This window comes from Sander lucioperca, chromosome 12 (assembly GCF_008315115.2).
Source record: "Sander lucioperca isolate FBNREF2018 chromosome 12, SLUC_FBN_1.2, whole genome shotgun sequence".
NCBI lineage: Eukaryota > Metazoa > Chordata > Actinopteri > Perciformes > Percidae > Sander > Sander lucioperca.
In genome coordinates, this window is record NC_050184.1 from 11,350,024 (window position 1) to 11,494,202 (window position 144,179).

The 144,179-nt window shown below is 40.2% G+C and overlaps 1 protein-coding gene across 1 annotated transcript; it reads right to left on the reverse strand.

Annotated features, from left to right (window-relative positions):
* Positions 1 to 47,245: 47,245 nt before the first annotated feature.
* On the reverse strand, positions 47,246 to 109,156 carry ajap1 (adherens junctions associated protein 1). Its single transcript, XM_031286603.2, has 6 exons — positions 108,295 to 109,156; positions 75,657 to 76,420; positions 57,436 to 57,523; positions 57,050 to 57,292; positions 55,368 to 55,500; positions 47,246 to 54,446 (listed from the first exon to the last, which is right to left on the reverse strand). Exons 1-5 carry the CDS (start codon positions 108,321 to 108,323, stop codon positions 55,428 to 55,430), a joined length of 1,197 nt encoding a protein of 398 aa, XP_031142463.1. The 5' UTR covers positions 108,324 to 109,156; the 3' UTR covers positions 47,246 to 54,446; positions 55,368 to 55,427.
* Between the last annotated feature and the right edge of the window lie 35,023 nt (positions 109,157 to 144,179).

Sequence of the window (144,179 nt, forward strand, 5' to 3'; positions counted from 1 at the left end):
GCTAATAATATGTTGGATTTATGTTAAGACTTTTTAATTTTTGAAAAAACTTTAACTTTAAAAATTATTTGGAGACCCCCCTGCATTAACTCTGAGGACCCCCCTAGGGGTCCCGGACCCCCTGTTAAAGATCCCTGGTTTAGGATACTTAAAGGTCCTGAAAACCTATTTTCTCAATCAGCTTCAAAGAGACACAAAGCATTACCATTAAGGTGCTTGTCACATAACCTGGCCCACCTAGTTCAAACACAACAGGAAGGAAGGCTGCCAGATGCAAGTAAAGGATCAAGGCATCTCCACTAGCTTACTCACTCATTCAGATTCTTTCCCAACAACAAAAACGTGTGAGCGGATGACCTTTGTGCAGCACCTCACACTCTGTTTTACAACACCATCAACAAAAGTGGTGTAATGAATTCGCTTGTCACTAGCTCCTCATTCTTCTCCCTTAGGCTGATGCATCCTACCCTACGACACCACTGCCACTCTGACTGCACTTTAATAAGGCAATGGAGTATTTGGCAGGATCAGTACATTTAGGAAATCCAGAGAGGCACCGCTGATTGAGTGCCAATGCCTACGCTAAAAACCCCTGGATTGGAGTGATGGCTGATGGGTAACCGATTTGATAGAAGGCAGTGCTGCTGCGTTGTTTGATAAAACATCATTGTGAATCACTGTGGGTGGGTAAGGGCCATTTGTTCCCAGAAAGTTCAACTCAATATATTTTCCTACCCCCTGTTGGTGCAAAGGGCAACTCTGCAACTTGGCTTTTGCTTGCATTGTTTTTCCATCAAGGTCTTGAATCTAACGCATGAAGTGGCTGTGAGGGGGGTTTTCAGGGGCTTCTAAAAGCCTATCTTCATCATCACTACTCTGCATAAGTGCACGGGTCAATTAATAATTAACAAATTGCCCTTCTAAGGGCTTTTTCCTTTAAAACCACATTGGCAGTGAGGGTGGAATGGCTAGTGGTCCCTACATATGCTTAAAGGACCTTCATGAATATACAACGAAAGATGAAGGGGAATGCTCATTTCTAAGTGAATGAAAAAGTGACTTTGGAAGTACCTTACATGATTAACCTTCTCCATCTGTGTGCTCTCAAGGCACACATTATGAGCAGTTTGTCCTGTTCTGGCTACTAAGGCCTGTCAATACGCCATCATGGAAATACACATTGCAGCACAGAGGTGGCAAATACAAAAGGCATAAAACACTCATTTATTTACACCACTACAAACTTGAGGTATGTTCTCTCAATCTCAGATAATTTGGCAGTCGGTAAATAAACAAATCATTATTTACTCAATTTGTGTTTCAAATACTGAATACGTTAATTTACCTCCATTTGCATTTGGGATTTTCAGCAACCCTACACATGTCCAGTTTCTGTCTTCAACCAGGAGGAGTTTGTGGCCAGTGCGGTTTGGAGGTAGCTACTGTTGCTTCCCTCCTACTGTCAGCAGCCACAATGCCCTATAAAATTTGTAGCAAAGAGTATGTTGCTAGTTGCAGATTTTATGTTACGACATTCACATTTTGTGAATGTGCATAGTAAAGTTTCAGTTGCGTTAATTACAGTAGAGTCTGACATTCCAATATAAACGCCCTAATTTTGTTTTGTTATTTTTGGATAATGTAACAAACCCTTAAAAAAATGATTTGGTAGAAAGCAGCTCTTGGAAAGCTGTCAACAGTGTGTTATGTGGATTTTCCAGCATAACTGGAACATGTTTCTCAAAGACGTGTTATTGTTTATTTTATTTGTAAATTCTGTAAGGGCCGCATACTAAATTCCATACACTGTCACTGTATTTGGGTGGAGGCACAAATTTCAAAACCTGGAGAGGTATGTGTGAAAATTTGTTTTTAATGCTGTTTTTTATGCTGCTGGAGCAGACTGCATTCATTTTAGCTAGGTGTACCTAATGAGTTGGCAACTGAGTGTACTTTATGAAGTCATTTTGTAAGTATGTTGAAACTAACCACATAGATAAAGCTTATGATCAGCACACCAGATCAAATAAATTGAACTGGAAATTTCATAGTGTGTGGTGCCACTTCTCGCAAAACACAAGTAGCTTAATATACACCCTTTGATGAAAACCATGAGTACTTATGCTGCATCCAATGTTTGGAATACAGAAATTAAGATTTTTCTCCAGCAAATTCTCATTGATTGTAGCAATCGATATCACCCAAAACGCATAAGGGCAGAAGCATTCAGGTGCATCAGAACATGTTGACCTAGCCGACCATGACTGCTAAACTGTTGCCAGACTTTAGAACACATTACAGAAACATTACTGCAACACAAGCATATTGCCATTATGCTTTACATTTCATTTGTGCCCTTGTTTCTGGCAATTGAATGATGTTCTGTAATGGCCAAATACAAATGACTGTTCATTCGTCAATTGTCAATAATCAGTTTGTCTCTTCATAACCCTTAGGACCAAATATTCATAGAATACAGTTAGCGGGAGTACACAAATTGCTTCGCCAACATAATGTCAATACATATACACACAGGGGAAAAAGAGAAGGAGCTCTCCTTATTTAATTTGTGAAAGTGTTAAAGAGTTGAGGCCAAGCAAAACATGGACATAGGATTATATTTCTAGAATGTATAAAAAAAGCACCAATAGAGGCAGAATTTATTAAGACAAATGAAACAATTTAGCATTAATTTTACCCAACCTTAACCAAGTGTTTGAATGTTGGACAGCAAAGTTGCCTTTACTGTCAAAGCATGCATCTCCTTTTTAAATTGTGAATTCCCAAATGTCCTTGAGCAAGACACTGACCACTAAGTTGCGCCACACACGCTATATACATTGGCCTACTGCTTCTAATGCTTAGCAAGAGTTGAATGCAGAGATTGAATTTCACTATCTTGTACTGTGTAGCATTGTATGTGATGAAAAATAAAGTTCCTTCTTTCAGACAGGGACAGTTCAATGATTTATTAACAAAAGAAAAGGGTTATTCTGGTTATTATTTGCTGTATTCACCACATTGACAGCCGCTGGCTGTGAAGGGAGGAGGTCTGGGTGGATGGGTGGGCGTTAACATACAGGACTTTCAAAGCAGGGAGCGGAGTTCACTTCCTGGGGAAAACTAAAGCCTTTCACTTCAGGAAATGCGTGTTCCTTAGGAGTATTTTAATCCAAACCACGATCTTTTTCCTAATCTTAACTAGTTGTCTTGGTGCCTAATCTTTACTTTCGTAGCGGAAAAATGCACATATCTGGTGGACTAAATTGAACCATAATGTCCGCCGAAACGACCGGCAGCTAGCTGTGCTTTGTACCCTGCTCACAGTCACCTATATTTGGTTAAACCACCAAATACTGCAGATACAACGGAGGTTTGTAGCCGGCGTCACAAAGCTCTGTAGCTGCTTAAACAACTAGCAACTGCCGCTCTGCGTCATGAAGCTCGTAGCCAGCCGGCGTCACGTGACCTGCCGTAGGATATCATACATTTTGGTATGATATCACCCGTTCAGGAGAATGCGTTAAACTGCAGGGCTGATAAGGAAAGTGGGAACAGGTGTGTAGATGGGTGGTGTAGTCAGGTGATGAGGAAAGGAAAGAAACTCAGAGAGCAACTGGTTGATGGATAATAAAAATGGCAACGAAGGGGTCTGGCCATCTTAGTTTAGTGTGTTAGCATTCTGAAATTTGCTAATTAGCATGCAACACAAAGTACAACTAAGCTGATCTTTAATTTTGCAGGTACTAGGCCATAAACTGAGTATTGGACAAATTGATATTTTGACCTGATGGTGGCACCAGATAAATAGTTAAACGGTCACCGAAGTTGTTGCAGTCCATCTTGATTTCAAGGCAATGCAATAGTTTCACTTACCACAAATGTCAACCTCATCGTGGCACCAGAGGAAAGAGGCTTTACCAAAGTCTGTAGGATTTATCATCTAGGGACAACAAATGCCTGTACAAAATGTTATGGTAATCCATAACACAGTTGTTGAGATAAGTGGTGGACTGGAACAACCTACAGTACTTTACCATCTCTAGAGCCACGCCACTAGCATGGCTAAGTCTGGGGATCACCAAAGTCATTAGGACTCATCCTCTGGAAACCATGAATGTCTGTACAAAGTTGTGTGCCAATCCATCTAGTAGATGCTGAAATATTTCATTGGATATGTGAAAGCTTTGACCTGCTGGTGGCACTACAGGAAAAGTCAGGTGATAACAGTCAGTTGGCTTCATCTTCTGGGATGCATGAATGTCTGTGCCACATAAAATAGTATTTCTTTTTGGACCAAAGTGGTGGACCGACCTAGAGCCATGCCGCTATCGTCTAAAAACAAGCAGAATCATCCAATACTCAGTCAGTCATTCAATGTTCTGTTTGGTGGGCAGGTTATTTTTGTCTGCACCAAGTAGGCAAAGCAAACATTAAATCGAAAGGTACAGTGTTGTCCAATACATAATGTAGAACAAAACACATCCAGTTGATACTGGCCAGTAACCCAGCATTAATTTATTTGTCTACCATTGTGACTATACCTGCTCATGCTAACTATCCAGTTCCATACACCTCATGCTGTACAGTATGGTGAATCCATTACATCCTGTGCATCCGATGATTATTTGCCAGTAGAGACACTGAATGTTTAGAACAGCAAATGTAAAATCTTCCATGAGCTGAAAATAGGTTGGATCACTGTTGCATAGCAATCAGTGATAGTTGCATAACATGTTTGTTTAGATAAAATGTTGCAGATTTTTAAAGAACTAACATCTCTGGGTTTACAGCGGCCGTGTAGACTAGTGACAATGATAGGCTGTGCTGACTCATTTTTCCTCTCCTCTCACTTTACCAGCTTAATTCTGCAGTAATTCCACTGAAATCTGGGGTGCCAGACTCCTGTTCTCTGCCACTGTAGCTTGGCTGCCTTGAAGTTACATGCCGTTTCTATGTCTGTGGTGAGTGTGCGCGTGTGGGACGGGTGGGTGGGGGGGTGCTCTGATTCATGAGGCCGATTGAAATGGAGCATCACAACCCCCCAGGAGGTCTTTGTAAGCCTTTTGTCGAGCGGGAAGAAGCCACGATCGGAGGGCTGTAGATCATAACAGTGATGATAGTGGTTTTCCTATGATAGCACAGGGGGAAACAGGGGGGGCATTGAAAGCTAGTCTATAAAGGATTCATTCAAGCTCCTGGCAAAGACCATCCATAGCCCCCCAAGTGCACCTGCCGCTGCCTAGGAGTCTGATGGAGAACCAGAGAGGGAGGCATGGAGAGGGAAAGAGGACAAAATCTCAAAAAAATAAAAAAAAGCCAAGGGAGATGGCGTTGCCAGCAGAAGGGACCTTCCTTTGGGTCTTGCAGTTGGTCAGTAAAGCCAGAGAGGGATGTGGACAGTAATTCCAGCAGAGTGACTTATCATGCGATTGAATGCCTGCCCTCATATGCATGAATGAAATATGTAGAAGGGAACCATCACCTGAAACACTCATCATCCTCCAGAAGCCAGGGACCGTATGTACAGAGCCAAGAGTTATTCATATGTGGTCCACAACTTAAGGAATGGATGTTTTACCCCCGCTGCTCAAGCTGTTTTTTTTCTCAAATCTTTAGAATGGATAAAGATATTCCTACTAAACTAAAACAATTGGAAAGGATGGCATGGAATTTGTGTGAAGATTAAAAATACTCATATTTTACTGCATGAAACTTGCAGCTGTGGGGCTTCTGCAGTCAACCTTACAGTAAGACACTTACAAGAAGAATCCAAATCTAAATATTTAGCTATGTTAAAAAAAACAGCTCTTATTCCTGTTAATACATGGACAAACCAATACAATAATGGTGCATCACAAAATTTCCAATAGCTGTATAGTTGACTTTGATAGAAGAATGAGGATAAAAGTCTTGTTCCATAGCATGGCTTAAAGGAGAACTCCACCAATTTTACATAATACAAGTCAGTTTACTCTTCATTGTTAGTACTACACAGAATGTGAAAACAGTTGTATAATCTGTAATGCTTTGTCAAGTCTGAGGAAATGATCCTGATGATGTCATGGGGCTTATCTCAGCAAAGGGTTTGGAAACGACAACAAAAAAGGGCTAAAAATGCAACATTTAACCGTGGGATGGCACTGCAAAAGAGGTCATGGAGGTTAAGGGTTTATCTTGTGTGAACATGAATTAGTTTAGTAATTGTCCTGACAATCAGCCCATTAGGCTATGTAATTTTTCTGTGAGTGGAAAGATTGCTATAGAGTAAGTGAGGCCACAGGATCACCAGGGTTCATTATCTACAAAGCCTTCATATCAAACTACAACTACAGCTACAGCTATTACAGCAGTTTAGTTATCTTTTGTACTAAGTTGATCATTTGGCATTTGAGTAATGGCCAACATCTGCTTAGCATGCGTTAGCATGCTAACAATTGCTAATTAGCTCTAAAGACAAAGAAAAGCTGAGGCTGATGGGAATGCCATTAGTATTTGTCATAAACCAAAGTATTAGACAAATGGCAATTTTTACTTGATGATGGCCCTAGAGGAAAAGTTTAGGGGTCACCAAAGTTATTACAATTCATCGTTCAATTCAACATGAATATTTATGCCAAATTTCATGGCAAACCATCAAATAATTGTTCAGACATTTTACTGAAAATTACAAATGTCAACCTACTGGTAGCGCTAAGTGGGAACGCATGAATGTCTGTACAAAATGTTATCATTTTCCCCTTAACATTAGTTAGATGTTGAAATATTTCACAGCGATAACCTTGACATCAGGGTGTCGGTAGGATTCATCCTCACGAATATCAGTACCAAATTTCATGCTATTCCTACTTACTGTTGTTTCAGTCTGGATCAAAGCGGTGGACTGACAGACTGGCATTGCTATCCCTAGAGCCACGGCACAAGCGTGGCTAAAAATAAAAGCCACACTGATGTTTAATGCTCACACATTATGGAAGATGCAAATATACTATACCTGTTTCCCCACCAACAATAGCCAAAATAGACCAGAATGCAATAAAGCATCCTGACAAGTTCGCATATTGATTTGGAAGGATGACTCTTGCTTTTTCGACTGGAAAAACCCCAGCAGCACTGTTGCATCCTCTACTACCTACAATACAAATTATTCATTCAAGCACACTCTCTGGGGTTTGCCAAAGGGCATTCCGAGGAATGTAGGTCAGTTAAAGTTGAATAAAAGTACACAAAAAGTAAATTGTTAAAATCAAACAACTTTTTACAAGATATTAAACATAACCGTTTAATATATGGTGTTCAGAAAATTCAGATCTTAACGTTGGCTTTGACATATTCTCTCAACCTGTTATCCAGTTATCAATGCTGTATTTTAAGACACTTAGGGGTTGACAGTGCATCTGTTAACATTGTGGCACAATTTATAGAGTGTTGTCTTTGTTTTGTGTTGCTGGTTTACAAAATAAAATTGTGGTATCAAATTTCAACGCCCACACATTTTGAGCCTGTGAACAATAACGTCTGAAATGTTCCACCTCTCAGCAGTTGGAGGAGTAAGACCATTGGTATTCAGAGTACTCATGAATAACTGCCTGATTACAAAGTGGGGAGCAATAAAGGCACCCTGAGCTTTCGTCAGAAGTGCCAGGGTCAAATTAGGATGCAAATTAAAACTAAACTCAATTCAATAAATTGAGCGCTAACAGCAGTGCATCAGGGTAGATTTGAATGATGTATGCTTTCCAGCCTTGTGTGTATTTATGCACCTTTGGATACTTCATGAAAATGCCTAGTGTTAACCCCCTTGACATTTTATAGACATTCTACAGATATCAATACAAATAGCTCTGGGCTCTGACATTTTCATGACCAACCAACATCTTTGGCAAAATGAGTTTAATGTTGACCTAATGCTTAATCAGACAAAGACTGTTTTTGCAATGATTTCAAATTATTTTTGTTTGACTTTCTAATTTACATTTCATTGCCATAGGTATGTGGGCACCTGAACATAACACCTTTTGATTGATTTGATTGATAAACATGTCATTCCAAAACCAATGGCATTGATATGCTGCTCTAATAGCCTCCATCCCTTTGGAAAGGCTTTCCACAAGATTTTTGGAAGGTGGCTGCAGGGATTTGCTCCCATTCCGATTAGTGAGACACTGATGTCGGGTGATGAGGCCTGACTCACAGTTCCAGTTCTTTCAAAGGTGGAATGAAGGGAGTTAAAACAGGAGAGGGCATATGGTCTAAATAACAACTTACCAATATAATACCAAAAAATACTGTATAATATCAAATACTACTATGTTGTTTATTGTTTAAATAAAGGCTCAACAGATCAGTGGTTATTATGACCAAACTTATATATGATTTGTCCCATTTTGACAAAAGCTGCTGGTGTTTCAAATCATGAGGCCACCAAAATATTTAATAGTTTTTACTTTTGTACTTCAAAGCTGCATTTTGGCCACTTGGGGGCAGCGGAGGAAGCTGTAACACAAGATTGACATATTATGAATTTGTGAACTGGTAAAAGTATGAAACATCAAGAAAAATGATCCCTCTTCCAGAACTTACAATCAGTCCCTCCAGGATTTCATGATGTCGCGATCGCGCCAATTCACGCAAATTCAACCAATCACCGTGACTTTGGTGCGACTCGCAATTTTGAGTCGCACGTCGTGTCCAAGGCCAGGTTAGGAAATTAACTAACAATGTAAAGATCAACAAGCCACTGACACATATGTTCAAATTTGATTCATTCAATAAATTATAATTTTTTGTCCACCAGCCATTTTCATATTATACCAACATTTGCAGCATCCTAAGCCTTTTTGGTAAGGCTACTAGGAAAACTCAGCCCAGAGTAGTTTTATTCTCCCCGAAACAAGTTTCCTTTTTATTTTTAAAGAACTATACAAAAAAAATAGCAACTTTTTTTGCAACTTTCACTGTCTCCTGCAACTTCATTTCAACAAACATACAAAAGACATCGCAAATTTTTTACAGAAGCTCCCACAAAATCAGGCATTTTGGGCCGCAACAATCTCAAAAAAAGGCTGCGAAATCCTGGAGGGACTGTACAATGATGCAATAGATGTTGTAGTATTAACTCTTTTTTACCAATGTTTTGGCTCTTTAGAGTTGAGAGGAACTGCGTAGTCGAGTTATAATTCAGTTTGGGTTTTGTCACTATGAGCAACCCCTTGCACTTTACACATACTGTAGTAATTTCATCCATTGTAACTCTAAAAATATTGATTAGTCCAGCTTTAGTGAAGCAGCGTGTTTTGAATTTGTGGGGGAATACATTCCCTGTCTGGTCAGGAAGATAAACTCATAGTGAGCATATGAAAAGGAATGTACAATCTGAACAAAAAGGTTTTGACTTTAACTGCCATTAATTATTCTTTTCAAGGTGATTGGTTGAGTTCATTAACTTTATGAAATCTCACTACCCAATCGTAAAGTCTACTTCTTACTAAATATTGGGAGAACTGTGATTGTTATAATGCTATCTAAAGGTGCTTTTCAGGCCAAGATAAGACAATGAATTTGGCCCTGATTACTGATGTGCCTATTAGTTTCCTCTGTAATGGCCACCCCGAGGATTAGCCGACAGAGTGTCAGCCTGTATTTAACTATAATAACCCTTCATTTTGGCTCTGTGATTAAGACTTCTGCTCCCTGCCGTCCATATACGCTCTTTATCTATTCCATTATAATGAAAAAAGAAAGAGCTAGAGGGCACTGCTCTGTTCAAAGGACGATGTGTCAGGATCAAACAAGGGACAATGTCAAGGATTTGATTAGGAGCTTACACATTACATCTATCTATCTATCTATCTATCTATCTATCTATCTATCTATCTATCTATCTATCTATCTATCTATCTATATATCTATATATCTGTCTATCTGTCTATCTGTCTGTCTGTCTGTCTGTCTGTCTTTCAAGTTTAATAGCTAATGCTTTGAAGGCCAAAATAATAAAAAAAAAATGTTAAATGTGCCAAAATAAGTTGTGTATGAAGTATTACACTGCCAGTCTAGCTGCCCCCCCCCCCCTCCCCCCTACTTTTTTTTTTTAAACAATGGGTCTTTGATTTCAGACAGAGGTAAACAAAAGCAGGCTTCTCATTTCTAGCCAGCGACCGTCGATTTTGACATCTGAAATTATGACTGTTGCTAGCTAATGTTATCTCTAGCAACTTGCTAATTAAGGTAACCTTATTTCACACATGCTATGCTTGTTTTGAATGGGTTTTTGGAACCCAACAAATGAATAATGTGTTCCTTGGCTTTGGAAGTAATGCTCAGTGCAAGCTAGTTAGCTTCGTTGCTAATGATTGCAGCTGACATTAGACCAGATAAACACACTGTTTTACTGTTAGCACTTTTGCTCTTGTGATTTTGGCTGATTTTATTCCTTTAAGTAGTATCATGAGACTAGGTTACACTTGGCAGACTTGCAATACTTACCTATGAAGTCATATTACAGAGCACATATAGTAACTTCATGGAAGGTGTTCGCACCAAGGCTGACCTAAATAATCCAGATGATTAATGTTGGGCACACATGTTCAGTATAATCACATTACACACCTGACTTTTCTGGGAGCCTGGGTTCAAAGCGCCACCCCCGTGTGTGTGTGTGTGTGTGTGTGTGTGTGTGTGTGTGTGTGGGTGTCCAGCCGATGACCCGAACAACTTCAACCCCCAACCCTCACGCTATACTCACACACATAGACACACCCCACCCATCCCTTCTCATCCTTCCTGGTTGCTCCTAAAAGTAAAGAGCTATTTTAGGAGCAAGGTAACAATCAACATGGCCAAGATCGTTAGCCTCAGTTTTCCCCGCGGGCCAGACACAGAAAATAACTTTCCCTTTTCCCTGGCATCTGCAGATACCAGGGTAAATGAAGACATACAGCCCCCAGGTCCAGCGGCCTGCTCAAGGTAACCTCTGCTGTCAGCACACATTTACTAATGCCGCCTGTCGAGGGAGGGGCAGTAATATGCCACTGAGGTAATGCCACTAAGGTAATGCCCCTTTCTTGATATATTAATAAATAAATACCTCTGCCCGATCCAATTTCATTTCCATTACTAAATTCACAAAGTAAAATCCACCTTGGATTCATCCATACAATAACTGATTGTTCCTATAGCAGGAAGCCCCACTTGCGGCTAGTCAACGCTTTGGCAAATCCAAGTCCCAGTCTGTAACTTTCCCTGATTTCAATGAGGGCTTAATTCCAATTTTACAGTGGTTTTGTCTCATATCCACAAGGGAAGTATGGATATATTTATTGCTTTAAGACAGTGGTGAAATGTGTCCCTATACAGTTTATCTTTATACAAGTATACTGTGTACAAACTAATGTGTGCATTTCTTCAAAAGTTACCTAAGCCTTCTTTACGCTGCTCATAGAAATCCAAGATGTAAGCCAGTATAAATGGATCAATGGACAGTTTACATTGTCCATGTATTCCTTTTTAAACAGTATTTGCTCTTTACATTGATCAGAAGTTGGCCACTCAATTAGTCTGTCTTTAGCCTATTGTAAGAAGATTTGATTTAGTTACGAAGGGATGAATAAGTAAACTGTGTGAACAGTATTCACATCGTTATTCTAATCAATCGGCCTTTATTAGGATAAGTAGTGACTGAGTGTAGGGATAATGAACTGTAACGCAGTTTTCTTCACCTTATGTGGCCCCAATCTTATCCAATCTCCAAATTTCTGAAATCCTGGGCCTGTATTGATCAAGTGTCTCAGAATTCACTCAAACAATGTTCATAGTGCTGCATTTTTGGCCCTACTTTTAGGCCTAAAAGTAAAGTTTTTGTTATTAACATTCTTAACTTAGGAAATGACTCGTAGGTGTCCTAACCTGTTAGAAGTCTTTCCCAGCCTAAGGGAAAGTTGTGGTAAATATTGATTCATTTTTTGACTGACTGTAAAGTGCATGCTCTCTCTGTAGAAACTGCAGACCTCGGAACCTTACAGTGAACAGAAAATTTAACTTTACATCAGTTACAGTTTGGGCCTTTCCCAACAAACAATTTTGGCAGTAATAAATAAACTTAAATTGCTTGTACTGCTCCTCAGATAATGCACAGATTCATTTATGTATAGGTTATGCAAAAACAATCTGCATTCATACGAAATATTGCACAATACATGGAAGATGTGGCATTAATATATAGATATTTTAAAAGGATGTGATTGGATAGGGCTGACAACGAGATGTAATGCAGGTACTATTCTAGATTGTATATACATTTATTGATTAAGTGAGTGTTTTGTGTTTACTTACAGCCTACCATGCAAATAGCTTCGTGATAAGTATCATTAGGGACTGTTCGTTATTTATTTAAGGGGCCACCGGAGGAGTTTTGGGACCTTTAGCCAAAAAAGACAGTAAGAAAAATTCTATGACCCTCCAAAACGATTTGGGAAAAAAGGCATGACCCTCCCCCAGCAATTCAGCGATACCTTCTATACTGGTTTACGCTTGGCAAAGATATACTGATGGACATGGCCTAAACCTCTGCATTCTCATCTGACGCATCACACTCCTCTGTTATGGTGTAGTGGCCATTTCAGTGGATTTACTCACTAACATTGTTGTGGAAACACAATAAGCATGGAAACTAAATGCACACTTCCTACATTACTTCAAATACTAAGTTACTCCTCTAGTAAACTAGTATTCACATGTCAGCAAGGCACTCTGGGTAATGCCGCGTTCTATTTACCATGGAACTCGTTTTTTACGAGGTCAAAGTCGTAAACACGCCCCCTGACCTCGTATTTACAAGCTCGGAACTCGTACAACCTCGCAGTAGCGCAAGTTCAAAATCCAACATGGCTGCCCCCTGTATCAACAGTTGTGAAAGCTGCAGTAACATAAAGTTATAAGCACTTATGTCTTATTTGTGTCACTAAATCAGTCGTTCACACAGGCATGTCCAACTTCTATCTGTGGACATGTTGTTACGTTGTTTGCATGCACAAAAAAACGGCGTAATGCGTTGTTATCAACTGGTTGCTAACAATAGCTAACCGGGCTAGAGCTAATGAAAACAATGAAAATCCGACTTTTAAATAGAACGCATTTATGACGTCATTCCCAGTTGCGTCTTCCGAGTTCCGAGGTAATAGAACGCAGCATAAGATTCAACACACAAACTGGTTGCTCGTCTCTAGGCTTCTTCGCTGTTTAAACAAAGTGGAATAAACTTATAAAATCTACACAAAACCCGCAATCAATTAGTAAGCTGACATTAAATGTGGCATTTAGGAAACCTTTATTGCAACCTTGGCACGGTAAGATGTCCAGACATAGTACAACAGTAACTTTAGTTTTTTGCATCCTGCTGCTCCCATCGTCAGCCAGGAAATACTTTTTTTACTAAAGCAGTATATGAAATCGGATGTATTACCTACCACCATTTAGTTGTTTTGTGTTATGATTGATAATGCCAGACGTAATTCATATTGAATTATTCCACTAATTTTTTTAAACTATTTATTTATTTATTTATTCTGGCATCATAATTTTGATACTCGATACAAATTTAATACTTGATACAAACTGCGACAGTCAGAAAACTTCATTCCATTCTCATAATGGTTTTATGCTGCAGTCCACTTTGCTGCAGAGGGTTGTTGAAACTGCGACATCACACTGTCTTCTCTGAATAATCTTTCTCCTTCCTGAAAGTAAGCTTTATTAATCACTTTCAAGTCCTACTCTAAGGTACAAGTGTTTTTGGCCAAAAGTTCCCTTTCAGCGCAATTCCAAAGAGTGACTGAGATGCTTGATAAATACAGACCTTTGGGTATCTTTGGGCAAACTTTACAAAGAGGCTGGAGCAGGATCAATGTCAGCAAATGGAGGCAGGACTTTCAATAACTGCTAATTAAATCAGCTCCTCTCATCCACTTTAACAGCAGCAAATAGCACCCCACATATTACTGTACGCTGTAACATACAACACCTGAATATACAGTACACAAAATATGAATATGCAGTTACTTTTCGACTGACGCTAACAATTCTGTCATACGTACTACTGTAAAGATATATCAGAAGACAACAATATCCATGCAGTAGAGCACATATTATACTTTCTACATTCATACAGCCTTTTGTCTTCAGCTTAGTCTGTGAGTGCTGTGTACCAGGGCTTTAAGGTCACCACTACAACAGGAAGTGCAAAATCTCTTCCATTATTCCTTTTGGTTGCTTATGTTTTTCTTTACCCAAGTGTTTAAAAAAAGCCAAACATCATAGCTTTTGCACAATAATTTACAGTTTCACACCTGGTTCCGGTAAAGCACTTCAGTGACAGACTGATGATGTCCGCTGGTGAAGTGTTTAGCCGGCCAGATACAGTAAATGGGTATGAACATTTGTAGGCATTCTCCACAGAAGACATTTTCACGTCACAGTAAGAAAAGCAGAGGTGTATATAAAAATACAACGCATGGTGTCACACTGTCCTGGCTTATTGGGACACTTGAAAAAACTATCACTGGTCAAATTGTCTGTCATGAAAAGGCCTATTGCGGCCAGTACAGTTTGACTGCTTACTGGTAAGAAAGGAAACACTGGCAGGAAAGATATTTTCTTTTAAACATGAATAATCAATTAAGGAAACTTAAATTGTATGCCTTTTCCTTCTTTGTTCTGCTGTGTGTATGCACTTTATCTTCTCCCGGCTCCCAGCAGCCGTTGTATATGGGAATGTTAAGTTGATGACAAAGTGAGAGCACCTGCATTCACTGACAATACGTATCCACGGGGAAGCTTACAAGAACCGTAACTGCTAGATTTAATAGGATTGTGTATTATACACAAGGCGGCAAGCCGGAGGCTCTGCCTGCAGGCTATATTTTCAGCATGTATTCAGTGTGATAATTAACCAGATACAATGCTCCTATTGTGATGTTCTTTTTTGTTTATATGTAGGCTGGCAGTAAACTTGAATTAACTTACTGTACCTTTTCAGCACCATGGACAGCTACATTAAGCGCCTTGTAACAGCAGTGCATTTGGGGGAACAAACTGTAACTTTAAATAGCTTTATTCATTTATTTGTTTATTATTATTTATTTTACATTTGCAATATATTATCAATATATCACTCAAGACAGATTACAAATCTGAGTGAGAACCCTGCGTCCAGCAAGTGATAAAAATGATTTTTTTCTCTGGTCAGCAAAAATGATCTCTGACCTTTGAGTGAAGAAATCCCTCCTCATTCTCAAATATTATTTAGACATTATCCCCTTCACTGATAGCACTTCACTTTCACAGCTACCAAGTCAATCACAGTGGGAATGTGTTTTAATACAGCCCTCTGAGGTTCTATTTACACAGGACTGATGTTACCTGGTATATCCCCTGATTTGCGATAACTGGAGAGGCTTTGCGATTTTAATCCAAAATCCAGCATCAAATCCTGTATTGTATTCAGGAAGGAAGAGCTGTTTATAATCGGCAACAATGTTTTTTAGTGTGTTGTTTTTAGCTTTCAGTCATGAAAAGGGAGTTAATAATGAAACCGAAAACCTGGAGCTGCTCCAATGATGATTAATTGAAGTGGAATACGTATAAATGTATCTGCATTACCATAAAATAACCCAAAATACAGCTCTTTGTCTACAGTGTGGCGTCTCTTCTTGAGTGGCCTCAACTCCCTTCTCAGAGAACTACATTCTTGACCTGGTTACTCCAGTAACCTGCTTTTGGGTGAACGCATGAAAGAATAAGTGGGTTAGAATAACCTGAATAAACTCATCTTCTGATCATGAGAAACACGGTTACTTCCATATTGAAATTGCTTCTGTGGCACACCTTTGTCATTCAAAACTCAAAACTCTTATACTATTATGAGTGTAGGGCTGGGACGATTTGTCGACGTAGTCGACGTCATCGATTACGTAAATGCGTCGACACAAATAATTTGCATTGATGCGTCGCATTTCTTTAACTGTCTATGAGCTTCACTCACGTGTAAATCTAAAAATAGCAGGGTTTCCCGCAGCACTTTGCAGTTTAGGCGGCCGCCAGCCTGCCGCCTGAACTACGTCCGGTCAAAAAAAAATAAAAAAGCATCTGAGCGCGTAAGCGCAAGCTTATCTGTCCTGTCTGCATATTGACAGACAGTGGAGCTTCGACACAGACACACTGTGCGTTCATGGACATCGGAAACACGCTTTTCCGAGTGAAAACGTCATCATTCACGTCCCTTCCTGTCGGAATCAGAGGTGGGAAACTCGGGGCAGATTTTGCTAACCGAGTTTCCCAGTTGGTGACGCGTTGTTGACAACTAACGTTTGATGTAGGCGACTTTGGTTCACTGAACATATTTCAATGACAATAAACTGTTTATTGTGGACAAATGCCTCTGCTGAGAAACATACACAGACATGTTTCAAATTATTCATAAATAGGCCTATGTATAAAAAAACAACAACACATTATCCGTGTCCTTTCCTGTTCGTTGTCCTGCAGATAACACAAACACCTGACGATGTGCTGTTTGTATGCTCGCATAAGAAAACAGCAGCAAATTATTGTGGCCTCCATGTTTTCACACACCTGATGCTCTAGGCTACGCCCAACAGTTGGTGGCAGTCATGCAACAAGTTGTTATGCCAAACGCCAATATAACAGAAGAAGAAGAACACGCATCCCGACCATCCTAACCATGTGAACACTGGTAGTCGGAAAAACAACGTAATCACGGGCGCGGCCCCTGTTATTCCCGAGGTGGCATGAACGCGCCAACAGACACATTACAGTTACGTTTTTAACATTTTTAACATTCACTAGAAGCGAATCCAGAATTATTAAATTTGGCATGATGAACACGCATAGTGGACGCGAGCAGAGCCGTGAGACTGCGCCCGCCCGCTCACATGACTGTTCTCCCGAGCTCATGTAGCTAGCTATAATAATGGATATAGCTAATGGTTGTAATTCACCATGTGTTCTATTAATACGTCCATGGTATTATCTTATGAAGTCATGATACATCCCAGGGATGTATGTAACTGCTGTAAAGCCTGTTAGCTACATGGATGTAACGTCATTAGCGTTTCCCAAACTGGCGGGCTATCGGCTAGCTAGCTAGTTGCTAACATCAGGGGTAGCTAGCATGGCTGTCTTAAGATCTATACATAGCTAGCTATATGCCTACATAACGTTACTACAGACATAGTGATTACATCGCCTTGGTTCTCTCTTATGATACATCCGAGGGCTGTATGCTGTAAAGCTTGTAACGTGGATGAGAGCTGAAGCCATGGATGAGCTCTGTTCACGAAACTGCAGGCTAACTGCTAGCTAGCGCTAGTTAGTAGGTAGCTAGCTAGTAGCACAACATAATTATTAAATCTCCTTGGTTGTCTAGCTAAATACATCTATCGTTTATTTAGCTAAGCATGTAAACGATCGGGAACAACGAAGACACAGTGTTTAACGTTAGTGAATATTTTAGACAATGAAAACGGCGAGTTCATGAGTTCGCCACTTGTAAGAGACACGAGAGAAGCTCATGAACGCGCATGTTGCTACCGATTGCTACGACAACGCAAACAAATTGTTGCTAGTGCGCATGCCCATCGTGAGCCAACCAGCGTTATGGGCCAACAATGCGGAAGAGCCAAGCTCCATGTTTGCTTTATGCGCTTTTGAGCACTCTCATTCGAACGTACGGGGCTTCCCGCCGAACACTGTATCCAGTTCTAATACATCCATGAGGAGAACTAGTCGGCTCTGCAGTTATGTTGAAGTCCCAGAGAGTCACTGTAATGCTGATAAAGTGGTTTCAAGTGTGGTTACAGTTTTCAAAACTTCACGCAGACAGCGTTTGCTGCGAAATGATATTAATGTCGAGCTGAAAGCGTTCGCGGTGACACTTCCTCCTGAGACATGCAGGCACAACAGTGGTTTCTGTGCCCTGGTGACTGACTGACAGGCTGAGGTTGTAAGGCAAGGCAACTTTATTTCTACAGCACCTTTGAGCAACAAGGCAATTCAATTCCATTCCTTTGCACTTAAGTTAGTTCTCCATTAGTTCAATGTTGACAACAGGGCAGTCACCAAGTTTATTGTTAAAGGTTTGTGTCATTATGCAGTTTGCACTAAAAAGTCTTTGTTGTTTACATTCCTTTGCATTTTAGTTAGTTCAATTATTACAGTTCGGATTGATACCAATCCTGAGTATCTGACTGGCGCACCCCTATCCAAAAGCACAACCAGTTTTATCAATGTTACTCTGAGTGAGCAGTGTTACCAGAATTTTTTAATTTTGATAATTGTTTTGATTCACAACTAAGGTGGAAAATAAAAGTTTTGTGTTTAATGTATTTTTGTTGATGTTGAAATGGATTTTAAGACAGCAAAGAAAATACAGGCTACTCTTTTTGCACTTGCTCTGTTTACTTTAAGTTTTTATTTTTGTATTCCTCCTGAAAGTGACTTTATTTTGGCTTCAGGTTGCACTACAAATTAATTTTACTTGAACAGTGCAGTGTTAAACAATTTTAATAAATAGAGATTTGAACCTTATTGAAATTTGTTTTGTGTAAATTGTTAATAATTGAGCAATGGGAAAATAATCGCTAATTGAAAAATGAATCTTTAGATTAATCGAAAAATGAATCGTTAGATTAGTCGACTAATCGAAAAAATAATTGCTAGATTAATCGTTTCAAAAATAATCGTTTGGGACAGCCCTATATGAGTGCCAAATCAAAATTAAACAATCCACTGGACATTAGAGCATCCTCTTTTATTAGAACTATGCTGTTCCTCTGTTCGATTGTATATTTATTGTAAAAGAAAAACTTTTAGGTTCCTGTCAACTTTAAGGCTTGATCTGAAATAACTTTACCAGAATGTGGACAATAACCAGGTTATTTGTGCTTGAAAATATAGATTCAGATTGGCAATTGCAGGATGTGCCTCCTGTTTGTCCTGCTGTTGAGAGTTTGTCACTAATATTGGAAGGTTCAATATCCAATACCCTGTCTTTGTAATGTCCCTTTCAATTACTTTGGTGACAGCTTGTCACAGGGTCGAGCTAAAAGCAGCATGTGTAATACAGTATATCTGTTTAAAGTGATCCCTCTGTAACTTTTAAAAGAAAAAAAATACCACAATATTCCTTTTACAAGTAAAACGGATACATTCATAAGGTTTTACAGCTACAGCTTTACTTTGTGTGGTATGACCAGCTTATGGTGGCTAAAGTTAGCTAATGTTAGCTAGATATTGCTGTATAAGTCAGTGTTTGTTTGCTGACTTTATGGCTGTACAATACTTGTGCTACTGTTACACTACATTAGCGCATGTCACGGATACATTTAATTTCTTAAAGGAACACGCCGACTTATTGGGACTTTAGCTTATTCACAGTAACCCCCAGAGTTAGACAAGTCGATATATACCCTTCTCATCTCCGTGCGTGTTGTAACTCTGTCTGACGCCCCCAGCGCTAGCTAAGCCTAGCACAGATCCTGGAGGTAACCGGTTCCAACTAGCCTACTGCTCCGAATAAGTGACAAAATAATGCCAACATGTTCCTATTTACGTATTGTGATTTGTATAGTCACAGGGTGTACAAATAACTAGGTCATATGAGAGACAGCCATCTTCTAACCGTATACAAACTGGGAACTATATTCTCAGAAAGTCGAAGCACTGCTACTTGGGCGGAGTGATTTGCTAGCAGCACCTGAAGCCCTGTGGTGAGGAGCAGAGAGTTCGCCTGGAGTTCGCTCAGAGTTGGAGTAATAGAGTCAACAATTACTACATAGTAAAAGCATAGTGACCTTGTTATTTGTACACCCTGTGACTATACAAAAAATCACAACATGTAAACAGGAACATGTTGGCGTTATTTTGTCACTTATTCAGAGCAGTAGGCTAGTTGGAGCCAGTTACCTCCAGGATCTGTGCTAGGCTTAGCTAGCGCTGGGGGCGTCAGACAGAGTTACAACACGCACGGAGATGAGAAGGGTATGTATCGACTTATCTAACTCTGGGGGTCACGGTGAATAAGCTAAAGTCCCAATAAGTCGGCGTGTTCCTTTAACTAGCTATAATATAATTATCTTTGAAGTTGTTTGTTTTAACTTTTGGGATGTTGTATATGCTGTGGAACTAAAGTGTCATAAATAGAGAGGGCCCAGAAACTGGAATAAGCTCACTCTTTTGGAGAAAAAGTAAAACTTAAATAGTAAAGTTAAATCATTTAGAATAAAACCAAACGAGAAGGAGTTCCCAGGACAAATAATGGAGATTAGTGATTCGTCGTTAGCTATGCATATTTACAACTCATTCACTTTTCTGTCAGGCTGCTGATTGGTTCGACTGAACCTGCTGCTGCTCTCCCGCACTCACTGAACACAGTCAGTCCAGAGAGCCATAGCCACATAAGAGCACAGTCACGGAGTAATATTGGCGACTCCTTTCAAGGGTGAAGAGTTACAGTCTGCCCAAAAAGTCGCTAGAGTTAAACAGAATCGGAAAAAAAAGAGTCATAAAAGTTGCCATATCTAGCGCAAATGACATATTAAATCAGGACACTCAGGACTCTTGGGAAATGAAGTAAAATTCAATGTGCCATTAAACTGTAGTTGCCACTTGTGGCCACAGCAGCGGCTTTAAGTGGGTGACCAGTAAATAGGATGTGAAAGCAGCACTCTCAGTGCAGATAAGGGCCTCATACAATTTTTTTCTTACAGCTTTTTGGCCTGTAGATATGTCTGTGGCTCAATGCATTTTTAAAAATCCTGTACAGGAGATGGAGGCGTTCTACCTGTTTTCCAGAGCTGAAGTGACAGTCAACATGGCAGACTGAGGCTAAATGGAAGATTGCATGCAAGCTTCTTCGTATTGCCTCACTTTATCTCCCTTCCTGGCTCTGTTTTCACTGTGTATTGCTGTATTGCTGTCTTCCTGTTTCCGTCGACATTTTGTCTCTCTTCCCATCCTATCCCCTACATTGTCTCCCCTCTTCTATCTCGCTCCCTCTCTCTTTCTGTCTGACAGCAGTATGGCTCCTTTGGGAGGTAATTACGAAAAACTCAACAGAGACACACACAGCGGCTGCTGAAAACAAGGCTTTCAATACTTTCTACTCTCCCTCCCTGCATTACAATAGCAAAAGGCTCGGAGTCAGGGGAAGGAGGATGAGGGAAGGTACGCAGGTACTACCAGGACATCTTTAGGGAATGATGCCGGGGAGAAAATGCTGCTTTGCTAAGCCCAAACTTTTATGCACCAAGCTCCCTGATGCAAGTTTCAAATGACTTGTACATGCTTGTATCACTCAGATGCAAAGGTCTTGTCTGGTTTTGTCTAGCAAATTGGCAGTCCTGCCTGCAGAAGTAGGACTCAAACTGAAGATAACATAAAAACCTGAGAATGAGGCTATTCAAAGGAGACACATTTTAGTAATCTAGGACAGGGACAAAGATGCTTTTCTTCCTTCAAGCAATTTGTTCATTTTGATGCACAAATCTGTGTGTTAATGGCTCTTTGCCCATTGCTCTACAGGCTAGTAAACAAAACCCTAGGATAAATTCCCAGTAAATGTACCTGATGGTCCTTCCCTCTGGGGTGATTTCAAGTGTTCTTCATCAAGCTGCATGGTCATTTGCCCCCCCCCCCCCCCCTCCCCCTGCTTTTCACACTATGAGTGACCTAGTAAATATTCCACTTGAGAGAAAAAGCTGAGGCTTTTCTTTCACCATGAACCAAACTTTAAGTAATAACAATCATAACTGTGATGTCTTGTGCCGGCTTTCACTCATTAATGTGGACATGTTGTGGAGATGGAGTTTCTTCTAAAATCTGCTGATTGCAAATTCTGGTGACCTCGCTGATCTCTTAATATGTCTCCACAGCTATACCATGTTTACAATCTTGGTGTAACATCTTAGCATGCTAATATTAGCTAATTAGCACTAAACACAAAGTACAGCTGAGGCTGATGGGAATGTAATTAGTTTTGCATATATTTGGAGTATTGTACAAATGTGACCCTAATGATGGCACTAAAAAAAAGTTAATAATAAAAATTACTTTATTTATATAAAACAGAGTATACATAGTGCTTTGACAGACAAAGCAGAGCAAAAGCAGGATACCCAGAAGACAATATAACAGAAAGCCAAACAGTAAGGACAAACAAAAGGGTAAACGAAAACAAGAACGATTAAAAAAACATGTCAAATACAAATAAAAAGAACAAAAGCAATAACAAGATAAAAGACTACATCACATAGAAGCAAGTCTTTAAAAATGGGACTTGTGATTTAAAAGAGTTCACTTCTTCTGCGAGCCTTATCTCCTCAGACAGGTCATTTCACAGTCAAAGGAACCCCAAACCTTGAACCTTTAGATTCAAGCCTCTACTTTGGAACAGCTAGAAGGGCCCCATCTGAGGATCTGAGACTGTGAACTGGCTCATATGGGGTCAACATTTCCAATATATTGCTTGTAGCCAGACCCAGACATGCTTTAAAAGTGATCAGTAAAATCTTAAAATCAATTCTAAATGGAACAGGGAGCCAATGGAGAGAAGTTAATGTCAGTGTCAATTTTATTTGTATAGCACATTTTATTACAAGTAAACCCAAAGTGCTTTACACAGTGGCGGTTCTAATTACACCCTGGGCGAGACCCCCTTCTAGCCCCCCCACCCCCTTTGTCAACAAATGACATGAAAAGACCAAAGCTGTCTCTTAATACTTTCCAACATTCCTAAACCCATTTATTTCTACTGAAAACGTCAATCTTTAACATGCATTTAGGATGTGTGTTGGCGGCCTGGGGGTTAAAGAATCAATTTTAAATTTTTCAAGTCAGTCTTAAAACAATTTGTAGTAAATGAATGCACCTTGACTTACGTATTTACATGCACTGTAGCTACCTGTAGTATGTACAGTATGACCTGTGTACTACTAGCTAATCACTTCCTATCAACATGCTACTCATTGATGTGTTTTTAACAAGATGTTGCTCATTGATGTGTTTTTGGAGGAAGATTTATCAAGCTGTGGTTTGGGTCTTTGAAGGGATTTATTGATTAAAAAATAATCACCAGACTATCACCAGCCTTAACTTTTAATCTATTAGTAGTTTTTTAAAGACAGAAAATACAGATTACTTTGTTGCTACATTATGACATCACAATCACTATATTTGACTATATCCCTAAAAGCATTTTTTGCGTGTATTTCAATATGGGGGTAATACTCAGGTGTCCACTTGTATATAAATTATGTTAAAATATACCCCAGCACATACAGTAATGCTGTGCGACGTCCCAAACTGGACACATCTGAGAGTAACTTTTTTCATGTAAAATGTGAATATTTCAATGGATATTCCAAATATTTAAGACTTAGCCTATAATGAACTATGTGTGGAGCTAATTCTCTGCTTTGGTAGGACACGCACACGCACACACACACACACACACACACACACACACACACACACACACACACACACACACACACATCTCGCGCATGTGCCCGCGGCCGCGTGCGTCACTCCTCCTTGTGAATCCTAAATAGCGCGCCGAGCCGCAGAGTTGGATGGCATCGCAGGGTGTCCGGTGACAGACTGGAGCAAAGACCACTATAGGAGCCGTTAGCGCGGATACAACTGCCCACCTGGGGAGTGCACCATCCCTTTATCACTATTAAATCACTGTTCTTTATTATCAACGTTTCATTCCTTTGAAGACATTTGGCAGAGCAGCATTGTCTTTTTTTTTACCAAGTTAGATTGCTTTCGTGAACTTCTACTATCCTACTTTTAGTTCTCAACACAGTCTGGTTCAGCCCCCCCCTCCCCTTTCCCCTTCCGCCAATTTGCCAATTCCCCAAACAGTGAAATGATAGATAATAGATAACCGCTTCGCGGCGCAGAGGATTTTTCTTTTTTTTTTTTTAAGTGCTCGTACTGCCCCCCCATTTGTCATGAAAAAATGCCGCCCTGGGTGGCTGGCCGCTTCGCCCGTGCCAAAAAGCGCTACTGGCTTTACATTAAAAACAGCATAACATTAAAACAAAGCATGAATAGAAAAAAAATACAATAAACATGGCAATCCATCTAATAGTTATATAAGATATTTGGCTAAAAACCAAAAGGTGGTGCTAGAGGAAAAGTTGGGGTATCACCAAAGTATTTAGGCATCATCCTCTGGGGCCACCCAGAGGATGATGCCACTATGGCGTAATTAGCAATATCAATAAGGAATGTCACTGTGATAACCCAACATTTAGGGTGATATTTAATTTCCATAGTAGTACAAAAGGCCTAATATTCTGTGAGTGTGTAATAACTACATCTGCTCTAGACTTTGTTGCCCTGCAGATCCAAAGTATGTTATTACAGAGCTGAGGGTGTGACAACACAGCTGCTGCTTGAAGGATGGACTGCTGTAAGCTGCACATACAAGCATAATGTAAACACACACACATCTGAGTGCATAAAAAGTAATGGTGCAGCAGAGCATTCAGATCCCACTAAATTATACACTGTAGATTTGCTTTATCAGATCACAAATATTCTCGAAACACTGGAGGGGACAAAACCAACCTCAGATCCTGACATTTGAAATCTCCAACAGCAGTGCGAGGGCAGAGCACCAGGGAACCTGGGGGCATTCTTTCACATTTTCCAAACCTCAAACAGCTATCTAAATATCTCTAAAAGTTGGATGAGATATTTTACTTTCCACAATTTTCTCCAGGTTTCCAGGAATTTAAAGAGCAAATTTATCATCATGCTCAATGATATGTGGCTCCTAAAATATATAAGATTGAATAAGTGAGATGAAATTCCCCTAAACAAATTTGGAAACTATACATGCTGCTTTGTATTCCCATCTAAGATGTATGGTGTATTGATGCTAATATTTTGTTGCAACCTGCTAAAGATTGATAGATGGTCATGCTGAAGCATAGTAAGGATGAATGGAGAGAGAAGGGATGAATGGCCACACTGTGCCATGGCATCAAGGTAAGGGCTGAGGATGGAAGACTCACCTTCTCTGTCTCTCTGGACTTTAGGACAGACAGGACAAACATATTTAGATGGCTGCCAAAAGACTGGCACCTATGTAAAGCCAAGTTTTGTAACTGTAGCCCCATGCATTTGTTACGCTCTGGTGCCATGTTCTGTCCTTTGTTTGGCTTTTGCTCATTACTTGGTTGTACAAAAAGTCAAAGCAAGCTAAATTTGACAAAATCATTGATATACTGCAAACTGTAAAGAAAGCACTGCGCAGGATGCTACATGAGACAGATTAAGAAAGGGTGAGGAGACAATTAGGACAACAGAAAGTGGTAATGTTTAACTTTTTAACTGCTGTATGATTATGATTATAGATGAAACCCTGGTTATGTAGAAATCAATGAGATTTTTCAGTCAAATTGTCACAATCTAAGTTTCCAAAATGGGATTGAGTAGGTTAAAGCTTTAGTGCGTAACTTTTTGATATTAATGAACGTCTGTTACATTCAAGCCATAGCCAAATGAGTTGCTACAAAGCTAATAACGACTATCAGCTCCACACACTTCTCTCTGTAGTTCTCAGCATGGCTGCGTTCAGAAGATTGTGTCGTCCGGCGACTTTTGCGTGCAGAAACTCGAGTGAAGATAAGTCGAGTCGCTGCCCCATTTTAAATCACTTCTCAAAACACATGTATAAAGATGCTTTCAATTCTTGATTCCAATGCTTTTGCTTTTGTTTTGTTTTTTACTTATTTATTTACTTTTTTGTCTGTTTTAATTCATTTTATTTTCACATTCATATTTATAATTTCCCATGTAATACTTGCTTAGCTACCTGATACTTTGTCTTTTTCCTCCATCTCATCCTTTCATTGCTTTGCTCTGCACAATTACCAGCAGTCAGTAAGGACTGTTTTGATGTGTCATTATTGGTGCATTTAGGGACCCTCACATCCGAATTTGTGAATCAACAAAGCATTGCTTTTACTGTCCGTGCAAAAATCAGCAAATATATCATTTATGAAAAAAAAAAACTCATTTCTGTAAAATGTCAGAAAAGTGTGCTTTGGAAAGTTATCAACAGTGATTATATTATGCACAATTTGTATTTAATGGGAAATATGGGGTATGGTCTTTTTAATAAGTGTGTACATTCTGTATTCTCTTTCAGTCCAGGGATAGATCAGAGAGATGTTTAAATGATTTATGGTGAGATGTTCATGCATTTGCATTGAGTGACTGTTCTGATGCAGGCAGGCAGGATAGCTGGTGTACTGTACACCATGTGAACTCTCAAGGTTCCATGGCATTAAAAAGAGTCTTTAGCAAGATGAAAGCTGCCTTCGGCCACGGTGTGGATTGGGTTGACATCTTTACAGTGGCACCGGCTTACTACAGCTGCCTTTTATTTGCCTTTAATAATCAACATTACATTACATGTCATTTAGCTGATGCTATTTGCCAAAGCAACTTCTAATTAAGTGCTTTCAACCCTGAAGGTGCAAACTCCAGACAACAAGTAGTAAGTAAGTACATTAGTTTTAAATATGCAAAACTACAAAGAGCCATATGAAAGTGCAGCTTCAAGAAATATATATATATATATATATATATATATATATATATATATATATATATATATATATATATATATATATATATATATATGCAGTCGGAAGAGATGTGTTTTTAGCCTTCGGAGGAAGATGCGTAGGCTCTCAGCCGTCCTGATGTCAATAGGGAGCTCATTCCACCATTTAGGTGCCAGGAAAGCAAACAGTCAGGATTTCATTAAGTGATTAGTTGTCCCTCGCTGTGAGGGGGCAGCAAGCAGGTTGGCTGATGTAGAGGGGAGTGGGCGGGTTGGGGTATAGGGTTTGACCATGTCCTGGATGTAAGCTGGGGCTGATCCGTTCGTGGCCCTGTATGCAAGTATTAGTGTCTTGAAGCGGATGCGGGCAGAAAACTTGGGGAGGTTGAAGACAAGTCGAGCTGCTGCGTTCTGAATGAGCTGCAGGGGCCGGATGACACATGCAGGCAGGCCAATCAGGAGGGAGTTGCAGTAGTCTAGACGTGAGATGAGCCTGAACCAGAACCTGAGTTGTGAAGGGGATGTATCCTTCTGATGTTATACAGCATGTATCTACACAATCTGGTAGTTGCAGCAATGTTGGCAGTGAAGGAGAGTTGGTCGTCAAGTGTCACACCGAGGTTTCTAGCAGTCTGGGTGGGGACTACCACAGAGTTGTCAATTGTTATAGTTAGGTCCTGGGTAGGAGAGCCCTTTAAAAGGAGCTCAGTCTTGCCCTTTAAAGAGCGAATCTAGGATAACAACTGTCACATTTCCACTTAAGCTGTTAGAAAAAGGTAACAGCGGCATAAAACAGTAGCGGCGAGACCTGCTGTAAGTGTTGACACAGCAGGTCACTGTGGGCACAATGGCAGTCATCTCAACACCAATCCATAAAGCCTGCAACGTTCCTGTTTAATTTTGTGATATAGCACCTCTGGGGGGGGTGAATTTAAAAGGGTCAGTGTTACAAGCTCCAGGGATTTAGTCAGCACTGCAGAAATAAATGACTTATATGTGTTTTTAAAGCCCTTTAAAGAGCGAATCTAGGATAACTATTTTCTCTGTAGTGTTTATGATCTCTGAGGTGCTTACATAGCTTCTCTGGTTCATAGCAACTAAATTACAATGTGTTTGGTATGAGAACAGTTGCACAAGGCTGATCTGCCCCTGCCTGGTAGTCGTTTGTATAATATGTGCAGGGAGCCGATTCACTGGATCTAAACTAATCATTAAGTTATTTAATAGTTCATTGAGTCTCTACAGTTGGCTGGTAATTAAAGAACATTTGATCAATGTGAGGAGGGTGAGGCAGTGGATGACATTAAGTAGATGAGATGGTCTTAACCCGGGCAAACTGCTAGGATCAACTGATTGGCAATTAATGTTCTCACCAGCTGCCACTGATGAAACCTGCTGAAATGACTTTGAAAGCTCAAACTTTCCAACGATCCCAGTATGTCTAGTACACGTACTGTTCTGTATTTATGCTCCCATCATTAACGTCATCATTATAAGATACAGATCAGTGATAGGTTCCATTGTTTCTCCTCATTTTTTACAGAAAGTTCCTCCATAAGAGATCCTGCAAAGTTACTTTGTGTCATGTCAAGTGTTACTCATATTCTTTTCTAAGTTGGACTCACTGCGCCAATTAAAAGTATTTATTATTCTTTGCTTCTCATTAAAATAAGAGTCATTACAGCATCTTATATTTTATCACAGCCTTAAATCCTACAAATGATGTTCATGACAAACTTAAAACTCCCTCACTTGTTCCTGAATCCTAGTCTCTATGAAGAGATATTTGCATATGAATGCAGAATCTGTGGGCAAAGGGACACGATTTTGGTAACAGAGGCGTTCTGGTTTCCGTTTTTAGTCCGAATAGTATTGACCAATCACGTTTGAGCTGGCTTTGGTTGCATGCTGTTAAACAGTCCGTGTGGGGAGGAAAAGAGGTGGAATACATTAGGCGAAATGCAATCTTAGAACCCATTGGCTATCTGGCAACAATTCAGCTATTTATTAGCTTTTTAAGAAATTGTTGTGCATTTGCATGCAGAGAATTTTTAATACTTCAGATTACACTCGCTGAGTTAACATGGACACAATAAACCAGGTTGTAGGGGGAAATCAGGCCCAGCACACTTCAGGATAACAACCTGTACAGTTGCATCAGTCTCATCTATACTCGTTGCATTTTTCTAGCAAGCTATATATGTAATAAAATTACATCATCATTTTCAATCCTGCCTACAAAGCTCTGATTGGTCAACTGTTTCTTCAACTAAGGGAAACAACGTACTGGAACCAGGCTAATAGTGCTTCGATACCAGCTAAAATATGTCAACATAACATTTGGCATTTGTCATAAAAGTTTTTAGATTTGGTATGTAGGCACAGAGCCCAATCCTCAGCTGGGCAGCTGCTGTATTGATCATAAACAGGGCAGTCCCATGAAACAATCTGAAAGGTCAAGCTGGTGGGACACTGTCTGCAAAATATGAAAATCTCCAACTTATCTGTGATTATAATCACAGTGTGCCACATCATCTGTTGCCTTCAGGCAATAAGCATCTGGATGGGAATATGTCAGACGGAGCAAATTAATTTCATAATGGAGCATGACACATGGTGAAAAAGTTCCACTCAGAGACATGCAGTAGAAAATTGTGTATCTTGTTTTGTCTATTTACTGCATACTTATCCATGTAGCTGTATAAAAACTGTCAGCATTATTGATCATAAAACTAGGGATCGACCAATATGGATTTTTTAGTGCCGATACCGATTTTTTTTTTCATCTGCCTTAGCCGATGACCGATACCTGCTGCCGATTTTCTTGAGCCGATATTTGGAGCCGATACTGCTTTTGCTCCCTTAATTTACATCATAAAAACCCTGCCACACTGGATTTGTTTTCAGAATCTACTCTGCCATTTCTTTAAAAATAATAAACAAAAACACAGATCAGTGTCACTTCTGCAATCATCTTACATTCATATCACCCAAATTATGTGTGCAATGTGCATCATATGGATGGGTGCACTGCATATGGTCAACTGTGCAAGGGTAAAAGGTTTTCATCAACATCTACAACACAGCCTTGACGATGCATTGCTTGCTGACATATTATAATCAGGTCATCAATAAATGTCCTTTGTCAACACATTTTAATAATTTAAGAAAATAATAAACCTGAAAAGTATCCATTGAAATAAAGTGCTTGATTTGTAATTTAAGACTGCCACGGTGCTGGAAGCCTGCCAGGCTGCCTACCAGCACTCTGCTAGTGGGGGAGGGGCAGTGCATGGTCTGCACGTGAACTGCAGCATCTCCAGCAACACAGAGCTGCCTGTGGACGCCTGTCTGTAAATAATGCCGGGAAAAAACTATCGGTGAACGCAGCAGCCACGTATCGGCCGATATCATGCTGATACATGTAAAAACGCAAATATCGGGCTATCACTACGTAAAACCCCTTCTAAATTGAGCTGGAATGTGTAATTTGATCTGAACTCCCTTACAGTATTTGCACAAATCATCTTTACACAAATGCTCTTCACTCCACTTATCCACTTAATGCCTTCCATAGTCGTACGATGCTTACACACACACACACACACACACACACACACATGCAATGTTAAGGATTTGTTGCATTTAAGTGCGTAAGTTCAGTTTGCTTAATTCTATCATCCCCCAGGATCAGGAGCAAACGTTACAATGAACAAAACCGACAGGAAAGCTTTCGGCTCATAGCAAAGTGCAATTTCTTTCCCCCGCTATCTCTAAAATATTAACATCAGAACCAGCTTTGATCTCGTTTACCCCCTTAAGTTGAAACTGCGGTCAACTATGTACTTTATTTGTAAATAAATGACCTGTAGAGTGTGTTAGATATGGATTTTTGTTTTAAAAGTAGATTCCTTTGAGAGCGCATGGACGGTTCTGTAAGGATATTGAAGTTGTTGGATAAACAGTCCTGCATAAGTGTGCATCTGCCTGATGCATGCTTAAAGGTCCATTTTCAATTGGGATTAAGAAAAAAATTAACACAGCTCGTTAGATGGTTGCTGCTGCTGCCCTAACCTGTCTGTTTAAATAATGACAGAGAAAATACATGTATAAAGTAGGTGATGTATATACTCTTTTTATAGTAATATCCAAAAATGACATTTACTCTCGCTGTCACATCTGCCTCGTTGATCTTCACCCGTCTGGTTGAAAGAGAACTCAGCCAAAGAGAAAAAAGTAATCTTCCATCAGCTGAAAGAAAACAAGTCACAGATGGCGAACAGTGAATCTAGCAGGGGCTCTCTCAGTCATCCCTATACTTCCCCACTCCCTGTATTGTTAGTTGGACTCCTGACCTGCAGGTCCGGCCATTCAGAGCCACTGGGCTGAGAAAAGATAATCAAAGTTCTGTGTGGTCGAGAGGAGAGGGACATCAGGGCGATAAGGAAAGGGGGCCGTGCCTCGGAAATAGATGGGAAAAGGCGGATCTGAGCTGTCCTGAAGTCAATCTGTGTTCATTCAAAGGGAGAGAATGAAGTGGTGTGGTGGTGGGGGAGAGAGTGGGGGAGAGAAGAGGACATCGCCTCTGGACATCCCGCATCTCTTGCTGCTGCTGAACTCTTTTAATAAACATTAACAAGGGAAAAAATCAATACCCTGAACGGGTGACTTCCTTGTGTTCCCATGAGTTGCTGCAACCAGCTAAGAACATGTTTGTGTGAACAGGTAGCAGTGTGGGAATGTAAGATTGACATAGGAATTGTTTCCAAATTACATATTACATTATATATTATTATTATTATTATAAGTACAGATTTGTACCAGCGTATTGACACTAATCTTCCTTCTATGTGCTAAAGAAAGAATAACTCAACTGTATGGTGTACAGTTATCTTTATGCATTTAAAAAAAAGGAGTAGATTCTGTTTATGCACGTGACATAACACACCCTCTGGCAGTCATATTGGACGTTTCTATGAGTAACAACAGCTGATAAAAGCTTACTGCATTGTTACACTGGCATTTATAAACCTCCCACCATGATGAACTAGACAAGGTCCATTTCTGTGCTCTTCGTGCTGTTCCACCAATGAAGGGACTTGAGGATAATGATGTCATCACATATCTTTATAGAGTTGCGCAGTTGAAGGTGCCGCTGTGTTTCCTCATTCTGTATTTACCATTCAAATGTTTTCTTTCAACAATATACAATATCCTCCATGTTACTTAACATAGACCCACAGTAGTATCCTGGATAACTTAAAGTCTACAGATTTATGTTAGGACCCCGGCAATTTGGTGTACTCAGGCTTGTACCTTTAACCTTTTAACAAAGGACCATATACACACCATATATACATATATACACCATAACACGTGTTAATCTTTTGGACTGATGATTAAACCGAGTATCATGACGATCCGAGCAGTAGAAGCGCTCCAACTGTGTGTTTATTTCTGGAACCAGGAGTGTGTGAAATAGCTCCTTCCACTTTGCAACTATATAACTCATGGCCATGAAATTATTAAGATGATGTGAAAGTGTTCTGATATGGGGACTGCTTTAGGGACAGCATTGTTGGTCGACTACTTTGGATCAGAGTGAAATTTGGCACAGATATTTAAGGTCTCCAGAAGATACATCCTCTCTGTTGACTCCCTGACTTTTCATCTTCACATTTTTGGTTAAGAATGAAATGTCTCTGACAACTCATTGCCATAACATTTGATTGAGACTTTGGTAAAGTTGTAACTGCTGGATGACTCTGCGTTTGTGTTTTTTTTTGTTGGGACCCCTGCTGCACTACCCCATAAAAAAAAAAGAGGGCGTCGTTTTTCATGAAGAGTTGTACTGTCACACTGAACTGTCTTAGAATAATTGTGTCATGCACACAAATATGCCTGGCCTGCATGGCTTCCAAGACACCATACATGAATATAAACCAGGTCAACATGAAGTGAAGACAGGAAAGGGGACAGAAAAGGGATGACATGCAGCAAAGGGCCACAGGTTGGACTCGAACCCGGGCCACAGTGAGGACTGAGCCTTGGTACATGGGGCGCATGCTTAACCAGGTGAGATACCAGGGCGCCCCAGCATGTAAATCTTTTCAAAACTTTTGAATAGGTTTGATAACGTAAAGACGTTAGCATTCCAATTTTCAACCATCTGCACCAAAATGTACCTAATACTTTTATATTGTCACTTAAGTCATTCCAATACAGAAGCGAAAGGAACTTACTTTGTTCAAGACCCATTGTTAGCATGTTGTTTGTTCCATCCTATTTGTTAAGAACCTTTCAGCCTGTAGTGGTCACCAGCTGGGATTTCAGACATTTAGTCTTGATGACAAAAGGCCGATCATGTCACCACCATCACATCTGACTGACTGTGTGTAATAACAATATGTTGCCTGTACATACTGTATGTGAACATGAAGGGCTCTATATTTTGTGGTATGCATGATTCTCACTGGGGCTTTATACCAAGTGGGATAAAATGTTTCATTTCAAAAAATCTCACTTTTATCCTTGCCTGTGCTCTTTTGGTATTGTTATTGACTCACCATGAACGTGACTAAACCTGACTGAGGTGGGACAACAGGCTCAGTGGGGGGGTGGTGGGGGTCAGGGTTGAGTCAAGGTGTAGCTCTCCCTCAGTACAGAAAATAAAGATTTAGCTTTTTGTGTGATATGATGTAGAAACAGATGGTATGGTGAAGAGAGGTTAGTCATTTCAGTGTAAATGAATGAATGGATATCTGCTATTGGCAGCTACAGACTGAAAATATTTTCAGATTTCAAAATCCCAAACTGGATGCACCTTTCTTTTGTGTTGAGTATCACCGTCACATGGATGCAACAGTCCTGCTTTTGGATTGATTGTTTAAGGTCATTTAGAAGTACAGTAGTCGTTCACAAAACTTCCTAAGGCTAAAAGTAGCTCAAAGTCCATCCATCCATCCATCCATCGTATAGACTAGAGTAGTGGTGTAGTGTAGTTGTGTGGTTGTAGTGAGTATACTGTGATTTTTCCCTCTCAGCTTCATACTCGCCCGTCCCAGAGCGACGTGTCCCAGAGTGACAACCCTATACTTTTTTGTAACGTTGTATAGCATCGGCCTCATCTGGCTCACTTTCTGTAGTCTCTATAACGTTAACGTCTGCAGTGGTGTCACCCGAAGTGGCAGTATACCTTCTGGGGCAGGCTTACCAAAACACTGAAAGAGTGTAGTTTAAGTTCGCTTTCGTTTCATATCTCCGGTAGTGATTTATATTAGTTCATTTCAAATTTTCAAAAATTCAAACCAAGCAGTGTTGTTGCTCGCAACACAGACGGGGTAAATTTATGAATGAAAGTGTGAAAGTTCTGTCACAAAAAAATGTTTACGTATCCTCATGCTTTTGTAAGTGGGTATATGGAAATCACTGATCTTTCCTGGTAGGTATACGCCGTATATCACGTAGATTACACCACTGGTATAGAGTCATTTAGGAGGACTCCTAATGGTAACATAACAGTTCTGAATGAAAATGGTCCTCATGGTCATATTTACATCAGTGTACATAATGCATTCTCATACAGGGTGTGGACAAAATAACCACCTTGCAATCATAGGAGGATTATGAGACAATATGTCCCTGGGCACAGACATGTAAAAGGCCCCACCACCTCTCCTTCATAGGAGCAAGACTCACAGACTTTATAGTTACGTAGCCTCTTTTTGATTTTGTTGTTTTCATTGTCTTTGTAGTCGTTACACATCTCTCTATGGTTTTGTGTCTCTTCGTGGTCATGTTGTGTCTCTTCGTGGCCATGTTGTGTCTCTTCGTGGCCATGTCGTGGCCATGTTGTGTCTCTTCGTGGCCATGTTGTGTCTCTTTTTTGGCCATGTTATGTCTCTTTGTGGTCATTTTGTGTATCTTAGTAATTTTGAGTGTGATTTTTAGTTGCTTTGTCTCTTTGTAGTCATTTTGTGTCTCTTTGTGGTTGTTTTGCCCCTTTTTTGTGTCATTGTTTGTCTCTTTATAGTCCTTTTGAGTCTCTTTGAAGTTAGATTAGATTAGATTCAACTTTATCGTCATTGTGCAGAGTACAAGTACAAAGACAACGAAATGCAGTTTGCGTCCAACCAGAAGTGCAAAAAAGCAGAAAAGTGCAATGTGATCTCTTTGAAGTTGTTTTGTTTCTTTCTTCTGTGGTCATTTTGCATCTCTTCTTAGTCAGTATGTGTCTTTTTGAGTGACATTTTGCTGGTGGGACCCTGGGCCTGTGCCCGGTAGACCCGTTGAGTAATCCACCCACGCCTGCAATATAATGCAATCAAACACCACCATCAAGGCCTCAAACCCATTTGAACAAACATCTTTTTGAAACAGTGGTTATAATGTCCCTGAACATCAGGGAGCAGGTGTGTCTTTATTCCTCAACCTCTGAGCCATTCATTTCTGTAGCAAATGAGTTACCTGGACAGATGAGGATGAACTCTCTGTCCACTGATGCATTTACCACTCTGCTAGATTTGGCTTCCTCCGTATGATTACCGCTCGTTTTTCGGTTGGAGTCGCTTTTATTTAGTTGAACCATGCCATGCATGTTAAACCACTAGGTATTTTCCTCTCATGACAAAAGAAGAATGCATTGCTTCAAACATGTATTGATCCATACATGCATTTATCTCATTAAGACCTGATGCAACATAAGCGGGTCACTTCTCCGGCAGCGTCAGACACATTCTTAGCCAAAAGGGGCACCTTCAGATAAGAAGCTCTGCCAAACAGGAGGACCGGGCAGCTGCTGAGATGTGTTCAGTGTCAGCTACTATTACCAGCCACATAACGCACACAAACACACACACACACACACACACACACACACACACACACACACACACACACACACACACACATATACACAACTTTATTCCTGCTTAATTAAACCCGAAATCAATGTATTTTGCTACAAAACTAACAGCATTTTCATTCTCCTGTATATTGCCGTCTCTTTTTTAGTGCTTTTGTGTGTGTTTGTAAATTTCTGTGTGTGAAAATACCAGCAAGATAGAATCCCGCAGCTCAACCTTGCAAGTAGTGTGTGATAAAGCTATTCTATCAGCCAGCAAGTCGGTGGTTATTGCATCCGTTCCGCATCTGTGAGCGCTCTCCTTAAACTCAGCAAAGAAGCTCTTGGAGAAGCCCATTTACAAGAAATTGAATCACTCTTTGGAACACAGAGTGGCCTGGGCCCAACATGGATACAAAAAATAAATCCAAAGTTGTTTCACTTCAGCTGGGAACTCACATATGTGTCTCGCTGTATCATATACAGGTAGGTCTCCATAGAGACAAAGAAGGAGTGAGCTCATGCATGTTTAATCAACATTTTCAACGTACAGTCAAAACAAGCATTTATATTCCTTGAGTCAATATCCAGTGTGGATGTGTAGAGGCTGATCTATGTTTAGCCATGCAAATGTGGGGATTAAAACTTCAGGCAAGGCTGGAGAGCAGAGGAGCGCTTGCTGCTAAATTAGTCATTCCCATAGAAATGCTTTCGCAGGCACATAGTGTGCATGCACGCTCACAAACTCTGACTGAGACCCAATTTTTTGTTGCTCTTCTCTGACAGAATGTAATGTAGAATCACTTCAACAAAGCATTTGATGTCAAGAATAAACTGTGAATCTACTGATTTGCTGCGTTTCTATGACAAGCCACCCGGCATGGTGAGTGATGGCCTCTGGATCTGACAAACAGCATCCCAGAGCCATCGCCCATCCACTTCAGCATCAATCAACCCGAGGCACAAAAATTGCCCCAAAAAGCCCATTTGGTTCTTTCATTGATGTGTTTCCCTCAAAGGTAAGTCATTTGTTCCATACTCAGACACTCTAATTGGATTGTAAATCTTTGGTGACGATTAATCATACGACCTGCTTCAGAGGTGCTAATGAGGAGCTATTTTAGCTGGATGACATCACAACAAATCACCTCCAGGCTCCGTGTTTTTTTAACCTGTTTTTGAGAGTTTCTTCTGTTGCAAGAGGAATTCAATTGTCATTGTTATGACTTCCTGGGCCAGCCCCTGGTTTCAAGTTTGTTGAAGGAATGGTGAAAGTCCAAACTAAGGCTCTCTTTCTCTCTCTCTCTCTCTCTCTCTCTCTCTCTCTCTCAACCACCCTTGGGCATCTCACAGCTCCTCTAAGTGGCATATTAAGTTAGTCTGTCACCCGAAAATGTTTTGCCATTTGCAGACTTAACAATGCATTACTGGAGGCGCTAAGGATGAGTGTGTTCTTACTGCATGGCATTTGACCATAAGCGCTGTGTAATATTCTAGTGCTCCTTGTCCTCTTTTAGCTCATTATCAGGGCTATCTTTTTGGTCTCAGTTGGAGGATTAAGTTCTAATCACAGATTTAAGAAAAAGATGAAAGTAGCGACTGTGATGGCACCTTTTTCAGAGAGCATTTTGAAGCTTGGATTTGGGTTTTGCCACCATCTTTGCATTTTGTGAAGCCAGAAAGTCCAAAACTGGTCAGAGAGTCTAGAGTGGCAAACAGCAGTCACACGGCTGACTCCAAAAGGTTGAGGTATCAATCGTAGTATTACTTTGCAGCCAATGAATACTATACAATATGCTGGTAATTAAATAACATTCATGACATAGTGATTCAAGTAGTTGAAATACATTTTTGTAAAAAAAATTTGAAACTACAAACAATTTTGGGCCATAAAAGGAAACAAATTATTATTTGTTTTATTTTTACCATTGCTTCTCTACTGTAATTGAACCCCCTTTGACTACCCCTGCACCTTTTTTTCTTTCATCCTGTCTGCTGTGAAGGCATGCACAGGCAATGCATTCTTCAGACAGCCACTTTTGTTTAGCACAGGTTCAGGTCTCAGGGTATTCCAGGAAGCTGGGATGTCAACTCACCTGTGAAACAATATTTGGCTATAGTTTTTAATGTTTTGAATCTGAATTTGTAAAACTAAACTTAAATATATTAGATGTCAATTAGTCATAAGTATTGATTAGTGCTATATATCAACAAATGTTCAGAGAAGTTGCTGCATGCTATTTTAGAAGATACCTCGCTAGCTGAGTAATCTTGATGGTACAATATCCCCACCTGGACTCTAGTTTCTGGAAGGCCGGTGTCTGACTGATGGATAGATTTCTCTTGTAGCTTTGTCGTAGCTCAACTTCTTCCAGTGTGAAGTAATGGGTAGCTTGCCATGCAACAACTTTATACCATATATATTTTAAAAGAGCGCCTATTAGCTTTACGGCTTTTAGGCAGACTTGTTGGTAGTTTTACCTGTTAAGGTGTTAATCAATGAGCCACATACCATACCCAATTACCTTCAGCCCCAGTTTTGCATCTGTTGTGGTATGAAATCTGTAAATGCGAGGAAGAGCAGAACCTTGTTGCGGATTCAACACTTTTCAGCTCTTGCTCACTTTAGCAGAGTAGTTATTGGTGCTCTAGTCAGTTTTTTTTATTGTCTTTATTGATAGTAAAGTAGAAAATATGATTTCACTTCACACACACACACACACACACACACACCAACTGGTAGCCAGAGTTGCTGTCGCTCCCTTACAAAGAAAACAACGTTATGGCATAAAGCAGAAACAGTACCACTGTTTTTCCAGCACAAATGGAAGCAGCAGAACTTTTGAAAAATGTGATCTTAATGTGGAGAAGCACGAACAATTCCTAGAGCTGGATAGAGACTACCAATAACCTACATCATGGTTGTACAATTGTCTTCTCTGCCCTGCCCACAACTGCTCCAGCTGCCAGTCAGAAGTGATCCCTCCACTCCACAACAGACAACCAAGGAGCAAATCAACTTTGACTGCGCTGTCTGAACTTAGTGGTGGCAAAGTGTTTGACATGCGTGGGTTCGCAGCAGGGATTAATCTCACTGCACTAAAGTATCTCCGTGGCAGCTGTTGGCATGTGTCGTCCACCCCATTGATCAGGCCCGTCTGTGCAGGCAGGACTGCATAACTCTATTTAACGTATAAGGAGTTAGGAAGGCTCCAGGCCTGTCACAGTCAGTGCGGACCGATCCAACTGGCCTCATGCTAATGCAGCCTGCCAGGTCTCCCCTAGGATGGCTTTAGGGAGCACACAGGAGGACTCATTCTGCCTATGTCAATTCGTCAAAACAGGAGAGGAGAACTGTATCTCCAGGTGATCCCAAAAACACCCAGACAGCATGAGAGAAAGAAAGTGTGGGCGAGACAGAAAGAATACGACAACCCAGAGACAGAGGGAAGGCATGAGAGAGATGCCTCTGATCAAAAGATTGAGGTTGTTAAATGGAAAAACACTAACTGGCTACTTGGGGAAAGTAACATTTATTGTCTCATTGATGGAATTAGGTGTGTGTGTGTGTGTGTGTGTGTGTGTGTGTGTGTGTGTTTGCGTGTGCGTGTGCGTGTGCGTGTGTGTGTGTGTGTGCGCGTGCGTGCATAAGCAGTTAGGAACTGTCCCTGTCCATTTGTTTGTTGTTATAGCATTTTGCTAAAACCTGGGGTATAAAACGCCTATGTTACAGCATTTCAAAAGTGCAGGAATTAGTAATATGTGTAAAAAGTTTGGTGTTATATTTCCAGGTCAACACAAGTAAAACGAAATGAAACTGCATCATTCATGCAGAACAAGAATTATTGTTGAGTTGAAATTAAATATTAATCCTTCAAAGCACTAAGGCAGTCTACTGGAAACCACTCCACTTCTTTTACATGATACTTTCACATGAAACTGAAAGTGCATTATTTAAACAGTTCTTGTTAGTTTTGACCTCTACAGTAGTTTGCATTGCCAGCATGAATCAAAATACTCGATTTGCTGGAGCAGAGCTGTCATTTGTAGTATTAGTAAATCCTTACCACAGCTAGTCCGTAGCATCTAATATGTCGCATTGATTAAAGTGAGTGATGCAATACTTTAATTCTTTAATTTTTTTAAGATCAATTTTTTTTTTTTTTTTTTTTTTTTTTTTTTGAACATACAGAACAGACAAATACAACTGAACAAGAACAACAACCCTCTCCCACCCTCTGTGGTCTGGAGGAAAACAAAAACAAACAAATAAACAAAAACAGAAATTACACCTTGCCTAGTCACTCTCCTCTAATTCTTGTGATGCTGAGATCATTAGGACTGATACTTATGCTGCTGCGTTTTTCCATAGTCTATAGTCGATGATTTGGCTTTGTTAATCCTTGCTGTAGAGAGCTCCAGCACAACTATGTCCAGAAGATACGCCAACCACTGTTTTATACAAAGCGAGTGGGGGTGGAGCCAGCGCTGAGCTATCATTTTCTTGGTCGCAGTTGATCCGGCTAGCCAAATTTTCTTCTGTCTCCCAAGTAGGTGTAATTTAGAGTCATCATTAAGTAACAAAACAATCGGGTCACAGCAATCCTGGACAGTAGCGATGCCGGCAGCACAGACCAATTGACCAGATCCCTTTGAACACTACTTAGTATAGATTCATAGTTGTCCTGGACAACTCGCTGTAGTGATGCGTGAATGGTGATGCCCAAATATGTAATTTTGCTTTGGGTTGGTATTGTATCACTAATAGCTGATGTCACCTGTCTGTTGTTCAACAGAAGAAGATTATATTTATTCCAATTGATTTTATAGCTAGAGATTGAGCCAAATTCGTTAAAGATCTTAAGAATTTTTGGAACAGAGTCCTCAAGGTCAGATATGTACAGCACAATATCATCTGCAAATAATGATATTGAGCTGTTATTGGACTTAATCTGGACATTACATATTTTATTTTGCCTTATGGCATGGGCTAACGGTTCAAGAGAGATAATATAGCATAAATAGCAATATATAGATAAATAGCATGGGAGATAGCGGGCATCCCTGTCTCGAGCCCCGCGCGATGGGGAATGGCTGTGAATGCAGGCCATTGGTTGAGACTATGGCCGTGGGATTCGCATATAAAGTACGTACCATGTCAATGCATTTGGCTCCCAAACCAAGCCTCTCCATTACTTGCTACAAGTAGTTCCACTCTAGGCGGTCAAAAGCCTTTTCCGCGTCCAGTGATAAAACTGCTGCCATTGTTGGAAGGTTTTTGGCTTCTTCTATTACATGGAGTAATCTGTGTATATTGTCTGCAAGCTTGACGCTTTGGTATGAACCCTGATTGGTTGGGGTGGACTAGCTTCTCAATGAAGCGTTCTAGGTGCAGTGCCAAGACTTTGAAATAAAGCTTAATATCAGTTCCAATGAGGCTGATGGGCCTGTAGTTCGAGCACTCTGTAGGATCTTTGCCCTTTTTGTGTATGACCGAAATTAGTGCAGTGTTGGTTTGTTGATGAAAGGTGCCCCTCTCTATGGTTGAGGTTAAAGTTTGAATTAATTAATAATTAAAATGATAGGTCCTAGTGTGTCAAAGTACTGTAGTAAAAGTTCTGATGGAATTCCATCCAACCCCGGTGTTTTCCCTTTCTTAGCTGTTTTTAACGCTGATTTGAGTTCCTCTAATGTAATAGGTTGACCTAGTTCTTCTGCCTCCTCTGGGTCGAGACCAGGCAGGTTTAGCTCTTTCAGGAACTTTTGGCACTGTGTCGGATCCGGATTGCAGGAGGATTCATACAGTTTTGAATAAAAGGATTGGAAAGTGGCGGTGATATCTTTAGGATTCGTTGAGATACCTCGGTCCGTGCGGATGCTGTTGATAGTAGCTCTGGATTTGCTTTGTTTTAATTTCAGAGCTAGCAATTTGCTTGGTTTACAACCATTAAAATAGTAATTTTGCCTCACTCTGTGCATTATGAATTCAGCTCTCCTTTTTATCAAATCATTTTGCTCTGCTTGATTTGTGACTAAAAGAGTATGTGTAGATTTAGAAAAGCACGTCTTTAGAGACTGCTCTAACAATTTACAACGTTCTTCCAACTCCGCAATCCTTGCCTCTCTCTTTTTCTTCAAATTTGCTGCAAATCTCTAATACATCCTTTAGTGGCTTGCCAGATGTACGCCGGGTCCGAAACTGAGTCAGTATTGATTGATATAAACTCTGCCAGTTTGGCTCTAAACTCTGTATGAAAATCTGTGTTTTGAGGAAGGGAATTATTAAATTGCCATCTTCTAGATCTTTCTCCTAACATATCACAATGGAATGTGGTTATCAGTGCATTGTGATCAGACAGGATTGCTGGTTCTATTGCTATCGTGTGGAACATTGCCTTAAGTTCACTGGAGCACAAAAAATAATCAGCGTGAGAATGGGTGAGGTGACGTGTGGAAAAAAATGTGTAATCCTTGCTAGTAGGATTGTGCATCCTCCATATATCTGTAAGATGGTGGGATTCCACAACTGCATTGAACATGTCCAATATGTGTTTTTGGGCTTTCATGTGGCTGACCCCTGATCTATCCTGATTTAAATCTAGTACCGCATTCATGTCTCCCCCTATAATTAATGAATATTCATTGAGAGAGAGCAATTCATTGGTTAGGCGCGGGATAAAGATTTCATCATATGTAGCAGGTGCGTATACTGAAACGAAGGCTATTTTCCTACTCCTTATCATAGTACATAAATATGACATCCTGCCTGAAGAGTCTTTACTACTTTTGTCTACGGTGAGTGTGAATCTCCGTGACAGCAACACAATGGAGCCCTTGGTTTTGGTGTCATCACTAGATGAAGCAGCAACTTTGAAATATTTATTTTATAGACGATTTACCTCTCTTTCACTTAAATGTGATTCTTGAATGAGTGCCACGTCTATGTTCTTCCTTCTTAAATAGTCCAGGAATTTAGCTCGTTTGATCGGTCCATTTAGCCCCCTGATGTTAACAGAAAGGATTGAAAGTTCAGCCATCTTCAGAATTTACACATATATATGTCTCGAGTACCCTACCGGAATTCACTGATACATTTGTAGCAAAGGGTGAGCAGTTAGATCTAAGAACAGTGTGGTGAAGACACAAAAAATAAAATAAATCCCCTAGCCCTCCGAGACCGCAGACCCCCTTCCCTCTCCGTAGGATACGTGGCCGCATCAAACGCAGCTCGCACAAAAACTCCAGCTCAAAACTGCCCCTCCTGTCTAAAGTTACAGGTTAACTGAAACAGGTCTAATGCTTTCCTATGTTAAACATGAACAATGTTACAAAAACAACTTAAAACTAAGTCCCAACCATCTATTTAGTTCTGAAATAAACTGTATGAAAAACAAATCAGCCATGTAGGAGTAGTAGACATAGATTATAAAATGCAGTCTACTCAAATGCTCCTTATAATTCGGCTCCCAAGCTCATACATATAGTTTCGACCAGCTATTACGCTCTGAAATAGACTGTGTGGGAAACAAACCATGCAAGAGTAGCAAATATTGATTACAAGATAAGTGTTTATCATGTTCTTGCAGTCCAATCAAATATTTCTCCCCAGCTTGACTCCCAAACTCACCCACCATGTTCCAACCAGCTACCAGTTTCTGGAATAGGCTGTGTAAATTGAGCAGTCTGTGTCCGTCATGTTTTCAGCCTCATCAAACATTCCTTTAAAGTCAGGTCACCAAACTTACATGCCATATCCTCAGTTAAGCTTGCACAGTGTTCCAGACACGCCAATCCACAGTCGTCGGGTCCGCCCGCTCAGCTTCCCGCATCAGACAAGGTCCCCACGCCGTCCTCCGGGCCCGATGACAGCTATCGGTCCAGTCGGGAAGCACCGAGCGCGAGTGCCACATCCCCCTCCTTAATATCCAAATCCCGACAGAGCCTGTCCGCTTCCTCGGGTGCAGTGAATGTGAGCATTCTCCCTCCGTGGTTTACTCTCAGTTTTGCCGGATAAATAAGAAAGTTTGGGATGCCTTTAGCATGCAGCTTGCTCTGCACTCCTATAAATTCCTGGCACCGTTGGGCGGTGAAAGCGCTGTAGTCAGGCTTAAAGCGCAGCGTTGCGTTGGAATCACGAATCGGGCCTTCCTGCTGTGCCTGTCTCGCGCCCTGAATAATTGCCTGATGGTCCTGGTATCTCAGACACCTGACAATCAGCGTGCGAGTTGTTGTACCCTTGCCGTAGATTCTGTGTGCCCTGTCAATTTCGATGGTAGCCCTGTTCCGTAACCCTGTTTAGCAACTGTTTTTGCAAAAATCCAACTCTGAAATTTTTTATTACATTTATATCTACATTGATGTCAAAACCTAGAGTCTTTCAAACATCAAGATGTCATTTATTAATATGCATTCGTGTCTAAATGACATATAAACATATTTTCCTATTCTATTTTAACTGGAAACGCTTCCAACACGCTCACGTCTCGTGTGAAAAATAGGCGTTGGTTCTATTTCTAGCAGGCACGCATCTCACGCAGGCAGTGTGTAAGCTCTAACCTGTTAACATGGGAGCCGAAATATAAACGGACACGCCACGCGGCTGACACGCTCGCGCGACGCATCCAGTGTGTAACCGGCCTTACTTACAGTAGGTGAATACAATGTTATTATTAACGATAGGAATAATGCACAAATCTACAAAAATATAATTAAAGTTGAAAGAAACTGCAATTAACCTTTCTGACATTACCACGCTGATGAATCAAAATCAAATTTGATACTAGTTATAGCATAAATGGTAACCTCAAACAAATACTAGCTAACATGACTCATTAGCAATTGTGAAAAGTTGTATAAGGAGTATAAAACAGGAGACTGAGGTATAACACGCTTTAGGACAGGAGAATACGTTAGGACATGGACAAATGGGACATTTCATATTTAGGCTTTAGGAAAAGTCAAGGAATCACCAAAGTTGGTAGGATTCATCCTCCGGGGAACATGAATGTTCTGTCTGTACAAAAAACTAATGTCAATCCATATATTAGTTAGTTAAGGCTATGCTTAGGCCTATACTACTTTTTATCCAAAAGTCAGCATGCTAATAAGCTTACAATTACAAGGTTAATGTGCTGATGTTTAACAGGTAATATTAGCCATGTTTCCCATCTAAGTTTGGCGTGTGAGCATGCTAACATTTGCTAATTAGCCCTAAACATAAAATACAGCTCAGGTTGATGGGGATGTCATTAGTTTTGTAGGTATTTTTGTCATAAACCAAAGTGTTGAACGAATTCACATTTTGACCAGATGATGGTGCTAGATAAAAAGTCAAGGAATCTCAAATGTCATTACCAGATCATCCTGTGGGGAAAATGAATCACTGCACCAAATTACTGTAATGGCAATCTATTGTCAAGACATTTCAAGCAAAACCATGAATGTCAACGTTATGATGGAGCCTGGGGAAAAGTGAAGGGTTCGCCAAAGTCAGTAGGATTTATTCACTGGGGACCATGCATGTCTGCACATAAAATAAATTGCAATAAAACAGTAGGTCTTGAGATATTTCAGTCTGGATCAAGATGATGAACCGACAGACCAACTTCATTTCATGTGTGCTGGTTGTACCTTTGAGCGAATGTTAAACAGGATTATCCACCCAGCCTGCAAAAATCATTGTGAAGCGAATACTAAACACACACAAAGCTTTTATCAATGCTATTATTAATGGTTGACTGCTCTAGATAGGAAAAGCCAGCTGAGAAGACATTTCACACCGGAATCAGGTAGAAAAATAGCTATTGCTGCTATATCATGGTTCTTCCTACAAACATGTCACTGCTCATTTTGGAGCTTTTATCCAGACAGACCATGGAGCCAGAGTTATTTTTGTCAGTTAAGAAATAAATGGAGCTAATGACTAGATCCAAATGACCATAATAATATTGAAGGTAGCATAGCATGGTATCATATCAGATGTGTTGCGCATCAATTTCTTTTTAAACCTCATCAAAATGTTCCAGTGTCAATGACCCCAGATATACTCCCAGTTGATCACATTTAGACCCAAGAGATAATCCTACATTCACAATAGCCAATCACAAATTAGCAAATGCAGTACTGTCAAACTGGGAGAATATCAACTATAGTGATATTGCATTCATAACATTTGAACAATGCAGACCTTATGCAGAGAAGCACAATAGCTTATACCCTTGATATATATGATGATTAATATCCTGGGGATAGTCTTATGTTTTATAAGACACACTCATACACAAATCTGCTTAAACAAACATATATATACAATTGTAAATATGCATTTTTTTAAGGTTCTGTATCAATTGAACCATGATCATCATAACCATTACTTAAAGGAAACTGCCAGTACTAGACCAAAAACAGAACGAGTCTCATGTGTAAACCAGGATCCAATAAAAGCTAGCTATGGGAGTGGGAACTAGGTGAAAGAGGGATAACTCCAGTACAGTCCATTACAGCTTTAGTCTTACTTTTGTAGTTTTAGCCACCATTTCTGTTTGTTATGATAACATTGTGCTCAATGAGAGCTAGGAGAGGGCGGCAGCAGTTTTTGTTGTTGTTGCATTTTTATGATATTTCGGTTTTACCTCCAAATAAACTGGCTTGTTTACAACCTTTTCGATTGTTTCTATAGTGATGTTGCCTTGTTTCAAGATCTCAGCAGTTTACTCTGTACGTGCAATGCTATTTCTGATAGGAATGATGGCCAAAACTATCACAATAAGACCATGTTTGTATTAAACTGGAATTATCCTTAAAGCTAATATTTTAAAATTTTAAAATAAGAATTTCTCGTGAACATGACTTACTGTAATGAGCAAAGGCTTTTTTTAGATAATGATACAATTTTAAGAATTCCATGTTCATTTCTTAGGACCTTTAGACTGAGATAACAGTTAAATTTACTTGCAATACCAACTTTTTTATCTGACAATATGATTAAATGATATACCATAACTGTAATATTAGGTCTGCTTGCTATTATCTGGCATTCATGCTTTGTTCTTTTCACCTCTTTTTCTCCATGCTGAGAACAATAAGATTGCATCAAAGGAGACGTAAATAATTGCTTTATACCTAGACATAACATTATAGTTAAATTATGAATAATGTTGGATGAAGTTTTATTTATTTTGCCCATGGTGTCTTGTTTATATTAAAAACACTAATTAGTCCTCGTTTGATTGTCCACTCCCTCAGTGTTGGAAGAACCCTGATCCAGCGTCACGCAGTGTAAAGGCCGATGCATGGACGCCTGGGTAGCTCAGTTGGTAGAGCGCGCGTGTTTATTCCTCGACACAGAGGCCCAGGGTTCGAATCTGACCTGCAGGGGTTTCCTGCACGTCTTCCCCTTCTCTCTCCCCTTTCATGTCTAAACAGTGATTAAAGGTGGAAATGCCCAAAAAATATAAAATATATATAATATAAAAAAAAAAATATGTACGATGGTGCTTTCCTTTGTTCTGGTCTCATTTGATAGCAGTAATAATACTAGTGTATCAAATTTATCAGATAATTATTTATTGATTAAAACACTAACTAAGCATTGCAACTTTAAAAAAAAATAGCATGCCATTTGATTTGACAAACGCATACAGAACCCAGCTTGATATTGAAATTTTTATTTTGTGCTGTTTGCCCTGATCGCTGCCCTCCCTTAGGACTCACTCCAAGAAACTCCCTATAGCACAAGTCCATGTTGTTTTACATTTTATTAATAGCAACATCAGAGTACTAAATGCACAGAGGACGAATCCAATGAGAATCGCATTTACAGTGCTTGCAAATACAGAGCTTAGTAGTACAAGAGTAACCAAATCAAAGTCACCTGGAAATCGAAACGTTTACCAATAACTACAAAAGGAAGAGATGTTGTTCATAAGACACAAAATAAAAGTTATACAACATTTAGCCGTCACAGAGACAGACTGGAGTCCCTTTTGTGGAGGTGTGTTGTGTGTGTACGTGTGTTTGTATATACTATAGGTCTTATACAAAAGTTAACAGAGGTACTCATTGATATATTAAACACAAATATAAAAAGTTTTAAGAGTCACAAAGTACAAACTCTTCATTTTTATGGCAACAACACAACTCGAGTCAGGTTCCTTCATGGTAGGTATGGATTGTGATTGTAAGTCAGCTTCGATGAACAAACCACTGTGTGCCCACATGTGAAAAATAACCCCACACACACACACACACACACACACACACACACACACACTTTTTTTTAGAAAGTCCTATACAACTTCCTCACCCCTAAAAATTGAAACATGTTTTTTATGATTTTATGATGTTTTTTTTCTTGGACACCTCCATCCACTGATTTTGATCAACTCAGGGAACAAGCAAACATCTATGCAAATCAAATCCTGCAACGGCAGATTTGGGTCACGCAGCTAGTCTCCATTTAGCAAGGGGATTATAGGAGAATTGAGATGTTGCAAACAAAGTGTTGTTTTTCTTATTTTCAAGTTTTTGACTGTATTGATACGCACTGACTGTGACAGTGACTTAGCTCTTGTGAATAGAAAAGTAAAAACATGACCCGAGAGGAGAGTCGGAGCCCTCCACTTTAGATACAGTAAGCGCACATTACGTGATTTTCTGAAACGATGACAAGAAGCGGTATGAGGAGCTACAGTTTTCTGACGGCTAAAAAATGGATTCAGTTCAGATACATATCAGTCTATAAATATACACTTTGTCCTTTACTCTGAGTTTAACTTTTTGTTGCTGGATCAAATATTTCCTTCTTCCTGCTGAGTCTCACCTTGCTTTTTGAGCAACCTGCTATCGACTTTTACTTCAAATGAAAATCACGTCACCATCAATGCTGGCTGTGAAACATGTTTCTATATGCTAAATCAGACACCCAAAGGCCAAGACTGAACAGAGTCGATACATTGATTCCTCTCCTCTCATGAATGCTTCCGACGATATGGATAAAACAATCCTCAGCCTTGGACATGTTCAGCCAACATCTAATGCAAACACGTGTCAATAGCTTCCACTCTGTATGTCTGACATGCAAACCGGAATCACAGTCCCTGAAAATGAGTGTGCGGCACATCCTTCATTTTGACAGGAAAACCCTTGTTGATTGATAGCTTGTTTGTGCTGTGGGGAGCATAGGTTTCGTGGGCTGCTGAAGAGACAGAACCGGAGCCGCAAAATATGCATTCGCTGTGAAAAAGGCATGTCAAGTCTTTGGTGTCTATTTAAGACTTTTCTACAAGCCCCCGATTCCCCCTGCCTTTGCCTGCACTGCACTCAGATAATGTTTCCTGAATTAAGTCTGACCAGCGGAGTGGAATCATTTTCCTCCCTCTTAGCTATAATACAGCGCGCTCATCAGCTATCTTGAAATATAAACTGAAAAGGCAAGAACGCAGTAAGGCATTTCCTTACATATCAGTTTGATTTCAGACAGAGGTAAAATGAGGAAAAATGATGTATGCTGATGTCTCCATATATCCTGTTTCAAATATATATCACAGCTGCAAGTTATATATCCAATAGGAATGCAATGTGATTTTTTTAGCTGGCAGCCCCTGTGGGTTTAATGAGGGATGCAAACAAACTTTTCAAGGCTAACAGAAGTAAAGCCTTAGAAACCCTTTTCCACACAGTATGAAACACAGAAAGAAATTCCAAACGTCAATTTTTATCTTAGTTCAATAAAGAATGAGAAATCCGTCTCACACGATCATTATTAGCGTGGTATAAAATTTCAACCTTTTTCAGTCGGGTCACATTGATATTTTACAATTATCAGGTATAGTGTTAGCAGTACAGAAACTTGGCAACCACAACTACCTTCTCTGATGAAACAGTTCGCAGCAATTCCAAGAAGCAGCATGATCACAAATGGTCATGATAATTAAGCCCAGATCTCTCACAATCTTCAGTATTTAAGATGAAATGATAATTCAGGTTTAGTACAACTTGGGTCTTATGTTCTTACCTCTCTTTAGACACCATTGCCGTCAGTAATAATGACATTGTACTCAACAAAGTTGAATGTTAAGATCTTTGAACAAAGCGACATAAAAAACAGTCCAACATGGCACAACCAAGTCAGGTTGTAAACAAACCTCCAGGTTAGCCAAACTTATTTGCAAGATAAAATAAAGGCGAACTGTAAAATATTACACAAATACCATTTTAAACATCCACCACACCTCAGTTTACAGATTTCAAGGATTAACTTTGACTAACTGTACTTGCCATAGTTGTGCTGTAGTTGTGTGCACACACAGTTTTACCCCGTTGGACTTAATTTTAGCGTCGTTGCCGTGTTCCCAGATCCCTGCAATTTACTTGGTGTGTACAATGTCATCCTAACTGATAGTCTGGTTGTCGCTTTGGCTTACATTTCTAAGTGTCGAAAGCTATGCTGCCGTGAGCAGAGTGGTTAGCTAAATGCTAACGTCAGCATGCTCACAATGACAATGCTAACATGCTGATGTTTAGCAGGTATACTGTTTACCTTGTAAATCATTTGCGTTGGTACTGTAGTCAAGAGATTGCCAAAGTCATTAGGATTTATCCTGTGGGCACTTTGGATATCTTTACCAAATTTTATAGCAATTCATCAGATAGATAGGTCCTATATTACAGTCTGCGCCACAGTGGTGGACTGACACCAGATATCAGGTAACAGGTATCATGGCTAGAAATAAGGCCCAAGTTGAAGTAAACCAGAATCATCCTTTAAAAACTTTAGTAAATGAAAAAAGTGAATGGCTTCCCACATAATTGTGCCTAACTCTGATCTTTTTTTAACCAGGTCAATTTAGCAGTTGCAGCAAAAACCATCTTCCTTTCTCAATTCTTCCTTGAGACGTCTCCCTGATTGTTTCATATGCTCATAAATGCTAATATTAATTATAGTTATTTTTTTGCAGTCAATACAATAAGTATGTGACAAATCATACATTTTCTGGGGCAGTTGTAACAATATGTATATACAAATACAAAATAAAATAAATGAATGCAACTTAGTCTAGATCAAGTTTAGTTGGTTTCTTGGCAGCTACTGTTGGATTTACACTGTTTTTTTGTATTCATGTGATGAAACACTCAATATAATAATTAATGTAGAAATGATGTTTGAGAACAGAAATTTCTTGGTTTCCCAGCCAACCATGAACACAGCAGAACCCAACATATGATCGCACCACCTCTTCGAACCACTCAGTACTTTCAGACATTCCACCTGGAAATCTCTCCTCAGTCTCTCAACTATTGCAGCGTCTACTGAAGTATTATACTGGTTAGCTAAAGATATAATGCAAGTACTGCTTGAAAGTGCAGGTAGGAAGCTTGGCACAAGGTTAGTTTTGTGTTTTAAAAGAAATACCATAGTTACACATGTAAACAAAGACACTATCCCCGACCTAGCTGAAACCTTCCCAAAAATGGGAGAGGTCCTGAAAAATAGAACACACCTGTACACAAATAGAAGCAAATATATAGAAAATACATTTACACGTGTATAATATACAGTAAGTTTTCGTAACCCTCTGACTATTAAGATAGCACTCTTCATTCAAAAAAAAAAGTTATGTCAAAGAAGCAACTCCGCAGCCTGACACACACACGTGAGGCTGAATTGGTATGGGTCATTCATGAGAGTGGTTTTCATGTTGTGAATGGGCAAAAGCAGGAGTTTTGCACCACAGTGTTTAACCCAGGCTGTCTTGGCACCTCCTGAATGGCTCACTTTTACAGATACTGATCTCACTGGGACAACCTGTTTCCTTGAATCCTTTAAGGAAGTGAGTACAAGCCTGAAAACAACCTAAGCGAATTACTGGAGCTCCACTGTCGACACACAGTAAAATCCACCTTTTAAATCTGTACATATTGCTGTCTGCAACCCAAAAATGTTTACAATTACAGTTGTATTTGTGCTTTGTACAAACCCACAGCACATTAAAAGGTAGATTCATAGGTGGCTTTGGAGCACAAAGGTAATCTGTTTTTCAGAGCTGGAGGTTGATAATACAATTTTTGGGGCTAGAATGCTCGCAGGAGAGCCTAAATGTCCTTCCTGACTATGGGAGGTGAGTTCCCTCACTTTGACATAGGAGATAGTTTAAAGCAATTTGGCAGCGGCTGATTGGCTTGTCATAATCGCCTTCCTTCAACAATACACTGACGGAGTGTTTTTGGGTCTTTGAAAGAACAAAATTAAACTCTTCTTTCTCATGAGTCTGTTTCGTATTTTTTCCCTCTGCTTCCTTTGGCACGAATTAAAACAATCTATTTGTGCACAACCCCCAACTTCCTGGCTGCGATATCTTAAATTCTGATATGCTAGAAATATTGTATAGAAGTATTGAGTGGATCTGGCTCTGGAGAGAGCTAACTAACCCCTACCACACATTCGGCGATGGAATTCCTCCCTGCTTGCATTTTAAACACATGGCGCAGATTGTCTTTATCCTAAAGGACAATTCGTTCACTGCTTCGTCTTCATTCTTAGTTGAAAAACTGTGGATAATTTTTATATTCCAGCTTCAACAAATTGGTTTATGTTCTTCTTGACTTTCTGACTATTATAGATGCACCGATACCACTTTTTTTAAGATCAAGTACAAGTACAAGTATTTACATTTGAGTACTTGCCGATACCGAGTACCGAATTGAGTACTTATTAATCGCTCTGGGGTCCAAGGGTGTTTTCAGACACACAGATGATTTTGGCCTTCTCTGATATTGTTGTCAATTAGAGCAAAGCAGTATTTTCAAAGTACCATGCCTTTTTTTCTAGTCAAAGCTCAGTGCCTGGGCCTGGACACTTTACTGGGCTAGTGTCAATAAAATAAATCATATAATTCCTAATATCAAAATACTGAGTGAAGTTTAGAAAGAACGAAGAACACAAAGTCCGATGATGTCATTCACGTGCCTATTACCTACCCATGTGGATTTACCGATCTAGCGGAGAGGATGGTTTGCTAAGCAAGTTCACAAGATTTTGTCCAAATTTAAAGACTTGTGGCAAACTACAACAGTTAAAACATTTAGACTACACACCAAGAGCTTTCGTTTCAGCCTGTTTGTGAAAAAAAAATCGCTATTTACAGAGTAGCACTGTGGTTGTTAAATCAGCGCTATGTAGAAACTGCATGCAGACAGAGCAGATTGAAACATCGCTTTCTTCATGTTTATGCCTGTTAAGCTGATGAGAGACATTGGGTTAACACCGCTACTCCAAATATCAGTGGTGAAGTTTACAGGCAACAGGCTGCTGATGTGCTTTTTCACAGAGCAGCTTTGGAAACACAGTTTCTGTGATGTGGTGACGGCTGGGAATCTCTCGGCTCCAGTACACTGAGAAGACGTCGAAACCCAGTATTATTAACGACTGACAATGGCTGGTCATCAAGTGCAATCATGTATTGGGCAAAAGCCTAGTTATTTTTTTTTTACAGTCAAAAATCTCCAAGCGGCCGGCATTGCTCCTCTTCCGTTGCCTATACCTGCTTGACGGAGAAGTTATTGTCACATTGCTATGAGGTGGTATCAGGTGTTGTAGTATCGGAATAATTTTATGACAACAAGTACGAGTACATCGGACACGGCATCGGACCGATACCCCTATACTGGCATCGGTATCGGTGCATCCCTACTGATTATAATTAAGACTTAGGTTTCAGAAATAATTTATTAAAAGTGAATCTTGGGAGTTGCGTGGAGATAATAATTTACTATCTCTGGAGGGGTTAACTTTTCAATCTCTTTCGTACTTTTGCAAATGATCACATGAATTATTTTGAATTTGAAGCTCAAATTGAATCTATTCCAACCTTTTAGCGCTGTGGCTCAGATCAAAATCATAACTAGTCATTAGAATTTATCCCAAACAGCTGCTGAAACTGAGACCAACATGGCACAAGTGTGCAAGCGAGCTAGACAGACCTGAGGCAGTATGAATGTCCTGTCCATCTCCATGCAGTCTGTTGTGGCTATCCATACCCAATCTAGTCATGATTTTGCTGCTATGGGATTCGTTGCAACAGTTTTTCCATGAAGCCAAATCAGGTACAAATCTTACACAATAAGCAATTGGCGCAGGTGGTGGTTTGGCTTACACCAGGTGTATTTCAGATGGTTTTCTTTGTTATAATCTCGGCTCGGGTGGGAGTATTTAATTAACAGTGCTGAATCCCAAGAGCTTCGGACCTCCACTGTTTGGGCTGTGGCAGACTATACTGTGTAAAAAAATAGACATAATTATTCTGTTTAAAATGGGACCTATAGAAACAATGTTTTAAAATCAACTGTTCACTAAAGCATATACCGTTTCTTTTTTTCCATCTTCTCTTTTCCCAAACTAATACAATAGTGCTTCATATAAATATCTTTTAGACTCTTTTGCAACACATTTCTTAAAACTATTTCAAAACATATTCAAATACATTTGTAGCATTTTTTTATCTTTCACATTTCTTTAAAAAAACAAAAAGAAACAATGTAGTTGAAGTCGATACAGGGTTAATATAGCGCTCTTTGTTTAGTCCATCAGTTGTTGAAACTTCCTTTAATCCAGGTTGTGGCACATAGTGGCATTATTGGCACATTGTTCAGAAATACAGTTCATCCTTCACCCACAGCAGCTCCTTGGGTTCATTTCTTTTCAAATGTCAAATGTTTTCCTTGAGACATCTGTGACGTTCACAGTCTTGTCCCACAATCCTGTAAATATACCTATATATAATCTATATCTAAATGACTGTACGTTTCTGGAAATATGGAGTGGCAGCGTTGTGGCTGCTCTGCTTGTGATCTCTAGAAAAATAAATATCTTCACCAGTGTCCAAAGAGTGATCACACTATTTTACAAAAAAGCTGTTTTGTGTGTTTCTTGTTTCCAACTGGATCCTGTGGAGAATAAAATCACCATTATCTCTCAGTAGGAGCCCAGCACAAAAACAAAACAATCACTGTTACAAAGATAGATTTTTACTTCCTAATGTATGTATATATGTTAGGACGAATTGGTATCCAATGCTGGCCTGAAAAACATGCAACCCAATGCCTTTTTCAAACCAGATAAAATGGCAATGCTGTATTAAAAAGCTGTACTGTAACATACACTTAACCCTGAGAAATACATTAGGTTTGCAGTATAATAATAAGGGATCTTTTAAGGCTGCAGCATAGGGGACATGCTGTGTAGAGCTGAGCTGACTGAGACTGTGTCCAGACAACGGCGAGGCGCTGTCCTCTCACTACGCTACCTGCAGGCAATCCATTCCTTTTAAAATCTGGGTCAATAGCAGACGTTACACCTCCCCCCGGGCTTCCAGCAACACTGTGGGGCCAGAGCATGTGTTTAACTTTCACGCTTTGAATTTCAAATGCAGGCCATTCTGGCATATATTATCCATGCATAAAAATATGTCACAAATCAAGAAAAAGTGCTCCTTCACTGCTGTTCAGAATGTTCCAAATAATATGCATATCGGTGTATGGATGAAAGTGACAACATAAATACTAATGAAAGTATTTCAGATATGAGAAGTGAAATCATTAATTGTGAGCATATAGCTTATTAATACTGATATATGCATAATTAGTTTCTTATCTCGACGAAATACGTCTAATACGGCACCAAAATGGATTTCTCCACCCTTTTTTTATTACTGCGCAGAAGATGGAACGGAGCATAAACATGTCACAAATAACAAACATATGCCAAGTTCCCCTCTATTCCCAAAGTGGAGCAGCATCACCACAGGGATCGAGGTGGCTTTGGCTCAGACGATGATTTGCAAGAGGACAAAATGGCACAGTACCCACCAGAGCTTGAATTCGGGAAGTCTCTTTCATCCACAGGAAGTGAACAAGGCCTTCAGCTCGTCAACAAGAGATCTCAAACCATTTCTCTGACACAAAGGCCACAGGAATCAGTTGTCGTTCAGTGGGGGAGGGCCTGTAGGACAAAGATGACAATGTTATTACTGGATGGAAGGCAGTCTGATTTGTTACATATTTATATTACATCCAATCAGTACTATATTTATCGTCAATAGCTTTTAACTTAAATTATTTCTAAAGTGGCATTATTGCTGAGCAGGTGCGTTGATAGGTTTCCTCAGAACACAAACATTGTTTTCCAAAGACTTCATACGTTCTCTAAGACCTACTGTGCTAATTAATAAACCTTCAGTGCCGCTGTCAACGCTGTACTATTGGTCACAGACAAACACAACAGAAATAATCACGTACTGAGACCTCCACTTCTTGGTGGAGGTAAACATTCAAGATTAATCAGCGCTGTTGTTGCTAAAAATGTAGCCATCCTTCCATGACTTTAAATAAACAAATCCAGACACTTTGTGGACTATTTACACCAGATGAATGATCCTCCCCTCACTGCCAGCATAATGAATCTGTCACAGACTTTGGATACACAGAGTAAGTGTGACCATCTTTGCTGGCCCCTGCAGCAGATGAGTGTTACTGTTATCCACTCAGACGGTAAACACTGTCAAAACTCAACCAAGCTTATTGTCGCACTACATATCAATGAAAGTTTAAGGTATAATGTGCCTAATTTCTATGTAAAACACACTTGCCTTGTCAGTTTATATCACAAAGAGTGACACATCTTCACCCACAGAGAGAAGCAATTTAAACTCGGAGTGAAATGCAAACACAATGACTTACCAGTATTACATCTTTTGCTACCCTTTTGGTATAAAGTAACACATTTTAGCTGGGTTGGTAAACATGTGCAGTTTACTGATATCACATTACATGACTTCTGTGCATTGAAGTTCAGTTTTCAAAGTATATATTTATATACCTGTCTGCCATTTGAAATGCTGTCAGAAGGATCAGTTAGACTGTAACGACTTCACATCACGTTGCCCTACAGCTATAAATTGACTCATTACACAACAATGAAAACCACTGGTAGGTGCATATTTTTGTGTGCAGCTTGAGCGTGCAGAGGCACACCGCTCCGCCGGGTGTCGGGCATTTGGACAAGGAATTAGGCGATGGAAGACAGCATTAAAGGCAACCAATTTATGTGTGGCTTTGCTGAGAAACAAACCTCAGATTGAAGCTAATTGTGGTTGAGAGTGAGGGCACAGAAACCCGAGCACTTCATGAAGAAAAAGTAAATTCACTACGATTGTAATTTTGATGTACTCTCTCTTGTCTGTGTGTCATCTTCTTCTTAATGCTTTATAATTTCATGTGCAAGTTATTAGAACATTTATCCCCTCGTAAAACCGTTATTATTCAGAAATAGACATTGATTTCTTAACCCAATTTTAATTGATTTGGCTTTGCCATTCAGCATGGGGTTTCATAATATTTTAGACTAATACCATTAATGATAATAACTGTGGTGGACAGAGACATCTCTTTAGAAAAGCATAAAAGGGCTGTGGATTTCCATTGCTGGCTGACTGAACAAATGTTCCAGTGTGCATTCACCCTGTGCTATAAACAGCCCTGGGCCGGCGTACCTGTTTCCGTTGTAAGCAGTCTTGTAGACAGGCGTCTGCTGGATCATCTCATCAGTGTAGATGGGCACGGCAGTCCGAACGCACTCATGTGAGCACTGCAGGCTGTCATTGTAGGCAGTGAATATGTCCACCTTGCTGGGCACTCGGGCTGGGGTGAAGTCTGTCAGGTTTTGGCAGCTTTCTTCCTGCTGGTGGATCTTGCGCTGATGGCTATTGTGGCGGCCATTTCCAGACTGCGCACAGCTACAAAAACACGCACCAAAGACAAGAAACAAACATAAAATCATACCTTGTACCCTTCACATCATCTGCAAGGATTTCTGACTAAATGTGAGTTTCTACAGTTGGTGTCTTTATGAGTAAAAAAGTAAAGGAATCTTTCCTACCAGTTTTTAAGGACGAGTGTTGTAATCAAGGCTGCGATAACCATAATGAGAGACACAGTGATTGTGATTATCTGGTGGACTGCCAAACCTGCAAAAAGAAAATAAACACAAGAGAATTTACATCTATGGAGGAAATGGTTTCACTCCCATTGCCCACAGCAAAGAGCCATGCACTTCACTTCTCTTTTCTTTTCTGTACTGTAGAAACCCACTGCACCCTACAGAGTATCAAGGGCAGCTCACTTGAAAAGCAGAGGATGACAACCCAGAACAATTTTGCTCTTCAGTAAGTATTGATGACTCTATCATCTACTGTTATTCATAATTAAAGAGTAACATACATTATTCCATCACAGTACAGCAAACTGTAATGGATAACCAAGTTGAAGTTTTCTCTAAGTATTTATAAAACTTATAATTCTTATGTCATTATTTTTCAAACCAAATGAACCCTTCAACAGAAGACCCACATTCAAAGAGCTGGAATGCTTTTTTCTAGCCTTTTTACCACCATATCTCCGTAGATTTTGCCCTTAGGCTTTTTATTTAAACATTATGTGAGAGCAAATTGTTTGATATGGTATATCAAATAAAATATTTGATCAAAAGGTTGTCCTGACAGGTAGTCTAAGTGCTTTGAAAAGGGAGAATGCAGGGTAGAGGAATGAGAAAACACACATAATGTACATAAGCATTAAAGCTGGTTTAGAGTAATAGAGGAGGTGTCATGCTATTCTCAAGAGCTTCAGCCGCAAATTTAGGACACTGTTATTGTTTATTATAAATTGAATTTAAAATGGTTTTAATACCAAATAAAAGAAAAACAAATTTGCCCAAAACCCGATATGGACAATTACAATCAGAAATATTTTTTTTGTGAATCAAACTTAATATGTGACCAACTTGAAGTGCAAAATTGTTAATAAGAACATAAATGCAACAGCACTGCTTTCACAACTCACATCTTGTCAAACTACACAATTCACAGAATGTATATATTGTTTTACAATTTTGGGTTGGGTAAGGATTACAATTTTCCAATGTGTCAACTTAATTTTAAAGAAAATCAAACTAATACTTTCTTAAGTTCTTAAGACTTTACATGAAAAATAATATATATTCTTTTCCTTTTCAGGCTACTTAAAGCTGGATTATTCTTTTTTTTTTTTTCCGATTTGGGCCAACAGAAAAGACAAAAAAAATAATAATATGTGAAGTATTATCACTTTAATGTCAAATGTCATGCTAAATGTGTTAGAATGGAGTTTCCTCACATGTCCAGCAACAGAGAGATATTTTATTTGGAGTATTATCTCTAGGTCTCTGGTTTTGGACTGAACCTAATATTCACTCTTTTTTTTGCTCTGTTGAAAAATATCTGACTTTTTAGCTGCTAAATGCTCCCTTATATGTTCACCCCCTCTTAGACATTAACTTTGTCTGTCTGTTGTTTGGTGCTGGGCAGGTAGCATACAGTGGCATACAGGAGTTTGTAAACCAAAACAATGAGCTAAAAGAGGCTAAAATGCTCGGTAGAACTGAGGGGAACTGATAGAGTGGAGATAATTCTCTGAGTTTCTCACTACAAGAAACCCTTTTAAAATTACACATTGTCATTTGATTCATTATGAGTATAAAACTATTGAATAGTGCTGCTTTAAAGAACTATAGATGCCCTGCTACATCCTAGGAAAGCTAATTGATTTCAGTATTTCTGTGGTAATGTTATGCTCTGTGCTAAGTATCTGAAATAGAGATAATATGTGACAGGAGGAACTCCATCCAGGACTTATCCACAGGTCACAAGCTTTCTTCCCTTCGAAAGCATACTGACCAACTGTTAATATTTATAATGCACGAGCTGTTTAAGATCAATCTGCACTTGTCTACCATTATAGAAAATCATTATTGGACAAATTAAAACCCAATTACAGTGCCATCACATGGACAGCGGAGACACTGGTTGAGAAAAGTACAACTCTTGTAAGTATTGGTGACTTCCACTGATTTGAGAAGGATTATAAACCCACCAACCTCTGCATAATAGTCAAACCAAAGCAATGAACACCACTTCATCATAATTCGTAACACGTTTGTGACAGGTACCTGGTTTACAGCCTTGTTTCGCTAAGCTGTTTGGACACTGCCAAGCCATAAAAGTATGACTATTCTTTAAATGAGCAACTATGCAGCCTTTTGCATCTTATCCAGCTTGCAGATACATAGACCAAAGGTTCTCTGCTTGCTCCCTTTGTTCTGTATGACTAAAGTACAAAAGCATTGTTCTTATTTAAATTCTTAAGACTCGTGTGTGTTCTGATCTCTCCCTTTTGCCAGAGGACAGTAATCCACAAACAAAACTGTGCAGTACATGTCTGAATTGAAGATTAGTGTGAGCCTATTCAACTCTACTGTATGGTTTGTGTGCTGTGTACTTGTGTGGGTGAGTGATAGAGCATAAGAGCGACTAGGACACAATGACACACTGCAGCAGGTGACATGTGGCGGGGTGAAAGAAAAAAGCCGTCATGATGAAAATGCCCATGTGGGCCTTATACATCTCACCTCTCCATCAGCCAGCTGCCTAACTGCTGATTCAAGCCAATTTGTCTTCGGGAAGGCTCAAAAGGAAGTGCTGCTCGGTCATTTTGGAAAAGCACACAGCCCGTCCTCTGCCTGCCTGCTGCCGGACAGCCTCCTCTTGGATAATAAACTTCTGCAGGCAGGGCCGTGCAAAAGGCGGGCCAGGTCAACCTTGGATTAATGATATCTCCGGCTGGCTCAGGAAAGCCTTACTTTCCCAGCGCAATCAGAGTCCTTGCCATGGCAAAGGCACATTATCTGTCAAGTCGTTTGCATTTCCCTCATCTCACCTCTCTATCCTCCCTCTTCTCCCTCTGTGCCTGTCTCCGGCTGACGTCAAAGCTCTTAAGTTGAAAGTGTTCGGTTATAAATTAACATCTGTCCAAGTTCAGGCATTATACAGCTTGCCCCTGACCTTGATCAATAACTAGGGCCTCTACCGAGAATTGTTTCATTTTACATTGATGTCAGAGTGAAAGGGAGCACTTCCCAGTCAGGAAATTCAAATTAAATACTGCACTTGGTGAATTTGTCCCGAAAACCACAACTGATTAAATCACATTATGGCATTGCATTAGGCTGTGCTCTCTCCCTACCTCTAATGGACACTCCTCTGTCCATGCAAGGGAAACTTCTCAGTATAATACAAACGGTCAAAAAGTGCATGCAACCATCGATTGGCAAATGGGTTGTCAGTGAACACAACACACGCATGTTTAGCAGCCCCAGCCAGTCTGTGATGTTATACCAGAGGAATCCAATTGGCTCAGTTGGTGAGCACGAGCATGATGCGTGTAGTTTGCTGATGCTATGTTACATGTTTTCAGGGTATTTGAGTCCAAATAACTCATTAAGAGTAACTTCAGGCTGCCATTTGAAGACTAAAATATGTATACTTTCCTAGTACAGCTCTTTAATGAAACTCTGAGAACTTGAGGTCCAGCATCCCAAACACCAACATTAAGACCATTATAACCTAATTTTCAGGGCAGTGCATTTAACAGCGCAGGGGAAATATAGCAGATAATGACATGGGTGACAAATCTGAGTGCATAGGCCAGTTCTATTTTCATCCACGACTGCCAGTTAGAGAGACGGAAATTTGGCCTTGCTATCTAAAAGCTATCAGTGTGTCCTGGCTGTCCGGTTTAAATTTCACCTTTGGCAGTCACCTTGCTTTAGAGAGACCCGGTTAGGTTTTGTTTGGTCAAATCACTGCCAAACAATGGCCCTGTTCTGACCTGGTTTTATCATCCATCATGAGTAATCCCATCACAAGTGGACAGCTCTAGGTATGGGTATGGCAGTAAAATGTGTCTCCAAATGCGTCCTGAGTGACCACTTGTGATTGGATCTCACTTCCCTGCTCTATATGCAAATAAACACGTACATCATTTCCGCTTACATAGGCCGGTTGTGTGTGTTTATAAATGTCAGTTGTTACTCTCACATAAATTAATTAATAAAGTGAAAAATGAAAAAAGCGCTGCCCACAGTCTGTCTGTGTGCCGACCATAGACTGTAGCCTATACAAAAAGGTGCCGAAATAAGGAGGTCTACCAACAGCACCAGGACCTGTGCAAGAGAGAAAGACATTTTTAAAAGTCTCTGTGTGTTCAGCTCTTAGAACGTTTGTGTCAGGGTTTTGGTGTTTTGTCTTATTGTGGTTGTTTTTCAGTTATGTTCTGTTTCCTGTTTTATTTTGTAGTCTGTCTTGTCTGCCTTGTCTAGTTTACTTCCTGTCTTTGTTTGTTTCCCGCCTTTTTTTATTGTTCCACCTGTTGTGTCACCTGTCCCTCATTAGTCCTCGTTACCTGTGTATTTAGTCCCTGTTCTGTCTTTGTCTCTTGTCAGATCATTTCATTCTGTTTCCCGTTCATTCTGTTTGCTGTGTATTCTTTTGCCGTGTTTCCTATTGGATGTTTCTCTGTGTTTTTGCGGATTCTGTTTTTCGATTGTTCCAGCCTGGCTACCTTCCTGAGGACACTTTGTGTAAGACTCTTTTGTTTAATAAATCCTCTCACTGCATTTGGGTCCAAGCCTAGTCTTTCCTGACTAAACCTGACAGTTTGTAGCTTCTATCTGCATCTCTGTGGTTTGAAGTTTAGTATATATTAGAACTGCTTTATTTTACATTTCATATTTGCTTGTGGGAGTCGTGTTACATTACTGCCGATTAAGACCCAACATTTCCTGATTTTGCCGCTTCATAACGTAAGCATTTAAATACCAAAATAACAGGGGACTTTTATTGTGAATAACTTATAGGAAATTAAACTGTTTCACAGCCGCTACATTGACCACTCATGCACCGTCTTACTTTAGACAGCGCTGTGTAGCTCTGGCAATGCAAAACTAATAAACTGAAGGAGACAACATAGGATCAGGATTGTTTGTAGTAATAGCCTACATATTGGTGAATTCTGAGATGTTTTATGAAACTAAAAATAACGTTATTGCATACTGGCAGAAGCAATCGCACTGCACAAAGCTCCGACAACCAAGACCAGGCAGCAAAGGAACAAGAAGACCGTCACATTACCGACAGTATGATAATAACATCCAAAACACACAATTAACTCAGTGGTTTCTGTGACACGAGAAATAACTTTGATTGAGTAGCCTATGTAGTTCCGCTCACAGCTGAGTGGACGGTCTTTAATGTGGACACAGGACATATTCCCGTTCTCACTGCTATTAGAATGTGGACACATGCGGCTTAAACCACCTCCAAATGTAGTTTTTGAGAGTGAATCTCAGGTGGAAACAGAGTTAGTGAGAGGCTGAAAGGGAGATCGATAGAGAGAGAAAGGGACAGAAAGTTTGGGACAAAAAGGAGGACAGCTAGCTTGTGACCTCTGTGGAGGCAGGATTTGAGCCCCCATCGATGTTCCCAGCAAGGAATAAATGAGATTTTGTTTGCCTTCATGGCCATGACACTTTGATGAACATATCAAAGAAAAGCATGGTGTTAAAATGAAATCTCTCCTTGCTACCTGCTTTTAATAAAAGAACCCCATCTTAGACACATACTGTGTGGGTTCAGTAGGGTTGAGCATCGAGAACCGATTCCTACTTGGAATCGTTTCAAAAATTACAATTCCAGTAGAATGGTTTCTTTATTGGAATTGCTTGGAATCGTTTAGAGGATTTGGTTTCAAATTCGATCATTGCTTCCCAATTTAATATGCGCAAGTTTTGGTTGCCGTAGCGGCCAGGTGATTGTTGTGTTGCAGCCTTGGAGCACAGTAAGCAGCGCTCTAGTGTGGCTTTATTTTAAATTGAAAAAGCCTTGTAAAACTGCAAACCACCATTGAATCAAAATAAAACTTTCCTCTTATTTGTGAAAATAAGCATGTGACCCGTTTCAACTCCACCCCTCAAAGAATCGGAATCGAGAATCGATAAGAACTGGAATCGAAAGGAAGAATCGGAATTGGAATCAGAATTGTTAAAATCCAAACGATGCACAACCCTAGGGGTCAGTAATGGAGCCAAGCAGGTATGTCTGGTTTGTAGCACCTTTCAAAACTCCTCATATATGTTTTTCTTTTACCATTGTCACATCACATTCTCTCGGTATGTTTAGCCTGAGTGCATTAAAGCTGTGGTAGGCCCTTTATTGTTGGTTTTGTTTGGCAATAATTCCATAACAATCTTTCAGCATATTCAAGTGGTCTTTTAGAAAACTAGACTTCTGCACAGCCTCTCTCCTCTGTTTTCAGGCTTATAGTTCTCATCAGAGAAATGTAAATTATATTTAAAGTTTAACACATTTATTGAGTTGTGAAGTGGTAATTAGTGCTGTGTTTATGAAATACCTTACACTGTTGCTGTATTTATCTTGAAGCCTGGTCCTAAACAAAGGTGTAATTAGCTATATGGAAGCATCAACATCAAACTGAAAAAAGTATTAGTAGCTGCTTTACTGAAACAAGATGAGGAACACATATTCCTGAAACCTGAAAGGTCAGCAATAGCTTTAGCTCTTATTTCTACACAGAATACTTGAAGGGCCCTGTAAAATCAGATTGCAATTTTTTTTTTTTTGACTGAGAGATGGACAGAGTGATTATCAATAAAATGTAATTGTAGACATACTGCATGTTCCATGTTAAAATAATAAATGAGTACATGTTACAGCTAGTCATGACTCAGCCTCAGTGTGCAACCATCTTTATGGTGGTTTTTGACCTTGCTGAACTCCCGACTTGTCTCTCTGCAATTTACATGGTGGATTAAGTGACAACATCTAAACCACAGGCAGTTTGTCCTCTGAGTAACAAGGCGCTACTGGACAAATGATGCGGAAAAGAGAATTTCTATTTAATCACTATGCATGTATGTATGAGTTATTGTGAGTCTTTAGTTGTGTGTGTGTGTGTGTATGCTGGACCGTCTGTATGTAGCAGTAAGCCCTATTAGGCATCCATTGCAAAGAGCCATTTAGGGCTAATGGTGCCTACACCTACACAGTGTTGGCTTAAAAGCTTCTGAAAAATGTGGGAAAGACCCCTTATTTGCTCACAGAGCAGCAGCTTACAGAGGTTGAGCCATCTCACTCCTACACACCACAAAGCACATTTGTGCAGGCATATTCAATACACGCTGATAAGCTGCACGAACCTTCTGAGACCTCTCTTACAACCAGGCACCTGAGCAGGACAGGTTGGGGGAAGACTCCCGTCAAAGGCAGCATGCTGATAGTTAGAAATTGCCAATTAATGTTGGTGTCAAAGTGTCAATCTAGGCTGATTTCCACTGAGTCGCCAAGCAATCTAAAACACTTATTGAAGAGGGTGCTGAGAGAGAGAAGAGAGGGACAGAGAGAAAGAAGAGGGGAAAGTTGAACAGGGCGAGATCAGAAACAATTACTCCTACATGCCTTTCCTCTCAGTGTCAAAGGCATCGCTGCATAAGGCCGGTTACACACTGGATGCCCGGTGTCCGTTTATATTTCGGCTCCTATGTTAACAGGTTAGAACGCATAGAGGTTAGAAAATGCATGCATGCTAGAAATAGGACCGACGGCATTTTTCACGTGACATGCAAGCGTGTTCCAGGAAAAATAGAATAGGAAAAGATGTTTATGTCATTTTGACACTACTACATATTAATAAATGACATGTTGATGTTTGAAAGTATCTAGGTTTTGATATAAATGCAGATATAAATGTAATAAAAAAAAAAAAAAAAACGATTTTCTAATATTGCACTCAATTGTCAATATAGAACAAAATATTCTGTAGCCTATTTTGCCATCAATACTGCTGACGTTGTCTTTGTTGTAATCAAATCAGTCTATATTTATGTTTAACATGGTATTTCATTTTATCAATGGGAAACATACATGTGTACAGACAAGGCTAGCAGCAGCAGGGCCGTGTCAGGCGCGTTTCTGGTGTGTAAAGACATAGAAAAATCCACGCAGCTGACACGCAACAGAAACGCCACGCTCACACGACGCAGGCAGTGTGTAGCCGGCCTAATTCAGTCAGGCTGGATGGCAAATGCTAGAATGGCCAAAAAAACGGGTTGCCTAAGTATATTGCTAGCATCCCTTACAAGAGGATACACTTGTCTTGTGTGGCTGCCTGTATTTTGAACAGTGGATAACATACAGTAGCTCATCCTGTTGAGAACAGAAGAAATTAAAATGAGTGCAATTTCCAGGTGGGTGTAATATGAAATTGATACTAAGGCAGCTTCAATCAACCATCCTGAAATATGTGTACTGTCAGTTCAAAGACAGGAAGTATTTTTCTACCAACAAAGCTTAGCTGAATTGTTTCGCAGGTGATTGGAGAGGAAAACATACCATGCACCTGCACTGTTTTGGCTTTGAGTCCAATTCTATCATCCTCTCTCTCTTTCCAGTCAAGCAACACCATGTCAGTTTTCAACAAAGCTGAAAATCTCTCAAAAGCTAAAATAAATAAACTCATAGGTTTAAAAAAAAAAAACGGTCATATTAAAATTCTGCCCCATCCCTTCTGATTGACGGAAACAATTTCCTCTATCCAAAAAAGTGTCTCAGTCAACATCTGCACTCCTCTTCCTTCAGGCAGATGTGTCAAGCCATGAAGAAAGAGCTGAGCAGCGGGGAAACTGAAAGTGAAACAGCATCTGCTCAGTCTGGCCCCTTCATCTCCTCTTGGCTCAGTTTTCTGTAAATCAGTCAAAGGGGGGTTTGACTCTGCACGCCTGTCACCAGGCATGAGCATTTAAGCCCAGATTTAACGCTCGAGAAAAGGAGATTCATTTTTACCCACTTTATTGAGAGTCAATACAGAAAGTAATGGCAAATTTATTGGATTGCCATGGTAACCGTTGGGAGAAGTGGATTCTCTCTGTCTCTCTGTGTGTCTCTCACTGTTGAAGATGATGTATTGTACGCCTCTACAGGTCTACCACAGGTCGAAATCATGTATTTAAATGTTCACTGAGCTTGCTTCTTTAAAAATAGATTCCTGGGACACTTAACATACATTTTACATCCGCTCACTTTGCTCTACAGTGGATGTAAACTTACTTATTTACTCCATTTAACCCTCCATCCCCTCACAAACTTGAAAATGTGATGTGAATTGTTACCAGATGGATATATTCATTTTAAATACCTGCTGGCTTTTTTTATTACTTTGAACATCCAATGAATGTGTCTGTTTTACGTGCACAGGACCAAACTGTAAGGGACACGTTGTTTACGCCACACAAGCCTGTAACATTTAACCTTGCGACTACCAGACCTCTAACAAGAGCTATGTTATCAGTTGTGGCTTTACTGACTGCAGTTTTAATCATCTCATATTCATAATGGAGCTGACAGCTCCATCTGTGCAGAGTAGAGGGGGGGTCACAGTTACTAGCAGCACAATCACCGGGAACAATCAGTGAGCATCTGGAGGCACCACAGCTATACCACCTCCTCCTCCTTCTCCTCCCACCTCCTGTATGATGGCCAGATAGCTGTGAGAGCAGGATCAACAGGAGGCATCCACTAAGCGCTACAGCATCCAGACGAACTCCTATCCAAAGTGACTGAGATATGCACTAGATTTATTCTGATGCTGAGAATGCACACTGGTGACACATTGTCTCAACACAGGAAATTACACATAACATTTAAGTTATTAACCACCAAGGCTGGATTGTCAATTGCTACTTACTACTATGACCAGGGCCTGCTGTGATATTACCTCCGCCAAGAAGATTGTTTTTCAGTTCAGATTGATTGTTTGTCAGCAGCATTATGGAAACTACTGGCCCAATTTTAATGGAACTTGGTGGAGTTTCCCCAAAATTTCCACTCCTTGGACAATAAACTGTACTGCATTTTTACCCACTTTAGTTCCTCTATGTATAGTTGATTAGTTGATGTATGGCAATAAAGTATCTTATCTGCCTTGAATTATCTCCAGGCCTGAGCCTTCCGCTATGGTAAACAGAGCTGGTAAACAGAAAAGGATGTGCACGCGGCGCACATCTGCACTTGCCAAACAGCCAATAGGAACGCATTATCTCTCTGAAATGACCTGTGATTGGCCAAAGTCCTCCATCACGTCTCGATTTTCTAAAGACTGAAAACAAAGCCAAGGAGGAGTTTATTTTAGAATTTTTGCCCAATGATGCCAAAAATAAACTGCCTACCCAAGCTTTAACATTGTGAGATAGGGCATGGCCTTGGCGGAGGTCTGCGGCCTCCGAGTGCCCTTCTTGTTTAAACATGGTACAGTGCCTGATTACAAAATTACAGCCACCTACAGTAGCTTCAACTAAGAACTTTGTGCTGACAGCTGCATGAAAATAATGAAAAGTGAAATCAAACTAGTTAAATTAGACAGAAAGTGAGCAAAAGGTAGCCTTTTAACTGATTAGATGCAACACCAATGTCTTTCTCTTGGATAAAGGGTGTGACGTAAACTTGTTGGATTTTCTGCAATAACAAAGAGTTGTCCCTTTTGTTGTCCTGCACTCTCAATGCCAAACAGTGAGTGGGAGTAAGACACATAGTCAATAAGTGCAACACAGACAAGCTGTGGCGAGCTGTCATGTACTCTGTGTCATTGCATAGTTAGTTTCCAACCAAACCAAACTAACTGCCAAAATGTCGCACAAGAAAAACTAATGAAACAAGCAAAGAGCTGATCCATTTGGATATAAAGTCCATGGCTCATTTCTACTCTACACTGAATGATCATTTGCACACATTAGTTTAAATAGACAATGTTTCGATCCTTGCTGGACCTTCATCAGGCAATATACGTAGGTAAATAAAATTTTTGAAAATTTAAAAATACATTCAAAAAACACATTATTTTTCTCATACTGTCTGTCTGAATATACCTGTATTCACCCTCTGTCTGAAACGCTCTATTTTAGCGCCTGTCTCTTTAAGACCCCCTCCTGAAGAAGCCCAGTCAGCTCTGATTGGTTAGGGTTTCCGGCTCTTCTGCATCTGCACTCTTGGCATCCCTGCACCGTCATTGCAGCCGGGGAATGACTGTAACGGCACTGTAACGGAACTTTCTACCTATATATAGGATAGTTGTGACATCACAACCGTACGGAAGTCCTGACGGCTCGTTTAAAGGCACAGTTTCTGAATACGGGCTGTCTGCATTTCTCTATGGATTTAGTGTTTTAATACTTCCACAGCTTTTATACAGCATATTTACCTGCTATAATCATACAGAGACATGATATTCCTGAAAGAACAATAATTATAATTTTATAACACTTACTCATACTCATCAGAATGCTTGACTGTCAAGTCACATGGCAGATTTTCCTTGTAAATGATCTGTCATTATGTTACCAGACAAAATATATATTTATTTGCACTGGAAAAGCAAATACATGTCCAAATCTAAGGGCATAAAAAGCATCCCAGGTCAGGTTGGAGATATAATCCCTCCACCTAGTCCTGGGTCTTCCCCCGAGGCCTCCTCCCAGCTGGACGTGCCTGGAACACCTTCCTAGGGACTGTGCTTCTCACCCTATCTATAAGGGAGACGCCAGCCACCCTCCTGAGGCAACCCATTTCGGCCGCTTCTACCCTGGATCGAGTTCTTTCGGCCATGACCCAGCCTTCATGACCATAGGTGAGGGTAGGAACGAAAACTGACCGGTATATCGAGAGCTTTGCCTTCTGGCTCAGCTCCCTTTTCGTCACAACGGTGCAATAAATTGAATGTAATACCGCCCCTGCTGCGCCGATTCTCCGACCAATCTCCCGCTCCATTGTCCCCTCACTCGCGAACAAGACCCCAAGGCATTTGAACTCCTTCACTTGGGGTAAGGACTCCATCGGTTTCCTGCTGAGAACCATGGCCTCAGATTTAGAGGTGCTGATCCTCATCCCAGCCGCTTCACACACGGCTGCGAACTGATCCAGTGAGTGCTGTAGGTCACAGGCCGATGATGCCATCAGGACCACGTCATCTGCAAAGAGCAGCGATGAGATCCCCAGCCCACCGAACTAAAACTCCTCCCCACCCCAACTATGCCTCAATATCCTGTCCATAAATATTACAAACAGGATTGGTGACAAAGCGCAGCCCTGGCGGAGGCCAACCCTCACTTGAAACGAGTCTGACTTACTGCCGAGAACCCGGACGCAGCTCTCGCTTTGGTCATACAGCGAGGTGTATTATGGTGATATAATAATACGAATAAAATGAGTGAATGGTGAAATCCTCTGCACAGTGGTAAAAACAAGTAAGTAAGACTCAGAATGATCAGATTCTGTCTGTTAGTCCAAAGTATGTGTGTTTACTGTGGAACATCGGACCTAATGTGAGGAGACATTTCATTTAAGAAGGCAGGAAACTTTGGCATCTTTTCCAGTGGGCTCTGAAGCTTGCCATGTTTCTTTTCTGTCTTCATGGTGAAACAGATGCAACAGGCTGTCAAAGATGCATCATCACTTGATGTATTCATGCTTACATTGGACCGCAGTAGAGCTAGAAACTGGATAATTCAGAAGACTGATCACTGTGTACAACACTTCTATGTGAGAAAGGCATTTTGAAATCATTTCCTCCCCTGCTCTCTACCTCGTTCCACAGAGAACCACTTGCATCCATGTTTGACAGTGATGTGCACACACCCACCCACACACAAACAGCATGAGATGATAACGGTCATCATGATACACACATCCCTTACGTGGCTGAGACAAAGTACTCTAATGGCTTGAATTTGTGCTGGTTGCCTACAGTATTCATGAGTCATAGTGAATTAGTTCATGCAGACCATTTATTGCAGGGGTGAATGTGCATGTTGTAATCTCACAGTTCCTGAGAACCTGACTAACAATTATGAGCTGCAGTGGCTCAAGCATTTTTCAAATTATAAAAAAAGAAATCTCCAAAACTTATATCCTAATTAAGTTGTTTAAGGAGACATATATAGGTCATATGCAGTTAATGTAGCTGGTAATACAAAAATCATACCCCAAATATACAGTAGGATAAGCTCCATCTGTTTCTGTGCAATATACGTAATCTTCTATCCTGATATAGGTAATTTCATATCTCAATAGCGATATATCGCGATATTCAATATATGTCTATATGAAATAACCAAACAGTAAAGCCTATTTTTCTTGACTAATGATAAGTTCTGAGTATTTTCTCATTTTATTTAGAATTTTAGTGAAAAATTAACATAACGTAAAGCATCGTGGACATGACGTAAATATTGCAGTAACGCAGTTTGGCCACTGTTTTTTCGACATTGTAATAGAAATGGTATAGAAAAATATATAGACATTTCTGTATGGTTTTGACAATCTTCGAATCGCCCAGCCCTAGCTCCGTCGTCACTATTCTGAACAGGACATAAACAGGAAGTAAATACAAAACAAATGTAACCACTGGTCCAACTGAGTAAGCAATTTTAACTCTTTTTTTTTCTGATAACTTTTGCATTTTCATTATTTTTTTCACATTTTATAGAACAAATATTTTACCGATCAAATGAAAACAAAATCTATAGTATATAAACATAGTAATTCTTGGTCAAAATTCTGAAAGTGATACAGACATGTTGTGAGACAGCTGTCATTTCTACATCAGCACTTTTAGATTACAATTAGCTGAGCTGAGGTGTTGCTGTTTGAGAAGCTGGATGAGAAAGACAGATAGAAAAAGGGAGCGAGACACAGAGCAGCTTACATGTAGACTGATACTCTGATTACTTGGACTAATTAAATAGTGAGGAATTACAAACAGTATTTAAAGAGCATGATTTCGATGATTTCCCTCTCACACTGGGCACAGATCAGCTGGGGTTCATGGAGTTGCAATGTTTGCACCGTGCCCCGCTTGTATTTGAACACTCATTTTGGAATGTATAAGCATTGCCATTAACAGAAGTAGATCTTACATCATTCACCTGAGATGGTTGTCACGGTTAAGTTGGCACAGTGAGTGTAAGCCTGGAGGACGACAAGACAAAACAATGGAAAGAAAGCCACATACAGTAGCCACACAACAACAGCTGGGTGCCAAATGCACACTATTTATATCTCAACATACTGTATATTCAGGACTAAAGTCTGCATGCACAAAAGCAAACATACATAATACATAATGCATACACTTTCATAGAACCGGTTATGCATTTTTCAGTGTAATACATTTCAATTATCATGAAATTGTGTGCATGTGCACCAGCATAACTCCTACTCTCAAAATAAGCCTTACAGTAAATGGAAGTTCACACATCAATCTTTGAATCTGTTTGAGAACAGAACCAGAAAACCTCATTCAGCACTGCTGAAGCAGCACTGTGTCTTAAGCACTGACATATGACATGCTGTAAGGCCGTAGTATTGCTGAGCCAGAGGCAGCTATTTTATGTTATGAATTTACTGGATAATTTGGATGACTATGTCAACTAATTTACCCACTAAGAATTTGTGATAAATTAATGATATTTACATCACAATTGTATTATGCAGCTAACATGCTACGATGATAGCCTGAGGTTTAAAACAACATTTCACTTGCTATCTAATATCAAAAAAGCGAAAATGTGTGAAAAGTGTAAATGCAACAGAGAAGCATTGGAGACAGATTGAAATCCCACAAATCAAACCACAATGTAGCTGTGTTATAACGCTGGTGAGTACAATATTATCTTAACCCATAGAAGTGCTAAATACAAATCTGCAAAAAATTAGACCTGAGTTGTAATAAACCAGAATCATCCTTTAAACAATTTAGGACAGAAAATGTAATAACTCTCTTTCCTTGTACCTTGTTTCTCTATAATAAATAATAATGTGTATGTGTCGTCTTCCCTCGGCTGTTTGCGAAACCACGTCCCTTAAATTATTCCATAAGGGAGATAGGTATTTTTGAATTGAACTGAATACATGACGTAATAAATCACGACACACAGAGCAGAAATCTAGGTGAGTTAAATTGTTAGGTGAGTTCTGATTATCACCTTGCTCTGATTAAGATCTAATGTTTGAGTTTTTCCTATCTAAGTCTGCATTAATCAGACTTTGAATGTAATCCATAAACATCTTCAAAGACAAAGCAGGAAGGATAAGCACAAAAGACAGAGACAAAGTGAAGCACCTCACCTTCGCTAATAGTTTCATTTCATCAGCAATCCAATGCTGTGCTGTCGGTGTGGTAATTATGTCTTGCCTTGGGGCCAATATGAGGCAGACACGGGTTAATGTGTTGTGAAGGCAAACGGAAAGTTTTCCGCAGCATTTAAGGCTTTGCTTTGAAATGTGATTCAATTCACCTGCTCTGATGAGACACAGTCTGCTTATTAATAAAATAATGTGCACCCAGTTGGAGAAGACAAACCTTTTTTTCCTCATCAGCTTTTAGTTAACAGTGGTGACTGGTTTCCTCCAGGATACAATATCAAGCCATCATCTGGAATCACTGGTGGTCTCACACTCACCTCCCAATCAAGAGAAAATTAAGAGCTCACCACATCGCTGACAAGACAATTACACACTGCCAATTCATTTTTACATTCACTATAAATACCTCAGTCACCATAGTACAACATATATTTATACCACTAACATTAAAAACTACTGTTGCGGTCATTTTTGTTCCTGCATAAGACATTTTCTTTTTTCTTTTTTTTTTTACATGAATAGTACTGAGAAGCTACTGTAATATCAGCTATGAAATCTGAAATCCAGGTTTGCTTGTGGTCCCAGTTCTGGAACAAGTGCTGTTATTATCTGAATACTGGTATAATAACACAGTTTAAAGTTTAATTGTATGTATGTAGGACCACCAAAAGCACAGCTTGGCAGGCCCTATGGATGCAACTTAGCTTCCATCAGAAATATAACGTTTGATAAGGTCATCTCAGTACAGCTCCAAAAAAAACCTAAACATATTCACCATATTTCTCCAAACAGCATAACTCAAGTGTTCGAAGTGACATAATTGAAATAGAGAAAAGGCCTTAAACAGCACAGATGCCTTGTGAATTTATTTTGACTTTATAATTGAGTTGAAATACATATTTTGTTATTTTTCACAGTGAATGCTATTTTCTATCAGCAGGACTTCTGTTGTACACACATTTCCACATTCCTCTGTGTTTTAAGACATTTTTCACTGTAATTGAGTAGGAAGTGGCCAAGGACTTTTGATCACCCTTACTGTTAGCTGGCTAATTTCATGATGTGTATATTAATGCACCAAATGGGAAAGCTTCAATTAGCATAGTGCTTGCTTCCTAAGTTGTTAAACATGACTTATGTTTTATGACTACCTATATGGACCATTTAAAAAGCCATGTTCCTCATGGACTTAATGACATGGTAAATCTAATATGCCTGGCTGGGAGGTTTGTGTGTTCACAGTACAGAGGGACTGTCCATAAACTCACATATGCTCAGGTTCAGTATTTCAGGCTCAAGGGCTACAGTATGGTCAAGGACATAGTCTGTGAATCAGGTGCTATTTTCCCAAACTGCAAATATTATATTAATGAAAAGTAGATTATTACTCTGGATAATTAGTCATGCTCTACAGTGAAAAGGTAAAAAGGCACTGCAATACCGTTAGAGAAAACAGGTAGGAGAAAACTTCACATTAATTTGTAAAAACTTAGTTTGATTTATTCTTAACAACGTACCCCCATTTTTTCCCATTTCATAATGTTGCCAGATGCTTTTTTTCACCTGCCAGCAATTGATGTTTCACATGAAGGCACCCCCAACAATCAAGTAGAAGTTTATAGTGCAATGGTAAGAACGTTATCCCACACCAGGTCCCATATGTGAACACATGCCAACTGTTTTTGTTGAAATATATAACCAAGCTAGAGGTACCAGTACAGACAATCAAACCCTGGGTCTCTGTGGGGGTGAGAAGTGTGACCAGTGTGCCCTTTAAACTGATATTAGTTTGATTAAGTTTCCTCTTACATATCGACTTTTCTGAAGTGCTCTGAACTTTTCTGTTTCAGTTGTTTTGATTTGAGCTTGTCATAGTGTTTGTACATTGCTGTACATATATAAAAGGTCACTTTGCTGAATTTTTTAGGTATATTTATATAGATGTGAAGAAGTGTCAACGTAGCTTTATATACCTCATCACATGACAATAAAATGTGTATTTATTTAATGTGTTTTATTGTGATGTATGGTCTTGATGCAGCAATTTCCCTTAACTCCAAGACAATTTTCTCCCGTGGGAGACAATAAAGTAACCTTAATCTAGGGCTGGGCGATAAATCGATAGCTCTGTCCCCGGCTGAGAGTCACCTATTCTCGGATAACTGAACCACCAGCTACCGCTGACCTGAAGGAGCACCATGTGGGGCACCAGAGGCGGTGTTGAGGAACTCTTTTGCAGCTCATCACATCTACTAAATGCCGCTGATACGACCGAGCTGTGACGGACGTCTGTAGTGGCTTAAACAACTAGCAATCGCCGCTCTGTAGCACGGAGCTCCTCTTCAACGTTTGTTTTTACCGCTAGTTACTATGAAGGAGCTTGCTACATGTATGCTACATTCAAGAGACCTTGGGATGTTAATGTACGTTACTCAGCAACATGTGAAAATAGGGGCAAGGTTGCGCAATGCGCAACGTTAAAATGATTTGAACTTTTAGCAAGGAACGAGAAGTGAATTACCTGTATGTGTGAAAACAGGTTTATCTCACACATCCGTTTTGTTGTTGTTGAATATATTTTTAGGCCATATCACCTAGCCCTACCTTAACCTTAAAAAACTGAAGTCATATGAACTTTGCAGAGCAGAAGCCGATTTATCTGGATACCGTGCACTTCAGACACTGCCCTAAATCCATGGTGTTCATTTCTGTGGCATGCAGGTTTCATATTTGTTTTCAGTACTGATTTCATGACTTTGTTAATTGTCTCCAGTTAAGGGTGAACTGAGCTATTGTTTTGTTAACATGACTATGCAGAGCAAAACCAAAAGCGCAGGTATGGACACTGCTGGCTTTGAGGGAACATTTTCACAGCACTGTATCTGTTTTGTGTTAAAGACATGGGGTGTGTCTGTAAAGTGATGCAACAAAGGCAACTCAAGCAATGTTTTCTTAAGCTAACTCACTCCTACTAACCATGAAATTCACACTAGATGATTAGCTGTTTTATGCGTATTACCTGGTGTTTCCCCATATGGCTTTGGTGGTTTGACAGTCTCTCCGAAACCGCCAGTGGCCTTGGTGGTGCTTAGCCTCTTGGGCTCTGGTGTGGTCACCACAGTGAACGTCCTTTGGGAGAGCCCGGTAGTAGTGCTAGTAGTTGTGGCCACTGTGGTAGTTGAGACCTTGGTGGACAGCGTTATGTTGGGCTCCGGTTTTCCGTCGTCGTCTATGCTATCTGTCCCTGTGGGTCCCCAGTCGATAAATCCGGCCACTGTGGTAGTCCGGCCCTCCTGAGACTTGTCATAACTGTCCCATTTCAGCTGCCTTCTGGCTCTAAGTAACAACCTCACTGAGTCTCCTCTGCTCCCTCTGGATAAAGCTGCTGGAGCTTTCGCTATTACAGCCAAAGGATCACCTGTCTCCATTTGAGAGTATCTCAACCGGCACTCCTTACACACTGCTTGTCCCTTATGTGCTGGCTTCCGATGCTTTTGACCCTTGACTTTTGGCCATATCCCTGCCTTGTTGTCTTGTGGTGGAGGGATAGGGTTGAGGAGGCGGCGGGCCAACGGGCTCACTGTTCTCCAGTGAAGCTTGTTGGGTATGTCCCAGAGCGGCTGCCAGCGAGGTCGAGAGCGAGGCACCGATTTAGGCGTGAGTTTGACCCCCATACCCTGACTGAGGGGGCTGCACACAGAGAAGTCCAGGGTGAGGTGGGTCATGGCCAGCAGGAGCCACACCCGGTGCCCCACACAGCTGCCTGGCCTCAAAGCAGACGGACTGCAGAGAAAGGAGAAAGTAAATGAGAGAAACGTTTTAGATTCAAACACAGTTCACTATATGTTCAAACCATACGAATCAGGTACCCTCCGTCTCCCACCTTCAAGCTAATGACCTGTTGTTAAGATTCACATCTGTATTCACCCTCCAATTGCACTCCTGGCAAAGTTCTACTCCACAACTTCTTAAATTCCTACTCAATTAAGCTTCGGTAATAATTAGCTTTGCAGAGCGCCTCTTGAATTGCAGTCTAAAGGTCAGACACCAAGTAAATGTTGTAAAACGTGAAAGATTATGGATTCAAACTCTGCACTCAACTGTCAAAAGCAGTGAGGACTTATCCTTGATGTTACAGATTCATATCAATCCTGGGATGATTACACCGACACACAAGGTCAGGCCTGGTTTAGCTGATCTTCATATTCTGCATTATCTCCCTCAGACACAAAGTCATCTGATTCCCAAAGGGCAATTTGATTATGCAGTGCAATGATGGGGAAGGTAACACACAATGCCGGCAGAAGAAACAGCATAACAAGTATATTGCAGAAATCTTAACGTATACAGCTACCGCATTAATGTATTCAAAACCAATGTATGTCCAAAGATGTCCTTTGTTACTGTATAAACCTCCCTTCTGCTCATCAACAAGATGGCAAGGTGATGGATAGGGTGGCTGTTTAGGCCAGGACCCTACAGTGGACTGATTTTACAGACAACCTTCAGTGGCCCCTGGGACAAAGCTACACAATGATTCCTAAGGGAGAAACCTCATTATGGGCTATCTTTCATCTCTGCTGTCCTTGGCCAAGTTAAGCCCACACGGACGACTCATTTTGAAAGCATCACAGAGGTGATGATAGATGGAAAAGTGTGAATGGGTTCATCGACTGTCTAAGGCGACACAAAGATGTCCGTCGTTCATGTTATCACCAAGTTATGTTTTTACAAGTCTCTAAGTGTTGTATAATACTGTAGTGACATTTGACAAGACAAACTGGGCTTCTGTTGGTAAAGTGGGTAAATTACTTGTCACATGCAAATCTACATTAGTGTGTTCAAATGTAAATGTAAATGTTCAGCAAATGGGACAAAGACAGTAGAGTTTGCACTAATCCCAGTGAAAGTTCACACCAAGTGATTTGATGGATTTTAACTGCTCTTCTATAGATTTAAAATATTGTTGGATGTCAAGTTTTATCAGAAATTCAATCTGTCAGACTCCTTGCATAACCTGTTGTCCTGTCAGTAAACGTGTTCTTGTTCTCTTTACTTGCACGAAATGGTAAAAAAAGAATCTGGATGTGATGTAAAAACGAGGATACAGGTAAGGCTGTGTTTGTAAAATGCAACAGCCTGACAGTGGCGTTAGTTTTTCACTTAAGTAAAGCGTCAAATTCTAGTTCAACAACAGAGTTTAGGATTATGATTTGTGGGTTGCATTTGAATTATTTTGAACAAATGTGCGGGTGATGGCTGGGTTCCTAGTTATAAACTAGTCAAACAAAGGTTTATTAACTATTTATTCAAAAGCAATTACAAAATAACATTAACAAATAACAAATTATCATTAAAACCATATGATCAATATAGAAAGGTGCATGTTATTATTAGGGCTGTCAAAATAACGTGTTCATTTTGATTAATTAATCTGAGAAAAAATAACGCGTTAAAAAAAATAACGCAGATTAATCCATTCCAGCCGTTCTAGCCACCATTGGACTGTAAATTTAAGGAGGGAGACGAGAATGTTCTGCCTGGATCATTAACTGGAACATTCACTTGTAAAAATCTTCTTCCTGCCAACCCTGGCTACCAAAATCTGGTGCCACTGATATGTCTGCGCTTCTCTCTGATGCTCTGAAACAGACGGCAACACAAACACCGCTGCACGTGACGCTAGTTAACACTATACTCGACAGCTATAGACATAGAGTAGACTCTATATATGTCTATATATCTACAGCAGCTAACGTTAGCCTACCGCTAGCTAGTAGCTGGATTAAAAACAGTTAAAATGCTGACAGCTAATGCTAAACGGTGTAGTATGTAATTAATTAGATTCATTTTTTTAATCGATTGACAGCCTTAGTTATTATAAATATCAACACTGTGCATGTCTCCTCCTAACTCCTGTTAAATCATATTAGACTAAGGCTATCCAAAGTTAATTTTTGTTTATTTTGTTTGTTAGATCATTGTTCATTTTTGAAAGTGTTAGGATCTTAATAAACACGCAGTTTTGTACTTGTTTTATGTTCTTGTTGCACTCATTACATCTCATCTAAACATATTTCTGTCATTCAAACAACTCTGGATTGTAGTTTAAAACTTCTATAATAACAGCCAACTTAATAAAATGTAGGGTTTTATTCAGACTTGGATCCATGGAGACAGAGACCAGAAACAGTCTTGGTTAGCACCGGCTAGCGGTTAGCGGTGAGCATGTTGAATGAATGGTGCTCTCATCCATCATTAACATGTGGCTAACTTTAAATTCAGGCATAATTAAGTATACTAGTATAAAATAACATTAGTACTTTAGACTAAAAATGTAAGTGATGTTTAGTCAACATGTTTTATAGACACACTGACTACAAGTATGAGTCATTCTGAACAATGTTTTTATTACTCACCCCACCTTCCATTGGACTTGTGAAGGCCAAGCAAACCACTAACTGATAAATAATTTAGAATGGCATTTTAATTGAGCCATAAATGGTGACGGATCTGGTCATTAAAGAGCAGTGACAAGGTCAGTGTATTATTGACAGTTAGAAATATGGATAATAATAATAATAATAATGTCGTGCCAGTGTTTTGGCTGTGACCTCAGACTGAGATCCTGGCACTTCCCAAATCAACACACTCGAGGTGACTCAAGTTTAACTCTCCAGGCCACATTTATACGATATCTGATAAGGAAAGTGTTAATGATCATAAATATGAATATATGACATGGAGCAGGGTGAAAAGAAGAGCTGTAAAATGTCCATGTTGGCCATGTTTGTTAAGCACCTTACTTTTGACCGTGCTGGGCTCAAACATGGCCAATGAGAAGAGTAAAGAGTATCCTGGAAGAGCAGCCATGGCAACAGAAGTTATCGGACCAAAAAGAAAACCCATAATAATACAGAACTGAGGTGAATCCTGTGGTTTAAGATAGTTGAGTTGATTATATGGTTTGTACAAGATGGCCGAGTCTGTTCTGTTGAGGTATCAACAGAAGTGGAACTGCTTTAGTAGCAAACCACTGAATGAAGACCACAGATCACTGAAAGGGGAATCAAGCTGGGTACTGATTTTCTAGAAAATGGGTACATTTTCTTATAAGAAATATTTAACATTACTACTGAATACATTAGCTGTAACACAGTAATGATCTAACTCATCAGAGAAATGAGCTTTGATGCTAAAGAATTCATAAATAAAAAAGGTAAATATTCATGTTTTTCCCCAACGGTAAACAGTAATATAAAATGTTAGTTATGGTAGTTTTCACGGCTGCACCAACATCATCTTTAGGATCACAATCAATCAAGGCCAACTTTCTTTCAACGTGTCTTCTTTTTTAACTGTGAAAAAGGTCCAGACCACGGACATTGCTTAGTCTTCACTTCAGCATGTAAATTCTGTGCTGCATTACTGGATCACAAACACAGCGTGGCAAAAAAAAACCACAAATAAAAACACACACACAAAAGCACTGCCCCGACAGACACAACAGCAGCTAGACGGAAATAATCATCGATTGTTGACATCGGGCCAGTTTTGCTCATCCGACCGATGCCGATGTATGAAAAAAAAGACTAACATCGGCCGATATCGATGTGACTGACGAGTTATCATGCATCCCTACTCTTAATTGGTAGGAGGAGGAGGTCACACACTCAGGTCCCACTGACAAACAATAAACAGTATTTTGTAATAACTATTATTAAGTGACTGAAGCACATAAAATCGACAGTTTTTATCTGTCAGCCTATTTTGTTGCCTGTCTGATCAATATTAAATATTAAAATTGGTACTTACTCGTTCAAAGTTATAAATGCAATTGATAATAATTCCAGCAAGAACACATGCTACAGATAAAATGGACAGTAAAATATTTTTTTGTAAGACCAGTAGTTGCATCATTTAAGAGCGAGACTAATATTCTTTGACATCCCACATAATGAAAATATAATTTGGAAATATACTGCACAGATGGCAGATAAAGTGCAGTATTCACAGCGCAAACATACCAGATTGCTTTCTGGTGGGAATGTGTGTCTGGTGTCCTATTTTATAAGCACATGCTCCATCATGCCATCATTACTAACTTCAGTATATAGTTAAGCCTCAACAATATGGCAGGAAATCCCTTTAGTGAAGATTGTGACATCTCCAGATTCTGAGCATGTACTGTCCCCGCCTCCCATTTCTATCCTCACAAAGCATTGTGATTGTACATGGAGTAGCAGTGGGGCACACAGGCAGATGGATTTTCATTGAAAAACCACATTTAGCTGAAAAATTGGAGGAGGACACATTCCTATGCAAGTTTATTGATGGAATGGGGGAAAGTTAAAGTTGACTGTAAGCTACTTTATATGCATTATTCGGGCAGTATTCATTGACCCAACAGGCTACTCAAGTCCTGGATTTCAGTATGCCAGGTCCATTCTAGAGCCAGACATACAGGGAATGAAATTACTTTGTGAAGTTATGGAGCAAACAGTTAATTAGTGTGTCTGTTGGCCTGGAGGACTCAGGTTTGAAGGTCAGCAGAAGACTTGCTGGAATGATGATTTTAACCAAGACTTGCCATACCGCGGATGAAAGAGGCAACCTGGGCTTCTGCTCACAGACACACCAGGCAAAACAAAATCCCTGTGCATCACACATACACACTCCTGGAGCCTCTACCATCAAAATATACACAGACAATATTGTTTGTATAAGCCATGTTTGTTGTTATCTCTCATTGTTTTCCGTGTATCTATTTATCCAGGGGCCATGATGCCTACCATATGTTAAATTATAAATTTGGAAATTATAGCCAGAGCTGAGAGAAACACTGTGTGTGTGTGTGTGTGTGTGTGTGTGTGTGTGTGTGTGTGTGTGTGTGTGTCTGTGTGTGTGTGTGTGTGTGTGTGCGTATGTGTGATCCCTGAACCTCTGGTGTCCTTCATCAACCTCAAGAAATGTAGAATTTCAACAGAAAGCAAGTGATGTAACAGTGTGTGTGAGATGTGATATTTCGGAGCAATATATTTGGATTATGCTTCTCAGCCCAAATAGGAAAAAGCGCTGGAGGAGGGTTCACCAAGCTTCACTTCTCACTCTCTCCTCTTTGCCAGTTTAAGCTGTACTATATTGAGTAAATCTACGTCGAACTTATTCTGCAGCTTCTTAAATGCCACTGTCACGGGGGTTAGGATTAGGTCCTGACAGGAACTCCAAATTAAACACATGATCTTCATGCTTCACAACCACAGTCTGCAGTGCATAATTAGGGCCTGTTTTATTAAATCATAATTGGCATATGACTCAAGCTCTGATTTCTACAACTAAATTGCATTTGAGAGTTAGTCATGGATAAAAAACATTCTGCAACTATGTTTACAACATGCCTTTGGCCAAATAGCTGTCCAAAAAGTGGAGAGTTTGCACATAAAAAAAAAAAAAAAAAAAAAAACTGAAAATAAGGTTTACAAAGTAGAACTGAAAACTTTGCCAGCAGAGTTAAAGCACACGCTAATGCCAGAACCAAAGTGAACATTTGTATGATTATCCGTCACTTTCCTCCACTTTGGTTTAAAACCCACACTGCACTGCTGTACGAACAGGGAAAACATTAGACTGAGTAATCCATTGCACACAATACTTAATACAATTTACCTGGCCTCCTTGAAACTAGAAAGCTCCCATAACCAACATAATGCCATCAAAAGACCAAATTGAATGAAGAGTAGCCTTTGAAGTCTGTGAAAGATTCACAGCATAATCCTGAATCAAATGCTTGAGCAAAGGGTGAGAGCGGTTAATAAAAAAGGCCATTCACACAGATGGAAAATACAGGTTGCTTTGCATAGCAGGGCGTTGTCTAGTCCTATATGTCATATTGTTGACATATGAAGTGCTTTACTGTGGTTTGCACTGTTTCATGATTTCCAGCCTATTGTTTTTTCACTCTTTCATGATCTGTGAATTGAGCTATAGCACATTTGAGGGTTCTCGTTCTCAGCAGCACAATGACTAAGGCACTCTAGACGAAGTAATTGCATTTCCTTCTCTCTGCTCCATACAGTATGTAGTATCAGCTGAAGGGTTTCATATATAGATGTTGAAACTGATTTAAATGTACCTAAGTGGCAGACACATGCTGTTTATACTCTGTAGTTGGAGGATGGCTGGGTCAAGGCAAAGTGAAGTTATAGATCATTGAGATACAACACAGATACTCTCCATCACCAACATGGAAAATGCCAAGATGAGCATGGATTTCTTCAGGGTATAAAATCAGGTCAAGAGTTACAAACTGCTATGAAAATCCCATGATGACCCAAGCCTTATACATCATCTTACTCATAGTTCACTTATAGTTCACAGTCAGCACTGTTTTCTGTATATCGCTTAATACTAATACAACTGTACCATCTGTGTTTTAACTCCATAGCATTACTCGTATCATGTGTATGAAGTCAGCAACACTGATATGATGCAATGTAACCTTTACGTGTGCAAGTGCTAATTTAAGCAGAGTCATGCATGTAGAGGCATACACTTTATAGACTTTTATCCAGGACAGTTGCACAAAAACACACAAACTGAATGATAAACATCAATGTAGATATGCAACAACAAACCTTTTTCAGAGATGACATACGGTTAGCATGTCGTATAGATCGTAACCCCTGTCTCCATTCTAAAATGGTCTTCGGCGTCGGACAGTGTTGTAGTACTCGAGATTGGCTTTGGTCTCAAGACCACTTTTAGAAGGTCTCAGTCTCGCCTCGGAATCAATCACATCTTTACTCGGCCTTGTCTTGGTCTCGGATAAAGAGGACTCAGGATTTTATTTCAAGATCGGTCAAGACCAAAACTGCAGGGATATCACTAAATTGCCTGTGTATCGTCTGATTTGTGTGTTCACATCATTACTGATAATGGATGTAAAACTTCCTGCTTCAAATGCAACCAATAACTTCACTCATTTCTAGTTTGAATGTGTTACTGTTAACCCCCCGCTGTTGGATGCTGTCCTCCTCTCCTACTTCAATGCCTAAGAATCTATCTCTCTCTCTCCCTGACGCTGTCTTTCACTGGTTGAAGCCTGAAAATATTGTAAACAAATTAAAAACATAACTAATTACACGGGTCGGACTGTTCAGCTCTGTTTCAGACTGATACCTCCGGTTCACACCTGCCTTTTTTAGTCGCAGAAAATACTTTTCTATACTCATCTAGATTGAAGCAGCAAACATTCAGTGTAAGAGTAAAAAATGAATTATTTATAATACGTTTATTTGACTCACAGCTGCTACATAGTGTTTTGACCTCGACAACCCAACTGCATTTTACCGTAAACTTGCGACTAGTTAACTTTCTAAAGCAGGCGCAATCGCTTGTTTGCTAAGAGTCGGGTCGGTGATTGTGAATGTGTGATTGTGTAAAGGTGTTCACGAGATAGATACCAACCTTTCGTGAACTTGTGAATTTCGCCAGCCGTCTTCTCTCCTTTACGAAGACAGACGCTGTGTGCACAGTGGGCTCGATGGTGTTTTAAGCCTCCAACATCGCCTTACAGGCAGCTAACCCTCACCTTAACACTAACATAACTTCAGCCGTGCTGCCTGAAAAGCGACGTTGGGGGCTAAAAACATCAAACACCGCACGGTGGGAGGAGCTGTGTGTGTGTGTGTGTGTGTGTGTGTGTGTGTGTGTGTGTGTGTGTGTGTGTGTGTGTGTATGTGAGCGAGACACAAGTGACAGAGAGACGGAGGAGAGCAGGGAAAGGAAATGCAGAAGAACGTGTTTTAAATAACGTTGAAAAAAAAATTAATAACGAAACGCAATGTGCGGCGGCCGGTGCTGATAGTGTGGCGCACCACCACACATTAGTCTATGTGTGGGAAACACTGTCATGGTAATGACTTGGTCTCGGTTTAGGTGGTCTTGAATACAACACTGGCGTCGGATGTTAATAGCTTATTCTATTCCAGCTGTCCACTGACTCCCAGTCAATGTTGAGACCAGGTTTGTGATGGTGTTCACAGAGCATTGCTCCACAAAAAAGCTACTGAGGGGAACTCAGGGGATTATTTTGTCACACATATTTTCCAGCTTTTGTTATCATTAATGTTCTTAATGTATTTTGGTTAAAACATTGTTAGTGAATAGAGGAACCTGAGTAGAATATTGATTTGCAGTAGTAACTACGGATCAAATCAGTAGTATCTAAATGGATGATCTAATCAGAAAGTATGTGACACGTTGTATCCAGTGACAGTCACCATTTTGTCTCAATGACGAGGAAGCACATCACATACTTAAGGCTTGCAACATGTCAGGCACCTTGAAAATGGCGAGCAATGCCCAATGCTTGATGATTCTGCTCTTCCCCCAGAAAAGATCAAAGCAGTTGAGTGCTGTGTAGGCTATTATGCGCAGGAATTCTGCAAACCAAGTGCCAGTGGGGCATAGATAAGCAAAGAAACAAAGGGCAGGATATACAATAGTCTCTGTGAATGAGGCCAACTTTAAAGGCTCTTCTGAAGCCTTTTTAAAATGCTTCACAGAGCCTCGATGTTTTAGTAATCATAAGAAGTCAAGCTTAACAAAAAGTGGCAAAACAGTACAGAATACATTAAAGTAGCACTGCACAAAGGGCTTATTAAAACAGTCTAAATTTAGAGCCAAATTCCTTCCTTACAGTGTATATAAATATATAAATCATACATTCAATACGTCACGTCATCCACAAGCGAACGTCATCCACAAGCGACAGCAGTCGGCGGGGACGAGGCAGCCGGCAGCTGCCTTCAACCTCCTACCTAACAGTCGGCTCTATCGCCTAGTTTTTATTATACTAATAAAGTGTTTTTAAAACCAAAGATACATTTTTACGTGTAAGTAAGTATTAGCCTCACGCTAATTTATCAAGACTAGGCCTACCGGCTAAACTAACGCTAGCTTCATGGCAACCTCTACACCTGGCGAGTCCCCACTCCCCCTCAGGATTTCCTCGTTGTTCAATAATACAAACAAAGAAATTGCTGACCTCAGGGAAGATGTAGGTGGCCTACACTGCCTGGATCGGCCAAATGACAACGTTCCTCAAAAACAATCTCCACAACCGAACGGTAAGCAATCTTCCTCTTCTTTTCCCTGCCCATCTGAAACCGACACTGACTGTTTTTCTCCCGTCACCGGCTATCCACACCCCCCCACTCCTCGTCCGCTCTTCCCCCTAACCACAGTAATTATTGGGGACTCCATCACTAGAGACCTATGGTTTCATAATGCTGTCACACACTGTTTTCCCGGAGCCAAAGTTGCAGACATCCTGGCTAAAGTTATGGACCTGATACCCTCATTTCCGACCTCTATCAAACGCATCGTGGTCCATTGTGGACATAACGACATGTCCACTCGGATTCAGGAGTGTGAGCGCACAAGGCGAGACTTTACCACTCTCATTGAGGCTTTAAAAAGCACTGGGAAGTCGGTTTTTATTTCGGGCCCACTTCCATCTCTAGGTCGCGGATCATGCCTCTTTAGTAGACTACTCTCCCTTAACACCTGGCTCTAGCTCACATGCAGCATTCACAAGATAGGTTTTATTGACAACTTCAATCTGTTTTGGGAACGTGGCTCCCTGTTCAGCAGGGATGGGATTAATCCCAATACACACGGAAGCCAGATGCTACGTGGAAATTTGCACCACGCCCTGCATACCCAGACCTCTGATTGACTGTTTACATCCCGTAAACACTCCCACAAGCACACTGACCAGACACACTCTCCCAAAGTCAATAATCAGAGATACAGCGCTACACGCCCCTCTGTGCTCCCTTCAGAGCAATCACCCATTCATAATCCCATAACCACCGTGTCTGTCCCCCGACTGAGACCGTTTAAACCAAACGCTAACAAAAGAGGTGCTATACTAAACAACCTAATTGGAATTACAACAACCACTGCAACGATAGAACAGAATAGGAAAATCAAATGTGGACTATTAAATATTAGATCTCTGTCATCGAAAGCATTATTGGTAAACTAATTGATATCAGATAACCACATTGATTTATTCTGCCTCACCGAAACCTGGCTGGGCCATGACGAATATGTTAGTTTAAACGAAGCCACTCCTCCCAGTCATAATAATACCCAAATTCCACGAGGCTCAGGCCGAGGAGGGAGAGTTGCAGCCATATTTGACTCGAGCCTGTTAATTAATCCTAAACCTAAACTAAATTATAACTCGTTTGAAAGCCTTGTTCTTAATCTTCAACACCCAACATGGAAAACAGTACAGCCAATTATATTTGTTGTTGTTTACCGAGCACCAGGTCCATATTCTGAGTTTTTATCTGAATTCTCAGAGTTTTTATCATGCGTAGTCCTTCAATCAGACAAAGTACTTATTGTAGGTGATTTTAATATCCATGTGGACATTGACAGCAATAGCCTTAGTACTGCTTTCAATTCACTGCTAGATTCTATTGGTTTCAGTCAGAGGGTGCATAAGGCCACGCACTGTTTTAACCACACCCTCGACCTTGTGCTAGAATATGGCATCAAAATTGACGATTTAATAGTATTTCCGCAGAATCCTTTATTATCAGACCATTTTTTAATAACTTTCGAATTCCTACTACCAGACTATACGAAATTAAATAAAAGTTTCTACACTAGATGCTTATCTGACAGTGCTATAGCTAAATTTAAGGAAGATATTCCAACAGCACTTAACTCAATGTCATGCCTTAATATAACAGAGGACTGTTATGTTAACTTTAGTCCCTCCCAACTTGATAACTTTGTAGACGCTGCTACGGCCTGCCTACGGACTACTTTAGACTCGGTTGCTCCTATCAAAAAGAAGATGATGAAGGAAAGGAAACTAGCACCTTGGTATAACTCCCAAACTCGCAAATTAAAACAAATCTCACGAAAACTTGAAAGTAAATGGCGTTCCACCAAACTGGAAGAATCTCGTGTGGATTGGCAAGATAGTCTAAAAAATTATAGGAGGGCCCTCAGAAATGCCAGATCAGACTATTACTCAACACTAATAGAAGAAAATAAGAACAACCCAAGGTTTCTTTTCAGCACTGTAGCCAGGCTGACAAAGAGTCATAGCTCTGTTGAGCCATCTATTCCTATAGCTCTGAGCAGTGATGACTTCATGACCTTTTTTAATGATAAAATTGTAACAATTAGAGAAAAAATTCATCACCTTCTGCCCACAGCTTCTAACGGCTCACCATTGGGCGCAGGAGGGCTAGAGAGAACGATAAGACCTGATACTTATTTAGACGGCTTTTATCCTTTAGACCTCCAACAATTAATGTTAAGGGTCTCTTCAGCTAAGCCAACTAACTGTCTCTTAGACCCCATTCCAACGAGGCTACTTAAAGAAGCACTACCCGTGGTCAATACCACATTACTAGATACGATCAATATGTCCTTATTAACGGGTCACGTACCGCAGTCTTTTAAAGTAGCTGTGATAAAACCTATTCTGAAAAAACCCACCCTCGACCCTGAGGTCTTAGCCAACTATAGACCTATATCTAACCTCCCGTTTCTCTCCAAAATCCTTGAGAAGGTAGTCGCTAATCAATTGTGTGACTTTCTGCATAGAAATAGTCTATTTGAAGACTTTCAGTCAGGATTTAGAATGCATCATAGCACAGAGACGGCACTGGTGAAAATCACTAACGACCTTCTAACTGCTGCTGACAAAGGACTTGTCTCCGTACTTGTCTTATTAGATCTTAGTGCTGCATTCGACACTATTGACCATACCATCCTCTTACAGAGACTGGAACATTTAGTTGGCATTAAAGGAATCGCACTAAGCTGGTTTAAGTCCTATTTTTCTGAGCGATCCCAATTTGTTAATATTAACGATAAACCATCCAAATACGCTAAAGTTAGCCATGGCGTTCCTCAAGGCTCAGTGCTTGGACCAATTCTATTCTCTTTATATATGCTTCCTCTAGGCAATATTATTAGGAAACAATCAATTAACTTTCACTGTTACGCAGACGACACCCAATTATATCTGTCAATTAAGCCAGACGAAAGCGGTCAGTTAGCTAAACTTCAAGCGTGCATTAAAGATATAAAATCCTGGATGACCCACAATTTTCTGATGTTAAACTCAAACAAAACGGAAGTTATTGTGCTGGGACCCAAGCACCACCGAACTTCATTATCTAAATATATAGCTACCCTAGATGGTATTGCCCTGGCCTCCAGCACTACTGTCAGAAATCTAGGAATCATTTTTGACCAGGATCTATCCTTTAACGCCCACTTAAAACAAACCTCAAGAACAGCCTTTTTCCATCTTCGTACCACTGCCAAAATCAGGAACATCCTGTCTCAAAACGATGCTGAAAAACTAGTCCATGCATTCGTAACTTCCCGGCTGGACTACTGTAATTCTTTACTATCAGGCTGCTCAAATAAGTCCCTCAAGACCCTCCAGCTGATCCAGAATGCTGCAGCACGTGTTCTGACAAGAACTAACAAAAGAGATCACATTTCTCCTGTATTAGCTTCTCTGCATTGGCTTCCTGTAAAATCCAGGATTGAATTTAAAATCCTTCTCCTGACCTACAAAGCACTAAATGGTCAAGCACCATCATACATAGAAGAGCTCTTAGTACCTTATTGTCCCACTAGAGCACTGCGCTCCCAGAACTCAGAGCTACTTGTGGTTCCTAGAGTCTCTAAAAGTAGAATGGGGGCCAGAGCCTTCAGCTACCAGGCTCCTCTCCTGTGGAACCAGCTCCCAACTTGGGTTCGGGGGGCTGACACCGTCGCCACATTTAAGAATAAACTGAAAACCATCATCTTTGATAAAGCTTATAGTTAGGGAGTGAGGAGTTGCAGCATAGTAGAGTAGAGTAGAGGGAGGCAGGAAGTACAAGCCCGTTCCGGCAGGGGAGAGTACGAGCCCGGTCCAGGGCCCCTCTCTTTAGCCTGCCTCTCTTAGTTATGCTATTATAACTCTAGACTGCTGTGGGAAGCTCCTTCCAAGGACACAATGAGCCGCTCCCTCTTCTCTCTTTTCACTTGTCTCCTTTTGTGTGCATCTTAGTCCCAGAAATGCCTGTTACTAACCTAGCTCTGGGGAGTTTTCTCCCCGGAGTCCCTTTGCTTCTTCTTCACCCAGAACATCGCCTTGGAATTGGGTGGCACCTACACCGGGGTCCTGGGTGCAGCTGACGCTATGGACTTACTACACCCTGCTACGCTCTGCGTTTCCCCACAGTGTCCGACTGCGTCCTGCCGCGTCCAACCGCGTCCACCCAGGCTGCTGTGCCACACTACACCCCGTAACGCCCTGCTGTGCCCTACTATGACATGAACTACTACGACTACCATTGTGATCACTGTTTCACTATCTTTATTATGACTATTATTGCCACCATTCACCACTCCCCCAACTGGTGCCGTCAGACACCGCCTACCAAGAGTCTGGGTCTGTCCGAGGTTTCTTCCTAACAAAAAAGGGAGTTTTTCCTTGCCACTGTCGCAATAGCTACTGCTAATGCTTGCTCTTGAGGCAACCACTGTAATAGTTGGGGCTTCGTAAAGTACAGAGTTTGGTCTAGACCTACTCTATCTGTAAAGTGTCTCGAGATAACTCTTGTTATGATTTGATACTATAAATAAAATTGAATTGAATTGAATTGAATTGAATTATTGTCCTGAGATTACAAGGTGCTAATGAAGGATTATCTGACTCTTTGAACTCATCCGTTGCGTCATGTTAGACCCTGTCAAACAAAACTATTATCTCTGCAGCTAATCAAATATTGCACCTAATTATTGTGTTCTGCACTGTATCTCTGGCCCACTTCCTGTGTCATCATCACACTGTGATCCCTTGTGCAAAGTAGGTCTTAATTAGAACTTCTTGGGAGTTTGCAGAAGTGAGGCCTCAGCAGATAGGCTTCCCACCTGAGGGAGGTGAAAAAGGCAATGGCTTCTTCAATCCCCTCGCCCTGCGCCCCCAGCCTGCCATCAATAGACATTTTATCAGCACGGTCTCGACAGCCCTGCCACTGAGCACACTTCATTTTCTAGCCAACACAGCCATTGAAACGTGCCCTGTTGAAGGTGACTCCACCTCTGATGAAAAGCTGGGTGTGATGGCAGACGCTACCTTCCAGGAAGGATTTAAACTGAATCAGTGGGTTGTTGTTTTTTAACCTCTCAGTGGGGGTTTTCCTGCCTCGGAAAAGGTGCTGCTATCAGCCTTGTGTTAACAATTTCAGAGTTTTTTATTCAGGGTAGCACTAGCAATTGATAGAGCATTTACACGCTGAACTATGGTATCCATGTCTTTCCCAAACACTTCTAAAAATGGCACTTGGAAGAAGAAAAAAAAGATTCACTGGGGAAAAGGTTCACCAGCTACAGTTCATGAAGTTCCAAGCTGCAGTGGGTTTTCTCTGGTGGGTCCAAACAGACACAGCAAGAGTTTAAAATAAGAAGGTCTGCATCTCAAAAAATAATGTTTTCACTAAATTGACTTTTTTGGTTTTGTGTGCAACACTAGTAAATGCATCAGCTTTCTTGAATTATTGTAATAAAGGATATTCAATAAATATAAATGATGATAATCTCTTAAACTTGCAACTTAGATTTTGCCGATGTTCGTTAGCGCCGCAGAGTCATGTAATCACGACTTCATTACGTTTCATAAAATTCTGAAGCAGCGGTGGAAAAATGTATATAACGGAAACACTGACGCTGTCCTAGTTGAGGTACTCTTTAGCTGTATGAATACAATCTTAAATTTCAATTAATATGAGGACGTTAACAGTAACATTCACTAAATACTAATTTGTTACTTAATTTTATCCCAACAGGGGTGTTTTAAAGTCGAGTAATATATTTGGGAACAGAGAACCACAGTCAGTATGTTAGGATGAATCCTTCGATTCCCCCAAAACTTTCTGTACCTCATTCAGGGATAATATATGCAAAATAATTTTTTTAGAATTCTGTCTGGTTTCAGGAACAAAATATAAAGGAACTTCTCCACCTGTGATTCATGCTTTTGTGCTGAACTGCTGTATCATAACCACTTTCAGATGCGGAAGCCTCTGGGCTTAACCAAACACTTGAACTGAACAAAACAGATTCTACTGCTGGTTTCAACACAATAACGATTACCTAGTTAAAATCAGTCACTATGTTGACATTGGTAATAGTCTTATTGTGCTTTCCTTTTTATATGAAATATACCAATTAAAATAAGATTCCTGCTCTTTCACTGAACAGTTGTAGTTTATTTTATTAGAGCAAAACATGAGGAAAATCTGAAACCAGTAACATGTCTCCATGCCATTTTAAATCACATTTTATAAAAGCTGAAAAAGACTTCCTGGTCATGATCTAAGTAGGTTATCCATAACATGTTATTATGATTATCATAATGTTACAATTTCACATCTGGTTAGTATCAGTTAGTGGATACATGTTTCATATTTAACAAACGGCTACACCATATACTGTATATGCACTATGGGGGAACATCTGAAAGAATATGATGTTCATCATTCCTTTGAAAGTGTATGCACAATCAAATATGTTTCCAGTTGGAAAACATCCTTTTGGCATTCAGTGCCTGTGTGGATCTTGTATTAGAAGTTATTCATAGCCAGGTTGTCTGAAAAACATGACACTGTCATGGCTTTCCTCAAAAGCCTCCAGGGGATGTGTGGGTTGGTTAAGTCTTTCTTTAATATCATACCTTTTGATGCATCCTATTTATTAAGTCCAGTAGCTGTGTTGCTACATTAAACAATTTTAAAGGATTATGGATTGAGAATACACTAAAGACAGTGGGATGCTGGTTGTGAGCTTATACAATGTGTTTCCATTCATTCCACCTTCCCTGATTCTGCCAGCCCCAAGCACAGCCTGTTCACACTGGGGAGAAGACTCTTAAAATAGAGATTGGGGGGGGATATGCAGTATGCATTTGCATTACCCTAAGAGAGCGACAGAGATGGAGAAAGAAAAGAGAGAACAGGGAAGGATCTGTGTGGCAGTTTTAGCCCTAGAGGGTGGAGGGGGGGGGGGGTCTAACATCCAGGCCATAGAACAAGGATACTTATCCTTTCAGATGACTCACTGTGAGGGCACGCACACAGGAGTGCAGATTGGACCCCACTGGCAAAGCAAGCTGCATTTGACTGCTTCATCAAACTACAACAATGCCACCTCAAATGTGTGTGTGTGTGTGTGTGCGCGAGAGTGAGGGGGGGGGATTATATACAGTATATACAGTATATATATCAGAGACCTGAAAGAAATTATTGGAATGAATTTCTGATGTCACATGCATGCAAAATCACATATAATAGAGAACTGGGGTGCGGACATCACCTCGGGGCCAGCCAGAGATTCAGTTCCAATGCCATCTCATATTGGATCTTTCTATGTGTTATAAACCATTGTTGAAATGTTTTTTACTGCTTATGAATGCTAAATAGGGGGACTTAAAGCAAAGTGTCACCCATTTGTTTTTTCAGGTTTTCTGAAAAAGTCATGTACTTTCCACATTCTAACATAAAAGTATACAATGTTTCCACAGAATTTGATTCTTTTTGTGGTGCTAGCTGAATGGGGGGTGCTAATAACTTCTTTGAACAGTTGGGTCTTCATGATTCACAGCGTTGCGTTAAGAACATAGATAGATTAAGTTATTAAAGTTAACTCGAATGTATCAATTTTGGACAAATTGGAAATATGTGCAGAGGTGTTCATGATACTAGCCATTCGTAAACTCTGGATTGATTCCATTCAGGAATTCGACCAGCCATCCTCTCTGTGGGGAAAAGCTAACAACAACTTTCTCCCGCGCATTACCATGTTTCAATTCAGAGTGTGTACTATTCAGAGAGGGGTCAGTTGTCAATGTGTTTGTGAGAAAAGAGAGCGAGAGTGGGGCAAGGAGGGGCTGAATGAATCAATGCACTGAGCGCAGCTCTACAATGACATAAGATTTAACACCCCAAAAAAATCAAGATGTAGCGGGGCCAGCACAAATAAATCAATGTATGGGAAACACAGAGCGAGGGGAGATTGTTCACTAGCTAATCGATGGCGGTGGTGGCAGCGCTTGCTATTAGAGGTTGAAATTTGTGAGCGTCACAGGTGTTACAGGAGTTAAAGGTAGAGTCAGCAATTCTGGAGAAAGATTGATATTTAAACACAACACCCAAACAAATACATATTTTTATACCAAGTTGGCAAGGTTATATCTTTATGTTTTATTATTATAGCTCCGTTCCTCGTGGGCCAGAATGTGGAAGAGGGAGAGTATCCAGAAGAGAACAGAACCAAAAGTCATTCATTGGGCGGTTTGCTAGTCGGGGTGAATACAACCAACCCACCACTAAAAATTACCAAATCATCTACTGTATATAATCAACTACAATGACCTTTGGCATTTAAATAAATGAAACATGAAGTTATTCTATCATCATCACAGTATGGTTGCACCAAAAGTGATAAACATTAAATTATTTTCAAGCCCATGACATTGTATTCTGTTCACCCAAACACTCTACACAATGGGATGGTGCTATCGTTTTTGTGCATCAGCAGCTCAGACAGGTTTTACACAACCTGACATGATATTATTGCTGAGCCCAGAAAATAAGTGAACTCTCCATGTGTACAGTAAGTGCACCTATCCGCTGTCCAGGGAACACATCAGTCTCCTGCTCCACAGATCATGGATTGGTCAGCTGAGACTGATGAATGTACCGTACATAAATGACATCATGCACTGTCACACTATGATAACAGATCCAAGCTTTCAACAATAGAGAAGGGTTTATGCCATTTTAGCATCACTGTAAAATCCCAAGTGCATGAAGCTTTAGGGAGCTGAAAAAATACCACTTAATCTCCCCAAAGATTAAACTGACCTCTAAAAAACCTGAACGACAACACTGACGCACAGTAAATAATGCATCACTCTCAGTTATTGGAATGCCTCTAATATCGTGGTAATTGCCTTGCTATCTTATAGAAAACATACATTCACATCTTATGGAAATGACTCTGCGATTAGTGAAGGTTTTTGCTGCAGCATATTGAGAAAAAGAGGGCATGATAATAGTCCTGCTCTGCCCTTCCCAGTTCCATTAATTTCAGCATGTAGCTTTAAGAGAGTCTGACCCAGAATAATCACTGTTTTCAAGAGGAGGTCAGCAGAGATGTACTGTAAAGCTGAGACAGCCTCAAGTAGGGAAGCTCTAAACAATTGACCTAACTACTGCTCTCTTTGTAAAAGAGAAGCAGTACAAGCAGAGATACTACACAAAATCAAAATACTAAGGTTATTTGTGATCTATTACACAGGTTTAAAGTGATACACTAGTTTACAAACAGACAGATATAAGGGGTTGTAATTCCTTAGTGAAGAGCAAGAGTGTGAACATCTTGCATACATGCTTTATTTGAGACAGGTTTCTCTTTCAAACCGCTTGCTTCTTATGAGTTTTGAGAGAGCAACTGACAGATTCTGAGCAGAATTGAATGAATTATGATTTCATCTTTGTGGGGGTCTCTTTAAAAAAAAAAAATTTGAGCATTAAACATTTCATTTCCTGCATTCAGGTGAATTTTTATGCACCTATTTACCTTTTTCTGAATCAATGTATGCTGGAAATATCTTTATGTAAAGGGAAACATAGATTACAATCCAAATATAAAAACATAATGCAATATATTACAAAAGGCTGTTAGGCATTCTGTATTGCTATTTATTCTCCTGTAGATCGACTTTTCTAATTATATCTGAGTCAGCACACATGTAGCCTATAATTTACTCCTCCCTCCTCTTTTGCATCTTTTGTTGAGGAAGTAACCTCCTTAAATGTGCACATGACAATTATATTCCCCTCAATGATACATGAATTCATTTTAATGAATTAATAAACCCCTGGATTGTAATATTTCAGATGTTTGAGCAAGATTTCTGCTCATGTTCAAAACTTTGTGCACATTCAAAATATAACTCATCTGTGCTCTCTGAGATTTGGAGGAGTCGTGATATTTTGAGAAAAATAAAGTTATAATAGGCTATTACAAGAATGAAATCACAATATTTCTGAAAATAATCTACCTACATCATAGTCTGCTGTGCATTATGTGATTGCTCTGCTGATACGGTAGATCTCAGACCTGACTCGAGCCCCGTTTGGGTCTCTGGTCTCTGAATGAGAGAAAGTTTAGGTAAGTGGCTGTACGCTGCTCTACATCGGGGGTGGGAAACCGAAACTACTGCAGAAATTCACGGAGCACAAACGGGACACATCTACCGCAGCATGCCCACAGCAGAGCGTGTCCTTCATAAACCTGAAGCTCCACAGACCACGGAAGGCGCGCTGCAGCAGCTCCGTGGTCTGTGCCGCTGCTCGTCTCTGTTTTCACAGCGAGAGTGGACACTAAGCGACGCACAGGTCTGCTTCAGAGCTCCGTGTGTTTGGGAAAAGTGCTTTATTTGTGATTTAAATAATGGTGCTGATGATTTTTATAGACCCCCACAGGTGTATGATTTTACTGCTTTCATGGGAGCTCATCCTCTCTCTATGGGAGCTCAGCTCCCACTGGCTCCCACGTAATTCGAACCCTGCTTAAGCGTGATTTATGTTTCCTGCGGAGGCTCCATTCAGAGCTTTCGCCGTAGCTTACGTAAGTGGCCTGAAGTTTATACTTGTGCGTTGGTGTGTGCGTCGATCTCTTTAAGAGAATAGCAGGGCCAGCGTGTGTGGGGAGTGTGTGGTAGAGCGAGTGAAAGAGTGACGTGTTTAGCTTCCGAGCGAGTACTGACTCTAAGATAAGATAGACTTTATTAACCCCACACTGGGGAAATTCCTGTGCTACTTCAGCTCAAAAGAAAAAAAGAGTTGTAGTGAGAGAAAAAGTGTCTTCCCTGTGCTTGCTGACCAGGGTGGGAAATCTGTAGCAGGAAAAGTTTACCCTCTCCTTGATATCATGTTGTTTATGGAGAAGGAGAACCAGGAAATGAGTAGGGGGAATGCAACACTACCAGCCACGGCCAAGCGACGTGTAGTTAAATTTTCATCAGACTCATCAGATCAGACTGTGGTTGTACTGGGCAGCTTCCAGGTATGAATGTGTAAATGTGTGAATGTGACAGGTCGTCGTTGCAAATGAGAAATTGTTCTCAATCGACTTACCTGGATAAATAAAGGTTAAAAAAAATAATAATAATAATCTTAACCCCAACCTTCTAATACAGTCTGTAAGGTGGGTGCGACATGAATGGGTAACCTGTAAACAACATACACCAATTTTGTAGCCATAGGCATGCCATGTTTACTAAGCATGGTTTGAGCAGTCAATGAATAACAAACTGTTTTAGAACATTGTGACTGATTTTAAGAATAATAGGTCTGTAGTGCCATTGACTGAGATTGATGGGGGACTTTTGTAAAAGAGTTTCAACCTTAAAATATCTTGGGATTGAGACTGACAACAGATTTACATTTACTGAAGCTTCTAAAGCCAAACTGCAACAAACAATTAATTTCTTGCAACAGTTACACAAGATTAATATGGTTAGTTGTTAAGGGTGGGAATTACCAGAGGTCTCACATTACGGTATCATCACGATATTTATGTCACGATTAGGCCTGTTGCGATAGTCAATAAATCAATTAATCGCACGATAAAAAAAATGAGCTCGATAATTTTTCCGGCCGATAATTTCCATTTGCATGCTTGTTTGTTTTCCTTGTCTCTCTCTCTCTCTCTCTCTCTCTCTCTCTCTCTCTCTCTCTCTCTCTCTCTCTCTACCAAAGAGACTGGAGGACCACTCTCGGTTCCTTAGCGTAACGAGGAGTGAACCCTCTTGTGAGTCGCATGGTCTTTGTGGGGGCGGGACTCCTGGCGGAGAGAGAGAGAGAGAGACAGAGAAAACGCTAGTAGTTGGAGGGGGGTTTCCCGCAGCACTTTGCAGTTAAGGCGCCGTCAAAAAAAGAAGACGTATATGAGCGATATCCGCCGTGTTACTCGCCGTCCTGTTTTCTCCCTTTCATTCCAAACCACGCAGTTGACAACCTGCAGGTGGAGGGGTGGAGACAGGCTCGGACTTACACGCCACGGGCTGCTGTGGACTTGTCAGTCTTGCAAGCGGTTTCAGGAAAGTTGCTGTATGTGTCCGACAATGCACAGAACATTAACTGGTACAAGCCTACAGCTGTCAGTGTGTCAGAGGCTCCCGGGCGGTGAACTGAGACTCCGTTACCTGCTTGTCAAAAATCGCCACTTACTAGCTAATGAATTAGCCTAAGGTAAACGCTAGCTATCAGTAAACAGAAGTGACGTGGTGGCTGGAGTCTGTTTGTGCGCGTGTGTGTGTGTGTGTGTGTGTGTGTGTGTGTGTGTGTGTGTGTGTGTGTGTGTGTGTGTGTCGGCCCGCCCGCCACGCCCCCGCGAAGCTCCGACCTGCAGAGGAGCAGAAGAAAGTATAGCTGCACCTTCGCCAAAATGAAGACTGAAAAACAGAACTATTTTGGTACAAACATTTACTCGCCATGTGGCAGATAGCCACACAGATATAGATAGATATAATGTATTAATTATATATTATTTAAATTTAATATTTAGTGTTTAATAAATAATTGTTAAATGTAGTACAGAGTCTGTAGTCTATCGCAAACACTCGAGGGATGCTGCAAACATTTGACAGCCAGTACGAATTACCTGGGAGAACATATGTGTCACAAACAGCAATTCCACAACTGTCCAACAGCGTGACAGACGACATACTGACATACTAAAGGAGATCAAAGACATATTGTGGATATTTAAAATGTCTTCCAGTTCCAGTGTTAAATATTCTTTAGAAATAAAAGTTTATTGATCTTTGAAAAGGTGTACCTGCATTATTATGCCATTATCATTATATCAGATGAAAATGGTCTCAGAACGACAATATTATCGTTTATCGCAATAATTTCTGGGACAATTTATCGTCCAGCAAAATTTGTTATCGTGACAGGCCTAGTCACGATACAATATTATTGTGATTTTAAAGATATTGCAATATTCTGCGATATAATGCAATTTATTACCTTTTATCCAACTTCAAGTTTTTCCAATTTCAAATCATGTCCGCAAAAGGAAACTTTGTCAACATCTGTTTTATCTAAAAAGATAAATGTCTCTGTTTGTTTATCTCACTTCGATTTTAATGCTGCAAAATGGGATTGTCAGGCAGACAAACTGACCAACACATATACAGTATAATAAAAGATTGATACTTGGCGTCTGTGTATCGACACAGTATTGCCACGGAAAATATCGCGATACTATGCTGTATTGATTTTTTCCCCCACCCCTATTCGTTGTCCTTTTTATAAGTGAGTATGACTTTATCACATCATAAAGACAGTGAGTAAGACCACTGGAATTGAACAGGCATCAGTAACACGACTTTTCAATGATATAATCATAAATATGATGCCAAATATGTATACACTTATAGCATACAACAGAAATATGAGCTGGATCAGAGGGTCAAAATACTGCAACAAAGATTCATGTACTCTGAATTTAACATCTTGACTGAGCCACCAGGGCACCAGTTTTTCATCGTTTGAAAATACACTAGAGGCTAGGGCTGGACGATTAATCGAACATTTATCGACATTGAAATTCTGAAGCTGTTACCGACGTATTTTTCCCATGACGATAATTTATTTCTGTTGAGAGGCCTACTTTCTCCTTAAAAACATTGTACCGCAAGTGCAGGGTCCGAAATTAACACTTGCTAGTCGCCAAATGTGGGTAAATTTTCCGTTTGCCGAGTAAATCTCAGAGAGCTATCCACCACATAGCGAGTAAATGTTTGTACCAAAATAGTTTGGTTTTTCAGTCTTCATTGGTTCTTCTGTTCCTCTGCTGTCTGCATGTCCGATCTTCACGGGGGCGGGCCGACACGCACACACACAAACACTGGCGCACGCACCAGGTGCCAGCCACCACATCACTTCTGTTTACTGATAGCTAACGTTTAACTCAGGCTAATTAATTAGCTAGTAAGTGGCGATTTTTGGTAGCCAGCCTTCCAAAAGAAAGCACAATGAAATTAAATGTTAACCGATCATTAACCATTGACCGTCAGCAGGAAATGGAGCCTCAGTTCACCGTGTCCGCAGACAGCTGTAGGCTTGTACCGGTGTTGATGTTCTGTGCATTGTCGGACACATGCAGCCACTTTCCTGAAACCACTTGCGGGGCTGACACAAGTCCACAGCGGCCCGCTGCGTGTATGTCCGAGTCAGTCTCCAGCGCCTCCACCTGCAGGATGTCAGCTGTGTGTCTGCCTGGTATGCTCTCGGACGGCCGATTTAACTCGCCGGTCCTCATCAATATAGTTTCATGTGTCACGTAGCTCTTCACAAGCAGAAAAAAGAGGAGCTGAAAATGCAACTTGCTGGTTCAAAGTTAGAACTAACAAGTTAATTAGCGGTTAAGAAATATATTGTATAGCCTATTTACATTTATATCATACAAAAGACGTTTTTTAAAACTTTATACATAAAAAACGCAGTGTCCATCGTCGAATCACAAAAAAAAAAAAAAAATCATTTATCGTTATCGAGGTAAAATGTGAAATTAATCGTGATTTTGATTATAGGTCATATCGTGCAGCCTTACTAGAGGCCTTTTAATGCATATGACAATAAATTCCTCTCTTCCTTGATACAAACTAAAGTTGTTCATATATCACGGTTGTAATTTTGTACTGCTGCTTTATCTTATGTGTCTGCAAAGCTCTTATATTGCGCTCAAGAAAACTCTTGAGGGGAGCGAGAAAGTATGGGGTAGCTTCAATTCTACAAGCTCCAGAAACACACTTACTCAACACACTCCCTGACCATTCTGCTCGCCTTAATACACCTGCCTCTCAGGTGCTCCGCCTCCTTTTACACTGTTCTCTAAACACGCTGGGGACAACAGACAAATGAAACCATGGGTGGAGACAAAAAAAACTGCATTATTTAAAGAATCAAACTTGAAGGCCTTGATGGATTTTTATAGCATAAAACAATATTGATATGACTTCTTTTTTTTACCAGCTATTTACAAGTTACATAACCTGTAATCCTCTTATCTGTTCACCTGGGAACAGACTTCTGCCAAGACCTCCAGTATTTGTAGTAAACCTGATCACTGCATCTGAATCTGCATCTGTGATATTTCACCAAGCAAAGCTTTTTGGCCACACTAGCATCTGTTGGCAAGATCAGTTCACCACATTGGTTCAGACTGAAGTGTCTGGACAGCTACTGGATGGATTGACATGAGATTTGGTACAGACATTAAAGGTTCCCAGAGGATACTGTAAATCCTGTAAGCTTTGGTGATTGCAAACCCACTACACACTAAATAAAAAATGATGCATGGCAAAAGCTGTTTTTCTGCAATGTGGCGAACAGCAGTTTAGGGTTAGACATTTGAAATGCATCTTTGTACGAAATAAAACAAATGCAGAATGAAAAAGCATCTATGTTACAACTCTGCGAGTAATTCTCATTCAAAGTGGACCAAGGTATTTACTGATGCTACGGTGTCATAGAAAGTTATGATGATCTCACCTCATTACCCTTCCACACTGTAATGCATTGATCACTGAAATCCAACAGGGAGATCAGAGCTACAGTACAATGTAATCTGTTGAGAGGCAACGCCTAAATTGACTGGAATCATCTCCACTTGCAGAAGGAAATAAAATCCACACAATAGTGTGTGGTCATGCGTACAGTTTGAAAGAAATACCCAACTGTCATTTAGGGAAATATACGGCCATTATAAAGGACCGAACTTCTCAGAGAAATGTGTTATTCATATGAAAAATATGGCAGGGCTACCTTTCCAGTCCAATAAACTCAATAAAACTGTTAATGATAAAGCAAATTGAAAGTGTCAGAAGGTATACAAAATGCTAAAACGAATGTTCTACAACCTTGATGAATGGTGCTGCATATTGGGTATTTATGAATTATGAGGCTACATGGCGTGTTCCATTATTCCATTTAAAGCTCATTTTAACTGGCACCTGGCCCACTGTCTTGGACACAATAGAAACTGTTATGACGCTGAAGGCAAACTTTATCACATTGTTGAAGTAGTGCTTCACATATTGTGAGACTCAAAGGTGAATTCTTTGCTGAAGGAAAGCACTAAGCCTAATTCATCACAATTGTCTGCAGGCCTTAATGTGTGTTAATAAGATAACGTGTTCGAGAGAGAAACAGTCAGAATACTTCTGCTATCAAATAACATTCTCACGCAGTACGGCATGCAAAGCATTAGGACTTCTCTAGAGACATCAGCACCTTTCTTATCCACCATAATTCTCACAGACGGTATCATATTGTGGCAGCAGCTCAAAATGGACCATTAGCAAAATGCTCTATTGTTATTTTAATCCAGTTCTGCTGATTTTATCCTGTACTTGGCACTTTTTTCCACTCTCTCCTCTCCCATTGTGAAGATCACTTTTCAGGAATGAAGCTCCAACAGCCTTTTTATTTCTGAGGGATGATCATTGGGGGTGGGGGTGGGGGGGGGCGCAGATTCTGGAACTTTAGGACCTGGTGTCTGAAAACACAACTTATAAACAATAGGTGCAGGTGGAACCAAATGCATGGTTATTAAAATGCCATTACACTCATAATTAGTTAAAGCTGCTATAATTGATATTTTTATGATCATGTGCAACTATTTTGTATTAATGAATGTAACCGTGGAGAAGGACCTGCTCCTTATGTAGATATGAAGGGCTCATTCTAAACGAAAACACAAAAGATTTTCAAAAAGGTTTCAGTTGCAATAATGAAACCATAGTTATCAATATTATATTCCATTTATGCCAATTAACCCCCCTAAATCCTACACACTGCTCCTTTAAATGTCATATGAGAAGGGTCTGCAAGAATAAATACCAAACACCACAACAGTGTCAAAAATAAAGATCAGGACAATTTCTGATATAATTATATCATTATCCTGTGATTATATTGTCTTATGGTGATTTATGGCACCATGACCAACATTTAAATGCTACATGTTTTCTGATCATTTCACACTCACAAGCATGCACCAGATACTCAAGCAAATAAGTATTTGCCCCTGCTGAGGGGGTTCATCCTCCGTCCACTAAAAGTTGGAGCTGTGATACCTCTGAGTCTCTATTTGCATCCTGTTGCATATGCAATGCCTTTGTCGGAGCTCAAGAGGGCTGTGTGCACAAGCTCACAGACTAAGCGAGAGGGCAAATACAACCCAGCATGTATACACACACACACACACACACACACACACACACACACACACACACACAAATGGCTCTGTGGTGGCAAACTCTATTGCCAAAATACACAGGAGCCAAATCTCTTATTCCCACTATGTTGTGTATCTAATTTGTTGATTATGGTACCTAAATCCTCCTAGATCCTGCACCAACTAAGTGAGATGCCGCTGAGTGTGATAAGCATTGACACTGGCCAGGTGTTAAAAAACGTTGCTGTCATTTCCCACCAATCAACAACAAAACACAGGAGAAACTGGCACTACACACAGGTATTCCACTTTAAATTGGCTAATATAAACAATATCTCAATAACAATTTAAACTCTTATTTTGTTTTAGGAAATCAGAATTCAACATTTAAGATTTAGGATGCCTTAGTTATCAATAAGCAACATATAAAACCTGTATTAGGACATGAGTTGCATGTACTACAGAATACTTTGAACATTCTCCAGAGGTCAAAACATTAATGGGAGGGGGGAGCTGAGTATCATCTTTGTAGATAGATAATCTTCTGTTTTGACCTTTGCTTTTGGACAATGCCAGTGTGCTGGAGTACAGTACCTGTCTTCCATTGGACTTCTATAATACATTTCATCTTATCACATTTTATGAATAAAAATGCATTGTTTGGAATTATCTTCATGCGTTGGTTGTGTTTTTTAGAATGTCAGCTGCATGAGGTTGTGTAGCTTTGGAAAATTCAGGCTCTGAGGTGTAAGAGTTAAGCTCTCCTCAGTAGATATCCTGTATTAGGGAGATAAATATCACAGTTGGCTCTCCATAGAGTTCGAGAGATTTATGGATTGCTTCTGTGCAGCAGGCCTATGGGAGGCAAATATTGACTATAAAATCTTTCAAATGTTTTGGTACTGGGCAACACACACACACACACACACACACACTCCAACCATGAGCTGCGGTAGCTGCTACTATGGTTGTCGTGTATAAGAAACATTGTTGCTTTGCTTAGTTTGAAACATAACTCATAGAAGAAAACAAACAAAACATAAAAAGGTTGGGGTGGCTGGAGTGTGTATGTGTCTGGTTTGGGGGGGTCTAAGATGCAACAGCCAAAGGTGTTGCATCATCCCATTAATTATTCCCACTGCACAATGTCCTCCACTAGAGTGTACATGACCCACATGCTCAGAAAGATAAGCAGGGCTGTAAAGAGCATGGGAATAAGGTGAAAAAGAAGGAAAAAAGGATTAGGCTCCAATCAACTCAGCCCCTCTCTGTCAAAGTTTTTATTTCGACCTATGTCTCAATCCACATTAATTACCCAAGTCGCTGGGAACAAAATAAAGAGGGTGGAGGGTGGGCTTTCTTCTGTTCATTTATGAAGTATTTCAGTAGAAAGTGGCCTACTGAGAGGCGCTCACCCGCGCCTGGAGAAGGCCAGTTAGTTGTAAGGGCCATGACGGATAAATCTGATCCTTTGTAGAGGCAGTATTGATCCAGCAAAAGCTCACTACATGAATCAAGTATGAGCGCTGTGCTGTTAGTTCCTTCACTCTGTGGGATGGATGTGCTTTAGTGCAATAGAAACACACACTTTCTCATGTAGCCAAAACTGGACAAGTTGGTCATTAAGCCCAATCAGGCTTAGGGCTGCTGGCACTTTGGTGGGAATCTGAATGTTGGGATTTTAGTTTAGGAAGAATGCAGTGTCATTGCTAACCCAAATAGCTATTAGAAGTTATATGTGAGTTTAAAAGTAAACACATATATGTACTTTCCAATTCTCAAATGACGTTGGTTAAGGTTAGAGCAATTCCTTGTTATCCAGTTAAACCTGCATGAAAACCTGCCTTAAGAAGCTGTTAGTCCACCATTGTACAACAATTAGCTTTGAATGATTCTTATTCGCAAGGTTTAATGTCCCAGGGGTTTTCAAGTCCAAAGAGAAAAGTAATATACTTGTAATCCTTGTTAATTAATATTTAGAAAAATAACTTTGGCCAACAATGCATTAATTCAAGTATTTTAATAGTTTTCCAAAAGCTATATGAGCTGAACTCCGGTCCTCTCATTTTAAGCATCCACTATGCAGTTATGTGTCATGGTGGGAAAATGAACCGGCCGTTATGGTCTAATTCTGCCATAATGTTTCTTCTCTGCTAATTGCTATGCCAGTCAATGACGAGACGTTAATGGTTCACCCCCGTCCTTAGCAACAGAACAGCAGGTTTCTCTCTTCTTCTCCATGTCTGTTTTGTCTCTTACACTACTTCACAGGGACAACCTGTTCTGGTGCTTCTAGATTTAACAGACTGCTGAGCACAGGGTGTTTACGACACGCACACTCACACACAGACACACACACACACACACACACACACCTCCAGAGGATAGGATCTCAGAGAGGCAACACAGCCTATTTCACTGCAAATTAGGTTAATCACGCTCCAGAGAGGCCCAGTTAATAATCCTCATAGAGGCTATTAAGATGGCACCTAAATCACAGGAATATTTGAATATGTGATTGACCCTTGCACAGTAATGGCAAGCTTAGTCCTTCTTGGTAGAGCTAGTGAGGATGACGACTGGTCATACACCCTACACGGCTTTAGACTGATGATGTTGTGCAGGAGCAAAAAACACCTTAGTGTAGAGTAAAATATATTAGGAAACCTATTTCATTAAGCCAGCGATATTTTTTTTTAATCAGAATTAAGACTATTACTCAGATACAAAACAGTTTTCTTTTGAAGCTGGGATAGGACATAGAATACTAAATAAATTACATGATCACCAGGAATATCAATACACATCATTTCTGAGCTCTTGTAGCTCAAGATTTATTAAAGCCTCCGTCTTTCTTTTTCCTACTGTATATTCCATATTAAGAAACCTTTCGAACTAACGCTCCAATCACTTGACATGTCGCAGTTACCCTATCCCCATTAATTGCAATAATTTATCCAGGCCAGAAAAACCTACACATCCAGGAACTGTCATGTGTACTTAACAATCCTGTTGTAGGCAAGTGGAGACTGACAAATGAAGCCCTCCTGAAAGGCAACTGGTGTCTCTGGCAGTAATATTTTGCAGCTGCACTGTGCCTCAGCGGTATGAGAGCTCACCGTGGGGAACCTGAAACTGTGTGACGTTCATGAAAGGTTGAGCCCGGAGATGCCGAGCCTGGGAGAGATGAATCCCTGCTGGTTAACCCTCAAGTGAGACACTATCTCTAGTGGGAGCTTGTTTTAATTCTGTACCATTGCAGCAACTAAAATCTTCTTCTTTGAGATGAATGTATGAAGCCTGAGTAACCCATTACTATGACTATGTGCTTTTATTCAAGCTAACAAGGCATGTTGGTGTACTGCATCCTTCTACTGGCACTTTTTCCCCCTTTCCATCAGCATCCTAAATAACAGTTATATGCTGGTTATTGCTATAGGGAGAATTTATTTCTGCACACGATTCAAGCTAATGAACAAACCTCTTGCCATTGCCAAGTTTTAGTGTTGTGTGTTTCAATTAGGATAAAGCATCTTTCCAATGTTACAAGATTTTCACTTAGTTTTTGATGCTCCAAAATTTTTTCATTACAATTAGCTTGGAGTGATTAGTTTAAATTACATAATTTTGTGAAATGATAGCATGATACCATTTGCATACCATTACACTGAAAGTCCAACGCTGATACTGAATTATCACCTAGCCCAAGTCCACAAAGTGTCTTAATGAGAAAGTTTGCGAGGAATCTATCCATCCATCCTTCTCTCTAGGTTTGCTAAAGTCAGTGCTGTTGCATTTACGCCCACATATCAAGCTTCTGTAGGTGGTCTGTTCTTTGTCTGTTCCAACAGGTACAGAAGCTTTCTCTGCACATGCTCACTGCCCATTTCTTCTTGTGGTTATTCGGAGCAACAAAACAAAAGCAATGCTTTTTCCCCACACACTAAATGTTTAGAAAACCAAATATTGCCATCAATGTCTGATAATAAATGACAGCTTTTAGCCTGTGATGACAAACAATCTCACCCCACATCCCATTTTTACATTCCACATCATGTCACAGCAAGCGACAGGGACATTTCTGAGGATGGAAATTGGTTTCTCTGTGCCTCTGAACGATCCATCTAGAGATATAGGACATAAATGCATTTCATTTCATCATCTTATACAACTGCTCTGTCTACAGCGTGTATTGCCATTACCCCGCGAGGTCAGCCCTACGAAGTACAGTGTGTGTCATGCATAATAAATGAACGGCTGTACTGGGCAGGAATTAGAGCCACCGGTGGGGTGAGATCCAGCAGGTGGCAAGAGAATCCCACCGCTGGCAGGTTTGGTCTCATTTCTTAACGTGTCATTACCTCTAAACCTATTTTACAGCAAATGAGCTCAATTTTAGCTTTTGTTTGTGGTCTCCCTAACTGAGTCAAAGCCAGGTGTGGACTAGTCTCCACAATGCTTCAGTTTAGAGATATAAAAACAAAGAGACTATCCGTTTATTATTGTGTATTATAGTGTTCTATGATGATAAAATCTTACATTGTAATAAAAGAACAGAAGGAGACAGGAAGCAAAGTGTGAGTGGATGTTGTTGGGGTGAATGAGGTAAAGCTTACCTCTCCATCCAGGCAGTCTACATGTCATCATTTTCTTTACCTTGGCTAAGCACTACTCAATACATACACCCGCTACTTCCATATTAATTAGGCTTTCAAAGCCAACTAATTACCAATTTTTTCTATGAGAGCGCGTGCAAGTGATTGTTCTCACAAGCGAGGAGGAGCTGACAACCCCAACCTTGAGGGCAGTGTATGCGCGTGCGTCTGTACGCGTGTGTTTTGAGCGAGCGCACGCGTGTGTGTGTCTGTGAGTGTATGTGTGTGTTGCTTACGCCGCCGAACTGTTGGCGACCCCCAGCGTACGGGATGGGAAATGTTCGATTCATGTTCTTCCTTTAAACATCACAAAACATATCCATATAAAGCCTTCGCCTTAACATACGTAAGTGTCAACACTACAGCGGAAAATAGTCGGTATGTTTGAAGAACTTTGGTACAAGAGAATCTACATTTGCATGCTTTTTACAGACATATTGATACATATGCTATAATCCATTCATCAATTCCAGCAGACTGTCATAACTTGCAGTGGCGTAGATTAAAAAACTAAGACAACATGTTGTCGAACAGCGGCGTCAAATGTGAAACATCACACATCGATATTTTTCGTACCCCTAAGCATTTGCAAATTACAATGTAATTAGGCTGCTATAACATGAAATACAAATGTCCATGTCTTACCTGCGCGCAACACTCCGTTTTAGCCACATTTTTTTCGACTGCCGAATCCGACTCAGTCCTCCAGGTATCCTCCCATTTAGATGGGTTTCCTCCAAAGTCGACAATAGCTGATAAAAACACTCAAGTGACGGACCTTACTCCCGCTGTCAGTAACGCAACCATTATTTAAGCCATATCCTTCAACGTTGCGCACATCAAATTCCTCCAACAACGCTGCCAAATCCCACTCAAATTACCAGAACAATAGTCAGGTCTCTTTGAAGTTGCTTGTCAATTGTTCTTTTGGTGATAATCTTCCTCGTTATCAGTTAAACGGAGAGGGGATCGCGCGTGCAGGAGGACAGGTGAGCGGGAAACCGACAGAGGTACCCTCAAACTTTGCCTTCACGGAAATCTTTCATATCCCCACCGGCTGTAAAGACAAAGATGTAAGGTGCGGATAGCAAAAACAAGGCATGTAGTTGGCATCCTCGTCGCTGAAATGACAGTGCATCATCTCCTACATTACTGAAAGGCAGATGAACGTCCAAAAAATTGGGGGTGGAAGATGAGGATGTTCGGTTCTCTGAAGCACGGAGGAGACAAGTCACCGCTGGCAGGGGGTCCTCATAATCTAGTCACATCTCTGGGGGTGTTGAGCGGTGCGCAGGGGTTAGACAAAGTAGAAAGAAAGAAAAAAAAATAGGTGCAACTGAAAAAAGGAAGAGGGGGTTACGACGAAGGAGACCGGGAGGTTGAGAGTTGTTTCAGAGGAGTTGGAGAGAGGGGGGATGAGAGTTTGTCATTTGAGACGAGAGGAGGCTGCTCTGTCTCCTGCTGCTGGTTCTCTTCTCTCAGACTGACGACTGATCTGCCTGCTGGAGCACCACGCTGCTGTGACGTCATTTTAAAGCCAAATATGTCATGTACTGGAGTGTCACACGTCATATGGGTGGAATGTCACGTGTCACGTCAATCTTAAACTCATGAGTGTCAAACTGGGGCAGCACTGTTCAGTACAGTAGTACATATGTTATGTAGGCTATGCTATGCATGGATGGCCATGAGTGAAGAGTGAAAAATGCATAGAAATCGCTGGAAATAAATTTGGAAAAGATAGAGCATTATGTCAAATACATATAGTCACATCAGCTGGTAATCAGGACCAGCTGATAGACCCTTTGTCTAATAATGTATAATGTAACCTTTTGTTTTTGCCAAGGCTCCTGACACTTTGGGCATGATCTGTGCTCTCCCTTAAGGTTACATTTTGATTTGGTTAACTTATGATAACCATGATATGTAGAGTATGACTCCCCCACTCCTAAAAACATACTTTTTCAACATACTGGGAAATAATACTGCTCACATTAGCAACAGGTGACAAAACAAAAGGCATTTAAAATGTAAGTAACATGACGTGTGCAAAACAAGAAACAATTTAAATCACTGAAATAAAACCTGAAAAGTAAATTAAAGCCACATTGAGTTTAAGTAATTACATGATCTTTCAGCTTCTTCTGATTCAGAAAAATTGACAAACCCTATGAAAATTGGTGCAGTGTATGGATTGCTTTCAGCCTATTTATCTTAATCTCTGCAGGTCAGACACGTTGATAAGAATGTTGCACCTTCGCTAACTTTCGTTCAGCATCGGCTTGCACACAAACCTTTTACGTGATTCAAGTCATATGAAACATTAGCGCATTTAAGTCATTTAGTTAATTACTGCTTCACACCTAGCACAAAGTACAGCTGAGGCTGATGGGAATGCCATTATAGTTCAGACAAGTTGCATACCAATTACAAAAATGTCAACTCAACACAATGGCCCTCATTTATGAAACGTGCGTACGACCAAAAACAAGCGTAGGACGGGCGTACGCCGATTCCTACGCAAAGCAAGGGATTTATCAATTTGAACGTGAGCGCAGGCTGCGATAAAATCTCATGTCTAGTCTGAACTCGTGTACGCCAGTTTTCGAGTCAGTGTGGACTTGCGGTGCAGCATATAAAAAGTTTAACAGGAGAAGGAGAAGTCATCAGTTGATCACTTATCAGTAATGGCAGGTCTGGCTCCTTTAAAAGACCTCTATTCGCTGGTACAACGGTACACACGTACGCGCACGGGCCACGGTGGAGCACCCGACTGGATTGATTAAGGGCAGATGGCTCATGGTCTTGCATCAGCGGGGGGGGGGGGGGGCCCCCTACTATATACGGCAGAAAAATTCTGCAACATTGTTTTAGCCTGTGGGGTTCTGGAGCCAGATGACCCGATGCCCAGAGAGCAGTGTCCAGCACAGCCCCAACTGGGGCTATACGAATGAGACAGGATATTATTCCTCGCTATTAAAAGGTATATTGTTATGTTTGGCAATGATACTCAATACAGGAAACATGACGATGCACAACATTTTTATATATTCTTCAGGTTTTCGTTTCTCTTTTAAAGTGTCGTTAATGGCCACAAGTGAACGATTTATTTCTGCCATTATTTCGGCTTGTTTTTCCAGCCCCTCTGCTGTCAGGAGACAGGGTCGGGGTGGTGGTCCAGCACGGGGGGCGGAGGACACACACTCTCCCTCACAGCTGTTGCCTGGCTCTGACTCATGAAAAAAACACGAGTAAAATAAAAGACACTGCATAAACTCCGCTACTGTGTATTTATTTAAATATACGTAAACCATGTAGGCCTAAGAGATTGCAATATAAGCCTGTATATTACTATGGGGACTATAGCATACATATGTCAAGGATGTATAAATGAAATAAACTTCAGCTGGAGTCCGATTTACCACAGTAACACTGTTGACTGCATCAGTGATCTCTTTCCATTCCACATTCTTTCTACAGCCTTTAATACCAGTTTCTAGGCTGCCAAATCTACAAACCTAAGTGCAAATGAACCTGAGATATCAGGATTTCAATCTCCACCTCTGAAAAGTGCCGCTTCTCAGCCGGATTACATCTCGCCATGTCGTAAATTGTAGGGGCGAGGCCTCAAAACCCAGAATATATTGGGGCGTGATATTTAAATTACGATCGTTTCCAGCTGCTGCATTTATCAATGTACGACCATTGTTACACTCTGATTGGTATAATACGAACGTTTAATGAATCACACGTGAAGCCTGTTGTAAGATGATTTCTGCGCTCATATCTGCGCTGGTTTCTACGTTAGGTTGATAAATGAGGGCCAATGACACTAGGGGGAAAGTCAGGGGATCACTAAAGTCATTAGGATTCATCTTCTGGGGACCATGAACTCTTGTATAACATTTCATGGCAAGCCATCTGATAATTGTTCTGATACTTCAGCCTGGACCAAAATGGTGGCCAGACAAATATTGCCATCCCTAGAGCCATGCCGCTAAGCTGGCAAAAAAATGGTTGTTACATATTATAAAATGTTTGCAGATTTTGCCCGAAGCCTTAAAGATACAAAGAGCTCCAAAGCTCTTTATTTTGTGCAGCTTTTGGCTGCTCCTTATCCAAAAAAGTCATGACCTGCCAAGGGTTGTGAACATAACATTTGCTGTAGGATGGAAAAAGAGAATGCTGTATATACAGTGTATGTACAATGTATGTGTCTCAGATGCCAGGATCCATCGCATCACCCTGAGCTTCGGAGTAGTAGCTGAGGTTAACTGTGTTTTCTCGAAATATTTACCAGCTTAATGCTGACGTGAAAGGCACTTTCTAGTAGGGCGGGCTTATATCTAGCCATGTTTCCCATATGACATGAATACAGCATTAAACTGTCATCCTGGAGGCTTTTTGCACACCTGTACTACAAGATGTCAGTGGTAGGCAAAATCACATAACATTAGAATCAATTTGCTGATGTGACCGAACAGCGAGGTGAAAATATTACCTATGACAAGATCAAGTCTTGCGTGAGAAAAATAGAGAATGTGGCGGCCTTTCATGTACACCTCGGGGTCAAAGTGTCAAACCAATGAACACGTCACACCTGTTTTAGCTTTTAGCTTTTTAGCTTTTCCTGGAAAAAAAAATACAAGGCTGAATTGTTTATGCTCGCTGTATTTGGACTTGTTTTGTGCACAAATTCTCAATGTGTCCTAAGGAGATTCATATTTTGAACCTGCAAAAAATAGCTTCCCTTTGCCTTAGGTGTGGTTCTGTCGCTCTGTTCTGCTTTCTCTCACACTCTTCAGGATTGCCTTGATCATCATATACTGTCGTAATGAACACAGAGGCTCTCCTCCCAATTAGATAAATTGCAAGCTGTGTATAAAAATTGACTGCTATAAACATGATGAGGCAACTTTCCTCTCCTAAAGCACACTTCTGTCAAATACTGTCATTACTGCATTAGTGTGTATACATACATACTGATCCAAGTGGATACCTCTGTCTGAGGGAACCATCAGTAGCTCCCCAGCAGATGGAAGCTGTCATCGCTCTCTTTCACTCTGTCACTTCCTCCATCTCTTCCCTTGGTATCCACACTCTCTCTCCCACACTCACTGTTTTGCATGATGTCTTCCCGTGTTGCATGTTTGTGCGTGTACTCGTCTCTTTTTCTGTTGGTTCATGCGAGCAACATAAGGTGTGATACAGTGTGAACAGGCTTATTTTGCCTTAGACACAGAGTCACAGGTTGTCATGCATGTCTAAGACTGTGGGTGGCTTCTGCTCACATGGACCTAAATGCAGAATACTAAACATCTGTTGTGTAAGCCATTAACACCCCGCCACGAGAGTGCGAATTAAAAGGAAGAGGGATTTGAGTATTGCTGTGTATCTGCTAAGCTGGATTGAGTCATTCTGAACAGCAGTTGTGGGTACAGTTTAAGTGTGCAGGGTGAATTGGATGCTGCAGACTGGGTTTATTACGGTGGCCAAGACGGTTCAACACAAATACAAAAGCTACAACACAAATACAAAAGCTATAACACAATCGCAAAAGCTACAACACAATCGCAAAAGCTACAACACAAACGCAAAAGCCACAACACAAATACATAAGCAACAATGGAAGTGAGTGACAACAGAAGTGAGTGTGTTGTTGACAAACAGAGCCGGCGGATGAGCTGGAGGAAAGTTAGTGTATGTTTGAGAAGTAAGTGAAACATGGTTCCTTGCTAATTATGATTACTGTCATTATGTGATTGTCACAAATAAGCAATGTTGTTCAATATCTTTGTATTTTCATATGTATGTATACTCTGCCATTTAGGCTACGGATGAAAGTGTGTGTGTGTGTGTGTGTGTGTGTGTGTGTGTGTGTGTGTGTGCCTCTATTTGTAGGGTAAGACTGAGGACATGCAAGAAAACCATAAACTATACAAATGGTAATATACAGTCTATTAAAGAAACCTTTTACATGGCTTTAAATACAGTGTAAATATTCAGTCCACAGTCTGAATTCTGTTTATTTACTTATTTTATTTTCCAGTAGTAAGCACAAAGCAAGGTCATGGTTAAAATTCTGGGTTTATTTAATTCAGACCAACCATGTATGACCGTGAACATAGACCGTGTATGTGTGTATGTATGACATATTACGCCCGTAACACTGTAATAGGCAGCATATTGAAGCTAACACAATTAGCATTCACTTTAAACATCTGTTTACCGTAACCATAACCACACACACACACACACGCAAGCACACACGCACGCACGCGCACACACACACACACACACACACACACACACTTTCCAAACCAACCGTATCGAGGGAAGTTGCCGCTGGGAGCTGATCAATAACCAGATAGATATGGTTAACAAGTTACAAGCACGTAACAGTGGGATATAATATTTGTGTGATTTAAACAGCTTCACTAAACGTGACAAAGTATAGACTTTAAACGTAGCACTCGCGCGTTACAGTTTTTTACGATCGCTATGACAATTTTTTCAATACTTTTAACAACTTTACTAAAATCTTAATGCACCAACACACCTACAACAATTGGCAAAACAGTTAATTTCATGCTCAAAATTACACATTGAAAACTAAACTCCAACACTAATTTTCAAAATACAATAATAATAGTATATTGTATTGATCATAGATTGTGTTTTGCACTGCAGTTTCTCTTGAAGCCTCTCTACATTTTTGTTTTGTTGTTTTTTTTTAAGATTAGTTTTTTGGGCTTTTCCGCCTTTATTTGACAGGACAGCTAGTTGAGAAAGGGGAGAGAGAGAGAGAGAGGGGGGAAGACATGCAGGAAATCGTCACAAGTCGGATTTGAACCCTGGATCTCTGCGTCGAGGCATAAACCTCTAAGTATATGTACGCCTACTCTACCCACGGAGCCAACCCGGCCACCATTTTGTTTCTTATGTTGCAGAGATTCAATACAAAAAATGAATGACCCATCTCAGAGTAGCTTTATAGAATATACAGTTTATGAAAAAAAGGAGACAGAGACAGAATTGTCCTGGTACTCCTCTTCCTCTCCCTTGTGAAGGCATTTTTTTTTAATTCATTTTCTGTGTTCATCTACAGTATATTGTTCAAATAGGTCCTCTTTTACTGTACTACCATATGGTCATGCGATTGAAAGAACCTCAACACCTGAGTGTGTTTCCTAGAAGGGAATCAGCTGTGATTGATCTATTTGCATAACTTCAATCAGCTGTTTCTGTATAAAATCCAGGGGATATATTTGTGTTTCAATTTACAATATGAGCAGCTGTTTACTTTGACTTTAGCCTATAAGTTAGGTTTAGAACATGATGTTATCTGTTCTGACATACAGTGTGAAAGCATTTGCAAATGGTTCAGTAAAAATCCATTGTTTTGGTCTTGGTGGAGCTTGTGTGTAAAAGAAGTTCAAGCATTTTAAATTTGTGTTAACTGTATGCATTTTGTGTCAAAGCAACAAGAAATGTGTTACAGTAATTGTATAGCCTACACAGACGGATGTTGTGCTAACTGTGTTAAGAGTTTAGGAAAGTTGTTAAAAGTATTGAAAAAGGTGTCATATATATATTGTAAAAAACTGTAAAAGACACTGGTCACCATTTAGATAATGTTATATATGTAGCTTCGTAGCCTAAATGGCAGAGTATACATATGAAAATGAAAAAGATATTGAACACCATTGCTTATTTGTGACAATCACGTAGCGACAGTAATCATAATTAGCCAGGAACCATGTTTCACTTACTTCTCAAACATACAAGAACCTTCCTCCTCCGGCTCCGTCTGTCAACAACACACTCACTTCCGTTGTCGCTTATGTATTTGTATTGTAGCTTTTGCATTTGTGTTGTAGCTTTTGCGTTTGTGTTGTAGCTTTTGCATTTGTGTTGTAGCTTTTGCGTTAGTGTTGTAGCTTTTGCGTTTGTGTTGTAGCTTTTGCGTTTGTGTTGTGGCTTTTGCGTTTGTGTTGTAGCTTTTGCATTTGTGTTGTGGCTTTTGCGTTTGTGTTGTAGCTTTTGCATTTGTGTTGTAGCTTTTGCGTTAGTGTTGTAGCTTTTGTGTTTGTGTTGTAGCTTTTGCGTTAGTGTTGTAGCTTTTGCGTTTGTGTTGTAGCTTTTGCGTTTGTGTTGTAGCTTTTGCATTTGTGTTGTAGCTTTTGTGTTTGTGTTTTCGGTTTGTGTTGTAGCTTTTGTGTTTGTGTTGTAGCTTTTGTATTTGTGTTGAACCGTCTTGGCCACCGTAGTTCATGGCTATAGTCTTGCTGGGGTTACATACAGCAAATATAGTGACTTTACTATATTCAGTCTTTTATTTCCAGTGCAGAGGTTGTCATGAAACTATCCTTCTGGCTTTTAATAAACAAAAAAAACCTTTGTCTTACCTTAGGAAACAGTTGAAGATGCAAGCAGCAGCTGTCTGAGGCTTTAGTCTGAACTGAAATGCCCACAGGCTTTGATGTTACAGGGAACATTTGGATATAATATTATATGATAATATTAATAGATACATTCATACCTATGATAACTTTTATTTATTTATTTATACGGGCAGCACACATGAAATACCATCAATATGATGTGCATGTGTCAGATAAGCTAAATGTTAATTATCATGTTCATCCATTGTCAGGTTGATAATATTTTTTAGCAATGTTATTTTATATTTAATTTCTAAATGTATTTTAGTGTGCTTATTTTAGTTTTGGAGTCAGCATGTTATTGCTTGGGGTTTACTGTCTTAAAGGCACTTTAAAGCTACATCTTTTTTTCTGCACCTTTTTTTTGGCTAGCTATACTGTATGGCTCTTTAGCTGCTGAATGCTCTATGCTCACCTACTAGTTGCTAACGTTTGGTGCTGGGCAGGTAGTGTAGTGTGGGTTTATCAACTGGTAACCAGGGGTCCGTTTCAGGAAGGAGGGTTAACAAACTCTGAGTATAACCCTGATCTCTGAGTTGATTTACCCTGAGATGGGAAACTCTGAGTTTTCGGTTCCGGAACAGTTGATTTGAGTTGGTTCAATCAACTCGGAGCAGGTTGACTCAGAGCTAAGCTCGTGCACCACCACAATAAAAAGGCAGCATGAATGGAGCCATGATATAATGATTCACCATGGTAACAACCACAAACAAACAGGTCGGCGGAAATACTCATGCGCACATACAGCCAGTTTGAACATGTATTTCGTTAAAAAAAGCAACATAGTGGCTGCTGCAAAAGACAGAGAATTGGTGTGGGAGAAAACTGCTGCTCGAGTAAATGCATAAGCATTGACAGTGTATTAATTTCATATTTAATCACAGGTAACCTATAATATTATACTGGTGAAAACTGGAATGGTATTACACCTATAATTTAATTTAGGTGCAATCCTGCGGGTGAAAAAGTAAGCTACTACTAATTCCATTCTGAGCCTGCAGCACTGATCATTAACAGAAATATAATTTATAATCATTTAATTCTTTTTAATGGCTCTTACTGGTTTGTGTCCAGGGAACACTACAAAAACGTTTAAAAAAAACATTTCAGAGCAAGTCTCACTCTTCTGACGGCTCTGCATACAGTGGCTTTACTAATATGATCCGCATCACCAATGTTGAAAAGAAAACTACCATTTGCAAAAAACATAATGCAACACAAATAATCTGCTGCGATGTAAAAGCATGTCCACGATGGTGGATGTTAGTGATATAAGGATGGATAAGGTATCTACATATCTGATCGACTGAAGAAAATACCTCTCAAATTGGTTATCTGGAAATGAAAATACATCTAGTCGGGACTCAATATCATATCCCGAGTAAACTCTCTGTGAAGTAATACAGCTTTTTCATCAACGGGATCGTCGACAAAAGGACATGCAATATTTGAGGAAAAAAACGTTTTATAATCTGCCTAACATAAACCAATACGTTTTTTTTAAACTGCGCTAAAATGCGCTTGATACAGACTGAATGAATGAATGAGAAAATTAAAGCGCGCTGTGTCATAGGGAGGAGACTGAGAGAAACTCGAGGTTTCTTGAAGAAAACCTGCTCCTGACCAGGTTAGGTTCACAGACTCAGTTACCATAGTAACTGACTCTGAGGTTAAGTTACCTATCTTTCTGAAACGGGCTGGAGTAACCCCTCTCTCTCAGGTTTGATTAACCTCCCGTTCTGAAACAGAAAACCTAGAGTTCCCCTCATCTCAGGGTTAACAAACTCAGAGTTTTCACTAAACCTGTTTTCGGAAACGGACCCCAGGTTGATGACAGCGGAGTTTGAGGGCCTTAAAATCAAAACAACCATCAAAAAGAGGCTACAAAGCTCTATAGAACTGGGTTAGGTGATACACTATGACTGACATCTATCACATTACACATACTGTAGTCATTTAATCCATTGCTAATTTAAAAATATTGATCAGTGCGGCTTTAAGGATCAGGGACTGTCCTTCCAGTTATACAGTAGAATAGCATTCGTAAGCACAGCCAGGGGGAAGAAAACAAGACAATATTTAAATTATTTAACTAGTTAGTTAGTTAGTTATAACTATTTGCTAGTAACAATGAATACGAATTTAATTACAATCCTCGATTTTACTATTAATATAATATTACCAAGTCTATGACAATATGCAGGAAAAGAAGAAACACTGCAGGAAACAGTGAGCTACAGTAGGTATTCTCTTGCTGACTACCAAACAAATAAAAAATGCAATATCCTAAATGGAGACAGGGTTTACCATTATCTATAGACATACATTAACACACAGCAGAGCATCTGGATGATGTTATTGAAACTTTACTAAACGGTTCCATAATTAACAGATACATTAGTAGATGTTGAAATGTTTAAAATGTAATTACACTGACAGAGCAATGCTCATTTTTCTAATCTCCTGCAGAACTATTATACTGCTTAATGTTATTATAATTTAAACATATATGGCTTTGGTCTAAGTGACTACATTGCATTGATGTGACTAAAATATGAGTGGATGTTTTAACCTAAAAGCAAAGATTGTGACTCACTGTAACACTATGATTTTGAATGTGTTGATACTGGGTACATTTTCACAGATGTATTAGGTTTTTATATTTTTTGGAAAGTACTTTAAGAATATTTTCTTTTTAATTTTGTACTGCGAATGAATGGGAATAAGCGGGAAGCTTTTCAAATTTCATGCTAGACTATGCAGTTTGCAATTGCATCACTGGGTTATTTGAGCATATTCAGAATATAAAATGTTATTGTAATTGAGTTAATTCTTGTCAAGTGATAGCAGGATAACAGGTCTGCCCATATGCTTCCATTATAAAAATCACTTAATCCAGTGTTTTAGTTTTGCCTTTTGTTAGAAATTTTTTAGTTACATACTTTTTCTCTTGTTATTATCAAACTGTTTGCATAGAATAATATTATACTGAGTACTCACAAGATAACATAGGAGCCACTGTTTTGTCCTTGTCTAAGCACGGTGTGTGCTTTTCGTTAGGTCACTTCTGTACTTATGCTGTGTGTACTCTAACTGCCTCCTTGTGTTCACAAGTAAAAATGAACTTTGATATAACTTTAGTGGTTCTGTCTATCCTTTGATAATGTAATTATTCTAACACCTTTGCTTTACACAGGAGCTATCTACACTGTTTGTGTATGCACATGGTTTAGCTACACATTTATAATAGCACTCTATACAGAGCTCATGCTTTGAAGGGGGAATGCACATATTATTATGAACAGGTGAACCTGTGTTGTAGAACATTTTACTCTTCTCAAAGCTAGGGTGACCAGATTTCCCGGAACTAAAACCGGGACACTTTTTAACGTGAACATGTGCCAGCCCAGGTCAGACAGACACAGACAAATTAGACACAATTTTGCCAACCATGTAAATTGATATTTTAGGATAATTTGAACTGTAGTAAGTAGCAGTGAGTGATTGGGAAGTACTACGGCAATCATTGAATTTTGGTGAATATTTTCAAAGAAAATTGAGTCTTGCTTCCATATAAATTGTCTTTTCAGGAAACTGTGACCTGTAGTAAGTAGCAGTGAGTGATTGGGAAGTAGCCTACTACAGCAATCAGAATGAGAGAATGAGATTTTTATTTCATATTTTGCAGAAATAATAATAACTGAACTGCATGTATTGGGAAGTAATGCCATTATCATGACAACAAATTATTAGTGAATATTTTTTCAAGAAATAGCCAACGTTTTGCATTCTTACTGTCATTGCCGAGCTACCAAAACGGTAATTTGTCGACGGTCCCTTACACAGAACCTAGCGACAGAACAGATGATGAAGTGCTATGAAGCTTTATGTTGGATACAAATCTCTAGCGATAATAATTGTAGTTGTTTTCTCTTGATACTCTGTAATAATGTCAACTTTCTTTGACCTTGATCACGTCATTGACCTGAATTGCGTTGTCGATATCGAACGAAGGGGAAGTTAATATCGAATATCAACTGACTATCAAATGTCCAGCCAACTTCACCGCGCTTAAAACGAGACAGATAAGAAGAGGCATCGCAACAATGTTTACAAATATACATTGTAACGCTAGCTACACAGATTATGCAGACGCAGACAGCTACGATTGACTAACACACACACACATTATTAAACTCATACGCTGGATGCTTTATTAGTCTTTCTACATGGGTTTAGTTAATGATTGGGCTATAATAAGACCATGTCGGCTATGTAATCGCTGACAACTGGGACAATTTCATAGTGGTTGGTGTAAACCGGGACATTTTAGCGTCCCGACAGGCTTTTGTTGGGACTCGGGACACGCAACTTAAAATCGGGACTGTCCCGGTCAAATCGGGATGTCTGGTCACCCTACTCAAAGCAAAATGACCCATATAGTTCAAAGAAGAGGCATACAATAAATATAAGATTAGATTAGATTAGATTAGATTAGATTAGATTAGATTAGATTCAACTTTATTGTCATTGTGCAGAGTACAAGTACAAAGACAATCTACATGCAGCAAGTTAAGCACTGACTCAGAGAATTTATTCTCAGGTTTTCAGATGTCAAAGTCATTGCTGGTGGCAATTTCAAACTGAAATCACAAGCACATACAAAATATATTGCAAAGTCTGCAATATGGGCATTTGTTAGTTTCAACTTCATGGTAATGGTGGGTAAAGTAGTGCCAATCAGAATAGGCTGGCAGACATATCTCCCTAAAGCCCAAAAATAATGCGAGGGAAATAGTTACTATCATGGGAGTCTTTGGGTTTCTGTAAGTAACTTTTTACACAACAAAAGAAAGCTGTACTTACACTTTTATAATCTCAAAATGTGTAGAACCAAGGGTTGAAAGACAAAAACATCCTATTCAGGTATATGTACTGTTCCTTTCATAAAAACTTTCTAAAGTCATTATAGGGTGAAAAATAATTTAGATCAAATGTAGAACATTTACAACAGTAGAGTTTCATTTAGGGACTGTTCCTTATTTATTTAAGGTGCCGCCGGAGGAGTTTTGGGACCTTTAGGCTAAAAAGACTCGACCCTCCCCTCGCCAGTAATAATTTTTCTATAACCCTCCAAAATGATTTTAAAAAGAGGTATGACCCTCCCCTTATGTGCTAGTTTGCGTTTGGCACAGATGTACAGATGCCACTTGATTTTTTACAGCCATGACATACATGAGTTAACCTTTGCTTTCTCATCTTACACATCGTACTCCTCTGTTATGTTGTGGTGGCCATTTCAATAGATTTACTCACTAACATTGTTGTGGAAACACAATAAGCATGGAAACTAAATGCACACTTCCTGCATTACTGCATTACTTCAAATACTAAGTTACTCCTCTAGTAAACTAGTATTCACATGAAATAAAACAATAAAACATTGAGACCATTCAGCAAATAACAAATCCAACACTGGTTGCTATGGACTCGTCACTAGGCTTCCTCAGTCATTGTATATTTTAGCACATAGTTAAAGCTACCGAAGCTGAACATTATATTCCAAAACATATATGTTTATTTTTAAAGCAGATTTTAAATTACATTGTAACAATTTAACAATTCGCCCTTATGAAATCCAATCGCGGCACGGCTGTCAACAGACGGTGGCGGAATGCCCCGACACTTAAATTCAACTAAAATGTAACAGTGAACAATCAGTGTTCGACCTACAGTCTGTTGAGATGCCTCTCCAAACGCAGAAACGAAGCGCAGTCACACCATAAAACGTTAAGAAAAAAGATCCATATTTTGCCGTAATCCAATGACACGGGGAAAAAAAAGTAATCCACAGCGATCAGTAGATTCACAAACAGAGTCACGGTGTATCCAGCAAGGCCGATACGAGCGTCACATTCACCAGCCAGCTCCAAACAGGTGAACGAGGCCTCTCCACTTCGCCGTTTAAACAAAGTGGAATAAACGTATAAAAGTCCAAATCTACACAAAACCCGCAATCAATTAGTAAGCTGACATCACATTTATATACATGGCATTTAGGAAACCTTTATTGCAAGGTTGGCACGGCAAGATGTCCAGACTAGTGCAACAGTAATTTTCATTTTTTGCGTCCTGTTGCTCCCATTGTCAGCCAGGTAATATTTTTTTTACTAAAGCAGTATATGAAATCAGATGTATTACGTAACCATTTATTTGTTTTGTGTTATTTAAGATATTTATTTAATATCTGGTCATGCCAGATGTAATTATTCCACTCATTCTTTTTAAACAATGCAATTACCCGTTTCAGCCACCTCTGCCCCCAGCAAACTCATGGGTCAGACCCATCTGGTAGCGAAGGAGGGCCGAGACTGAGAGCTACATGAAAAAAATATGCACCAAACAAGTCACTTTGAAATTTTGCTGTTTTCATGAATACAAAAGTTGGGTATTTGTGGCTTACAAGTTCAAATTTTGATGTAAAAAAGAAAGAGAAGGTGCTATTTTCCTCTTAGTAAGATAGTAGCATTGTTTTGGTTGGTAACGCCAGGTCCCTTTTGTAGGTGGGAGTTTAGATTCAGACCGATAATAACGTATTCTATGAGGATGTATTTTACAGCTACTGTATTTGAAGAAGCAGGTGAGCTTTAAAGTTTGTTGTGGGTCTATTGTGTGTTTCTAGTGGAGGCTGGCTTGTATAATTCCTTAGAAATTTATGCTTACCACCCGATTTCTCTAAAGTGCTGATTGAAACAAATACATCAAGAGAGAAAGTTGGTGCAAGTGTAACAGATGACCTTTCTGGGTTTCTATTTAATTTGATTTACTATATTATTTTGTGGGAGGTGTCACACTGAATAATGGCCTCTTATTGATTTGTGTGTGGGGTGGGGGGGTGCAGCAGGCATTATTTACACAAGGCCTGTTATAGGCTAAAAGAGTCCTTAACTTTAATTGGTAATCTGGTAATTGCTACACTCTTGATATTTACCATAGCAACAATACAGCATGTCATGGAAATCTGACATAATCACTATATCTCATGCACCTAAAAATGTAACTGAGAAAGCTGATGTGTTACTATGGCAACATAATTTGGATGAACATTTCAGTGGCAGCTGCGATGAACAGTCTAACTTTCTAGGGATCATGTTTTTCTTTCAAAACATGGCATTTGTACAGAATGGAAGAACCTCTGAATAAAAATTGTTGTTATGTTGGTACATATTTTAAATCTTTAACACTGGGCTGTTACTGTAGGAATCAGGTAGATGGTTGACGCATTTATAGATGCAAGCATACTGTCCTGGTTGTCTTCAGTCCTTTATTTATTAATGGGGAGTTGAGCCCTACAAAGTGGACACCTTGTGCCAGTTTGGGAATCATGGTTGACTCTTAGCCATGACTGAGGGAAGTCAATTGAACAGAGCTAACTCTGTCTAGTCCACTTTTTCATTTTTCTTTTCTTTTCTTTTTTCTTTCTTTCAATGAGTTGTCTGTTAGCATAACAGCTAATTAGTAAATAAGGAAATTTAACGTGAAAGCAGCTTCCAAGTGCTTACACATGAGGCAGGAGTTCTACCTTTACATAAACTGACAGGAGGCATTACCGGCATCGTCTACTGCCCACTCACTCTTCTGTAAGAGAGACTAAATGGAGCTTACTGACAGTCTATTCAGGGAGACGACTTCATGTTGAATATTTTTCTTCTTATACTCCCTCTAAGCAATGCCTCTTGACTCCTATTCACTCATATATTTTAATTTACTTCTACAGTCCTGTCAGAGTACAATTCAAGAGGCAGCTCCCTCTTTGTTTACACTGTCAAATTAAATACACCTAAAACTTCAACTGTATTCTCTACACAGGAGCCACAGTATTACTGACTAGTTGACTCTTATATTAAAGATTTAAAATACCTAAACTAAAACAAATCAGAGAGAAAGAAAATAAAGTGAAAAACAATACATGTTGTTAGATGTATTTTCTTTTTATGTTTGCATTTACCGTGTCCTAATTCAATTAAAAAAAAAGACAATTATTTAGCCTTTTGTCTTTAATAGCTGATAGGGCACGGGCAGAGTTAATAGTCTTGCGGACATGAACTTATGTCAGCCCCATAAAAACAGAATGAGAGTAGAGCGGACATTGAACTGTTTGTCTTCGTTATTTGACGAGTTCAAAAGAAAATGGTGCTCAGCACTATGCATTGACCACTGAAATAGTGAACTAGCCCGCTCCAATGTTCTTTGCAATTACTTTATTTCTTGTTTGATTTGTCTTAGATCCATATTTGTGACACAACAAACATTAAACCAGGTGGCATGGGTGGGGTGTCAGTGGATAATGTAAAAACTGTATACACTGTGTGTGCGCGCAATTTTAAAACATTGTTTAAAATTGTTTAAACGTTATACATGGGTTATGATAGGGAGTCAATAAATCAATCAATTTATTTGTCTTATGAAATCATATAAAAAAACTATTTCAGTGAAATCTAATAGACAAGGTGCAGGATGACCGGCAGGCAGTCTGATATGATAAACAGGACTAGCTCAAGTGCTACATTAGTTACACAACACAGACAATCAGGCCAAAGCATGTGTGGGAGACTGTATCTGGATCTGCTGAGTAACTAACAAGCAAACGAGGAACAGCTGTGCAGGGAGTTGGCTGATGACAAGTGCAGTCAGGTGAATCTTTGGTGGACAGGTATGGTACAGCATGGTCTGGGAAACAGTACAACACACAGATGAGGGAAAAAGAGAGAAGGAGAAGCAGAAGCAGAAGAGTGGACACAAGGAGAAGATACAGATTCACCATGAAAAGTTTATCATTATAAGTAAACATCTGTTCACTAGTCATGAGTAGTGTCTACAGTGGCTCTGGAGGAGTTTCGTAAGTAAAAAAAAATGTTTTTAAGAGACAGCTTGTGTTACAAACTTGGCCGATACAAAGCGTAATGTCTGTTAGTTTGTGATCCTACAGTGTATGTCATGTGTTACACCTGTTACGACCGGCTCACAGACCATAACAAAAGAGGAAGATGCACAGTAAACTTAATAATAATAAAGTTACATTTATTAAATAATGATGCAAACAGAAAGACGATGAGGTGTGTTTGTCAAAATCTGTGATGTATGAGAGTATATGAATGCAGTGAATAATGTGTGGTGCATGTTGTGAGTAACTAACAAAGGAAATAACTAAACAGAATGAAGTCAGGATGGTGCTCGGTCAAAGGAATGCTGCACGCTGGTCTCGGGGCAGGCGGGGTTAAATAGCCTGCAGGACTGACCAGGTGCTCCCAGTCATCACACACAACCATATCAAAATCATTTCTGAGTCCACACTCCTGTTCCTTAGGGACTGAATTAAAGTTGCATTCATGGAAGTGTATGAGCCAGTGTTTTGGAACTTAACCCACACCATAGACTGTAAAAATAATGGACGGAGCTTCCAGATCTAAAAAGTAAAGGCAATGTGGAAGTGCCTTAAACCTGCATTCAATCTAATTTCCAGCAGGGGGTGCCTCCACTGGTTGCAAAAAGAAGCCTGCTTGCTTACATGTCTGTGAGAAAATAACCTTACTTCCCAGTTGATTTATTACCTTAATGGGTTTATAGGCTCAATTGTTAGTTTCAAGTCTTCCTTAATACAGCATGATGTTCATTTTGTAAACTATGGTCCCATTTATTTTAAAATTGACGATGAAGCAGGTTATGCTTTAGGGCGTGGCTACACACCGACCTGTTAATCAGGACATAGGGTTAGCAATGCCTATCCATGACACGGTGTATATTTAAATAGCCGTGAACTTGTTTTGTGTGTGTGCTTTCCATGTTTTTGTCTTAAAACTTTGACCCTCTCACTGTGTGTTTTCACTTCATGAAAGTTAATTGGAACAAAATGTATTTTTTAGTGTTTAGCACCTTTTTAACCAAAGCTAGCTAGCTAGTAACTAAAGGGAAAATCTGCCGATTTTCTGTACTGCCATACATGCACATGAACGACGCCAGTGCCCTTAAAGTGCTCATATTATGCTTTTTGGCTTTTCCCCTTTCCTTTATTGTGTTATATATCTTGTTTGTGCATGTAATAGGTTTACAAAGTGAAAAAGCCCAAAGTCCATCCCAAAGGAACTTACCATCTCCAACAGAAAACACTGTTCACAAACTGCTCCAAACAGCTCTATTATAGTCCAGCCTTTACTTCCGTGACAAACGTCCGTCACTTTTTAACACACGTTATAATGCTCGCCTAGCTGCTAGCATGGCACGCCCTCATACTCTGCTTCTGACTGGAAGTCCTTACCTAGCTACTGCGCATGTTCGACTCCCAACAAAGATGGAACAGAAGTGAGATGTCTCACTCTGTAGCTAACACAGAGAGCTCAACACACAGGGTGAAAAGAGGAGCTGCAGCAACGTGCAGTACCACAAAAATATGATGTTTTTTGAAAATTAAACCATGTAAACCTATTCAGGTACAACCTCTAAACACAATTATGAACCTGAAAATGACCATAACATCAGCACTTTAAGTCCCCATTTACCTGTCGGCAAAAGTCCGCCTGATGACTCGCTTCGCTCGGTTGAAAATTGGCAACTTTCCCTCTTTAGCATTAAGCTTAGCGCAGCGCCATTGCAACCATACATGACACTGGCTTAGCCGTGTCATCCTTCCCAGCTCCGTCTACAGAGTGCTATGTCTTTGACTCACACTAAGGACTAAGTGTCACGATATGTCAGCCTCTGATGCATTGAGTTTGACCATTCTTTTTTTTTAATCTGTCTTTCAACTTTAAGCAAGTGCAGTATTAATTTGCTGCAGTAGCCCTTTAAAGTAAAAAAATAAATTCTTACAAATTGTAATAATTTCCGATTACAGACACAAATTTCAAGCCGAAAATTAGGTCTACTACTTATTTGTAACTTTCATATAAAGTATTATCAGTTGTCTGCCTCCATTTAGGCTGATTACAATTTCCTTGGCATTATTTCTGTGACATTATTGGCTTACAGGGTGTGTGAGTGAGGCGATAAAAGGTTGAACAGAGTGTGAGCAGGGCGGCCATTAGAGTGTCTGGATGAGTCTCCATTGATCTCCTGCCATCCAGAGCTGTGATACTCGACACTCCCCAACAAGCTGGACATGCACTTATTCTGTATCTTATTAAATACAGGCCCACACACACACACACACACACACACAGACAGACAGACAGACAGACAGACAGACAGACAAAGGCTCCCTGTCAGTACACTGGGCTGTTGGCCAGCGGCGCTCAAGTTGGAAAAGTTGAGGTTGAGGAGACTGTGAAATTGAGTATAACAATTTTTGTCTTCGAGCCACTAGCATATGCTCTCCAAAGAAAACAGACTGGGGTTCTTTCATTTGGCATCTATGGATGGCCACAGACATATGCCTGGAATACGCAAAGAAACGAAACAACAAAGTGACTTGATCCATTTCACACACTGTGCGGTCCTCGCTGGAAGTGGGAAAGATTGGCACATGATAAATCACCACAGCGCTCAAGTGTTTTGCATGATTAGATGGTGGAGGTAACATTAAATCAAGCTCGATTTGCTAATTGACTTTCTGCAAGACCCTTTTCCCTGTGCATTATGGCTGCAAGCATTTTCCCTGCATAAATGAAAATGATTGTCCGAAAAAGAAAAGAAAAAAAGAGTCACATTGCCAAAAGCCCTATCGAGAGCTTATTGTTGTAATGCATGGCTTTTGAGGCTTTTATATGTAGCAGTACGTCTCTACTGCTCCGGCTCTGCGCTGCCTCTTATATTTTGTCATTTTGTTGAATCATACAAAGGCAGCCAGATAAATCAGTTTGAATTTGAGCAACGTCAGCAGAGCTTGTGGAAGGGGGTGCAATGATGTGAAATGTGTGGGAGCTGACCTTGAAGAAATGTTCAATTTGTGTTCACAGTGGGGGGCTAAATTCTGGCTAAACAGCGTATTCTCCAAACCCAGAGGATGCCAAAATGTCCAGTGGTTAAGCATATATTAAAATCTGTGACATAAGAAAGAAATAATTTGAGATGACACAATTACGACACAAAAGCATTACTATTTATGGAAGCATACTGTAATGCTGTGCTCGATTAGATCTTTCTCATTTCCCCTTGATTTTTATCATGTAGATTTAAAAAAAAAAAAAAACAAAAAAAAAAACATCCTAGTTTATTTCCTCTTCTTCGACCCTTTTTACTCAGCTTAACACACAGAGACATAACTGTGGTTTGTCAAATGTTACTGCCCGAGCCTTTCAACAAGATATCAATGAAATTTAGTTGGAGCACACTCAAGGACAATTGACTTGCTGCTAAAATATATATCTCTTTAGTCTAGCAGAGGAGCTGAAATGATGAGAAATTCTTCAGTGAAGCATTGTCACCCCGGCAGTGCCTACCTGGAAGTAGAGCGTGTGGGAGCACGGGAGTCATTGCTATGGAAACAAGCATAACACTGACAGAAAAGAGGCATACACAGGGCATATTTTAAAAGAAGAAACTGCGCCGTGGAGGAAAGAATGCTATAATTGATTTGTTGATAGCACTAAAGGAAATACAGAGAAATACCTTGTTCCGTTTTCCCAGGTCACACGTGTGCAGCAGTTCAACATGTCTCGGTGGAAAATTGTAACAAATTAAAACACTAAAGACAATGGATAAAAGCCTGAAGGGAGGAGCACTGTCTGCACAGTAACTGCAGTCTGGATGCCCAGAGCAAATTTAGCACAGACAGAAGGGCCTTTCATTTAATTGATCCTGTTACCTGGAGGAATCTGAAACACTTCTAAGCACACAGTTAAATGTCAGCCTTTATTGGGAGCTTGAGCTTGAATTCCTTTGTGCACCTTGTTAAGAAAGTAAGACCAAACGGAATATTAGAAAGACGTATCGTTCTTCTTTAATAAAGTACAGCAGGATCCACAGGCATCTTGACTTTTTTTTCTACAAAATTTGGTGAGGCAGAACGTGGGTCAGGAAGACAATCTCCTCACCTTTATTTTGAAAGACAGAGCATGATGACCAGCATGACCACCAGGGTAATTTGATTAATTTCAAGCCACTCCCCCTGTCCCCTATAAACAAATGCTACTCTCTTGTAAGAAAAGTTGGGCCAAAATAATCACTGTTCCCTGACCACTAGTAAAGAAAAATGCTGCTGGAGTGCAGTAGATGGATTGTGGCCATTGGAAAGCCAGCACAGCCAATACCACACATGGTTGGCTTTGGTATTAAGTGGGATGAGATATATATGGAGAGAGAGGGAGGGAGCAGAAGAGGACAGATCACAGAGTGTCAGTGATTGACATTCTGCGAGGAAAGCCGACAAAGGAATGGCTTTAAGTTACAGCTAATGGTCCTAACTATAGAGAGACATAACCAACATTAGGATAAATACATTTGTAGCTACTAGAGCTTCAAGAAGTCGCTGAATGAAGTAGTTGCACGTCTTAGAAATGGACCTTTAAAGCTGCACTGAAACAATTTGCATGTAAAAAAAAAAGTACTTGGGAATCCTTGTAGACAAACATTCTAATAGACATTCTAATAGCATGTGTCTCCATACAACGGTTTGTATGATATCTCACAAAAAGTTATGCACACTTTTTCTTGCGTTCTCCTACGAATGGCCAGTGCATTACTTTTTGTAGGTATAAGTATGAACAGTGAATAAGAACAGCCTGAACAGCATCATCCCTGGTTTGAGGCTAAGGACTTTATTCACCTTTCATCCTCCTATTTCTGTAACTGTTTCTTGTGACTTTCTACTACCAACTTAGATGACCACTGGCTCACCCAGCATTGACATTTTGATTGGTCAAAAGATATCTTGAATCAGGTTAAATTTGAAAAGTAAATTGGAGCAAACATTGGCCCTCATTTATGAAACGTGTGTACGACGTAAAACAGGCGTAGGATGGGCGTACACCGATTCCTACGCTAAGCAAGGCATTTATCAATTTGAACGTGAGCGTAGGCTGCGATAAAATCTCACATCTGGTCTGAACTCGTGTACGCGCTCTCCCTCACAGCTGTTGCCTGGCTGACTCATGAAAAAAACACGTGTAAAATAAAAGACACTGCATAAACTCTGCTACTTTGTGTTTATTTAAATATAGGTAGGTGTAGGCCTAAGAGATTGCAATATAAGCCTGTATATTACTATTAGGACTATAGCATATGTCAAGGATGTATAAATGAAATAAACTTCAGCTGGAGTCCAATTTACTATGGCAACACTGTTGACTGAATCAGTGATCTCTTTCCATTCCACATTCTTTCTACAGCCTTTAATACCAGTTTTCAGGCTGCCAAATAGAGATATCAGGGTTTCAATCTCCACCTCTGAAAAGTGCTGCTTCTTAGCCGGATTATGTCTCGCCATGTCGTAAATTGTAAGGGCGAGGCCTCAAAACCCAGAATATATTGGGGCGTGATATTTAAATTACGATTGTTTCCAGCCGCTGCAATGTACGAGCATTGTTACGCTCTGATTGGTGTAATACGAACACTTCATGAATCACACGTGAAGCCTGTCATAAGTAGGGTTGGGTACCGAAACCCGATTCCACTATGGAACCGGTTCCTACGCAAACGGTAGTATTCGGACCGGATTAGAACGCAAATTTCGGTTCCGACTGAAATATTTTCCCTCTGTCGCTCCGGACAGCGGCAGACTCTTTTTTTCTTTCTCCCTTTTACGCCGAGTGGCGCACGTGCCCACCAAGGTTATTATAGTTTTGCATTTTGCATTTTTCATTAGTTTTTATTTTTATTTCGTTTTGACTTTTTGTTTTCAAATTCAGTTTAGTTTTAATTAGTTTTTAAAGCGGGTTTGCTACTTTAGTTTAGTTTTTTATTTTTTGAAAATGCTTAGTTTTAGTTTAGTTTTTATTAGTTTTAGTCTTTTTTTGTAATATGGGTTATTTGTCGGGGGATTCAAAAAGTTTTGTGTAATAATAACTCAACAATAACATCATACAATTTTAGAAATATGTATTCACAATGTATTGAACAATAACACCAGTACATAAAATATAGCCTACATATGGTCATAAATATGTAAACAGTCTACACAAGATGCCGCAGTAAGTGCAACATGTGTAAGTGACGTGTTCCAGGAAAAAACCTAAATAGCCAACAGACTAAAGAAGACATGAACAGGTGTTTTGAACTTTGGTAGAGTAAAGTGGCAAACTTTTTTTAGTCAGTCGACTCACACAGTTGTGTAGACATCCCAGTATCAATCCCCATACTACACATCATACACATACCGCTTTTGGTGTTCCTACGTATGTACTAACCAGCAGCTATCGGGTCACCGGTGAAAGCCTTCCTGTAGTGTTCTCTGTCCTGCTGTTGTCTCCGTCATGCTGCCTGGCCCTGTATTCATACATCCATGCCCGTAATGTTACCGGGGTTAGCTTCTGTTTCGGGGAAAGGGGGCTTTGTTTTCTCCTTTACCTTGTTAAGGTAAGCTAGGTTAGCCTCCTAGCTTGTGTGCGCTTCTCAAATATACTTTCAAATTCGTGGGATTTTTCCCTGTAATAAATTGTCCACATATTTTACACCTTCCACTGCAAGGAACTTGCTTTTATCTGACACAGTCATAATCAAATAGGTGCCGCTTTCTTCTGACTTTCGGTATCGCTATGATGCCAGGCGAGGGGCATGGACTATGTTGTGTTCAATTTGACATGGAATGTCGGGATTTCTGGGTTCCCAGTCGGAAACTATATGTCTATGGGAAATGTCATGGTCGGAAAGATATAACGTTATTTGCTCTATGAAAGACATCAGCAAAGACGAAAACTAAGGACATTTACTCGATAATTTTATTTTATTTTAGATAGTTTTGCAAACAGACATTACAGTTTTAGTTTAGTTATCGTTTTTTTTTGTAATGCCTCGTTTTTATTTTTATTTCAGTTAACGACAATGTTTTTTCCCACCTAGTTTTCGTTATTTTGTTCGTTTTCGTTAACAATTATAACCTTGGTGCCCACTCGTGGTGTGAAGTGCGTGTCCGCGCTATTCCCCCGACATGCACTCTACAATCACAGCTGATAGATGGCTTTTTGTACACGCTCCGAAACGGACGTAAAAGTATCACACTTTCTCTGTAGTCTACCGTTAGCAAGCTATCGTAAATGTAGGCTACTTTTAAAATGCCATATTTTCCCTCTGGGCTCACCAAAACGGACGTAAAAGCATATTAACCATTCACTGCACGTGATCGCTAGTAAACATATTATACTTGCTCTGCTAGTCTATCGTTCAGGACAAGACCCTGTAGCCTGGTGGTGCGGGAGGCAGGACAGAATCCCCAAATTGTCTGCCCTTTCAAACTCATACCTGTGTGTACAGGCCTCTTGGACACCATCTGAGAGAGTTTTCGCCTGTGCAGGACATGCCATAAGTCAGGAGAGGTGTGTTTCTTGCCAGAGAAGGCAAATATGGTCATTTTTCTGCAAAAGAACTGCTAAAGTTTGAAGCTGGTTGGCATACCAACTTAACATGTATTTTGTTGTTACTTGTTAATAGTGTAACTGTTATTTGTTAATTATTGTAGTTATGTGTTAGGTATTGTAATTTCCCCTTGCGGGATTAATAAAGTATAAATTATTATGATATTATTATTATTAAATAATTTTCAATTTAAAAAAAACTCCATAAAAGAGCCTTTCTTTTTTTTCAGCTTTTCAAGTACCGGTTTGGCATCGGAATCGTAAAAATCCAAACGGTACCCAAGCCTAGTCATAAGATGATTTCTGCACTCATATCTGCTCTGGTTTCTACGTTAGGTTGATAAATGAGGGCCAATCTCACCACAAAGTCCATGTAGTAGCGGCTTCAGAACTTCCTTTCACATCACATTTTCTTCATCAGCAGTCGGAGTTTGCCCGGTTGTCATCTACTGTTTCTGAGGTCAAGAATAAACTTTGAATCTCAGTTTTTAAGTCAACATATCAAATTACAAGATTTCATAGTTGTGGACATCCATTGGAGCCACCAGGGTACCAAATATTGTTGTGCCTGCTTGGTGGGATTGTTCAGGTTTTGACAGTATTCTGACTTCAAAAATTGTTTTTATATGTATTAATGATGCCACTTTGAGACACTGGGCTTTGTGCTACAAAGCTACACTCTTAACTGCTGGCTACTTACGCAGTGAGGTGATCAGAGGGACTGGGTTTACTCAGGGTGAGAGGTTTGTCACTGAAACAGAATTAGGGCAAATTGATGGTATTACTCCTCAGGCTGCACTACCGGGATGGTGTAAATCACTTCGCTGCTGAGCAATAAAAAAAATGTCAGCCAATGGATTAAGAACACTCTGGCTATGAACTTTTCTTTTCTCTACTCAAGCTACGCAAATATGACATTTGGAAAGAACAGGACCCTCGAAGCAAAAGCAGCAATCATCCTTGTAACATATCCGGTCACACCATAACACTATTGTCTGCCAGGGGCTGGATAATAGTGTATTTTGATAAGAGCTTGTGTGCCACTAGCATATTATGAGGCAGTTAATAGGTTTTACTTGCTTTCATCTGCAATTCAAAGGATTTTGCTGTACGAACATAATAATTAGCTTTTTCTGTTTTAATGCCCCCGTTCTGTATGTAAATGCAGATTTAACACACACATTCAGTCATTCTGGATTTTTAAGGGGAGCGTTTAAGGTTGTGTTATTTGTTTGATCTCATCTAGCCCCTCATCTCCACACCTATTTTCTTCTTTATTACTCTGATGCTTCAGCAGGTTGTGGCATTGCTGCACAAATCCAATAAAATTCATCACAGGCTCAAATCAGATTAGTTTAATCCAGTGTAAAGCAGGAGACAAACATACTTCTGCTCAATATAGAGCAACAGAATCCTAACGGAACAATGACAGCACTTACTACAAACTTGTTACGGTTAAGCCTGAGTACATACAGTTTACAGGCATAAAAGCACAACTCTCTCTGTATTTCTCAGTATGGTTATGTTCAGAAGATTGTGGCGTCCAGTGACTTTCCCGTGCAGAAGCTCAAATAAAGATAATTACTTCTTCTGAAGAGTCCATCATGTTTTTTAATCCTCCGTGTCGTCCTTGGCTACTAGTAACTGCATGGAGGAGGGGGTGTCACGGAAGGCTTGTATCCAGTGGACGCGCCAACAGTTTTGTTATCATTACTTAGAATTCCTCATCGGGGCGGCAGAAACTACACACTATAGCTTTAAGGCACAGTTTAACGTTTAGGGCCCTATTTTAACGATCTAGGCGCACGGCGTGAAGCGCATGGCGCAGGTGCGTTTAGGGCGTGTCCAAATCCACTTTTGCTAGTTTGGAGGCGGAAAAAAGGATCTGTGCAACGGGCGCATGGTTCAAAAGGGTTGTACTTAGTGTCTTCATTAATTTATAGGTGTGTTTTGGGCGTAACATGCAATTAACCAATCAGAGTGTCATCTCCCATTCCTTTTAAAAGCCAGGCGCCTTTGTACCTTGGCGCATTGCTATTATGATGGCGGATTTGCACCGTAATATTTTTATTTGTAATCTTTTACATGTTTGTGTGCTGCTGCGCTTCCCTGTGTGTGTGTAACAAGCATAGTGTGCGCGTGCTGCACATAAGCCTAGGTGCATTTTACTAATTCACTGTTAAAATAACAATGAAATGCTGTGATCACTTCCCGCTGCCTCAAGATAACAATACACCAATAATGCACCTGAACACACCTCCCTGTAAGACCAGCACGGCCATGGGCGCAAAGATGGGCGCAGGTGCATTTACTATTTAAACGACGCGGGCGCTGGACGGGAAATTAACTAAACTAGCAAAGACACTTGCGTCAGGCTTTGCGCTGCACTGCACCGGGTGCAAGATAGGGCCCTAATACTCACTTCACTCATCACTAAGCTGTGTGTACTATTTGTCAAGGGGCTGGAACATTTGGATAAACACAAATAAAACACAAACACAAATACTTAAAAGTATTTGAGTATTATGTTCAAAGGAACCAGTTAGAGTCCTGATTGTACTGACGCATGAGTCCACAAGCATGTAGAACACTTTTTACCAGAGTCTTTGCAAATACAAAAATGTAGTAGCTGAAATCTGAAAAAAAGAGCTCCCTCAACAAATCAGGGCTAAAAGATAGCCTCCTGCCTTTTTCTTTTACACCCCTGTTCCTCATTGTTCGCCAGCCTCCCAGTGTAGCAATTCACAGAGACACTTGTTTTAATCACCTTGTAATATGGCCTCAGTTCAGCTACTTCCTTCTCCTCTTACTCATTCCCCTCTCTGCGGCATTTAATTTATCCTCAATGCATCGATTTAAGATCAAGAGGGCAGGCGGCTTCTAACGACTCCCCCAAAATTATTCATATGTTTATTGAGAGGCTTGTAAAGCTCACTCAGACAGCCCCGCTGCCACACCGTCGCCACCACCTTACCATTCCACACTCGGCAATAAATTCCTTCAAGGTTTCAAGACAGGTGATTTAAATGATTTATGTCTTCCCTTACTTACACATTGCTTTAGTTCTTCTTGTTAATGTAAAACACTGTCGTGTACCCTGGCACTTTGCTGATTGGAGATTCACTTCTGCTGAATACCTTTGCTGTGGGTGTGTGGGTTAGATCTTACCATTTGCTAATTAGCAACCGAATATCTGCAAACTTTAAGAAGGTTGCCTGTGTCCCGTTTGCATGATCATGGCATTTGATCATCTGTAAAGGGAAAAAAGACATGGAATTATGAAAAGCCTTTGGTCATGGCTTAAATGTCATGCTGTATGTATTGATGATGATATGAAACACAAGGACACATCACCACAGTAGTGCGGTAGCAGTGAGCGTGGCACACAGTAACATAACAGTATAGTTTTGTCCTTTTTCTCTCTAGTACTTCCCATCCTGGATGACCTCAGGGCTCCCTTTGTATTTGTCTCACATAGGGTCCAGTTGTCGGAAGGACGGCGAACATACGGTAATGATGCCCAGACAGGGTTTGGTAAGTGGTCAGACAGCTGCGAACTGCAAAGCAGATGGACTGATGTACCCTTTACTGAGCTGAATGTCATTGGCTGGCATTTCCCACCATGCCTCATGGATAAGACTGCTGAAAATGGCCTAAAGCAAGAAGGAAAAGGCCCACCTCAGTCCAGCAATGTACAGGGAAAGAAATGCTTGGGGTTGTGATCAGATGGTTAAAATGTACAGTAAATCAATTACATTGTTCTGTAGAAATGCATGTTAAGTGTATCAATTACATTAGACACTTATCATGCATTTCTACAGAACAAGTTTGGAATCAAACTGTTGGATATGTTGGAGAAGAAAGGCTGCTAAAAGAAAATATCTGACAAAAGAAGCACTGAAGTGCGGTTGATGGCTGTTTGTGCTGTACGTGTGGAATGGAAGTATGTTTCGGTGTAGGTTTGTTTATTTCATCCAGTCAGCCGTGGTGGTTGTTGCTACCCCCAAATTCAAAACGTAATGCCCATGCATCCAGTAGATATTGAAGTATTAAATAGGATTACTGAAAACTTTTACCTGCTGGTGGTGGTAGAGAAGTCAGGACATTACCAAAGTCAGTAGTATTCATCCTCAGTTCCATACAATCCAATCAATCCAATACTGTAGTTGTTGAGTAAGTTAATTTAATTTTAATTTTATACTTTTTATTAATCCCCAGTGGGGAAATTACAATTTTACAATTTTTTCACTCTGTAGTTAGAACACGCTACATGCAGGCCTGAAATACACACACCTGCTCAGGTCCTATACATGCACAAATGGAGAGATGTCAGAGTGAGGGGGCTGCAACTGTTGGGCAGGCGCCCCGAGCGGTTGGGGGGGGTTTGGTGCCTTGCTCAAGAGCACCTCAGCAGTGCCCAGGAAGTGAACTGGCACCCAGCTCCCTACGGACTGAGCTACTGCCACCCGGTCTTGACCAGTAGTGCACAAATGGTGGACCGACCTACCAACACATGGCAACGATTGAGGTCTAAAGTCCTTATAACGCATTTGATCCCCTCAAGCTTGTGTTGGAACCTAACCATGGTGACTCCTTAAACAAAGGAAAGGCCTAACAGAGACACAGTCTGGACAAAGCAAAAAGGTGTCAAAAACTCCAGACTTTATCTTTTTATCTCTGACTTTTTCTCTGTCTCTTTGTCTCATCTGAATGTTACTGTTACATTGATGTCACCCAGGAGATAAACGACTGGCGCACCCTTCCGCCTTTGTCTTTTCCACTGCGACGAGTTGCTGAAGGATATCAACTCGGAAAACCAGTTTTTGGTTCTGGGCAGAGAGTCATCAATTAGTGTGTTTTTGTAGGCTTTGTTGCTGTGTAAGTCTTTTGTATTAAGGTGAATCGGACTGCTGCCTCCTGGTTTATTACACTCACACATACTGTACACACCCTTACCGGCATTCACACATTCTTTTAATGCACAGATAGTGTGCTAATGTAAGCCCGCTTAGCTACATGTCATCTTGGCGCTATGTCCGCCATTTGTACCTCATGTCTGCGACACAAGCTAAGTTCACCCAAAGATTCTCAACTCTTGCGTTCTCCCTTGCCATCTTAAACTCTTGTGTAGCGTAGCCACTCGAGTGGTCACGTTGCCATCTTGCTCTCCCTCTCTCTCCTTCCCCTCCCCTCATTCACACGCACACATAGTTTGACACAAACACACATACACACACACACTTGGGTGCGTTTCACTATCTTTGTGGGGACCCGTCATTGACATAATGCATTCCCTAGCCCCTTACCCTAACCTTAACCATCACAACTAAATGCCTAACCTTAACCCTTACCCTCACCCTAACCATAACCTAATTATATCCCTAATTCTACAACCAAGTCTTAACCCTCAAACAGCCCTTTAAACTTGTGGGGTCCAGCATTTTGGCCCACAAGTATACTGGACTCCCGGTTTTTGGACCCCACAAATATAGTTAAACAAGCCCACACACACACACACACACACACACACACACACACACACACACACACACACACACACACACACACACACACACACACACACATGCCACAATCTTGCTTGTTTGCCATTATGCTTGTAGTTGTAGATGGATAATGGATGTTTATTGATCGGAGCATTATTAATTGATATTGCCAAAGTAAAAAAACAAACTTTATTGTACCCTTTCAAAGAGCAGATGTCTGTAATAATTTGTGTATGTGTTGTAATAATAGCTGGTTGTGGCGGGTCAGTGCTCGGATTCACTCCTTCACTGTTCACCTTATAGATGTGAGATGTGAGACAATACATTTTTAGGTGAACAAACCAACGTTGTGAATATATCAATATTCATAACTTTATTAATATTGATAAAATACCTCTGATAATTGCCAATAAACCTGTTTCTCCCAAATTTCAATACTTGCTTGCTCTTGCAGACTAAAGGCACATCACAGTATGCATGACTAAACTCTGCCAGGGACAATTCTGGTGGGTGGACATTTAAAATTCAGAACTTCTCTTTGCCTATTTTCGTATGGCTTCAGTAACTGACTGAGGTGGTGGTAAGTGGTATTCCCAAACCCAAGCTTTAAAATGCTCCTCCAACAACCATTGACAAAAAAACAAAACAACAAAAAAAAAACAATTGACTCTGAATCAATAAACTCTACCTTCTCTAATTCAAAACTTTTAAGCCAATGACGAGCAAAATAACGCCACCTGCAAAGCCTTTCTGTAACCCAGAAAAACAAAAGTGTTTATAACAACGAGTAGTGGAGGAATGATAAGGTCTAAGTGTTTTTTTTATCCCCCTCCCTTCTTTAATTTGGAGACTGCCGTCGGCAGTGGCAATAACTGTAGATTAGCAGTAGGGGGATTTCTCTGGGGAGAGAGGCTACAGAGGAAATCGTTCCAGGCCGTTCCTCAGCAAATGTTTTTCTTTCCAAAGGCCAGCTCTTTCTGCTTCATTGTCTTTGCAGCCCCCGTATTTCCCCCAGTTTTACGGGTCTTCTGAGGGACAATTTGTGTGTTGGGCCCTGGTTTTATTTGTTGGTGCTTGGCGAAGGGTAGGAGAGGACGTTAAATGAAACCCATTAATCACCTCACAGGCTATAAGAGATAATTGTGAAGGGAGAGCAAGAAAGACATCGAGAGAGGGAGGATGAGTGAGCTGGAAAGGAGAGGTAAGCGAGGGAAAACAGTTGAGGGAGAGCAAACAAAATAAATCAGGAAGTGTGGTGAGGGGATTCTTACATATAACAGCCTTTGCCTTCCATTTCCTCTCTCACTCTTTCTCCCACAGCACTGGGAGCGGGTTGATTGAGTGCAGCAGAAAAGTGAAATATTGGAGTAAATATGTTACTTACACAGCTGCATTGAACCTAAATTTAGAGCCAACTGACATGGCACAGACATGTACTTTATGAATGAATTGTGAATCTGTGGACACACTCTGAAACAAAGCAGCAATAAACATGTCACCTGCTGTGAATGATACTGTTACTCTTTGCGACAATCAATCACAATTATGGTCTAAGAGTGATAACTCACTACACTATATTATTTTTAATGTATAGCTTTATTTATAAATGTAATATAAATGCAGAATGTCATACTTTGTACACACATTGCAGACACATGTAAAGAGTATCTGTTGTTAGCCGAGCATTTATGTTGACAAACCAAAAAAATCAATCAAATGAGAAGATGAACAAATTTGAGACTGATCTGAGGGCAGGTGTTTTCATCCTGGTATGAATCATGTTTTATCCCAGTGACGGGGAAGTGAACGGGTCATGCTGGAGACCTTGAATGAAATGAAAATGGCTGATTTCTCAAATTATCTCATCCTGCCCACTCTCGCTGAACTTTTGATGAACTAAACATTTAATTTACGTAATTAGTCACCGCAGCAGACAGCCGTCCACACAGTTCACTAGATTAGTTCCAATACGTGCCACTTTTTTTGCATAAGCAATGGCTGGCTTCAAATCACACAACACATAGAGTGTGAGTTTTTAGTGTCGCACAGAAACTACTGTTGCGTTGTGTTCAACTTTCTGTTTCTGTAATTGTCTGGTGTTTTGTACTTGCGTTAAATAATTAAATAAATTATCTTTTTCTTTCATTACATATGATTTCCTAAGTTTCAGTTCATTAAAGGGGATCACCGCCTAATTTGGCGATGTGTTATGTCCATGTTTTAGGGAAGTTCAATCAATATTGGGAACATGAGCTACTCTCTCTCAAAGCCAGAAACCAGAGAAGTAAGTCACAAACGTGTGATGGCATCAAGTATAAAGTCTGCAACTGCTCCAGTTAAAGGGTGACTGATTTAGTGGACCCACAGAATGTTTGTTTTCCTTTTGTATTCCCAAATTAGCTTTATTCTATAAGTAGAAGTAGTGTTCTGAGTTTTGAAACAGAAAAATGTCCCCATGTACTCAGAACATTCCCCTGGGTGATCTCAGTGTCATCTATAACATCTTTCACAATTCAGTGTCTATGGAGCAGACTGACGCTGTTTGAGCTAGGAGTCAGAGCTGAAGTTAGCATGCTAGCGTAGAAAGTTTCATGTTGTATTGAATTCCTGTGTGAACCTAGCGACACTAGCAGGATAAAACATTGTGAGTACCACTGGATGATTGTAAAATCTTTGTAAATACAATTATATGGCAAACTAGTGTTTGCAATATCAACAGTGAACTTTAGCTAACCAGCTTATGTGAATGACGTTAGCTACATTTTTTAACATTGTTGGTTACCTGTGCAACAGATATACCATAAAATGATGGTTACGAATGTAACTACGGTTCTATGAGTTTCGGATGACCGCCAGAGGCGGTGCTTTCAGCACCTGGATATCCATCGCACGCATGTGCAGGTCGAGTGTTTGTATCAACAAAGTCTGTTAGCCCCTGCCGTAGGTGGTCAATGCCAAGGCAGGAAGGACATCTGTCGTGGCCATCATCTGGCTCAATAGGGGCCCAGCAGTGAACACAGGTCATAAACACTGTCACTGACTGTCTAGCTGCGCCTTCACTCATGCTGCAAGCAGGCAGCCTGCACCGTGGTTAAGCATGTCACACTGTCCCAGGTGCTGTTATTGTTGACAGTGACACTACAATATGATGTAGACAATCCCTGCTGTCTTAAGGCGAAAATAACTTAATGCCACTATATAACGTAGCGCCGTCTGGAGCGAACACACTCAAGTGCAGCAATGAATGTCAAAAACTGAATATCTCCTTTTGCCGTGAAACGGGATATGCGGAGCGGTCGTGAGGCGTCTGAGCAAGCACACTCATGCACCACGATTGTCAAACAAAGGAAGACCTATTTAACCAGAGCAGCGGCAAAAGGGCCGCTTCTTAATCAACTCAATTACAGGGTGGCTACGCTACGAGCACGCACCGCCAACGCCAACCTTATCTCACGCTATAGCGTCTTAACAAAGAAACAAAAGCTGAGCCTAAATGGCCAGCAGCCCAACAGCGTTAACAACTACAATAATAACAATAACTAGTAAATGATACTCACCACGCCATTAACTTACAAGCGCGTACCCAACAACTGAAAAAAAACAAAACTCTGATGACTGACCGGGAGAATTTGAACGAACGCAGTCAAAGCGAGACCACTACTGCATTCCGTTACAAGAAAAGAAAGTTTGCGGGAGGGAATCTCCCCGTATCTTCGCCCTTCTCAGGAACGGCGTGAACACCGACACAGCTGACTACAAGTCGGCCAAGCGGCGTGGCCGTAACACAACGTTAACTCTTTCTCAAAAATCGGTCTTACCTTATGTAATGAGTGCAATTGTGTTAAGGTGGCTAGTCGCAGTCTTTTGGAGGGCATAAATTCACAGCTCCAACCCGTTTGGGTAACAAGACTCCCAGCGACGTCAAAGCCTGTTTGAAACTCGAAAACCTGCTTACCAACGCGAGAAGATGCAAGAGGTCACTTCCTGGGTGGGCCTGCCCTTTGTGCATACACAGGGCATACGTCACCCAGGCCACAGGTGACTTTGTTGATACAAACACTCGACCTGCACATGCGTGCGATGGATATCCAGGTGCTGAAAGCACCGCCTCTGGCGGTCAGTAGAAACGAAATAGAACCCACTCCACATCACAAACGTCTAAAGATTCCTCCATGCTTCAAAGGCTTAAGCAATGTCCACCTGTTTGCCTGAGGCTCTATGCACCTGAGACAAACAGGATGGATAGCTCAAGGGGCCTGAGAGTGTGGACCATTTCCAGAATAAACCCAGTGCCAGGCCAGGCCTGTCTGTTTAGAACATTTTAAATCGTAGCAGCTATTAAGTATAAGTAATAAGCATATAAGTAATCAGACCCACTTACTTGGCAGCTCTTGCAGTAAAAGCCACTGATAATGTAAGTCCATTTTGTGCAAAGAGCCAGTAAAATATTACTAATTACACCTTTGATAATTGTACTGAATATATTGGCTATCTCGTTTTGTGTGTCAGAAATGAAATTCCAGCCTCTTCATTCTCATCTGCTCTCTTAATGAGGACAAGCTCATCTACTGACCACCTGCACACTGCTTGCTTCCTACAAGACAATGTATTCAATACATTGTCGATCTGGTTTAATCTTCAGGTTGCTTGACTGGTGTTGATCATTCTGCATATGAGTCAATGGCAGTGTTTTTTGGTGATATAAGAGTTTCCCACTTGCTGTGCGTTGTGCCAGCGCTCAGCATAGAGAAAACACACACATTTGATTCAGACAGAGATGTTTCACAACAGAATTAGAAGGCTGTCAGTGGCTGCCAAACTTTTGCAATGGGATATGCAAATGTACTGATGAGCTGGATGGAGAGAGGTGGGAATTATCTCGAAATGCAACACTCTGAAGCAAAAGAAGTGTGAACTGTCACGGCTTGCTCGAAAAGTCCCTGTTCTCATGTTACTCCCATCATTCAAATTGGCTAGAGCCTCGCGGTTTTCTGCCACTTTTATGGTGTCTATTTATTGTTGGCTGTTGAATCATTTTACTTATCCACCTTCTATATATGTAGCTTTATTCACTCTAAGGCCTTTGATTTAAGGCCCAATTAACAAGAAAGCACCGCAGTTGCTTGTTTATAACTCTGTGCATCAATGATGCATTGACTTTAGGCTTAACAGGATTTTACTGTTTCCTCATAATGTACATAGTTCAGAAGCACATTGCATTCTGCAAACCAAGACCAAACTACGGACCTAGTTACATGCGATGAGATCTGTAGCTTAAAATTATGAGATAAGGTTTCAAACATGTTTTTCTTTAGTAAATACAATGCACATCTGAAGTAGTACAGTGTGAGTTTTTTTTTTTTTTTTACAATATTTACTGCAATAAACTACGATATGTATGTTTCTGATACAGTTCTATTGACTATTGGCATGCACACCTGCTTAAACTGGATTTTAAATAGATGTGTCATCATTACTTAATTACACAACATAAATGAATATACAATGTTCATAAAGAATGTGTCCAGATTACAACTTCAGTCTTATTTTTGCAGTTTTGGACGTCATCATAATAACATCATACTCACCAAATTCACTAATACATTAATAATTGCATAGGAAAAATGTGAGCCCTTTGCCATTTTATTTAGGCTAAGTGTCGAAATTCTGAGTGGGAAATTTCTGCTCAACATAGTGCCCTCAAAAATTCCCAGATGCAACAAGTCCAGTCCAGAGCATAACCATTCTGCTAACAATCCCACAATGCAATGCCTCACATTTTATAGATGGGAAACTTCCTGTTGTGCGACTCCTGTCAGTGATGACGACTCCGAAATGGAGACTGTCCTTCCCTGAAAAATGACACCATAGGTTGTTGGACGAGCAGCTTATTACGACCCATTCAGTGTTTACGTTTGTTAGGTGGGGTGGGTGTTGGTGGTGGGTTTATCGGTGTTTTTTGCCCTCAGTGGCACTAGGATTAGGCACTGGTTATGGTTAGAGTTAGGGTTAAGGTTAAGTGCCTTGGAGGCAGCATTCGCAGCGCTGCCTGGAAGGAGCCGTTGGGGGCAAAAAACACC

Excerpts from the sequence above, each read along its gene's own strand:
- ajap1 (XM_031286603.2), bottom strand. The coding sequence starts at position 108,323 with ATGTGGCTAAAACGGAGTGTTGCGCGCAG. Across the intron at positions 76,421-108,294 it reads AAACGGAGTGTTGCGCGCAG|TCCGTCTGCTTTGAGGCCAG; the intron begins GTAAGACATGGA and ends CTTTCTCTGCAG. Across the intron at positions 55,501-57,049 it reads ACTGCTTACAACGGAAACAG|GCCCTCCCCCACTGAACGAC; the intron begins GTACGCCGGCCC and ends TTTGTCCTACAG.